This window comes from Argopecten irradians, chromosome 3, assembly GCF_041381155.1.
Source record: "Argopecten irradians isolate NY chromosome 3, Ai_NY, whole genome shotgun sequence".
NCBI classification, from domain to species: domain Eukaryota; kingdom Metazoa; phylum Mollusca; class Bivalvia; order Pectinida; family Pectinidae; genus Argopecten; species Argopecten irradians.
Genome location: NC_091136.1, coordinates 67,673,243 through 67,781,387, shown reverse-complemented (window position 1 = coordinate 67,781,387; position 108,145 = coordinate 67,673,243). Strand labels below are relative to the sequence as shown.

The 108,145-nt window shown below is 39.5% G+C and overlaps 7 protein-coding genes and 1 long non-coding RNA gene across 9 annotated transcripts in view; 4 read left to right on the top strand and 4 right to left on the bottom strand.

Moving 5' to 3' along the window:
- The first annotated feature begins 5,381 nt into the window (after positions 1–5,381).
- Positions 5,382–16,712, top strand: LOC138319409 (uncharacterized). 2 transcript variants are annotated; one of them, XR_011208010.1, is made up of 3 exons: positions 5,382–5,792; positions 5,928–6,508; positions 6,864–16,712. It is a non-coding gene; the product is annotated as an uncharacterized lncRNA (long non-coding RNA). The 2 variants fall into 2 exon arrangements; XR_011208011.1 differs by having other exon boundaries at positions 5,928–6,535.
- Positions 16,713–17,346: 634 nt separating this feature from the next.
- LOC138319825 (F-box only protein 28-like) lies at positions 17,347–33,686 on the bottom strand. Its single transcript, XM_069262955.1, has 5 exons — positions 33,510–33,686; positions 24,574–24,822; positions 24,250–24,475; positions 20,167–20,201; positions 17,347–19,544 (listed from the first exon to the last, which is right to left on the bottom strand). The coding sequence occupies exons 1-5, from the start codon at positions 33,663–33,665 to the stop codon at positions 19,308–19,310; spliced, it is 903 nt and encodes a 300-aa protein (XP_069119056.1). The 5' UTR covers positions 33,666–33,686; the 3' UTR covers positions 17,347–19,307.
- A 2,459-nt stretch (positions 33,687–36,145) lies between these two features.
- On the bottom strand, positions 36,146–36,748 carry LOC138319824 (uncharacterized). Its single transcript, XM_069262953.1, has one exon. The coding sequence runs from the start codon at positions 36,746–36,748 to the stop codon at positions 36,146–36,148; it is 603 nt and encodes a 200-aa protein (XP_069119054.1).
- A 1,049-nt stretch (positions 36,749–37,797) lies between these two features.
- LOC138319823 (uncharacterized) lies at positions 37,798–39,855 on the bottom strand. The gene is made up of 2 exons (XM_069262952.1): positions 39,303–39,855; positions 37,798–38,279 (listed from the first exon to the last, which is right to left on the bottom strand). Exons 1-2 carry the CDS (start codon positions 39,853–39,855, stop codon positions 37,798–37,800), a joined length of 1,035 nt encoding a protein of 344 aa, XP_069119053.1.
- Positions 39,856–40,799: 944 nt separating this feature from the next.
- Positions 40,800–44,921, bottom strand: LOC138319822 (uncharacterized). Its single transcript, XM_069262951.1, has 3 exons — positions 44,433–44,921; positions 41,927–42,865; positions 40,800–41,489 (listed from the first exon to the last, which is right to left on the bottom strand). Exons 1-3 carry the CDS (start codon positions 44,919–44,921, stop codon positions 40,800–40,802), a joined length of 2,118 nt encoding a protein of 705 aa, XP_069119052.1.
- Positions 44,922–64,404: 19,483 nt separating this feature from the next.
- On the top strand, positions 64,405–65,835 carry LOC138319820 (uncharacterized). Its single transcript, XM_069262950.1, has one exon. It carries the CDS (start codon positions 64,405–64,407, stop codon positions 65,833–65,835), a length of 1,431 nt encoding a protein of 476 aa, XP_069119051.1.
- A 120-nt stretch (positions 65,836–65,955) lies between these two features.
- Positions 65,956–68,142, top strand: LOC138319819 (uncharacterized). Its single transcript, XM_069262949.1, has one exon. The coding sequence runs from the start codon at positions 65,956–65,958 to the stop codon at positions 68,140–68,142; it is 2,187 nt and encodes a 728-aa protein (XP_069119050.1).
- Positions 68,143–105,697: 37,555 nt separating this feature from the next.
- The window catches only part of LOC138319408 (neuroglobin-like), a 12,028-nt gene continuing 9,580 nt past the window's right edge, over positions 105,698–108,145 (top strand). The window contains exon 1 of the mRNA XM_069262522.1: positions 105,698–105,884. Coding sequence (XP_069118623.1) covers positions 105,739–105,884 — 146 coding nt within the window. The 5' untranslated portion in view covers positions 105,698–105,738. The remainder of the gene's footprint in view (positions 105,885–108,145) is intronic.

Genomic DNA, 108,145 nt, shown 5'->3' with positions numbered 1-108,145 from the left:
CCAGTCAGACCACTATCCTGTATAGACAGATCAGTGGTGTACCAGTCAGACCACTATCCTGTATAGACAGATCAGTGTGTACCAGTCAGACCACTATCTGTATAGACGATCAGTGGTGTACCAGTCAGACCACTATCCTGTATAGACAGATCAGTGATCGTACCAGTCAGACCACTATCCTGTATAGACTGATCAGTGGTGTACCAGTCAGACCACTATCCTGTATAGACAGATCAGTGGTGTACCAGTCAGACCACTATCCTGTATAGACAGATCAGTGTGTACCAGTCAGACCACTATCCTGTATAGACAGATCAGTGATGTACCAGTCAGACCACTATCCTGTATAGACGATCAGTGTGTACCAGTCAGACCACTATCCTGTATAGACAGATCAGTGATGTACCAGTCAGACCACTATCCTGTATAGACAGATCAGTGTGTACCAGTCAGACCACTATTATAGACTGATCAGGTGAGTACAGAGACCACATATGTTAGACAGATCAGTGGTACCACGTTACCAGTCAGACCACTATCCTGTATAGACAGATCAGTGGTGTACCAGTCAGACCACTATCCTGTATAGACAGATCAGTGGTGTACCAGTCAGACCACTATCCTGTATAGACAGATCAGTGGTGTACCAGTCAGACCACTATCCTGTATAGACAGATCAGTGTTGTACCAGTCAGACCACTATCCTGTATAGACTGATCAGTGGTGTACCAGTCAGACCACTATCCTGTATAGACAGATCAGTGGTGTACCAGTCAGACCACTATCCTGTATAGACTGATCAGTGGTGTACCAGTCAGACCACTATCCTGTATAGACAGATCAGTGGTGTACCAGTCAGACCACTATCCTGTATAGACAGATCAGTGGTGTACCAGTCAGACCACTATCCTGTATAGACTGATCAGTGGTGTACCAGTCAGACCACTATCCTGTATAGACTGATCAGTGGTGTACCAGTCAGACCACTATCCTGTATAGACAGATCAGTGGTGTACCAGTCAGACCACTATCTGTATAGACAGATCAGTGGTGTACCAGTCAGACCACTATCCTGTATAGACAGATCAGTGGTGTACCAGTGTACCAGTCAGATCAGAACCAGTCAGACCACTATATAGACTGATCAGTGGTGTACCAGTCAGACCACTATCCTGTATAGACAGATCAGTGGTGTACCAGTCAGACCACTATCCTGTATAGACGATCAGTGTGTACCAGTCAGACACTTATAGACAGATCAGTGGTGTACCAGTCAGACCACTATCCTGTATAGACAGATCAGTGGTGTACCAGTCAGACCACTATCCTGTATAGACTGATCAGTGGTGTACCAGTCAGACCACTATCCTGTATAGACTGATCAGTGATGTACCAGTCAGACCACTATCCTGTATAGACAGATCAGTGGTGTACCAGTCAGACCACTATCCTGTATAGACAGATCAGTGATGTACCAGTCAGACCACTATCCTGTATAGACTGATCAGTGGTGTACCAGTCAGACCACTATCCTGTATAGACAGATCATTGGTGTACCAGTCAGACCACTATCCTGTATAGACAGATCAGTGATGTACCAGTCAGACCACTATCCTGTATAGACTGATCAGTGGTGTACCAGTCAGACCACTATCCTGTATAGACAGATCAGTGGTGTACCAGTCAGACCACTATCCTGTATAGACTGATCAGTGGTGTACCAGTCAGACCACTATCCTGTATAGACAGATCAGTGATGTACCAGTCAGACCACTATCCTGTATAGACAGATCAGTGATGTACCAGTCAGACCACTATCCTGTATAGACAGATCAGTGGTGTACCAGTCAGACCACTATATAGACAGATCAGTGATGTACCAGTCAGACCACTATCCTGTATAGACAGATCAGTGGTGTACCAGTCAGACCACTATCCTGTATAGACAGATCAGTGGTGTACCAGTCAGACCACTATCCTGTATAGACTGATCAGTGGTGTACCAGTCAGACCACTATCCTGTATAGACAGATCATTGGTGTACCAGTCAGACCACTATCCTGTATAGACTGATCAGTGGTGTACCAGTCAGACTACTATCCTGTATAGACAGATCATGGTGTGTCAGTAAGACCACTATCCTGTATAGACTGATCAGTGGTGTACCAGTAAGACCACTATCCTGTATAGACTGATCAGTGGTGTACCAGTCAGACCACTATCCTGTATAGACTGATCAGTGGTGTACCAGTCAGACCACTATCCTGTATAGACAGATCATTGGTGTACCAGTCAGACCACTATCCTGTATAGACAGATCAGTGGTGTACCAGTCAGACCACTATCCTGTATAGACTGATCAGTGGTGTACCAGTCAGACCACTATCCTGTATAGACAGATCAGTGATGTACCAGTCAGACCACTATCCTATATAGACTGATCAGTGGTGTACCAGTCAGACCACTATCCTGTATAGACTGATCAGTGTTGTACCAGTCAGACCACTATCCTGTATAGACAGATCAGTGATGTATCAGTAAGACCACTATCCTCTATAGACAGATCAGTGGTGTACCAGTCAGACCACTATCCTCTTTAGACAGATCAGTGGTGTACCAGTAAGACCACTATCCTGTATTGACTGATCAGTGGTGTACCAGTCAGACCACTATATAGACAGATCAGTGATGTACCAGTCAGACCACTATCCTGTATAGACTGATCAGTGGTGTACCAGTCAGACCACTATATAGACAGATCAGTGATGTACCAGTCAGACCACTATCCTGTATAGACTGATCAGTGGTGTACCAGTCAGACCACTATATAGACAGATCAGTGATGTACCAGTCAGACCACTATCCTGTATAGACTGATCAGTGATGTACCAGTCAGACCACTATATAGACTGATCAGTGGGTACCAGTCAGACCACTATATAGACAGATCAGTGGTGTACCAGTCAGACCACTATCCTGTATAGACAGATCAGTGGTACCAGTCAGACCACTATCCTGTATAGACAGATCAGTGTGTACCAGTCAGACCACTATCCTGTATAGACTGATCAGTGGTGTACCAGTCAGACCACTATCCTGTATAGACAGATCAGTGGGGTACCAGTCAGACCACTATCCTGTATAGACTGATCAGTGGTGTACCAGTCAGACCACTATATAGACAGATCAGTGATGTACCAGTCAGACCACTATCCTGTATAGACTGATCAGTGATGTACCAGTCAGACCACTATATAGACAGATCAGTGATGTACCAGTCAGACCACTATATAGACTGATCAGTGGTGTACCAGTCAGACCACTATCCTGTATAGACAGATCAGTGGTGTACCAGTCAGACCACTATCCTGTATAGACTGATCAGTGGTGTACCAGTCAGACCACTATCCTGTATAGACAGATCAGTGGTGTACCAGTCAGACCACTATCCTGTATAGACTGATCAGTGGTGTACCAGTCAGACCACTATCCTGTATAGACAGATCAGTGGTGTACCAGTCAGACCACTATCCTGTATAGACTGATCAGTGGTGTACCAGTCAGACCACTATCCTGTATAGACTGATCAGTGGTGTACCAGTCAGACCACTATATAGACAGATCAGTGGTGTACCAGTCAGACCACTATCCTGTATAGACAGATCAGTGGTGTACCAGTCAGACCACTATATAGACAGATCAGTGGTGTACCAGTCAGACCACTATCCTGTATAGACTGATCAGTGGTGTACCAGTCAGACCACTATCCTGTATAGACAGATCAGTGGTGTACCAGTCAGACCAATATATAGACTGATCAGTGGTGTACCAGTCAGACCACTATATAGACAGATCAGTGGTGTACCAGTCAGACCACTATCCTGTATAGACTGATCAGTGGTGTACCAGTCAGACCACTATCCTGTATAGACAGATCAGTGGTGTACCAGTCAGACCACTATCCTGTATAGACTGATCAGTGGGGTACCAGTCAGACCACTATCCTGTATAGACTGATCAGTGGTGTACCAGTCAGACCACTATATAGACAGATCAGTGGTGTACCAGTCAGACCACTATCCTGTATAGACAGATCAGTGGTGTACCAGTCAGACCACTATCCTGTATAGACAGATCAGTGGTGTACCAGTCAGACCACTATCCTGTATAGACTGATCAGTGGTGTACCAGTCAGACCACTATATAGACAGATCAGTGATGTACCAGTCAGACCACTATCCTGTATAGACAGATCAGTGATGTACCAGTCAGACCACTATCCTGTATAGACAGATCAGTGATGTACCAGTCAGACCACTATCCTGTATAGACTGATCAGTGGGTACCAGTCAGACCACTATCCTGTATAGACTGTTCAGTAGGTGTACCAGTCAGACCACTATATAGACAGATCAGTGATGTACCAGTCAGACCACTATCCTGTATAGACAGATCAGTGATGTACCAGTCAGACCACTATCCTGTATAGACAGATCAGTGGTGTACCAGTCAGACCACTATCCTGTATAGACAGATCAGTGATGTACCAGTCAGACCACTATCCTGTATAGACAGATCAGTGGTGTACCAGTCAGACCACTATCCTGTATAGACAGATCAGTGATGTACCAGTCAGACCACTATCCTGTATAGACAGATCAGTGGTGTACCAGTCAGACCACTATCCTGTATAGACAGATCAGTGATGTATCAGTCAGACCACTATCCTGTATAGACAGATCAGTGATGTACCAGTCAGACCACTATCCTGTATAGACAGATCAGTGATGTACCAGTCAGACCACTATCCTGTATAGACAGATCAGTGATGTACCAGTCAGACCACTATCCTGTATAGACAGATCAGTGATGATGTACCAGTCAGACCACTATCCTGTATAGACAGATCAGTGGTGTACCAGTCAGACCACTATCCTGTATAGACAGATCAGTGATGTACCAGTCAGACCACTATCCTGTATAGACAGATCAGTGGTGTACCAGTCAGACCACTATCCTGTATAGACAGATCAGTGATGTACCAGTCAGACCACTATCCTGTATAGACAGATCAGTGATGTACCAGTCAGACCACTATCCTGTATAGACAGATCAGTGATGTACCAGTCAGACCACTATCCTGTATAGACAGATCAGTGGTGTACCAGTCAGACCACTATCCTGTATAGACAGATCAGTGATGTACCAGTCAGACCACTATCCTGTATAGACAGATCAGTGATGTACCAGTCAGACCACTATCCTGTATAGACAGATCAGTGGTGTACCAGTCAGACCACTATCCTGTATAGACAGATCAGTGATGTACCAGTCAGACCACTATCCTGTATAGACAGATCAGTGATGTACCAGTCAGACCACTATCCTGTATAGACAGATCAGTGGTGTACCAGTCAGACCACTATCCTGTATAGACAGATCAGTGGTGTACCAGTCAGACCACTATATAGACAGATCAGTGATGTACCAGTCAGACCACTATATAGACAGATCAGTGATGTACCAGTCAGACCACTATCCTGTATTGACAGATCAGTGATGTACCAGTCAGACCACTATCCTGTATAGACTGATCAGTAGGGTACCAGTCAGAAATAAACAGGTTGATAAAGGGGATGTAGAAATAAACAGGTTGATAAGGGGATGTAGAAATAAACAGGTTGATAAAGGGGGTGTTGAAGTAAACCGGTGATAAAGGGGATGTAGAAATAAATAGGTTGATAAAGGTGATGTAGAAATAAACAGGTGATAAAGGGGACAGAAATAAACAGGTTGACAAAGGGGACAGAAATAAACAGGTTGATAAAGGGGACAGAAATAAACAGGTTGATAAAGGGGACAGAAATAAACAGGTTGATAAAGGGGACAGAAATAAACAGGTTGATAAAGGGGACAGAAATAAACAGGTTGATAAAGGGGACAGAAATAAACAGGTTGATAAAGGGGACAGAAATAAACAGGTTGATAAAGGGGATGTAGAAGTAAACAGGTTGATAAAGGGGATGTAGAAGTAAACAGGTTGATAAAGGTGATGTAGAAGTGAACAGGTGATAAAGGGGATGTAGAAGTGAACAGGTGATAAAGGGATGTAGAAGTAAACAGGTTGATAAAGGGGATGTAGAAGTGAACAGGTGATAAAGGGGATGTAGAAATAAACAGGTTGATAAAGGGGACAGAAATAAACAGGTTGATAAAGGGGACAGAAATAAACAGGTTGATAAAGGGGACAGAAATAAACAGGTTGATAAAGGGGATGTAGAAGTAAACAGGTTGATAAAGGGGACAGAAATAAACAGGTTGATAAAGGGGATGTAGAAGAAACAGGTTGATAAAGGTGATGTAGAAATAAACAGGTTGATAAAGGGACAGAAATAAACAGGTTGATAAAGGGGACAGAAATAAACAGGTTGATAAAGGGGACAGAAATAAACAGGTTGATAAAGGGGACAGAAATAAACAGGTTGATAAAGGGGACAGAAATAAACAGGTTGATAAAGGGGACAGAAATAAACAGGTTGATAAAGGGGATGTAGAAGAAACAGGTTGATAAAGGGGATGTAGAAGAAACAGGTTGATAAAGGGGGCAGAAATAAACAGGTTGATAATGGGACAGAAATAAACAGGTTGATAAAGGGGATGTAGAAGTGAACAGGTGATAAAGGGGACAGAAATAAACAGGATGATAATGGGACAGAAATAAACAGGTTGATAAAGGGGATGAAGAAGTAAACAGGTGATAAAGGGGACAGGAATAAACAGGTTGATAAAGGGGACAGAAATAAACAGGTTGATAAATTGGATGTAGAAGTAAACAGGTTGATAAAGGGGACAGAAATAAACAGGTTGATAAAGGGGATGTAGAAGTAAACAGGTTGATAAAGGGGATGTAGAAGTAAACAGGTTGATAAAGGTGATGTAGAAATAAACAGGTGATAAAGGGGACAGAAATAAACAGGCTGATAAAGGGGACAGAAATAAACAGGTTGATAAAGGGGATGTAGAAATAAACATGTTGATAAAGGTGATGTAGAAATAAACAGGTGATAAAGGGGACAGAAATAAACAGGTTGATAAAGGGGATGTAGAAGTAAACAGGTTGATAAAGAGGACAGAAATAAACAGGTTGGTAAAGGGGATGTAGAAGTAAACAGTTGATAAAGGGGACAGAAATAAACAGGTTGGTAAAGGGGATGTAGAAGTAAACAGTTGATAAATGGGACAGAAATAAACAGGTTGATAAAGGAGACTTAATAAAAGAGATTGATAAATTGTGTTAAGATTGTTAAGGGGGATTTAGACATAAAGAGGTTTAAAGTGATGAGAAGGATTTGATTCCTATAGGATGGGTGTGGTCTGATTGATATTTGGTTGTTAGGTCAAAATAGAAAGGAGATTGGTTACCATGATAAAGGAGGTTGGTCCTTAGTTACCATGGTAAAGGAGTTTGGTACTTAGTTACCATGGTAAAGGAGTTTGGTCCTTAGTTACCATGGTAAAGGGGTTTGTCTGGAAGCCCATGTAGGAATGAGTTTGGTCCTTAGTTACCATGGTAAAGGAGGTTTGTCTGGAAGCCCATGTAGGAATGAGTTTGGTCCTTAGTTACCATGGTAAAGGAGGTGGTCTGGAAGCCCATATGGGAATGAGTTTGGTCCTTAGTTACCATGGTAAAGGAGGTTTGTCTGGAAGCCCATGTAGGAATGAGTTTGGTCCTTAGTTACCATGGTAAAGGAGGTGGTCTGGAAGCCAATATGGGAATGAGTTTGGTCCTTAGTTACCATGGTAAAGGAGGTTGGTCTGGAAGCCCATATGGGAATGAGTTTGGTCCTTAGTTACCATGGTAAAGGAGGTTGGTCTGGAAGCCCATATGGGAATGAGTTTGGTCCTAAGTTACCATGGTAAAGGAGCTGGTCTGGAAGGCCATATGGGAATGAGTTTGGTCCTTAGTTACCATGGGAAAGGAGGTTGGTCTGGAAGCCCATATGGGAATGAGTTTGGTCCTTAGTTACCATGGTAAAGGAGGTTGGTCTGGAAGCCCATATGGGAATGAGTTTGGTCCTTAGTTACCATGGTAAAGGAGGTTGGTCTGGAAGCCCATATGGGAATGAGTTTGGTCCTTAGTTACCACGGTAAAGGAGGTTGGTCTGGAAGCCCATGTGTGAATGAGTTTGGTCCTAAGTTATCATGGTACAGGTGGTTGGTCTCGAAGCACATGTATGAATGAGTTTGGTCCATAGTTACCATGCTGAAGGAGGTTTGTTACAAGGAGGAGTTTGTTTTATCAATACAGGAAGCAAGATTTCTTACTGTTTACATATTAATTGTTATTTATCATATGAATCTCATACACAAATGCTGTGGTAAGCATTTTACTGAGTCTCCCAAACTGTTAGTGTTATGATGTTTAGGTTTAAATACCAGTGATTCACATTAACATTAAGGTTTTATACTGGCTAACTTTCTTGTCATTCAGATCTGACTATTAACTGGAAATAAACTATGTTTTTATCTCATTAGATTTGGGTTTTTAGGTCACCGGAGACGAAGTCTCAAATGACCTATTCTAATCTCCTTTTGTCCGTCGTCTGTAGTATGTCCGTAAACAATTTGCATTCTAGACTTCTTCTCCAAAACTGCTGAAGCAATTTCAATGAAATTTTGCACAAACCTTCTAAGGCATAAGGCCAATTAAAATTGTGAATGATATGGTCCCAACCCCCAAGAGGGCTGTGGAATTGGCCAATAGGGGTAAAATTGACTAAAATTTCAAAAATCTTCTTCTTAACTCACAGATGTGATAGAATTGAATACTCTTCATAGAAAGAAAGGTATTAAGGTCCTTAAAAATTTTTGAGAATTATATGACCCTGGGGTCTCTCATTTGCCCCTGGGGAGGGGGTTAAGTTTACTATAGTTTATATAGGGAAACACTTTTTTGAGCCTTATTTGGTCATTTGTAATAAGAAATAAGTCAAATGTTGTCAAAATTATCAGAATGAGATGGCCATTGAATCCTATTAACAAATTTTCAATGACTGACCCCCAGGGGCCTTAGGGGCGGGGTCAAAAGGGGTCAAATAGGCTAAAACTTCAAAAATTTTCTTCTGAAATTCTGGAAATGGTAGAATCATATACTCTTCATTGATAGAAAGGTGTTAAGGTCCGTTACAAAACTTATGAATTATATGACCCTGGGGTGTCATGTTTCCCCCTGGGTCGGGGGTCAAGTTTACTATAGTTTATGTAGGGAAAACACATATATAAAAATTATTTGCTCAATTTTCATAGGAAATGGGTCAAAATTGCTGAGAATTATAAGTCTGATCGAGATATCATTTTAACATCATGTCCATATTGGTCCCGGACGACTCCCTGGGGGCAGAGGGACAGGGCCAAAAGGGGTCAAAAAGTCTAAAACTTCAAAAATCTTCTTATAAAATTCTGGATATGGTAGAATCAAATACTCTTCATGGAGGTTTTTAAGGGGTTTTATAGATATTGTGAATTATATGACCATGGAGTCTCATGCTTTCCTCTGGGAAGGGCAAGTTTACTTTAGTTTATATAGAAAAAACACATTTATCAACCTTATTTGCTCAATTTTCTTAGCAAAAATTGAGTCCAACTTGATTGGAGTTATAAGTCTGAGTTATAGCATTTTACCATCCATATCGGTCCTCGCAGATCCCCTGGGGGACCAGACGGGCGGGGCCAAACAGGGTCAGAATGACTAAAATTTAAAAAAAAAATTTAAAGAATTATCGGAGTTCACAGGTTTGAGTGATGCAAATACTCTTAAGTCAAATTCATAAAATCATTTATCTACTTCAAGGGCCTATATACATATATGTCTTTGTTTCATTCTATATCCAAACTCAGGTGACTGTTAAGGCCCATGGGCCCTTGTTTTTTCTTTACATTTGATATTTCTTTTCTTAACTATTCTGGATAAAGTGAATGGCTGTCATCTTTGACTAACTTTTACTTCCTGGATCAGGCTGTTGGAGGATGTTTGTATTCTCATGATCTTGGTAAGACCGACACAGTGGTGTCATAGGATGATGTAACATCTTGATGTAAATACATGAGTGACCAATACAGGCCCACATAGCCTTTTTATCTTGGCTATAAGAAATTTGGTATTTTTTATGCACGCTTTGATCTGGTAATGTGTTTGCCCATTTCCAAATCTGATTGGTTATTGGGTAATTGTGTTTACAGAATCTGATTTCTTACCTAATTAATCAATTGATGTGATTGGTTATCTGAAAATTTGTGTTCCATTTATTACTGAATCTGATTGGTAATCTGATGTGTTCCCATTTATTACTGAATCTGATTGGTAATCTGATGTATTCCCATTTATTACTGAATCTGATTGGTAATCTGATGTGTTCCCATTTATTACTAAATCTGATTGGTAATCTGATGTGTTCCCATTTATTACTAAATCTGATTGGTAATCCGATGTGTTCCCATTTATTAGGGCCCCGCATCGAGATGCGGGTGCCCTATAGTAATCAGGTTGTCCGTCTGTCTGTCCGTCCGTCCGTCTGTCCGTTTTTTTTCTTTTGCACATTAATGATGGAAGGGAGTGGAGTATTTTCCCCATATTTGACATGATGATTCCCCATCCATCCTAGATCTGCTTGGTAATTTTTCAGGCTGAAATTAAATTAAAAAATCGGCCATTTTGGATTTTAACATTTAAAAAAATCACAATGTTGTTGCTCTTAACTGATAAACATTTTGTTACAACATTATGATGCAAAGTTGTTCAGAATTAAACAAGGAGTTGACTGTCCAAAGGTAAGGTCATGGGCCAAGGTTACTAAGTCAAAGGTCAAGGTCAAATTTATTTGAGTTAATTGTATGCTCTTAATGTAATGTTAGCTTGGAATCGGGATTCAAGTTAAATACTTGGAAGACTTTTTCCAAAGAATTATAATAATGTACCATCATCGGTTTCCCAATTAATGTTGACATTAATTATTTATTAGCAACATATAGCTAACACGGAAAAATTCGTTGTCAAAATACTACTTTTCCACTTAAGCACGTCAGACACATAGCGGGGCCCTTTCTGACGTGTCAGTGTTCTAGTTACTGAATCTGATTGGTAATCTGATGTGTTCCCATTTATTACTGAATCTGATTGGTAATCTGATGTGTTCCCATTTATTACTGAATCTGATTGGTAATCTGATGTGTTCCCATTTATTACTGAATCTGATTGGTAATCTGATGTGTTCCCATTTATTACTAAATCTGATTGGTAATCTGATGTGTTCCCATTTATTACTGAATCTGATTGGTAATCTGATGTGTTCCCATTTATTACTGAATCTGATTGGTAATCTGATGTGTTCCCATTTATTACTGAATCTGATTGGTAATCTGATGTGTTCCCATTTATTACTGAATCTGATTGGTAATCTGATGTGTTCCCATTTATTACTGAATCTGATTGGTAATCTGATGTGTTCCCATTTATTACTAAATCTGATTGGTAATCTGATGTGTTCCCATTTATTACTGAATCTGATTGGTAATCTGATGTGTTCCCATTTATTACTGAATCTGATATGTTATCTGATGTGTTCCCATTTATTACTGAATCTGATTGGTAATCTGATGTATTCCCATTTATTACTGAATCTGATTGGTAATCTGATGTGTTCCCATTTATTACTGAATCTGATTGGTAATCTGATGTGTTCCCATTAATTACTAAATCTGATTGGTAATCTGATGTGTTCCCATTTATTACTGAATCTGATTGGTAATCTGATGTGTTCCCATTTATTACTGAATCTGATTGGTAATCTGATGTGTTCCCATTTATTACTGAATCTGATTGGTAATCTGATGTGTTCCCATTTATTACTGAATCTGATTGGTAATCTGATGTGTTCCCATTTATTACTAAATCTGATTGGTAATCTGATGTGTTCCCATTTATTACTGAATCTGATTGGTAATCTGATGTGTTCCCATTTATTACTGAATCTGAAAGGTTATCTGATGTGTTCCCATTTATTACTGAATCTGATACGTTATCTGATGTGTTCCCATTACTTAGACATTCATTTGTTTATACATATTTCCGTTTTGTCATTTTGTTCAATCTGTCATACAACATCATATAATCTCTGACTCATCATGGATGTAGTCAATCTAGTTTTCATTTTGCAATTTTAAGATTATACAAATTTTACATGTGTGTGTATATATAGGTATTTTGTACATAGATAAGTAATATATGAAATTTTTTGGGGGGTAAAAATGTGTGAGAAAGTTTAGTGCTTTGTTTATAGTGATGTACGACAACTGGAAGGATAACTGTGTTACTAGGGGGAGTGAGGAGTGGTTACAGGAGATGACATGTGTATCTGTGTAATGAAGGTTTCATTTAGGAATTTATCAAGTGTACAAGTAATGTAAGGTCATGTTATAAATCCAAACTGTATTGAAGCAGGTTCATAAAGACATGGTGGTAGTTTGTACAAGTCAGTTAAAACTGACTGTAGTTTGTACAAGTCAGTTAAAACTGACTGTAGTTTGTACAAGTCACTTAAAACTGACTGTATTTTGTACAAGTCACTTAAAACTGACTGTATTTTGTACAAGTCACTTATAACTGACTGTACTTAGTACAGGTCACAAAAAACTGACTGTATTTTGTACAAGTCACTTAAAACTGACTGTAGTTTGTACAAGTCACTTATAACTGACTGTATTTTGTACAAGTCACTTATAACTGACTGTGTTTTGTACAAGTCACTTATAACTGACTGTATTTTGTACAAGTCACTTATAACTGACTGTATTTTGTTCAGTTGCTGTTGTATTTGAGTTACTAATGAAACAGGTGTTTTTTTGTACAAGTTTAGTACTAAAGGTACAAACTGTCTTGAAAGTTACTGGAGATACAGGCTGTATTGTGTACAAGTTATTAGAGGAGTGTACTGTTTTATGTACAAATTATTACAAGCCATATTGCATACAAGCGAAATCAATTCGAGGTTTGGCTTTCCTTTTTTCCTGCTTTTAACAATAATTGTAAATTTGCTAGGTGTTATTTACTATTTGCGAAAAGAGTGTATATGTTTATATATGAAGCCTCTTTGGCAGCAACGTGATATTATCTTTGTGTTGTAGGATGATCAGCATAGAAACGGTCTGCAGGTTAGAATACAAAATTATGTGTTTTCTCTCTCTAAGTTGTGCAATCTGTACCGGGTGTATAGCGGATATTCTGTTAACATCTAGTTGATAATCATCTTAAAATGCATATGTCAGCAAGATACATCAACTATAGGCTACAACAGATTTATCTGTTGTACAGTTTGTGGATATAGGTAATTAGATTGATGGCTAATCATTATATTTGGTTAAAGTATAACTATACATACTAACATATAACTATAAATACATCTCTGATCAAAGTGGAATGTAACAAACATAATTCACATGTGTGTCCACTACAGCTATGGATAGATGATATAAAATTTACCTGATTTAGTAGTTATCTCTCCATGCATGTAAGTATCAATTGTCACATCTATGGTAGTTTGTGAGTAAAACTGTTGTTGACTTTGTAGACTAGGACTTCCGTCTCTCAAACACATGATGTAACAATTAATACTTACCTAAAAATGGCTGATAACTCTGTTACACTAAAAATACACAATAGTTTTAATTAATCTAGAAATGTCTGTCAAAAATGTCTGGTCATGACAAATTGTAAAGAGAAATTGTTTTAGCCATTTGACTAAGGTTCCTTGGAGTAACTTGGCTGGATATACCTCTTTACTATGCCAGCCTTTTTACATGTAATGGAAAATTACCTGATATCTTAATCAGCGAAGCCTAACTGAAGTAAAGAACTTTATTACTTTTAGAGTTTCCATTTATTACAATTCTTTTGCTCAATAATATTTTCTAGCTTCCATATTTAAAGAGAAACTTTTAGATTATGTTCAAAATGATTCCACAAACTTCTATCCACCCTTTTTTCCTTAGTTGAGAGAAGTAGTTATATCTAGGGCATTAAAGGATGAAGCCTATTTGTGTGAAGTCCCTTAGCCCTTATATAATCAGTAGTAATACAAATCAATGATTTATTGTTTTGGTATTACCATGAAGCTTTCTTTAACCATATAATTTATGATTTGTTGATGTTTTTATCCTGGGATCTTTAAGTATATCATGGTGACTTTTCCCCAAGACGTTCAATGTTCAGACCCGGTATGCTAAAATAAGTATTATCGGGGCATCCACTGATTCTAGTCATGTGTGAACTGTTATGTTCGTTAATGTGCCCTCATTTATATATATCAGTTCACTGAAGATAAAATTGCAGCATTTCTCTTATCTACCATTATTTTAATAGGCAATCTTTTTGATAGAAAAATACATTTAGAACTAGAATATTGAAATAACTTTTGGAAGGCATTTTGTGCAATATTGACAGCATATATTTTTTGTGCCATATTGGGTTTGTTTAAACTAGCAATATGTACTTAAAAACAAACCGGCACACATACATTATCTCTCTTATACGGTCTCTGTTATCTCTTATACAAAACTTATTTTTGACACTTAATAAAAAGCTTTTTGATACCTGTGTTTCATGAATTCCATAGGAAAAAATACTAAGTACTGTATTTCAGTAATAACATATTAAAGTATTAAGATATGCAAATTGTACTTAATGTATACTGATATACTAGGTTCTGCTGACTACTCTAGGACCCTAGAGAATCCTCAACCTTAAATTACATCATAAAGAGTTGTCATGGTAACCATGACCTGATGGTTGATTTACTCTGTTACACAATGATCAGCCACAAATACAGCCTTTCACCAGCTAGGGGAGATAAGCCTTGTTTGTTTTTTAGTTGTTGGTACGTACTGTCAGACTTGTTAATTTGTTATCTAGTCATTTCTTCTGTTGTTTTCAAAGTGCTTCCTATTTATACCAGTAGTTCTCTCAGATTTGTTTCTCTTTCACACTTTAACAAAGTTACTATGTATTCTATAGTACTTTAGCAGTCAGTGCTAGTGTGAAACCTTCTTGGTGAATTTGAACAGTAGCATAATAAAGATGACAATCATGTCGGAGGAAACCAGAGACATCCAATTGTGCAATATCAAATGTCACGACGGCCCTCCCTGGTATACTATATTGAGAACAGAGACCAAAATATTGATACTAGTGACTGCCTTAATCCAAAAAGATTTCAGCTAGGGCTAGGTAATCCATGCATTTACAGCAAGGTTGACATAGATTTGTCACACAGGTGGTGTAGGTAGACCATCTCATCAGTACTATTTTTAGAAATCTGTTATAAAATTACTACAACTCTTTCTATGATACATTCAATGCTATGTTAGATTTTGATTTCTATTGTGTGTTAGGTTTATAACAATCTAGGAATAGTTTGGGGACTATGTGATTATGGTACCTGAAAAGCAGTTTTAACCTAAATGTCGTCATGGTTACTATGATCTCTTTCTCAGGTCCATAACATCACATATCTACCTCAACTTAAGTCCATAATTAAGATGTTTATTCAACTGAAAATAATTATGATTCATATTTGAATTTCTTTGAAAAGTTTTGCTGATGTATTTACCATTCTTTTAACAAGAGGATAATGAATCTGAGATTCTCATTTTTTCTCAATAGAAATGGAATTCAGAATTTTGATCCATTTCTGTTTGGCAGTTTTATGTATTGTGGATTTGCACATGTTCTATTGTTGTCTTGGATATTAATCCAGACATTCCTTGTTATTGAAGTTTTTGTTTGTATGATTTTTTATTTCCTATTTGTTATCCAGTAAATGAACGATGTATGTGTGAGTCATGATGAACCCTAAAAAGGTCCATTTGTTTACTATTATATAATAATTGAAGCTAGAATCTCCTCAATAATTACAGACAGAATGAGACAGAGCCCACCTAATAGTGTCACGGCACAGCTCCGTGTGTCTTCTGCCAGTTTCTAGATTAATTAGGTCAGTAGCCTCATATTCATCATTTTAAGAGTTTCTTGTTCATACCAGTCTTTCTGAAAGCTATTTGTACCAGGGAGATTTTTGGTCAAGCAATACAAGTTGGCAGTTTGCTGTAGAGGGCCTTGGAAAGTATGTATGGTACTTCTACAACATGCACTGTTCTACTACTACAACTTTTCTATTGGACACATTTTATGATCACAAGCTTCATGTATAAATGGTTTCCATAGCTATGTTTATATTAAATCCGTGGATTTCTTCAAGCTTCCACGGGACAGAACCAAATAAAGAGGTACAACTAGAGTAATACCACTTTAAAGAATCTCATTGAAGTCAATTCTTGTGGAATTGTTTTTATTTTCATCATCGATACTGTTGTTATTGGAATAAAATGTGGTTGAAAACTATATATTATATGTATAACTACTACAATGGATGACATGCTATTGAGAATCCAGTTGAGATGTATTTGTTGTTAATTGTTTTGCTCCCACCTCTCCCACAGATCACATGTGAGATGGTCCATTCATTGTTTGGGATCGGTTCAACATGGTTGTGAGAGTAGAGTGGGACCAATACATAAGGCATACTTGATTTGCAAAAGTGTACGCTTCTCCATGCCATCACTACTTACTGAATAATGTCTTAGAATAAAGAAATCCTACCAAACTCATCCTTGTTGTGTCTTGTTTACTGGCGGAATAGATCGAGGATAATTTGGATGTTGTTCAGCAATATTTGCCCTCAGACATCGAGATCTAAAGTTCTTTGTTGATAACCTCGAATTGCCTATAAATACAATCGCAATCTTCAAATTCATTATTGAGAGTTTGAGACAGTCCTATAGTTGTCTCAATTATTTGAGAACAAATCTCGGAGAGTTCACACAGATTTAATTTTCTCTGAGTACTCTTTTTGAAAGCCATTTTGAGAAATACTGATTATTTAATATTGAAGTTATCTAAAATCTCCAGTTTTGTGTAAGTAGGGTCTGGATCTTGAATGATCTTGTAATTACGAATGCTCTCCTAAGAAAAAAACCAAAATCATAGTTCTCCTAGACCTTACAGATGAAATATTAACCTTTGTGGTCAAAAACCAAGGCAATGTAATCAACACAAGTTCACAGAGAGTACCGCAGTATACATACATAACTGTATAATACAAAAATCAGACAAAATCCAATTTATATGCACAATATACTGTACACTTAACATGGTAAAAATAGGCATTTTCCTTATTGGTATCCCCCCCCCCCCCCCCCCATTGGGTATTTGACTACAAAACAAAAATGAGATGGACAATCTTTATATAATATTTTAATGATTATTTAGTCTAGTATTCAACAGTTTGTCACCAAACATTGTACCTAACAACAGACAGGCTGTATATATAAAATAATCATCAATAGCTGTTAAACACAGTATAGTCATTCAAATCTAGTTCTTCATGATCCAAGACTATTTAATTATCCAAAAAAAAAATCCTATCCTTAAAACATATTTCTTGTATATTCATTTACAACATCACAATATACTCAATTAACTAAAATAATCAATCAACTAAAACAAAACTTTGTAAAATGAATCATAATTACACATTCCTGAATGACGATACCAGCGTTCATGTGTACTTTACCAACATACAAAGGGCAATAACTCTCTTACATCATCAGTGTGATAGTCCTTATGACCACACATCAAAATAACAGCAAGTTCATATTATTTTGGGTAATTTTGTCAATGGGTAATGAAATTGTAAATATGTAACATAATAATATCACCAGACAGACACATGCTCATTTGGCTTGTTATCACCAGACAGACACATGCTCATTTGGCTTGTTATCACCAGACAGACACATGCTCATTTGGCTTGTTATCGCCAGACAGACACATGCTCATTTGACTTGTTATCACCAGACAGACACGTGCTCATTTGGCTTGTTATCACCAGACAGACACATGCTCATTTGGCTTGTTATCACCAGACAGACACGTGCTCATTTGGCTTGTTATCACCAGACAGACACGTGCTCATTTGGCTTGTTATCACCAGACAGACACTGCTCATTTGGCTTGTTATCACCAGACAGACACATGCTCATTTGGCTTGTTATCACCAGACAGACACATGCTCATTTGGCTTGTTATCACCAGACAGACACATGCTCATTTGGCTTGTTATCACCAGACAGACACGTGCTCATTTGGCTTGTTATCACCAGACAGACACGTGCTCATTTGGCTTGTTATCACCAGACAGACACGTGCTCATTTGGCTTGTTATCACCAGACAGACACATGCTCATTTGGCTTGTTATCACCAGACAGACACATGCTCATTTGGCTTGTTATCACCAGACAGACACATGCTCATTTGGCTTGTTATCACCAGACAGACACATGCTCATTTGGCTTGTTATCACCAGACAGACACATGCTCATTTGGCTTGTAACATTTATAATCCTACCCTAATCTTGTATAGCTATTGGTTAAACCACACGAAATGACAGCCATGGTATGTTTGGTAAGGGGATACTAGTAAGAATTTATAGGACCTACTTGTATTTATTTAAAAATAAGAAGATGGTTGTTAAGGAGGGTGTATGTTGATGACACTCAGCGAGATTTATCAGCGAGATTTATCAGCGAGATTTAGATGGAAATGAAATGTGTGAAGTCTGGGAACAATACCAATTAAGAACTCAAAGGATAATCTGACCCAAATGGTCGATATCAATGTATTCAAGTCCTTCGATGAGATAATGCTTTGAGAAGTTTTGGGCTATTTTTGGACTATGAAAAAACTTTCTATTTTTTGTTTAGTATATTCAAAGGAACCATGGATTCTTTAGGATATATTTCTTGTTTGTCAGCGACCTATTGAAATATTGCTTAATACCGTTTCATTTTGTCCCAATATTTTTCTGTTTTAAGTCACTAACAAATTACTGGGAGATAATAACTGGTCAGATATTAAGAATTTATGTTGGCCTTCCTATCTGTACGACCAACTACATGAAGATGATTAAGGTTAAGATAAATAAGATGGTCTGGTCAGGAGATACGTCTTTGTCTCCAGTTACACAAATTGTTCTGGTCTCTTATGTTTAAATGTTCTCATCAATTTGTAAAAAACATTTCCTATCTTTAGCAGGCAAATTAAGAAACTGTACAATTTTATATGTTTAATATCTCTAATAGTCAAGTAAAATTATGGTATTTTGTACGAACAAATCACCTTGAATGCTATCAGTGTAATTAAGTCTTTTGTTTTTTGAACGGGTACTCCTGCCGCAACGCTCGCCTCTTTAAACAAACTTTGTCTTTGTCCATTTCCTCCTTGCTGCCCTCGTCAGACCGTATGATAAAACTACTCCCAGGGAAATCTCTTGCAGCAGAGGAACTTTCTCCTTCTCCCTTCATTTTGGTCAACTCGGTGTAAACATCTGAAAATTTCTGATCATATTCTAAAATTTTCTTGCTTAAGTCACTAATCTTTCTTACAGTTTAATCTGTGCTATGGTAGGGACTAACTGGACAGTTTACCTGTAATGCTATGGTAGGGACTACCTGGGGACAGTTTACCTGTAATGCTATGGTAGGGACTACCAGGGACAGTTTACCTGTTGCTGGAATGCTATGGTATGGTAGGGACTACCAATGACAGTTTACCTGTAAAGCTATGGTAGGGACTACCTGGACAGTTTACCTGTAATGCTATGGTAGGGACTACCTGGACAGTTTACCTGTAATGCTATGGTAGGGACTACCTGGACAGTTTACCTGTAATGCTATGGTAGGGACTACCTGGGACAGTTTACCTGTAAAGCTATGGTAGGGACTACCTGGACAGTTTACCTGTAAAGCTATGGTAGGGACTACCTGGACAGTTTACCTGTAATGCTATGGTAGGGACTACCTGGACAGTTTACCTGTAATGCTATGGTAGGGACTACCAGGACAGTTTACCTGTAATGCTATGGTAGGGACTACCGGGACAGTTTACCTGTAATGCTATGGTAGGGACTATCTGGACAGTTTACCTGTAATGCTATGGTAGGGACTACCTGGACAGTTTACCTGTAATGCTATGGTAGGGACTACCTGGACAGTTTACCTGTAATGCTATGGTAGGGACTAGGGACAGTTTACCTGTTATGTATGTAGACTACTGGACAGTTTACCTGTAATGCTATGTAAGCTATGGTAGGGACTACCTGGACAGTTTACCTGTAATGCTATGGTAGGGACTACCTGGACAGTTTACCTGTAAAGCTATGGTAGGGACTAACTGGACAGTTTACCTGTAATGCTATGGTAGGGACTACCTGGACAGTTCACCTGTAAAGCTATGGTAGGGACTACCTGGACAGTTTACCTGTAAAGCTATGGTAGGGACTACCTGGACAGTTTACCTGTAAAGCTATGGTAGGGACTACCTGGACAGTTTACCTGTAATGCTATGGTAGGGACTACCTGGACAGTTTACCTGTAATGCTATGGTAGGGACTACCTGGACAGTTTACCTGTAATGCTATGGTAGGGACTACCGGACAGTTTACCTGTAATGCTATGGTAGGGACTACCTGGACAGTTTACCTGTAATGCTATGGTAGGGACTACCTGGACAGTTTACCTGTAAAGCTATGGTAGGGACTACCTGGACAGTTTACCTGTAAAGCTATGGTAGGGACTAACTGGACAGTTTACCTGTAATGCTATGGTAGGGACTACCTGGACAGTTTACCTGTAATGCTATGGTAGGGACTACCAGGACAGTTTACCTGTAATGCTATGGTAGGGACTATCTGGACAGTTTACCTGTAATGCTATGGTAGGGACTATCTGGACAGTTTACCTGTAAAGCTATGGTAGGGACTACCTGGAAGGTTTACCTGTAATGCTATGGTAGGGACTAACTGGACAGTTTACCTGTAATGCTATGGTAGGGACTACCGGGACAGTTTACCTGTAATGCTATGGTAGGGACTACCAGGACAGTTTACCTGTAAAGCTATGGTAGGGACTAACTGGACAGTTTACCTGTAATGCTATGGTAGGGACTACCTGGACAGTTTACCTGTAATGCTATGGTAGGGACTACCGGGACAGTTTACCTGTAATGCTATGGTAGGGACTACCAGGACAGTTTACCTGTAAAGCTATGGTAGGGACTAACTGGACAGTTTACCTGTAATGCTATGGTAGGGACTACCTGGGACAGTTTACCTGTAAAGCTATGGTAGGGACTACCAGGACAGTTTACCTGTAATGCTATGGTAGGGACTACCTGGACAGTTTACCTGTAAAGCTATGGTAGGGACTACCTGGACAGTTTACCTGTAAGCTATGGTAGGGTAACAGTTTACCTGTAAGCTATGGTAGGGACTACCTGGACAGTTTACCTGTAATGCTATGGTAGGGACTAACTGGACAGTTTACCTGTAATGCTATGGTAGGGACTATGGACAGTTACTTAAGTAGGACTCGGGACAGTTTACCTGTAATGCTATGGTAGGGACTACCAGGACAGTTTACCTGTAATGCTATGGTAGGGACTAACTGGACAGTTTACCTGTAATGCTATGGTAGGGACTACCAGGGCAGTTTACCTGTAATGCTATGGTAGGGACTACCTGGACAGTTTACCTGTAATGCTATGGTAGGGACTACCTGGACAGTTTACCTGTAATGCTATGGTAGGGACTACCTGGACAGTTTACCTGTAATGCTATGGTAGGGACTACCTGGACAGTTTACCTGTAATGCTATGGTAGGGACTACCTGGACAGTTTACCTGTAATGCTATGGTAGGGACTACCTGGACAGTTTACCTGTAATGCTATGGTAGGGACTACCTGGACAGTTTACCTGTAAAGCTATGGTAGGGACTAACTGGACAGTTTACCTGTAATGCTATGGTAGGGACTACCTGGACAGTTTACCTGTAATGCTATGGTAGGGACTACCAGGACAGTTTACCTGTAATGCTATGGTAGGGACTACCAGGACAGTTTACCTGTAAAATGCTATGGTAGGGACTACCTGGACAGTTTACCTGTAATGCTATGGTAGGGACTACCGGGACAGTTTACCTGTAATGCTATGGTAGGGACTACTGGACAGTTTACCTGTAATGCTATGGTAGGGACTACCTGGACAGTTTACCTGTAATGCTATGGTAGGGACTACCTGGACAGTTTACCTGTAATGCTATGGTAGGGACTACCTGGACAGTTTACCTGTAATGCTATGGTAGGGACTACCGGGACAGTTTACCTGTAATGCTATGGTAGGGACTACCAGGACAGTTTACCTGTAATGCTATGGTAGGGACTACCGGACAGTTTACCTGTAATGCTATGGTAGGGACTACCGGACAGTTTACCTGTAATGCTATGGTAGGGACTACCTGGACAGTTTACCTGTAATGCTATGGTAGGGACTAACTGGACAGTTTACCTGTAATGCTATGGTAGGGACTACTGGACAGTTTACCTGTAATGCTATGGTAGGGACTACCGGACAGTTTACCTGTAAGCTATGGTAGGGACTAACTGGACAGTTTACCTGTAATGCTATGGTAGGGACTACCGGGACAGTTTACCTGTAATGCTATGGTAGGGACTACCTGGACAGTTTACCTGTAATGCTATGGTAGGGACTACCGGGACAGTTTACCTGTAATGCTATGGTAGGGACTACCTGGACAGTTTACCTGTAATGCTATGGTAGGGACTACCGGGACAGTTCACCTGTAAAGCTATGGTAGGGACTACCAGGACAGTTTACCTGTAAAGCTATGGTAGGGACTAACTGGACAGTTTACCTGTAATGCTATGGTAGGGACTACCGGGACAGTTTACCTGTAATGCTATGGTAGGGACTACCAGGACAGTTTACCTGTAATGCTATGGTAGGGACTACCGGGACAGTTTACCTGTAATGCTATGGTAGGGACTACCAGGACAGTTTACCTGTAATGCTATGGTAGGGACTACCGGGACAGTTTACCTGTAATGCTATGGTAGGGACTAACTGGACAGTTTACCTGTAATGCTATGGTAGGGACTACCTGGACAGTTTACCTGTAATGCTATGGTAGGGACTAACTGGACAGTTTACCTGTAATGCTATGGTAGGGACTACCTGGACAGTTTACCTGTAATGCTATGGTAGGGACTACCTGGACAGTTTACCTGTAATGCTATGGTAGGGACTACACAGGGACAGTTTACCTGTAATGCTATGGTAGGGACTACCGGGACAGTTTACCTGTAATGCTATGGTAGGGACTACCAGGACAGTTTACCTGTAATGCTATGGTAGGGACTACCTGGACAGTTTACCTGTAATGCTATGGTAGGGACTAACTGGACAGTTTACCTGTAATGCTATGGTAGGGACTACCGGGACAGTTTACCTGTAATGCTATGGTAGGGACTACCTGGACAGTTTACCTGTAATGCTATGGTAGGGACTACCTGGACAGTTTACCTGTAATGCTATGGTAGGGACTACCGGGACAGTTTACCTGTATAATGCTATGGTAGGGACTACCGACAGTTTACCTGTAATGCTATGTAGGGGACTACTGGACAGTTTACCTGTAATGCTATGGTAGGGACTACCGGGACAGTTTACCTGTAATGCTATGGTAGGGACTACCGGGACAGTTTACCTGTAAAGCTATGGTAGGGACTAACTGGACAGTTTACCTGTAATGCTATGGTAGGGACTACCGGGACAGTTTACCTGTAGCTATGGTAGGGACTACGGGACAGTTTACCTGTAATGCTATGGTAGGGACTACCGGGACAGTTTACCTGTAATGCTATGGTAGGGACTACCTGGGACAGTTTACCTGTAATGCTATGGTAGGGACTACCGGGACAGTTTACCTGTAATGCTATGGTAGGGACTACCGGCAGTTTACCTGTAATGCTATGGTAGGGACTACCTGGACAGTTTACCTGTAAAGCTATGGTAGGGACTACCTGGACAGTTTACCTGTAATGCTATGGTAGGGACTACCTGGACAGTTTACCTGTAATGCTATGGTAGGGACTACCGGACAGTTTACCTGTAAAGCTATGGTATGGACTACCAGGACAGTTTACCTGTAACCTGTAATGCTATGGTGGGATTTACCTGGATAGTTTACCTGTAAGCTATAGTAGTGACTACCAGGACAGTTTACCTGTAATGCTATGTTGTGGCTCAGGACTAGCAGAGCAGTGATCACCGAAGGGGAAGGGAAGTGTTACAGCTGGTAGGCGTGCTTTGAGAGCCGGTGATATCTTCTCCTCAAAGTGTTCCATCGCCATGGAGGATATGTCTCGTAACTCTTGCAGAAATTCATGAGCACGTGGAGGTTGGTCTGTTCTCTGTAGTGTGGCAAGAATCCTCAGCAGTTCATCTAGTACCTATAGTAATAAAATATACATGTAGTGTGAACTTATTGTATTATTCGAAAAAAACTGAGCTGTATTACAAAATCAATTCAACTCTATCATTCACACACCTTTCCTGGGATAAAGCAGCATAGGCCCATGTCAATGTAGCGGGTATATGTCATCCCTAGTAGAGACAGGCGTGTTTCTATGGCTGACAGGATGTCAACATGCCGGGCAAGAGGATGGTTCCGTCTCTCGGATTCTCTGCGAGGGAGTTGGCTCTTCACCCGTTTCTGTATCTGAGTGTGCTGCTTATCAACCTTTGTGAAGCCGTGATTCAGCACCTGCTGGCAAAGCTTGTTGATAGGTTGACACACCTATAAGAAAGAGTTACTAATTATATAATGTCGTAGTTACATATTTACATTTTATTTGAAATTCTAATCCAACATTTCATTAATCATATGAGGCCCAAGGGCCTTAACAGTCATTAGACTACCTTGGCAACAGTTGTATAGGAAATTAATTAGATACAGTGTCATGGTGGCCATCTTTGATTTGGGATCAGCCCAATATGTAACAATTCTTTCAGGCAAGTTGAGGTAAAATGGATTTCAAATTGTGTTTTCAAGATTGCGACTGTGGTAGCCATCTTGGATTTTGGTACTGGTAGAACACATTTTGAACTTCTTCTCAAGTTCTACCACTGCTAATTAGCAGCAACTTGCTTGATCCTGACAAAGTGTTGTTATTTAAGGGTTAATCTGAAATCCACGATGAGCGTCACAGCCGCCATCTTAAAACACATTTTGAACTTTTTCTCAAGTTCTACAGGTACAATTTGGCTGAAACTTGCCTGAAATGATCCCGACATGGTCCCGACAAAGTGTTGTTATTTAAGGGTTGATGCAAAATCCAAGATGGCCGCCACAGCTGTCATCTTGATATTACATTTTGAACTTCTTCTCGAGATAAATACTGCTGCGATTTTGCTGATTCCAAATCGAAGATGGCCACCATGACACCATATTTAATTAATTTTCATACAACTGTTGCCAAGGTTGTCAGATAACAGTCCCTTGGGCCTCTCTTGGTTTTTTCCCTCCCAAAGACTCAACATACAACCCAGATTTGGATACCCCTTTTAGTTTTACCACTCCTACTACACTTGGTGGCGGACCTGGATTTGAACTCGGGACCCTCAATACACTAGCCAGAGAGCTCTACCAAATGATTTACCGTTATATATATAATTTACATGCTCAGCGGTGATTGACCGATCCAGAGCCGTTATACATATGTAAAAGGAGCGGGTTTGTACATAAAATTTCAAATACAGTCTCTGTCACACCGCTAACAGCTTATTTTGCTCCATCCGTAGAGCCATAGTTTTTCACACTAGAGCCTCCTAGGTTCCTGGTCAGGGACTTCAGCAATGTATAGTTTTCCTTTTTCTTCTACATTGGCACCCAACAACACACAAGTTCAATTCCTGGTCCGGGCACTCGACAGGCATATGTATTTCCCCTGTTTTTCTACATTACATACTTAGAAAACAAATATGGAAAACTGAAACAAATAATTGGTTAACTTTAAGTAAATTAACATAAAGTTCAATCTGTTTTTAGTACTTCTCATAGGTGTTCCAAAGGGAACATAATTTACAATATACATAATGAAAATTGTCTCTGTTCCAAACTTTCGGCTACGTAGCCTTCGTCTGGGAAATGAATCAGTAGACTGCGATTCATTTCCCAGACGAAGTCTACGTAGTCGAAAATTTGGAACAGAGACAGTTTAAATTATGTATTTTTTGGCTGAACTTTGGCTGAAATCTGCATCAAAGGAAGCCTGTATTGGCTTGTTAAGATGCCTCTTGATTGTCACGGCTCGTTGTAGATGCGGTTGTCCCTTAACGGATAACTTCTCTTATTAATACTTCTTCCGGTGTGACGTATATATATTGAAAATTCTTCTCTTTTTTTAAAAACAGGATAAAATATAGACACAATGCCTCACTTGTAGTTAAAATATATTGATACTTGGAGCACTTACTCGAACTAGTCCTTCCATAATATTTAAATAACTATTTACAGAATATAGACGAGGAGATATAGAACTGTGCATTGTCTCTTGGTCTATATTTAGCACATTACAGCTTGAACATATTAGAATGATGGTTTGAATTTATTAGGGTGGTCTTTCCAGTGATTGTTTAGGCGCTTTTGAAACTATTAGTCGTTGGCTGCGATACAACTGATTCTGGTAGTGAATTCCATTGCGAGATGACTCGGTTACTGAATACATTCTAACTCGTGTCAAGTCTAAATTGTCTCTTGTATACTTTTTAGAGTGTCCTCTGGTAGATCCATATCGTACGAAGGAAAAAAATTCTTTGATGGTCCACAATATCTATTTTGTTGATGATTTTGACCACCTCCACCATGTCTGATCTGGTCCTCCTGTACTCAAGAGTTGGTAGCCCGAGTCATTCACTGTATGGCAAGTCTTGCAAGGAGTTATCTCGTTTGGTAGCCCTTCTTTGGATGTCTTCTATGGTGACTTTGTCCTTGACGAACTTTGGTGACCAAACTGTAGAGGCATACTCAAGATGTGGCAGGATTAACGTTTTAAAGAGGGTTAAGAACATTAGCGCGTCCATAAATGTGAAAGTTCTAAAGATAATGCCAATTACTTTATTGTTTTTTGACACAACACTGCAGACATGGTGGCCAATTTGGCAAAGTTCAATTTTACATCAAAATTAACTCCTAAATCTTCATTTGTATGGTAGCCCTTCTTTGGACAATTTCTATGGCAACTTTGTCCTTGACGAACTGTGGTGACCACACTGCAGAGGCATACTCGAGATGTGGCAGGACTAACGTCGTGAAGAGGGTTTTGGAACATTTGCGTGTCCATAAATGTGAAATTTCTAAAGATAATGTCAATTACTTTGTTACTTTTTGACACAACACTGCAGACATGGTGACTTAAGTTCATTATCACATCAAAATTAACTCCTAAATCTTTTTTTGATTGACCTTTTTGGATTACTGATGTTGTTCCAGACTGTGTTAGACTGTAGGAAGAATGTCTCGTAGTACATCCTATCTCCATACGTTTACATTTTGTATTATTGAATATCATCAGCCACTGTTCTGTCCAGGCTGTAATTTTATTGATGCTGGTTGGTCCTCAGGACTTTATATGGAAGATTAAAGTTTTTTTATCATCGGCAATAAACAGTTCCAGCACACAATCTACAACTTCTGGCATGTCATTCACAAAAATAAGAAAGAGAACTGGACCCAGGACACTGCCCTGCGGGACTCCACTTGTTACGGGTATTAGGTTTGATTCGCTTCCGTTGATGACTGCACGTTGTGTCATGTTGATGAGGAAGTTTTTAATCCATTCCAGTACTAGTCCTCGAATAACATAACGGGGAAGTTTCCTGACTAGAAGAATTATGGCGATCCCGTACCCATTCAAACTCCACATTTGGCGAACTTGTACCCAAGCATGGCGAACCTGTACCCAAGTTTGGCAAACCCGTACCCATGGAATTTGGCAAACTCGTACTCATCATAAAATTTAAACTTCATGTATTTATTTGTGAATTATATAAAATTTAGTATATTGTGTTCGTCAGATGCTTTTAGTCTATGATCATAAAATGGTACGCAAGAGATTCCAGCCAAGATTTAATCATTTTTAATTAGTAATTTTACATTTTCCCCCTCTTGTGTATTTCCCCGTAGCTTATTATTATTCAAAATAATTATGAAGTAAAAACCAATTAATGTCAAATTTTGTTACAATGCATATAAAAAATAAATTAAATAAAAGAGAAATATTCACAAACATATTTGAAGATTATTTGGACCATTCTCTCAATAGATCTATATCAAAGATTTCCTTCCGGCATTTTGCCCCAGCCTTCTCTGCATCTGGTTTTTCTAAAATACTAGGAATTTTTTAGCTATCACAGTTCGTATATAGGCACGTTTAAAATAAATAAATGCAATATAGACATCCCCCCCCCAAAAAAAATAAAATATATATATATTTTTATAAAATATACACCAAATTCAATGCGTGAGGGTAAAGAATTCCATTGTAAATAACGTATGACGGTATAATGTCCCAGTAAGATGTGTTCTCAAATTATGTTAATACATTTTACTTAAAGTGAATAGTCGGGCAAAGAAAACCAGTCTAAATGCGTTCACTGGCCTTCCAAAAGTTCTCACATATTAATACGACGGCCAAGTTCTGCTCAGTTTCCCAGTTCTGACCATTAAAGTAAAGAAAAGTTGAAAGCATTGAAAGCGAGGCTGCGTGGAAATGTAACCACGGACATAGTGAGCCGGGAGGACGTTTTAGAATTTCCATACTTTAAATTAATTTCTTCGTACGCAGACAGATTTTGACGAGAGATTTTAAATTTTCCATTTCATATGAAATTATACTGGATACAATCACACCATTTTTACCGACTTTAGCCATCCTTGCCCGACTGTTCACTTTAAATGTTTAAGTTAAAAAAAATGACGTAGCTCTGAACGACGGACGGAAGATTTCTGACAGATGGTCGTCGTCCTGCCGGGAACAGAGTGGAGGCAGGGTATGATTATTCGTTCTACTGTACATAATCTACAAGTAAGTTACGTTAGAAAAAGTATGCTCATATTCCCATAAAATATATAAATATGTCGTTCTCATGGTTTGTTGTTCCATATCGAAAAAAAGTAAAAACAAGTGATTTCTAGAAAAATTTCCGGTTTAATACTGAAAAATACAGATTATTGAAATATTCTACACCCGCTCTTGGGATTTCGAGGACGCGTCTACAGTCAAACAAAAATAGACCATAATCGATTTCATATGAATGAGCACGAAAGAGGAACTGTGTTGGTACCAAACCTAAGAAAGGTGTGGTGGCATTTAAAATAGAAAATTTGTCAATGCATGAAAAACATATCGTAATATATAGCTCAGTATAGCCTAAATTATGTTTTTAACTATACATTCCGATGTTACCAAACTCTGCACAAGACGGTGAAGATGGTATAAAGTGTATTCTGCTACTGTACATCAATACAAAACCAAATAATGACACACAACATCGCAATAATTGGATGCAAATGGCATAAGGAATAAAATTGAAAATTATTTCAACTTCTAAGAACATATTTAATAAATTAACATTTATAACGATGTATAAACAGCGCTGTTAAACCAAGATTTATTCTATACATTAGTTATATTTGATTATAAATATGGTTTATTTGTGATATAACAAAACTTAACGTGTGTTTTCTTGACAAAAACCCACATTATTTATACGGCAGCAACAATTTGACGCAACAAGTTTTTTCTCAATTTTTATTGTTACTCTATTGAATTTCTGTTTTCGTTTATTCAAGGATTTATACGGCATTGGTTTTTATTTGACTTCCCCCTTTGATTAAAAACGACGATCTGTTTTGCTTCATTGGATTTTTTTACAAGACAGTCAAACAAAAAGAAAATCAGCTTTTAAAATGATTAAACATTTGCCGTGTGAAGTCACAACGGGCAAGGAATAAATATCAAATAAATATCAACGTTGACTCATTTATGCATTATTTAGGCCAGTGATATATTGAATCAGATACACAGAAGAAACTAGGATTAATACCTGTAATTAAATTTAAAAAACCAAGGAAACTTGATGGGTACGGGTTAGCCAATCATGGGTACGAGCTCGTCAAATATTTTGGGTACGACTTTGCCAATTTTGGGTACGGGTTGGTGGGTATGAGTTGGAATGGGTACGGGTTAACTATACCCCAGGGATGCGGCACTTTAAATTATGGCAGGCCTTGCAGAAGTCAAGATAAATAACATCGATGTTGTCTCCCTTGTCCATGGTCTCAGTCCTGTCTTCTACAGCCTCCAGAAGTTGGGTTGTACATGAGTGACAGAATCTGAAGCCGTGTTGATTTTTCGAGAACAGTTGTTTGCGATCCATGTGTTCAATGATACTGTTTCGAACAATACGTTGTAGGACTTTACAAGGGACTGATGTAAGGCTTATTGGCTTATAATTGCCTGGTGACTTTTTTTTATCCCTTTTTAAAAATCGGACACATGTTTGCTGTTTTCCACAAATCCGGTGATTTACTTTGTTAAATTAATTGACTTGTTGAACACTATTGTCAAGGGTTTTGTGTGTTTGTTGACAATATACAATGGTTTTGTGTGTTTGTTGACAATATACAATGGTTTTGTGTGTTTGTTGACAATATACAATGGTTTTGTGTGTTTGTTGACAATATACAATGGTTTTGTGTGTTTGTTGACAATATACAATGGTTTTGTGTGTTTGTTGACAATATACAATGGTTTTGTGTGTTTGTTGACAATATACAATGGTTTTGTGTGTTTGTTGACAATATACAATGGTTTTGAATGTTAACACTAAGTGGTCGCTTTTGTCTAGGCTTTGATTATAGGCCAAGTCTTCTATCATATTTTCTTCATTGGAGAACACTTAAATTAAGTTTTATTATCTTGAATCCCGTACTGCGAGCACACAAGATTTCGCTTGCGTATCGTAAGTTTTAATTTCGGGAAGCTTACAAATATTACGTTTATTTAACACTTTTTATTACTGAACTTACATATTTCATTTATTGAATGATTTTTACTGACACATACATACGTGTAATTCATTTGAAAAGTATTAGAAGGTAAACGAATTTTAACTGTTAAACATCTTGAATCCCGTCCTGCGGGCGCACAAGATTTCGGAAACATATCGTAAAATGTCCAACTGATTATTTCGCAAACGTATCGTCTAACTGTTAAGAGAAACACAATCCTAAATATCTTGAATCCCGTCCTGCGGGCTCACAAGATTTCGCTAAGACATTTTTTCTGTTTAGACGGACCGTGCGATTTTGTTCGATTTCCACGCACACGTTTTCGCGTACCCGGTTTTTTCGAGGTGACTGCAGTTTTTGGAATAGTTAGCATTCCATTAGTGGAAGATTTAAGTTCCTTTTACTGCTTCACAAGTTTCAAAAACTTGTGCACTTTCCGTTGTCTTTTCTACAACGGGCAGTTCTCTCCAAAATACTGAACTTATTTTTAAATGTTGCGCATGCGGAGTTATTTCGTACTCTCCTATTCCTTGAAGCGATCTGCGCACGTGGTTGTACTGCGTGTTTTGTATGACAATGTGCTCTAATCGTTTTATCAAATCTGGAACTTTCGAAATTTTCCTGTCACCAACAAGCTTTATGATGTGATTCATTGATTCGCAGTTGTTGTTTTTTCCAGCCTTTGGGTATATGGAGGCATCGTACTCGGGCCTCAACCACCCTGCGCCGGATATAGTTGGTAAAGTTTTTTTCAGACCAATATGTACCCATACGTTCACCATACATATCGTCGATTTTGCTTGATACTGAATCAAATTCTTTGATAGTATCCGAATTGATCAGTCCATCCTCGCCAAAGATAGACGACATTATCGGCGCTTTTTCTTTGTCGTTCATTCATGCTCTCGAAAATATACGCAAATATTTTATACAAAAATGTACAATAAAAAAAATAAACATATAATAGTGTATTTCTTAAGATAACATATGGGAAGTATATATAAACACCATATGTTTACATAACAATAAATACAATCGCGAACTGTAATCACACTGATAATATACACACGTGTGTGCTTCTTGTATACTGTATGCAAGCCGTCGGTCTACTGAGAATTTCAATGATCATTACTCATTCAAATCTTCATCAATAGTCATTACAATTGGCATGAATTACTTTCTTTAGATATAGGTTACATATATTATTATTTGCGGTAACATTACTGCGTAATTTCGTAAAATATTTTGTGTTGTCGGTCGGATCTAGATCTGTACATGTAAGCTTGGCTTACACACATGTATACACTCTGCGTCTCTTCATATTTGAAATCGTCATTACTCCGGTATTTTTACTCCAATCTTAATGAAATTTTGTACAGATATGCATTATGGTATGACAAACAACATATCTTATGTTGTCGTTAGGTTTTTATAATACTTTTAATGCTATGATGTGTTGTCGGTAATACTGAACATACACACTCACGATATAAACCTGACCAGTCGCCGATCTCGTAATATTAAAACAGGTATAAAGTCTTCATTTTTATTCCAATCTTAATGAAATTTTGTACATAGATGCATTATAGTATGACAAAAAACATATCTTCTGTTGTCGTTAGGTTTTCATAACATTTTCGATGTTACAATGTGTTGTCGGTATACCGTACGGCAAACCTCTTGTCACTCGATCTATCGTTGACCAGCGGCCGATTTCAAAATATTCAAATCGCTCTAATTCCTTCATTTTTGCTCCAATCTTCATAAAACTTGGTAGAAATATTCATTTTAATGTACTGAATAACATATCTTGTGTTGTCACTAACTTTTCCTTGTATTTAACGTGTTGTCGTTTGTTGTCGTTTCTTGTCGTTTGTTGTCGTTATTAAGTGTGACCCCTTGTATTTAACGTGTTGTCGTTTGTTGTCGTTTCTTGTCGTTTGTTGTCGTTTGTTGTCGTTATTAAGTGTGACCCCTTGATCTCGTAGGTTTGGAGTTTGACCCTCTCTGTACACCTGGTGGGTTCCGTAACATATTGGCAGAAAAAAACAATCTCTTATCGTTTCGAGAAATTTAGGTGATTGATGTTCCAAGCTTGCTGAGCACGACTAATCGATCCAGTCAATTTCTTTGTGATTAAAATCATCCACGATAACTTTGTGCTACGCTGGTGTTTTTGACATAACGTTCCAAAAAGTTAGTGTTTTGCTAGATGATGACGTTCTGGACGATGGACGGAAGTTGTTTAGAGTAACTTCTTGAAATCTTTAGATACTCAGAGTGAATATAAAAATAAACATGAGAGAATACATGATCAATAGATAGGCACTGCTTAATTAGGCCTATAACCCATCAGCCAATATTGACAAGGTGCCAGCTGATTGTAACAGACATCGTCGTTTAGTACTTACACATCGTAACTCGCTTATTTCGTTGTATGATAGATATGAAATGATGTTATAAAGAATTTCTTCTGGAAGTTCTAATAACGTGATCGGCTGATCTGTAAGAAGACGGTTACTTTCATCGTCTAAGCACTGGAACATTTGACGACTGTTGGAGGCCATTTTTGTTTGGGTTTCACATTACTAAGGGGAGCTCACTCTAAGTATTTTAGTGTTAGTGGATCAAGGTGCTTTCCAAGCTAAATATAAAGAAATCTTAGATTACCCAAGTTACGAGAAATCATGCAATAACTGACTTACTGCATGCTTCTAAACCTCGAACAAAAAGACAGGCTGATTGAAAAATACACACCTTTCCATCCCTATACCCGTGACACTCCCATTGTTTTCTGTTTGATGCTTGTGAGTACATGTACTTTTTTTGGAAGAAAAAGAAGTATTAAATGAAAAAAAAGAGAAATTGTCGGAAACGCTTAATGTAAGTAAATTGTATCTAAAATCAATTCTATCTGTATAATTGCAGATTGTCATTTGTTGTGAAAATGTTCCTAATCAGATAAAAATTTCCTTACAATACTTTGAAGTTGATATTCAGCGTATGATTATTATTAATAAATTAATTGAAACATTAGGCCTAATTATTTGAAGTTTTTTTTAATATTTATTCAAATAAATGTGATTTCCTGATTGCATTGTCTTTTTAAAATCTTGTTAAAAATCTTCTAAAGAAATTATGTACGTTTATTAGGATGATAAACAATATTATTTGTTCTCCTTAGCTCATGTTAGCATATATGTTTCTTCTGCTGTAAACCTTTATCGAATACTTATCATTGTATATAACATTGTAAATATGTTTTCTCTGTTATTATGAAAAAGAGAAAAATGAATTTGAATTTGAATTGATGTGATCGAGTAAGGATTATCTCCCTTCTTACATCATTTACTAACATGGTTAAACTAACAACTAACTTAACGCCATCCACTATCTTGCTACAAACAACAAAAAGGGCATCCAAACTGACCTCATTATTATGGATTTTGCAAAGGCGTTCGATAAAGTGCCACACCGTCGCCTCCTATACAAAACTGAATTTCTATGGCATCCAGTCCTCCACCTTAAACTGGGTCTCCGCATTCTTGAACAACCGCACTCAGTAGTGATCGATGGTGTCTCCTCCAGTAGCGTCCCACTGTCCTCGAACCTGTCTTTTTTCTAATCTACATAAACGGCCTGTCTGAATACCTAAAACACAGTACCCTTCGCCAGTTCGCTGATGATAGTATCATCTACAGAGATATACTCAACACAGACGACTGCATTAAACTTCAATTAGACATCGATGCTGCAGCAAGATGGAAAGCAGATTGGCTTATGGCTTTCCATCCAGAAAAATGTACACCTATGACAGTTACCCCCAAAAAAACTCCTATAAATTACAACTACATCCTTCATAGCCACATTTTAGAACATCCACTGCAATAATATAACATCTAATGGCAACAAATCTTTTGGTTTCCTCAGGAGAAATTCACAAATTTCAAACACCAACATTAAATCCAAGGCCTATTTAGCTCTAGTTAGACCCAAACTTGAGTACAGCAGTTATGTATGGGACCCCTACACACAACAACACATATCCAACATAGAAAAAGTTCAAAGACAAGCAGCATGGTATGTCATAAACAACTATAGAAAAACGGACATTGTAACAGACATGATTAATACTCTCAACTGGCCACTACTGTCACAAAGGCGTCTAAAATCTCGTCTAGTAGTTTTCTACAAAATCATCCACTGTCACTTAGCAGTTCCTACCACAAACACTCTCGTCCGTATCGTCAGCAACACAAGCAAAGTAAACAATCAACATTTCAGGCAAATATCTACTTCTACTGACACTCTCAAATGGTCCTTCTTTCCGCACACTATAATATATTATCGTCCAGACACTCTTGTTGAGGTAGCCACTACAGAGACAGTACTCGTCCGGACAGTTAGTCTATGTGAGCTAGCCACTACAGAGACAGAACTCGTCCGGACACTTTGTCTAAGTGAGCTAGCCACTACAGAGACAGTACTCGTCCGGACACTTTGTCTAAGTGAGATAGCCACTACAGAGACAGTACTTGTCCGTATAATTTGTCTAGGTGAGGTAGCCACTACAGAGACACTACTCGTACAGACACTTTGTCTCGGTGAGGTAGCCACTACAGAGACAGGACTCGTCCGGACACTTTGTCTATGTGAGGTAGTCACTACAGCGACACTACTCGTCCGGACACTTTGCTTATGTGAGGTAGTCACTACAGCGACACTACTCGTCCGGACACTTTGTTTATATGAGCTAGCCACTACAGCGACACAACTCGTCCAGACACTTTGTCTATGTGAGCTAGCCACTACAGCGACACTACTCGTCCAGACACTTTGTCTATGTGAGCTAGCCACTACAGCGACAATACTCGTCCAGACACTTTGTCTACGTGAACTAGCCACTACAGCGACACTACTCGTCCAGACACTTTGTCTATGTGGGCTAGCCACTACAGCGACACTACTCGTCCAGACACTTTGTCTATGTGAGCTAGCCACTACAGCGACACTACTCGTCCAGACATTTTGTCTAGTGAGGTAGCCACTACAGCGACACTACTCGTCCGACAATTTGTTTAGGTGAGCTAGCCACTACAGAGACAGTACTCGTCCGGACATTTTGTCTTGTTGAGGTAGTCACTACAGCGACACTACTCGTCCCGACAATTTGTTTATGTGAGCTAGCCACTACAGAGACAGTACTCGTCCGGACATTTTGTCTTGTTGAGGTAGTCACTACAGAGACACTACTCGTCCGGACACTTTGTCTAGGTGAGGTAGCCACTACAGAGACACTACTCGTCCGGACATTTTGTCTAGGTGAGGTAGTCACTACAGCGACACTACTCGTCCGGACATTTTGTCTAGGTGAGGTAGTCACTACAGAGACACTACTCGTCCGGACATTTTGTCTAGGTGAGGTAGTCACTACAGCGACACTACTCGTCCGGACATTTTGTCTAGGTGAGGTAGTCACTACAGCGACACTACTCGACCGGACATTTTGTCTAGGTGAGGTAGTCACTACAGCGACACTACTCGTCCGGACATTTTGTCTAGGTGAGGTAGTCACTACAGCGACACTACTCGACCGGACATTTTGTCTAGGTGAGGTAGTCACTACAGCGACAACTACTCGACCGGACATTTTGTCTAGGTGAGGTAGTCACTACAGCGACACTACTCGACCGGACATTTTGTCTAGGTGAGGTAGTCACTACAGCGACACTACTCGACCGGACATTTTGTCTAGGTGAGGTAGTCACTACAGCGACACTACTCGACCGGACATTTTGTCTAGGTGAGGTAGTCACTACAGCGACACTACTCGACCGGACATTTTGTCTAGGTGAGGTAGTCACTACAGCGACACTACTCGACCGGACATTTTGTCTAGGTGAGGTAGTCACTACAGCGACACTACTCGACCGGACATTTTGTCTAGGTGAGGTAGTCACTACAGCGACACTACTCGCGACATTTGTCTAGAGCACATCTCGTCCGGACACTTTGTCTAGGTGAGGTAGCCACTACAGCGACACTACTCGTACCGACACTTTTGTCTAGGTGAGGTAGCCACTACAGAGACACTACTCTCGTCCGGACACTTTGTCTATGTGAGGTAGCCACTACAGAGACAGTACTCGTCCGGACACTTTGTCTAGTGAGGTAGCAACTACAGGACACTACTCGTCCGGACACTTTGTCTATGTGAGGTAGCCACTACAGCGACACACTCGTCCGGACACTTTGTCTATGTGAGCTAGCCACTACAGCGACACACTCGTCCGACACTTTGTCTATGTGAGTAGCCACTACAGCGACACTACTCGTCCGACACTTTGTCTATGTGAGCTAGCCACTACAGCGACAGGACTCGTCCTGACACTTTGTCTATGTGAGCTAGCCACTACAGCGACACTACTCGTCCAGACACTTTGTCTATGTGAGCTAGCCACTACAGCGACAGTACTCGTCCGTACACTTTGTCTATGTGAGCTAGCCACTACAGAGACAGTACTCGTCCAGACACTTTGTCTATGTGAGGTAGCCACTACAGCGACACTACTCGTCCGGACACTTTGTCTATGTGAGCTAGCCACTACAGCGACACTACTCGTCCAGACACTTTGTCTATGTGAGGTAGCCACTACAGAGACACTACTCGTCCAACACTTTGTCTATGTGAGCTAGCCACTACAGAGACATATCTCTCGTCCAGACACTTTGTCTAGGTGAGGTAGCCACTACAGAGACACTACTCGTCCGGACACTTTGTCTAGGTGAGGTAGTCACTACAGCGACACTACTCGTCCGGACACTTTGTCTAGGTGAGGTAGTCACTACAGCGACACTACTCGTCCGGACACTTTGTCTAGGTGAGGTAGTCACTACAGCGACACTACTCGTCCGGACACTTTGTCTAGGTGAGGTAGTCACTACAGCGACACTACTCGTCCAGACACTTTGTCTAGGTGAGCTAGCCACTACAGAGACACTACTCGTCCAGACACTTTGTCTAGGTGAGCTAGCCACTACAGCGACACTACTCGTCCGGACACTTTGTCTAAGTGAGGTAGTCACTACAGCGACACTACTCGTCCAGACACTTTGTCTATGTGAGCTAGCCACTACAGAGACAGTACTCGTCCGGACACTTTGTCTATGTGAGGTAGCCACTACAGAGACAGTACTCGTCCAGACACTTTGTCTAGGTGAGCTAGCCACTACAGAGACACTACTCGTCCAGACACTTTGTCTAGGTGAGGTAGCCACTACAGCGACACTACTCGTCCAGACACTTTGTCTAGGTGAGGTAGCCACTACAGAGACACTACTCGTCCAGACACTTTGTCTAGGTGAGGTAGTCACTACAGAGACACTACTCGTCCAGACACTTTGTCTAGGTGAGGTAGCCACTACAGAGACAGTACTCGTCCAGACACTTTGTCTAGGTGAGCTAGCCACTACAGAGACACTACTCGTCCAGACACTTTGTCTAGGTGAGCTAGCCACTACAGAGACACTACTCGTCCCGACACTTTGTCTAGGTGAGCTAGCCACTACAGAGACAGTACTCGTCCAGACACTTTGTCTAGGTGAGGTAGCCACTACAGAGACACTACTCGTCCAGACACTTTGTCTAGGTGAGGTAGCCACTACAGAGACACTACTCGTCCAGACACTTTGTCTAGGTGAGGTAGTCACTACAGAGACACTACTCGTCCAGACACTTTGTCTAGGTGAGGTAGCCACTACAGAGACACTACTCGTCCAGACACTTTGTCTAGGTGAGGTAGTCACTACAGAGACACTACTCGTCCAGACACTTTGTCTAGGTGAGGTAGTCACTACAGAGACACTACTCGTCCAGACACTTTGTCTAGGTGAGGTAGCCACTACAGAGACACTACTCGTCCCGACACTTTGTCTAGGTGAGGTAGTCACTACAGCGACACTACTCGTCCAGACACTTTGTCTAGGTGAGGTAGCCACTACAGAGACAGTACTCGTATAGACACTTTGTCTAGGTGAGGTAGCCACTACAGAGACACTACTCGTCCGGACAAATTGTCTAGGTGAGGTAGTCACTACAGAGACACTACTCGTCCGTATACTTTGTCTAGGTGAGGTAGCCACTACAGAGACACTACTCGTCCAGACACTTTGTCTAGGTGAGGTAGCCACTACAGAGACACTACTCGTCCAGACACTTTGTCTAGGTGAGCTAGCCACTACAGAGACACTACTCGTCCAGACACTTTGTCTAGGTGTGAGGTAGTCACTACTCGTCCAGACACTTTGTCTAGGTGAGGTAGCCACTACAGAGACACTACTCGTACAGACACTTTGTCTATGTGAGCTAGCCATTACAGAGACAGTACTTGTCCGTATAATTTGTCTAGGTGAGGTAGCCACTACAGAGACACTACTCGTCCAGACATTTTGTCTAGGTGAGGTAGTCACTACAGAGACACTACTCGTCCAGACACTTTGTCTAGGTGAGGTAGCCACTACAGCGACACTACTCGACCGGACACTTTGTCTATGTGAGCTAGCCACTACAGCGACACTACTCGTCCAGACACTTTGTCTATGTGAGCTAGCCACTACAGAGACACTACTCGTCCAGACTCTTTGTCTATGTGGGCTAGCCACTACAGAGACAGTACTCGTCCCGACACTTTGTCTAGGTGAGCTAGCCACTACAGAGACAGTACTCGTACAGACACTTTGTCTATGTGAGCTAGCCATTACAGAGACAGTACTTGTCCGTATAATTTGTCTAGGTGAGGTAGCCACTACAGAGACACTACTCGTCCAGACATTTTGTCTAGGTGAGGTAGTCACTACAGAGACACTACTCGTCCAGACACTTTGTCTAGGTGAGGTAGCCACTACAGAGACACTACTCGTCCAGACACTTTGTCTAGGTGAGGTAGTCACTACAGACACACTACTCGTCCAGACACTTTGTCTAGGTGAGGTAGCCACTACAGAGACACTACTCGTCCAGACACTTTGTCTAGGTGAGCTAGCCACTACAGCGACACTACTCGTCCAGACACTTTGTCTAGGTGAGCTAGCCACTACAGCGACAGTACTCGTCCAGACACTTTGTCTATGTGAGCTAGCCACTACAGAGACACTACTCGTCCAGACACTTTGTCTATGTGAGCTAGCCACTACAGAGACAGTACTCGTCCGTACACTTTGTCTAGGTGAGGTAGCCACTACAGAGACACTACTCGTCCAGACATTTTGTCTAGGTGAGGTAGTCACTACAGAGACACTACTCGTCCAGACACTTTGTCTAGGTGAGGTAGCCACTACAGAGACACTACTCGTCCAGACACTTTGTCTAGGTGAGGTAGCCACTACAGAGACACTACTCGTCCAGACACTTTGTCTAGGTGAGGTAGCCACTACAGAGACACTACTCGTCCAGACACTTTGTCTAGGTGAGGTAGTCACTACAGAGACACTACTCGTCCAGACACTTTTGTCTAGGTGAGGTAGCCACTACAGAGACACTACTCGTCCAGACACTTTGTCTAGGTGAGGTAGTCACTACAGAGACACTACTCGTCCAGACATTTTGTCTTGTTGAGGTAGCCACTACATAGACACTACTCGTCCGGACATTTTGTCTAGGTGAGGTAGTAACTACAGCGACACTACTCGACCGGACATTTTGTCTAGGTGAGGTAGTCACTACAGCAGACACTACTCGTCCTCCGGACACTTTGTCTAGGTGAGGTAGTCACTACAGAGACACTACTCGACCGGACACTTTGTCTATGTGAGCTAGCCACTACAGAGACATTACTCGTCCGGATACTTTGTCTAGGTGAGGTACCCACTACAGAGATAATACTCGTACAGACACTTTGTCTATGCGAGCTAGCCACTACAGCGACAATACTCGTCCGGACAAATTGTCTGGGTGAGGTAGTCAATACAGAGACAGTACTCGTTCGGACACTTTGTCTGGGTGAGGTAGCCACTACAGAGACAGTACTTGTACAGACACTTTGTCTCTGTGAGCTAGCCATTACAGAGACAGTACTCGTCCGTATAATTTGTCTAGGTGAGGTAGCCACTACAGAGACACTAATCGTCCAGACACTTTGTCTAGGTGAGGTAGCCACTACAGAGACACTACTCGTCCAGACACTTTGTCTAGGTGAGGTAGCAACTACAGAGACAGTACTCGTATAGACACTTTGTCTAGGTGAGCTAGCCACTACAGAGACAGGACTCGTCCGGACACTTTGTCTAGGTGAGCTAGGCACTACAGCGACACTACTCGTCCCGACACTTTGTCTAAGTGAGCTAGCCACTACAGCGACACTACTCGTCCAGACACTTTGTCTATGTGAGCTAGCCTTACAGAGACAATACTCGTCCAGACACTTTGTCTATGTGAGCTAGCCACTACAGTGACACTACTCGTCCAGACACTTTGTCTATGTGAGCTAGCCACTACAGCGACACTGCTCTTCCAGACTCTTTGTCTATGTGGGCTAGCCACTACAGAGACAGTACTCGTCCCGACACTTTGTCTATGTGAGCTAGCCACTACAGAGACAGTACTCGTCCAGACACTTTGTCTATGTGAGCTAGCCATTACAGAGACAGTACTTGTCCGTATAATTTGTCTAGGTGAGGTAGCCACTACAGAGACACTACTCGTCCAGACACTTTGTCTAGGTGAGGTAGCCACTACAGAGACACTACTCGTCCAGACAATTTGTCTAGGTGAGGTAGCCACTACAGAGACACTACTCGTCCAGACATTTTGTCTAGGTGAGGTAGTCACTACAGAGACACTACTCGTCCAGACACTTTGTCTAGGTGAGGTAGCCACTACAGCGACACTACTCGACCGGACACTTTGTCTATGTGAGCTAGCCACTACAGCGACACTGCTCTTCCAGACTCTTTGTCTATGTGGGCTAGCCACTACAGAGACAGTACTCGTCCCGACACTTTGTATAGGTGAGCTAGCCACTACAGAGACAGTACTCGTACAGACACTTTGTCTATGTGAGCTAGCCATTACAGAGACAGTACTTGTCCGTATAATTTGTCTAGGTGAGGTAGCCACTACAGAGACACTACTCGTCCAGACATTTTGTCTAGGTGAGGTAGTCACTACAGAGACACTACTCGTCCAGACACTTTGTCTAGGTGAGGTAGTCACTACAGCGACACTACTCGTCCAGACACTTTGTCTAGGTGAGGTAGTCACTACAGAGACACTACTCGTCCAGACACTTTGTCTAGGTGAGGTAGCCACTACAGAGACACTACTCGTCCAGACACTTTGTCTATGTGAGCTAGCCACTACAGAGACACTACTCGTCCCGACACTTTGTCTAGGTGAGCTAGCCACTACAGAGACAGTACTCGTACAGACACTTTGTCTATGTGAGCTAGCCACTACAGCGACACTACTCGTCCAGACAAATTGTCTAGGTGAGGTAGTCACTACAGAGACACTACTCGTCCGGACACTTTGTCTAGGTGAGGTAGCCACTACAGAGACAGTACTCGTACAGACACTTTGTCTATTTGAGGTAGCCACTACAGAGACACTACTCGTCCAGACACTTTGTCTAGGTGAGGTAGCCACTACAGAGACACTACTCGTCCAGACACTTTGTCTAGGTGAGGTAGTCACTACAGAGACACTACTCGTCCAGACACTTTGTCTAGGTGAGGTAGCCACTACAGAGACAGTACTCGTCAGACACTTTGTCTAGGTGAGGTAGCCACTACAGAGACACTACTCGTCCAGACACTTTGTCTAGGTGAGGTAGTCACTACAGAGACACTACTCGTCCAGACACTTTGTCTAGGTGAGGTAGCCACTACAGAGACACTACTCGTCCAGACACTTTGTCTATGTGAGGTAGCCACTACAGAGACAGTACTCGTCCAGACACTTTGTCTAGGTGAGGTAGCCACTACAGAGACACTACTCGTCCAGACATTTTGTCTAGGTGAGGTAGTCACTACAGAGACAGTACTCGTCCAGACACTTTGTCTAGGTGAGGTAGCCACTACAGAGACACTACTCGTCCAGACACTTTGTCTAGGTGAGGTAGTCACTACAGAGACACTACTCGTCCAGACACTTTGTCTAGGTGAGCTAGTCACTACAGAGACACTACTCGTCCAGACACTTTGTCTAGGTGAGGTAGCCACTACAGAGACACTTACTCGTCCCAGACACTTTGTCTATGTGAGCTAGCCACTACAGAGGCAGTACTTGTCCGTACATTTGTCTAGGTGAGGTAGCCACTACAGAGACACTACTCGTCCAGACATTTTGTCTAGGTGAGGTAGTCACTACAGAGACACTACTCGTCCAGACACTTTGTCTAGGTGAGGTAGCCACTACAGAGACAGTACTCGTCCAGACACTTTGTCTAGGTGAGCTAGCCACTACAGCGACACGCTCGTCCAGACACTTTGTCTATGTGAGCTAGCCACTACAGAGACAGTACTCGTCCCGACACTTTGTCTAGGTGAGCTAGCCACTACAGAGACAGTACTCGTACAGACACTTTGTCTATGTGAGCTAGCCATTACAGAGACAGTACTTGTCCGTATAATTTGTCTAGGTGAGGTAGCCACTACAGAGACAGTACTCGTACAGACACTTTGTCTATGTGAGCTAGCCATTACAGAGACAGTACTCGTCCGTATAATTTGTCTAGGTGAGGTAGCCACTACAGAGACACTACTCGTCCAGACACTTTGTCTAGGTGAGGTAGCCACTACAGAGACACTACTCGTCCCGACACTTTGTCTAGGTGAGGTAGTCACTACAGCGACACTACTCGTCCAGACACTTTGTCTAGGTGAGGTACCCACTACAGAGATAATACTCGTACAGACACTTTGTCTATGTGAGCTAGCCACTACAGCGACAATACTCGTCCAGACAAATTGTCTGGGTGAGGTAGTCAATACAGAGACAGTACTCGTCCGGACACTTTGTCTGGGTGAGGTAGCCACTACAGAGACAGTACTCGTACAGACACTTTGTCTATGTGAGCTAGCCACTACAGAGACAGTACTCGTCCGTATACTTTGTCTAGGTGAGGTAGCCACTACAGAGACACTACTCGTCCAGACACTTTGTCTAGGTGAGGTAGTCACTACAGAGACACTACTCGTCCAGACACTTTGTCTAGGTGAGGTAGTCACTACAGAGACACTACTCGTCCAGACATTTTGTCTAGGTGAGGTAGTCACTACAGAGACACTACTCGTCCAGACACTTTGTCTAGGTGAGGTAGTCACTACAGAGACACTACTCGTCCAGACACTTTGTCTTGTTGAGGTAGCACATTTTGTCTTGTTGAGGTAGCCACTACATAGACACTACTCGTCCGGACATTTTGTCTAGGTGAGGTAGTAACTACAGCGACACTACTCGACCGGACATTTTGTCTAGGTGAGGTAGTCACTACAGCGACACTACACGTCCGGACATTTTGTCTAGGTGAGGTAGTCACTACAGCGACACTACTCGACCGGACACTTTGTCTATGTGAGCTAGCCACTACAGAGACATTACTCGTCCGGATACTTTGTCTAGGTGAGGTACCCACTACAGAGATAATACTCGTACAGACACTTTGTCTATGCGAGCTAGCCACTACAGCGACAATACTCGTCCGGACAAATTGTCTGGGTGAGGTAGTCAATACAGAGACAGTACTCGTTCGGACACTTTGTCTGGGTGAGGTAGCCACTACAGAGACAGTACTTGTACAGACACTTTGTCTCTGTGAGCTAGCCATTACAGAGACAGTACTCGTCCGTATAATTTGTCTAGGTGAGGTAGCCACTACAGAGACACTAATCGTCCAGACACTTTGTCTAGGTGAGGTAGCCACTACAGAGACACTACTCGTCCAGACACTTTGTCTGGGTGAGGTAGTCAATACAGAGACAGTACTCGTTTCGGACACTTTGTCTAGGTGAGGTAGCCACTACAGAGACAGTACTTGTACAGACACTTTGTCTAGTGAGCTAGCCATTACAGAGACAGTACTCGTCCGTATACTTTGTCTAGGTGAGGTAGCCACTACAGAGACACTACTCGTCCAGACACTTTGTCTAGGTGAGGTAGCCACTACAGAGACACTACTCGTCCAGACACTTTGTCTAGGTGAGGTAGCCACTACAGAGACAGTACTCGTCCAGACACTTTGTCTAGGTGAGCTAGCCACTACAGAGACAGTACTCGTCCGGACACTTTGTCTAGGTGAGGTAGTCACTACAGCGACACTACTCGTCCGGACACTTTGTCTAGGTGAGCTAGCCACTACAGAGACACTACTCGTCCAGACACTTTGTCTAGGTGAGGTAGTCACTACAGAGACACTACTCGTCCAGACACTTTGTCTAGGTGAGGTAGCCACTACAGAGACACTACTCGTCCAGACACTTTGTCTATGTGAGCTAGCCACTACAGAGACAGTACTCGTCCTCCAGACACTTTGTCTATGTGAGCTAGCCACTACAGGACACTACTCGTCCGACATGTCTAGGTGAGGTAGCCACTACAGAGACACTACTCGTCCAGACACTTTGTCTAGGTGAGCTAGCCACTACAGAGACAGTACTCGTACAGACACTTTGTCTATGTGAGCTAGCCATTACAGAGACAGTACTTGTCCGTATAATTTGTCTAGGTGAGGTAGCCACTACAGAGACACTACTCGTCCAGACATTTTGTCTAGGTGAGGTAGTCACTACAGAGACACTACTCGTCCAGACACTTTGTCTAGGTGAGGTAGTCACTACAGAGACACTACTCGTCCAGACACTTTGTCTAGGTGAGGTAGCCACTACAGAGACACTACTCGTCCAGACACTTTGTCTAGGTGAGCTAGCCACTACAGAGACACTACTCGTCCAGACACTTTGTCTAGTGAGGACCACTACAGAGACATACTCGCCGACTTGTCTAGGTGAGTACACTACAGCGACACTACTCGTCCAGACACTTTGTCTATGTGAGGTAGCACTACAGAGACACTACTCGTCCAGACACTTTGTCTAGGTGAGCTAGCCACTACAGAGACAGTACTCGTACAGACACTTTGTCTATGTGAGCTAGCCATTACAGAGACAGTACTTGTCCGTATAATTTGTCTAGGTGAGGTAGCCACTACAGAGACACTACTCGTCCAGACACTTTTGTCTAGGTGAGGTAGTAACTACAGAGACACTACTCGTCCAGACACTTTGTCTAGGTGAGGTAGTCACTACAGAGACACTACTCGTCCAGACACTTTGTCTAGGTGAGGTAGCCACTACGGAGACACTACTCGTCCAGACACTTTGTCTAGGTGAGGTAGTCACTACAGCGACACTACTCGTCCAGACACTTTGTCTAGGTGAGGTACCCACTACAGAGACAATACTCGTACAGACACTTTGTCTATGTGAGCTAGCCACTACAGCGACAATACTCGTCCAGACAATTTGTCTGGGTGAGGTAGTCACTACAGAGACACTACTCGTCCAGACATTTTGTCTAGGTGAGGTAGTCACTACAGAGACACTACTCGTCCAGACACTTTGTCTAGGTGAGCTAGTCACTACAGAGACACTACTCGTCCAGACACTTTGTCTTGTTGAGGTAGCCACTACATAGACACTACTCGTCCGGACATTTTGTCTAGGTGAGGTAGTCACTACAGAGACACTACTCGTCCAGACATTTTGTCTAGGTGAGGTAGTCACTACAGAGACAGTACTCGTCCAGACACTTTGTCTAGGTGAGGTAGCCACTACAGAGACACTACTCGTCCAGACACTTTGTCTAGGTGAGGTAGCCACTACAGAGACACTACTCGTCCCGACACTTTGTCTAGGTGAGGTAGCCACTACAGCGACACTACTCGTCCAGACACTTTGTCTAGGTGAGGTAGCACTACAGAGACACTACTCGTCACAGTCTAGTGAGGTAGTCACTACAGGACACTACTCGTCCAACACTTGTCTAGGTGAGGTAGTCACTACAGGACACTACTTCGACATTTGTCTAGGTGAGGTAGTCACTACAGCGACACTACTCGACCGGACACTTTTGTCTAGGTGAGGTAGTCACTACAGGACATTACTCGTCCGGATACTTTGTCTAGGTGAGGTACCCACTACAGAGACAATACTCGTACAGACACTTTGTCTATGTGAGCTAGCCACTACAGAGACATTACTCGTCCGGACAAATTGTCTAGTGAGGTATACGAGTACAAACAGAGAGTAGTACAGGACAGTATCGTCCGGACACTTTGTCTGGGTGAGGTAGCCACTACAGAGACAGTACTTGTACAGACACTTTGTCTATGTGAGCTAGCCATTACAGAGAAAGTACTCGACCGTATAATTGTCTAGGTGAGGTAGCCACTACAGAGACACTACTCGTCCAGACACTTTGTCTAGGTGAGGTAGCCACTACAGAGACACAACTCGTCCCGACACTTTATCTAGGTGAGGTAGTCACTACAGCGTCACTACTCGTCCAGACACTGTCTAGGTGAGGTACCCACTACAGAGATAATACTCGTACAGACACTTTGTCTATGTGAGCTAGCCACTACAGCGACAATACTCGTCCAGACAAATTGTCTGGGTGAGGTAGTCAATACAGAGACAGTACTCGTCCGGACACTTTGTCTGGGTGAGGTAGCCACTACAGAGACAGTACTCGTACAGACACTTTGTCTATGTGAGCTAGCCACTACAGAGACAGTACTTGTCCGTATAATTTGTCTAGGTGAGGTAGCCACTACAGAGACACTACTCGTCCAGACACTTTGTCTAGGTGAGGTAGTCACTACAGCGGGTACACACTACTCGTCCAGACACTTTGTTAAGGTGAGGTAGTCACTACAGCGACACTACTCTCGTCCAGACACTTTGTCTAGGTGAGGTACCCACTACAGAGATAATACTCGTACAGACACTTTGTCTATGTGAGCTAGCCACTACAGCGACAATACTCGTCCAGACAAATTGTCTGGGTGAGGTAGTCAATACAGAGACAGTACTCGTCCAGACACTTTGTCTAGGTGAGGTAGTCACTACAGAGACACTACTCGTCCAGACACTTTGTCTAGGTGAGGTAGCCACTACAGAGACACTACTCGTCCAGACACTTTGTCTAGGTGAGGTAGTCACTACAGAGACACTACTCGTCCAGACATTTTGTCTAGGTGAGGTAGTCACTACAGAGACACTACTCGTCCAGACACTTTGTCTAGGTGAGGTAGTCACTACAGAGACACTACTCGTCCAGACATCATGACTCACTACTCGTCCAGACACTTTGTCTGTTGAGGTAGCCACTACATAGACACTACTCGTCCGGACATTTTCTGTCTAGGTGAGGTAGCCACTACAGAGACACTACTCGTCCAGACATTTTGTCTAGGTGAGGTAGTCACTACAGAGACACTACTCGTCCGGACATTTTGTCTAGGTGAGGTAGTCACTACAGCGACACTACTCGACCGGACACTTTGTCTATGTGAGCTAGCCACTACAGAGACATTACTCGTCCGGATACTTTGTCTAGGTGAGGTACCCACTACAGAGATAATACTCGTACAGACACTTTGTCTATGTGAGCTAGCCACTACAGCGACATTACTCGTCCGGACAAATTGTCTGGGTGAGGTAGTCAATACAGAGACAGTAATCGTCCGGACACTTTGTCTGGGTGAGGTAGCCACTACAGAGACAGTACTTGTACAGACACTTTGTCTATGTGAGCTAGCCATTACAGAGACAGTACTCGTCCGTATAATTTGTCTAGGTGAGGTAGCCACTACAGAGACACTACTCGTCCAGACACTTTGTCTAGGTGAGGTAGCCACTACAGAGACACTACTCGTCCCGACACTTTGTCTAGGTGAGGTAGTCACTACAGAGACACTACTCGTCCAGACACCGACACTTTCCGTTGTCTAGGTGAGGTACCCACTACAGAGATAATACTCGTACAGACACTTTGTCTATGTGAGCTAGCCACTACAGCGACAATACTCGTCCAGACAAATTGTCTGGGTGAGGTAGTCAATACAGAGACAGTACTCGTCCGGACACTTTGTCTGGGTGAGGTAGCCACTACAGAGACAGTACTCGTACAGACACTTTGTCTATGTGAGCTAGCCACTACAGAGACAGTACTCGTCCGTATACTTTGTCTAGGTGAGGTAGCCACTACAGAGAAACTACTCGTCCAGACATTTTGTCTAGGTGAGGTAGTCACTACAGAGACACTACTCGTCCAGACACTTTGTCAAGGTGAGCTAGTCACTACAGAGACACTACTCGTTCAGACATTTTGTCTTGTTGAGGTAGCCACTACAGCGACACTACTTGTCCCGACGCTTTGTCTATGTGAGCTAGCAACTACAGCTACACTACTCGTCCAGACACTTTGTTTATGTGAGCTAGCCACTACAGCGACACTACTCGTCCAGACACTTTGTCTATGTGAGCTAGCCACTTCAGCGACACTACTCGTCCAGACTCTTTGTCTATGTGAGCTAGCCACTACAGCAATACTACTCGTCCAGACACTTTGTCTATGTGAGCTAGCCATTACAGAGAAAGTACTCGTCCGTATAATTTGTCTAGGTGAGGTAGTCACTACAGCGACAGTACTCGTCCGTATACTTTGTCTATGTGGGCTAGCCACTACAGAGACAGTACTCGTCCAGACACTTTGTCTATGTGAGGTAGCCACTACAGCGACACTACTCGTCCGGACACTATGTCTATGTGAGCTAGCCACTACAGCGACACTACTCGTCCGGACACTTTTGTCTTGTTGAGGTAACCACTACAGAGACACTACTCGTCCGGACATTTTGTCTAGGTGAGCTAGCCACTACAGCGACATTACTCGTCCGGACAATTTGTCTATGTGAGCCAGCCACTACAGAGACACTACTCGTCCGGACATTTTGTCTATGTGAGCTAGCCACTACAGCGACACTAATCGTCCGGACACTTTGTTTATGTGAGGTAGTCACTACAGCGACAGTACTCGTTCGGACACTTTGCAGTGGCATAGGAAGATGAAACGTAATGGGGGGCAAAGGTCCTCAATATTTTGTAAACACCTCCCCCCCCGCCACACCTACAGGAGGAGATTAATTCAACTCCAAACCATATATGCTTTATGTACATTTTGCATATATCATTAAATTTAATCCTTGTACACATCTATAATAACTATAGACAGTGGGTCGCTAAAAGGAAATTAACGAATACGCAAATTGGCCAAATAAGCGTGTGAGCGCCGAAGGCGCGAGATTTTGGTGTTTTAGGGGTCTGTGGGTGACCCCCGGGAAAAAATATTGTAATTTAGAATGGCTGATATGAGTTTTACAATGCATTTTGATGATTTTGCGAGCGCCCGAAAGCGCGAGATTTTGGTGTTTAGGGGGTCCAGGGCCTCCCCCGGGAAAAATATTACGATTTAGAATAGCTTAAATGAGTTTTGTTGAATTTGCAAGCGCCCGAAAGCGCGAGATTTTGGTGTTTGGTGAGTCCGGGGGGTCTCCCACGGAAAAAAATTACGATTTAGAATGGCTTAGATGAGTTTTACGATGCATTTTGATGAATTTGCGAGCGCCCATAGGCGCGGGAATTTGGTGTTAGGGGGTCCGGGGGTCTTCCGCGGGAAAAATTACGATTTAGAATGGCTTAGATGAGTTTTACGATGCATTTTGATGAATTTGCGAGCGCCCATAGGCGCGGGAATTTGGTGTTAGGGGGTCCGGGGGTCTTCCGCGGGAAAAAATACGATTTAGAATGGCTGATATGAGGTTTACGATGTATTTTAATGATTATAAAGCGTTCTTAACATGGTAATTTTTCGATTTAAAGCTACCTGCATTTTGAAATGATAATTGTGTCGGCATAACATTATGCAACCCTACTAAATGAATTAATAGTCTCGCTAAAGCCCGGTCCCACTGGCGTTTAGGAAGATTTGCGAATGTATTGCGCACAAAATTGGCTGATATTCGCTGAACATACGAAATATTCGTAAATCGTACTTGTATCTGTTGCCCAACATCCACACACGTCCGCAATTATCCGCAATGGCATGTTTTTCCGTTCCCATGATTTTTGAACTGCACAATATTTTGATTGCGGAAATCATTCGCATTAGATACGCTATTCGTACGCAATACATACTCAATACATGCTTACTATATGCGCTGTATATCCGCTCTTGTTCGTTGATATCCGCAACTGACTGGGTTTTGCGGCTTTATAGCGAACTGGGACAGTGTGTAAAACAAATGTATAGCGTAGCTATCACGTTGACATCACGAATTAAAATAATTTGTAGCGAATGCTTATTGAGTTCAGCGTTTGTATTGCGTCTGTTTTGCGTCTGTTTTGCATTCGATTTGAGAATAATTTGCGAATGTATAAAAAACGTGTTGCGTAAACCAAAATTATTGTATAAATATGGCAAAAATCGACATATTTGTCTATTATTTCCTGTCCGTCGAGAAGTACAGGTGTAATACTGGGTCATCGGCAAATTACCAATGCAGCGTAACAATGGTATCCAACAACATACTAATCTACGTGTTCAAGTCATGAAATTGTTTCAAAGACAGAAAAGAAAAGTTGTTTGCTTTGATTTGAATTTGAAACAGACTGGACCTTCTTTGTATCTGGAGGAGGTAGGATGAATGTTGCAGCTTGCTTATCTTTGTTGCAGTCGTGTTGTTGTGAAAAGCGATACCGAAAGGCCAGAGCGCGCTTCTTTTACCTCCGTAATTCAGATGCCCTACATGCGCAATACAACCGTTCTTTCCGCTACATCTGCGCAATGCATTATTAATAGATTCGTAATATTTCCGCAACAATCGCAATACTTCCGATCTGTTTCCTCAATATATGCGTTATATATTCGTAATTGTTTGTTACGTATCCGCATTGTTGGATAATCTTACAGATTGTACACCTCACGGGAGAGCGTCCGTTATCGTATTCGCATGTATTCGTGAAATATCCGCATTTGTTCGTAATAAATTCGCAGAATGTTATTAATATATCCGTAATTTATACTTGAAAATTTGTTATTTTTTGCCAATTTTGTTGCGGAAGACAACGAACGGCCAAAATTTATAAACTAAATACATCCGTTATTAATCCGTTTTTCAGTGGGACCGGGCCTTAAGACATAAACAAATTGATCTTTCAAGAGACATTTTTTTAAATAGTACATAGAATCCCTTGATGGACATTTTTTGTCTGATTCGTGTGTATCGAATTTTTACTATTTAAGGTTTGACATTATGTGCTCGAACGTTTTAAGAAATGCGCCGCGCAGCGGAAAATTTTCTAGAATGAAGTACGAAAAATGTGCAGGAGGACCCTTTTTTTTCTTTCAAATAAGCATTTATAGAAAATTTCAGTCGGCGAAAATGGGGGGGAGCAAAAAGACATGTTTGCCCCCCCCCCGTCTTGGGGAACGGGGGGGGGGGGGGGGGGGGGGGGGGGGGCGCTTTGTCTATGTGAGCTAGGCACTACAGCGACAGTACTCGTCCATACACTTTGTCTATGTGAGCTAGCCACTACGGTGGAAAAGGTAAGCCCCGACTACCCCGAACGAGAAGGACAATTTATCATAGCTTATTACACACAAGTACTTCACATCAACTTCATATTCATTGTACAAACACGAAATAGACATTTCATATCCTCTGGTTTATCAAGCAAACAGTCGTTGACAAAAAAATCCAAGTATTACCCTAACAAAGAAACAACAATATGTTGTCAGCGGTATTCCTTTATTGTAGTTATAAAATTGAAAGTAGGGCATGTGTTAATACTACTGTACGGTCGGGTGTGGGACGAACGTGACCAACATTGCCGATGTAATAAAGTTTATTGCGCCACCACAGCACTAAGGCAACGTTATTAGTTTGTGTCAACTTGATGTGGTATTTATATAAACCTTACAATGTTTATTCACCAACCTTTCAATAGTACCTCTACCTAAATCTCTAAATAATGTTACTCTTCATAAGTATATTTCTCCCTACATCTCTAAATAATGCTTTTCATAATAAATAATAACATGTCAATATGTTTGCCCAGTTATGGCAAATATAAAGTCACCATAACATGGTCTCACGCAAGCATATAAGTATCGTATAGTACTAATTGATATTAACCAATAATTAATTAATTTGAATTAAAACTTTTCCAAGAAATTTACTTTTGAAAAAGTATATTTTCTGTGGGCGGAATGAAGGAAGGTATTGCTAGGGTATAAAATTAGTTGCTAGAAGGTTGATATTGATAATTTTCTAAATAAATCGTCTGTAATGGGGCTATCATCCATATGTAATATATTTTTGTACATTTGGCACCTAATTTTTAATATTTTGGTACAATATATATGAAAAATCGCAAAAAAAAACCCATGCTAAAATCCTTTTTTTAAAAGTTCTGAAAAATAGCATATTTTGATTGATAATTTAAAAAGAATGGATGCCTGAATGCCGATTTTTATTTCATTAGGTTTTAGCACAGATATATGTTATAACACCGATATGATGTTCAATACCAAGTTTGGTTGCATATCCAAGAAATTTACTTTTGAAAAAAGTCTGTTTTCTGTGAACGGAATGAAGGTATGTATTCGGTTGCTATGGTATAAAATTAGTTGTTAGGGAAGTTTAATTTTGATATTTTTTTTGAATAATTCGCCTGTAATTGGGCGATCATCCATATGTAATATATTTTTGTACGTTTGGCACCTAAATTTTAATATTGAGGCGTAATATATGTAAGCATTGATTTTTTTATATAAAATCGAGGGGTGAAAGAAACTAGGTAGTATGGCCTTTGACCTTAACTCCATCTGACCTTTTTCAAATATTTCCCATTATGAACCAACGAAAAAGACTTTAGTGAATAAATAAAACATATGACATACAAATATGTATATTGAATAAGAAAAATCAAGTAAGGTACTCTGAAAATCAAAATATAATCTCACTCCAGCCAGCTTTTTGCCATTTTTCAGCTCATAAACCACTTGACCTTTGACTCTTGACATTGACCCCTCCACATGGTCAAAAATATTGACACCATCATTTTTACTTTACAGAGGGTGACCTACTGAACATTTTCATATATGGTGTCAACCTTCATCACGAAAAGCCCACGGAATTACAAAAGCCACCGGACTATTATTATCTTGATTTCCTCCAAAATGAAGAGTACATAATGATAATATATGAAAATACATATGGTAACAGTATGAAATGATATGTACAAAGTTAGAGAGAGAGAGAGAGAGAGAGAGAGAGAGAGAGAGAGTAGGGGGGTACACAAACTAAGGATTATAAATCAGAGAAAGAGAGAAGAGAGCACAATTCTCTCAGATATAAAAATATTTTCAATATATATATATTCATAAAGAAATACACGAGTAAGTTTTGCAGTGATTGTAAATCAGCTAACTATACAAATTGAACATTTTTTTAAAAGTATACACTGATATCAATCTGAATTGTTATACCCCTATGAAATAGTTCCTATATAAACTCTATTGCCAAAAATGCCGTCGAGCGGTCCAAAAAACTGTTAAAATCGACTGTTAAAAATGTGCTGTTGGACCGGAGTGACGTCAATGCATTGTTTTGAGTCAATGGGTATAACAAAACAGTTATCGACTGGGTTTTCGGGCAACAGATGATTTGTTGGACCCTCACACAAACTGTTGCCCTCGGCCTTCGGCCTCGGGCAACAGTTTGTCTTCGGGTTCAACAAATCATCAGTTGCCCTCAACCCCAGTCAACAACTGTATACTGTTCCATATAAAAGTATACACTGATATCAATCTGAACTGTTCCATATCATACCTTTCCAATGTATAGTCCAAGGGACCTCCTAATAATACATGTATTAGCTCAAAATCTGAAGGGAGTATAAATATGAATTAAAATCTATATTTGTGATTGATACAATTGAACATATGAAATCATTTCTTATTTGGTCAGTTAATGAACAGTTTAAAACAATATGACTAACAATATCAGTGTAAAAGTGCCCACAATAGTGACATAATATTACAGACATTTTCATAATATATCAAGTACATTTTCAAGGCAATTTGGATGATGTAGAGCTAGTTTCCAAAGGTGATGGGGTTTTAAACAATCGTGTAATGATAAGAATCGTTTGAATTCTGCGTCATCTGAAATTCTCAATTTCCAGGCGTTTGTTTCATACATATTTACAGATTTGTGGACTAATGCCTTTCAACAATATCTGGAAGGTAAAAATCCATCATCGACACATTTATATAAGTTTCTTAAAGTCTTTTGGTAATGTCTGGAATAAAACCTTTCTGAACATACGAAGTCATATTATTTAAAAAATATCTAACATTGAAAATTCTAAAATTCAAATTTATTCTTTTCATTCCACAAACTCTGCCTAGGAACAATAGTTTTTTAATATCTACATAAGCCTCAATAGAAGTCCAACCTATTAGTGAAGTACACATATCTGTTCTAGTTCTTCTGTCAAACCCTATAGACTTGTTGAGCTCTTTCTAGCATTAATAAATCAGGTTTTGATAACACCCAAAGCTCACACCCATATAGAGCAGAAGGATATTTTTTATTTTGATAGTTTTTGAAATAGTAAGGGGGTTCAGGGCACACTGGTGTGCACCAGAACGCAGTAATGCCATAGTACCACTTTTTAATTTGTTACATGCCTGTTTAATCATTTCAAAGCATTGATGTTTACTATTCATAATAAAACTAAGATGATTAGTTTCTAAAACAACAGGTAAAACATTATTATAAAGACTAAATGTACAGTTGATGTTTAAAGGTCTCTTATAAGGAAATACCATAATTTTACTTCTTGAGCTTGAATACAAAAATCTCCATTTTCCACTGTATTCTTCACATACTTAACAATTTTTGAAGGCTAATACTATTTGTACTAACAAGACATATATCGTCTGCCTGTGTAGGTATATTTGCAGGTATATCGATTATAGATGCACCTCTTCCACAGTTTATATATATATATGGTGTCAACCTTCATCACGAAAAGCCCACGGAATTACATAAGCCATGGACTATAATGTCCTCCTATTTCTCAGGCGGTTGGATCTCAGCCCGCTTTTCCCACGGGAAACTTTTCCATTGCTTACTCACACTGTATCATACGTTGTTGTGTCAGAATGCCGCATGCGAAAAATCTTAAATGAGTTCGGTGGCAATACCTTTGGTGGGGCATGTCGCGTCTGTAAAGAGACCAAATCTGTCTTAGACTCCGGCGAATAGCCACTCTTGGTCGGCATTCGCGTCCTAACAGGCCTTTTTAAACCATTCTGTCCACACTGCCTACTTGTACCGTTTTCCGAGCTCACATTAATTATATCTGTGTCATCATTATCACCGTCTTTTTCTTGGTTTTCTTCAACAAGATCATCTGCCTGGTCACCAAAAATACCATGACGGGATTTCCTCGACTTTATTCTGTCGGCGTGCACGATTTGTTTTCACCACCCCACCCCCACTCACGATTTGTTTTCACCACCCCACCCCCTCTCACGATTTGTTTTCACCACCCCATCCCCTCCTACAGTATGCTACTCAAATGTGACATCAGAGATCGTATACGGTCCACGCCAAAATGTGGTCAGCTTAGGGCTAGTACCAACTTTGACAGTCGGGAATTGAGACAACTCAGACAACAACATCTGGTTTTAGCTTTTGGACGTTCGAACCACATGTAACATGGCAGTTCTCATAAAAGTTGGCACATTTTAAAGCATGCTCTAGTATTAATTGTGTGCCGCCCAATCATTGGTTGTCGCTTTCCCTATCACTGCCAGGAGTCCTTCCCATCATAATGCCAAGAGGCATCCATACAATGTACTTCTCGACCAATCATACGAATTCTCCTGCGTTTCTTTCCGGTTCGTCCGGTCCACTAGTACGTGTAACGTAAGTTGTGAGAAAGTCTGCTGTGTCCAACGTCTCGCTTGGAAAAGGTACACCTGTCTCTACACAAGTCACCCGTATTCCGTCAAACATGGATAAAAATGTACATATTTAATACCAATATATTCTTAAATAAATTTTCGACATGGAAAACACAACTTCAAACACGAAATGATATATCAACATACCTTTATTTCACTATGAACGTGGAAAATGCAGTAATATACTATGCTTTGGATTTTTCATACCACAACAACCGTGTTTTTTTCGGTTTTATACGACCAAATAATTTTTTGGTTAAGAGGTTTTTAATCCTGCTGTTAATTTTCAATATATGTTGATTTGTTACAATGTCACTGGGAGATTTTGCTCTCGCTTATGTAAAGGAGAAACACCTCAAACTGTAGATTAGTCAAGATAATGGACAATGCGAGGCCCGATTCATTATCTTGACTAATCAACAGTTTGAGGTGTTTCTCGTACTTAAAACATGGCACTCTGATGTACTAATCTACAGCTACAGGTTAGGCCTTCAACCATCTTTGACACTGAACATGTCAGCACAGTAATTGTAATATAGGTCTACTCTGGTCGTACATGCATTGCATGAATTTTTCATGAAATTCCATACCAATGTTATTACCAGAGAATTTTTTGGGAGTTTGAGTTCTCTTCATTCTGAGTGGAGCAGTACAAGAGGCAACATGGCAGACATTACAGATCAGATCTTTACGAAGTCAAACTACCTAAAATGATTATCAAATTTCCAAAAACAGAGTTTATTTTGCTCTTTATATCAGAGGAAGACCATTCACTTGGATATTTATTACTTGTCGGAAATTCACAAGATATGGAGGATTACCATGGAAATGTATTAATTTTGAATATACCGCTCTACGTTTTAAAATGAAAAATATTATTGTCCTAAAACATAATATCAAGATTTAGTGGATTCTAAAGGAAACTACATTGAAATTCAGTAAAAACGGCAAAGTGATGAAAAGAAGCTTAAAATTTCAAATTTGGTCAGTAGGCTGTGTGTGATTCTTGGATAAGGAATTATACCGAAATTATTCAATTTGGGAAACGTAGATTTGTGTGTTACGTGTATGTTTATTCAAGAAATAAAGCAATTAACAGTGAAATTATTGGGAAATACACCGAAAGCATTCATTCAATTTTCAAAGAAAGAAAGTACACATATCTATCTAAAATTAAAACATTATTGTAGTAATGCCTGTGCTGTCGAAATACTGAAGAGTCTTGATTTTCAACACAAGGAGTAATTTTATGCGTTGTGGTTGATGTGATTGGATTTATGCCAATGTCCACGAATCAATATATAAAACAGAAAATATGTAATAATATTATTATTGAAGTTTTCTATTACATTTATGTTGAATTTGATTACATTTATTTGTTATTTATCCGTCCAATTTTACAATACTGCATGTAGTGTCACTCTCTTCCTTTCATTGCACATTAGTTTACCTGGAACTGTAGATTACTTGAAACTAATCTACAGCTACAGGTAAACTAATGTACAGTGAAAGGTGTACTAATCTACAGACAGAACAAGTACTTGAACAATAGTCCAAATAAAGTACTGAGGACAACAACAACAAAAGATGATATCATAGCCATGTTTTAAAATTGTCAAAACTCTTCAATTTAGGAAGCACCCTACTGGTATTTGTCTACCAAAACTTGATTCTCATCCCCTCTGTCGATGTCAGGCTATTCGAGGTGCCCTTGTGCCAGGACAAGACCCCCTCGGCCCCCTTTTTGTTTTATCTTCAGACTCTTGTCTTACCTACACTGTTTTTCTAAGAGCCTTGCATGTTGTATTTAGAGACATTGACCTTGACCCGTCCAATTTTGGAGGGCATTCTTTTCGCCTGGGAGCTGCTACTTGGGCTCATTCCGCTGGGTTTGGGAGTTCGCAAATCCAATTACTGGGTTATTGGGCTAGTGATTGTATTAAGCGTAATGTAACTAAATGATGACAAACGTGCTGCGCTTTCAGCTTTTTGTCAAACCTTTCATCTGGTCGATAAGAATATGTATATCAGACCAATTCAATTAACAATTACCTTTTTTCAACGGTACTTCAACCTTACCAGGTACACAACAGCTTAATTGGGTTTGGATCCACAGCATTACAACATTGTGTTACATTTCTCATTGTATTTTGTAAGTTACTTGGTTATACATGTATATGTGATTGTATTTCAAATTTGTCTGCTTGTGTGTAATAAAGATACTTGAATTTAATTAGAGACTAAGTAAAGTGGTATTTAGCTGTAAATTGAATTTTAGATAGTTTCGTATTTTAGTAAAAATGCTGGCTTTGCATCTACTTGTCACGCGGTCTCGTTGTGATTATATGTGTTTTCACCATGCTGAGCTGAAACGGTTACTGACCGCTGCTAGTTTAAATCGCTTCCCCCACCCTCCCAGTAAATCACTACGGTGCATGCAGGTCATTTTAACTGCTATTTTTTTTCTCTATATAAAATTGATTACATATTTGTTATGTCAGTATTCACTATGATTGTGAGATGAGGTATCTACAACATTACAACTTTGTATTACAGTTTCTTATTGTATTTTGTTAGTTTATTAGTTATACACGTATATTTACAGTTTGCACTGACATGGACTCAGTAACCACGCTTTCTAGTATTATCATTATCAGTGTATAATGATAGTGCAACACGTGTGACGATTCTATTGTTAAGGGAATAGTCGCTTGCGTACCAACGTGGGGTATGGATGACTCGATTCCAATCAGCTGGTCAATCGAATTCGTGGACGATGACGGGAGAGAACAAAATATGGATATTTTGATAGAAAATATGCAACTGTCGCTCGAATAAATAATATTCATTTACGTGAAAAACTGTAAATATAAGGAATAGATTTTTTATTTTGTTGAGGTTTCGAAGTTATAATGATAATGGAGCCCGTGTAAAGGTTACATAATTTACACGTGCTCCATTATCATTATAACCTCATAACTCAACAAAATAAAACTATATTCCTTAAATATGTGATTGTATTTTAAATTTGTCTGCTGTTTTGTAATAAAGTCACTTGAATTTAAATTCAATGCATCTGTGCTTATATTGATAAGAGACTAGGTAAAATGACTAGTGTTATGAAATACTCCGTCCGAGGTAAAATGACTAGTGTTAGGAACTACTCCGTCCGAGGTAAAATGACTAGTGTTAGGAACTACTCCGTCCGAGGTAAAATGACTAGTGTTATGAACTAGTCCGTCCGAGGTAAAATGACTAGTGTTATGAACTACTCCGTCCGAGGTAAAATGACTAGTGTTATGAACTAGTCCGTCCGAGGTAAAATGACTAGTGTTATGAACTAGTCCGTCCGAGGTAAAATGACTAGTGTTATGAACTACTCCGTCCGAGGTAAAATGACTAGTGTTATGAACTACTCCGTCCGAGGTAAAATGACTAGTGTTAGGAACTACTCCGTCCGAGGTAAAATGACTAGTGTTATGAACTACTCCGTCCGAGGAAAAATGACTAGTGTTATGAACTACTCCGTCCGAGGTAAAATGACTAGTGTTAGGAACTACTCCGTCCGAGGTAAAATGACTAGTGTTATGAACTACTCCGTCCGAGGTAAAATGACTAGTGTTATGAACTACTCCGTCCGAGGTAAAATGACTAGTGTTATGAACTAGTCCGTCCGAGGTAAAATGACTAGTGTTAGAACTATCCGTCCGAGGTAAAATGACTAGTGTTATGAACTACTCCGTCCGAGGTAAAATGACTAGTGTTATGAACTACTCCGTCCGAGGTAAAATGACTAGTGTTATGAACTACTCCGTCCGAGGTAAAATGACTAGTGTTATGAACTACTCCGTCCGAGGTAAAATGACTAGTGTTATGAACTAGTCCGTCCGAGGTAAAATGACTAGTGTTATGAACTACTCCGTCCGAGGTAAAATGACTAGTGTTATGAACTACTCCGTCCGAGGTAAAATGACTAGTGTTATGAACTACTCCGTCCGAGGTAAAATGACTAGTGTTATGAACTACTCCGTCCGAGGTAAAATGACTAGTGTTATGAACTACTCCGTCCGAGGTAAAATGACTAGTGTTATGAACTACTCCGTCCGAGGTAAAATGACTAGTGTTATGAACTAGTCCGTCCGAGGTAAAATGACTAGTGTTATGAACTACTCCGTCCGAGGTAAAATGACTAGTGTTATGAACTACTCCGTCCGAGGTAAAATGACTAGTGTTATGAACTACTCCGTCCGAGGTAAAATGACTAGTGTTATGAACTACTCCGTCCGAGGTAAAATGACTAGTGTTATGAACTACTCCGTCCGAGGTAAAATGACTAGTGTTATGAACTAGTCCGTCCGAGGTAAAATGACTAGTCTTATGAACTAGTCCGTCCGAGGTAAAATGACTAGTGTTATGAACTAGTCCGTCCGAGGTAAAATGACTAGTGTTATGAACTACTCCGTCCGATGTAAAATGACTAGTGTTAGGAACAACTCCGTCCGAGGTAAAATGACTAGTGTTATGAACTTCTCTGTCTGAGGTAATATGACGAGTATTACGGACTTCTCTATCTGAGGTAATATGACGAGTATTACGGACTTCTCTATCTGAGGTAATATGACGAGTATTACGGACTTCTCTATCTGAGGTAATATGACGAGTATTACGGACTTTTCTATCGGAGGTAATATGACGAGTATTACGGACTTCTCCGTCTGAGGTCATATGACGAGTATTACGGACTTCTCCGTCCGAGGTCATATGACGAGTATTACGGACTTCTCCGTCCGAGGTAATATGACGAGTATTACGGACTTCTCCGTCCGAGGTCATATGACGAGTATTACGGACTTCTCCGTCCGAGGTCATATGACGAGTATTACGGACTTCTCCGTCCGAGGTCATATGACGAGTATTACGGACTTCTCCGTCCGAGGTCATATGACGAGTATTACGGACTTCTCCGTCCGAGGTCATATGACGAGTATTACGGACTTCTCTGTCTGAGGTAATATGACGAGTATTACGGACTTCTCTATCTGAGGTAATATGACGAGTATTACGGACTTCTCTATCTGAGGTAATTTGACGAGTATTACGGACTTCTCTATCTGAGGTAATATGACGAGTATTACGGACTTCTCTATCTGAGTTCATATGACGAGTATTACGGACTTCTCTATCTGAGGTAATATGACGAGTATTACGGACTTCTCTATCTGAGGTAATATGACGAGTATTATGGACTTCTCCGTCCGAGGTCATATGACGAGTATTACGGACTTCTCTATCTGAGGTAATATGACGAGTATTACGGACTTTTCTATCTGAGGTAATATGACGAGTATTACGGACTTCTCTATCTGAGGTAATATGACGAGTATTACGGACTTCTCTATCTGAGGTCATATGACGAGTATTACGGACTTCTCCGTCCGAGGTAATATGACGAGTATTACGGACTTCTCCGTCCGAGGTCATATGACGAGTATTACGGACTTCTCTATCTGAGGTCATATGACGAGTATTACGGACTTCTCTATCTGAGGTCATATGACGAGTATTACGGACTTCTCTATCTGAGGTCATATGACGAGTATAACGGATTTCTCTATCTGAGGTAATATGACGAGTATTACGGACTTCTCTGTCTGAGGTAATATGACGAGTATTACGGACTTCTCTGTCTGAGGTAATATGACGAGTATTACGGACTTCTCTGTCCGAGGTCATATGACGAGTATTACGGACTTCTCCGTCCGAGGTCATATGACGAGTATTACGGACTTCTCTATCTGAGGTCATATGACGAGTATTACGGACTTCTCTACCTGAGGTCATATGACGAGTACTACGGACTACTCCGTCCGAGGTCATATGACGAGTATTACGGACTTCTCCGTCCGAGGTCATATGACGAGTATTACGGACTTCTCTATCTGAGGTCATATGACGAGTATTACGGACTTTTCTATCGGATGTAATATGACGAGTATTACGGACTTTTCTATCTGAGGTAATATGACGAGTATTACGGACTTTTCTATCGGAGGTAATATGACGAGTATTACGGACTTTTCTATCTGAGGTAATATGACGAGTATTACGGACTTTTCTATCGGAGGTAATATGACGAGTATTACGGACTTTTCTATCTGAGGTAATATGACGAGTATTACGGACTTCTCTGTCTATGTAATATGACGAGTATTACGGACTTCTCCGTCCGAGGTCATATGACGAGTATTACGGACTTCTCCGTCCGAGGTAATATGACGAGTATTACGGACTTCCCTATCTGAGGTCATATGACGAGTATTACGGACTTTTCTATCGGAGGTAATATGACGGACTTCTCCGTTTGAGCCGACAAACTGTCTGGTGTCTGTCATTTTAGTCCCTGGTACGTATACAACATTCCAGTAGAGTTGTCCTACTACATTAATAAACATATGCAATATCTGATTCAAAATGTTTCAAGTCAATTAAGCCACTGCCTAATTTTAGTCCAAATAAGATTTATTTTTAAATGCTTTACCGAGTCGCGACGACCTAATTACACTAAATTGGTTTAATGGGCATATCTAGAACAATTTTTTTTTCTATTTAATTGAATGAAATGCCATGGTACAACATTAAAAAATACAGATCAAAATAAAGATGGAAATCATTTAATGGTATTAGCATATTCAGAAAGGAAATTATATGTTTTTAATTTTTTTTATTCAAAGTATATTACACTATATACAAAAACAACACAAATTAGAAAAAAAAGGACAATTACAAAAAACGTCTTTTGTCAGACTTTCTCTAAGGTATCAATGATAAGAGCCAGACTTATATGTAAGTACACTATACAAACCTGAAATGGATATAAGGATTCTAACAGAATGAGGAAGAAATAAGAAAAGAATTTATCAAAAAAGTTGCATGTATGACTTGGGGCAGTGATACATTAGCCTACTTTCTCTCAATATATTGATATCTAAGAGGAGATGAGAAGAGATGAAACAAAACTTTGATTTCCATCTGTCTTTGTTTCCAGAATTTTGACTAAGATGACCGCTGTCACTGTCCATATAAACCACACCCAAACCAACAGTAATTCATGGCTATACTGACCCCAGATTATGGTCTTGTTGGCAGTTTCCAGCTAAATATGACGATCACCAGATTGTATGGTTAATGTTGGTAACATACCAGGGACAATGCTGTCTAATGTTGGTAACATACCAGGGACTATGCTGTCTAATGTTGGTAACATACCAGGGACAATGCTGTCTAATGTTGGTAACATACCAGGGACTATGCTGTCTAATGTTGGTAACATACCAGGGACTATGCTGTCTAATGTTGGTAACATACCAGGGACTATGCTGTCTAATGTTGGTAACATACCAGGGACTATGCTGTCTAATGTTGGTAACATACCAGGGACTATGCTGTCTAATGTTGGTAACATACCAGGGACTATGATGTCTAATGTTGGTAACATACCAGGGACTATGCTGTCTAATGTTGGAAATATACCAGGGACTATGCTGTCTAATGTTGGTAACATACCAGAGACTATGCTGTCTAATGTCGGTAACATACCAGGGAATATGCTGTCTAATGTCGGTAACATACCAGGGACTATGGTGTGTAATGTTGGTAACATACCAGAGACTATGCTGTCTAATGTCGGTAACATACCAGGGACTATGCTGTCTAATGTTGGAAATATACCAGGGACTATGCTGACTAATGTTGGTAACATACCAGGGACTATGCTGTCTTATGTTGGTAAAATACCAGGGACTATGCTGTCTAATGTCGGTAACATACCAGGGACTATGCTGTCTAATGTCGGTAACATACCAGCGACTATGCTGACTAATGTTGGTAACATACCAGGGACTATGCTGTCTTTTGTTTGTAACATACCAGGGACTATGCTGTCTTATGTTTGTAACATACCAGGGACTATGCTGTCTAATGTTTGTAACATACCAGGGACTATGCTGTCTTATGTTTGTAACATACCAGGGACTATGCTGTCTAATGTTGGAAATATACCAGGGACTATGCTGACTAATGTTGGTAACATACCAGGGACTATGCTGACTAATGTTGGTAACATACCAGGGACTATGCTTTCTGATGTTTGTAACATACCAGGGACTATGCTGTCTAATGTCGGTAACATACCAGGGACTATGCTATCTAATGTTTGTAACATACCAGGGACTATGCTGACTAATGTTGGTAACATACCAGGGACTATGCTGTCTTATGTTTGTAACATACCAGGGACTATGCTGTCTAATGTTGGAAATATACCAGGGACTATGCTGTCTAATGTTTGTAACATACCTGGGACTATGCTGTCTGATGTTTGTAACATACCAGGGACTATGCTGTCTAATGTTGGTAACATACCAGGGACTATGCTATCTAATGTTTGTAACATACCACGGACTATGCTGTCTAATGTTTTTAACATACCAGGGACTATGCTGTCTAATGTTTGTAACATACCAGGGACTATGCTGACTAATGTTGGTAACATACCAGGGACTATGCTGTCTTATGTTGGTAACATACCAGGGACTATGCTGTCTAATGTTGGAAATATACCAGGGACTATGCTGTATTAGGTTGGTAACATATCAGGGACTATGCTGTCTAATGTTTGTAACATACCAGGGACTATGCTGACTAATGTTTGTAACATACCAGGGACTATGCTATTTTTTGTCGGTAACATACCAGGGACTATGCTGTATTATGTTGGTAACATACCAGGGACTATGCTGTCTTATGTTGGTAACATACCAGAGACTAAGCTGTCTAATGTTGGTAACATACCAGGGACTATGCTATTTTTTGTCGGTAACATACCAGGGACTATGCTGTATTATGTTGGTAACATACCAGGGACTATGCTGTCTAATGTTGGTAACATACCAGGGACTATGCTGTCTAATGTCGGTAACATACCAGGGACTATGCTGACTAATGTTTGTAACATACCAGAGACTATGCTGTCTAATGTTTGTAACATACCAGAGACTATGCTGTCTAATGTTGGTAACATACCAGGGACTATGCTGTCTAATGTTTGTAACATACCAGGGACTATGCTGTCTAATGTTTGTAACATACCAGGGACTATGCTGTCTAATGTTTGTAACATACCAGGGACTATGCTGTCTAATGTTTGTAACATACCAGGGACTATGCTGTCTAATGTTGGTAACATACCAGGGACTATGCTGTCTAATGTTGGTAACATACCAGGGACTAACATACCAGGGACTATGCTGTCTAATGTCGGTAACATACCAGGGACTATGCTGTCTAATGTTGGTAACATACCAGGGACTATGCTGTCTAATGTTGGTAACATACCAGGGACTATGCTGTCTAATGTTAGTAACATACCAGGGACTATGCTGTCTTATGTTAGTAACATACCAGAGACTATGCTGTCTAATGTCGGTAACATACCAGGGACTATGCTGTCTTATGTTAGTAACATACCAGGGACTATGCTGTCTTATGTTAGAAACATACCAGGGACTATGCTGTCTAATGTTTGTAACATACCAGGGACTATGCTGTCTTATGTTTGTAACATACCAGGGACTATGCTGTCTAATGTTGGAAATATACCAGGGACTATGCTGTCTTATGTTAGTAACATACCAGGGACTATGCTGTCTAATGTTGGTAACATACCAGGGACTATGCTGTCTTATGTTGGTAACATACCAGGGACTATGCTGTCTAATGTTAGTAACATACCAGGGACTATGCTGTCTTATGTTATTAACATACCAGGGACTATGCTGTCTAATGTTGGAAACATACCAGGGACTATGCTGTCTTATGTTAGTAACATACCAGGGACTATGCTGTCTTATGTTTGTAACATACCAGGGACTATGCTGTCTAATGTTGGAAATATACCAGGGACTATGCTGTCTTATGTTAGTAACATACCAGGGACTATGCTGTCTAATGTTGGTAACATACCAGGGACTATGCTGTCTAATGTTGGAAATATACCAGGGACTATGCTGTCTAATGTCGGTAACATACCAGGGACTATGCTGTCTAATGTTGGAAATATACCAGGGACTATGCTGTCTTATGTTAGTAACATACCAGGGACTATGCTGTCTAATGTCGGTAACATACCAGGGACTATGCTGTCTAATGTTGGTAACATACCAGGTACTATGCTGTCTTATGTTAGTAACATACCAGGGACTATGCTGTCTAATGTTGGTAACATACCAGGGACTATGCTATCTAATGTCGGTAACATACCAGGGACTATGCTGTCTAATGTCGGTAACATACCAGGGACTATGCTGTCTTATGTTAGTAACATACCAGGGACTATGCTGTCTAATGTTAGTAACATACCAGGGACTATGCTGTCTAATGTTTGTAACATACCAGGGACTATGCTGTCTTATGTTAGTAACATACCAGGGACTATGCTGTCTAATGTTTGTAACATACCAGGGACTATGCTGTCTAATGTTGGTAACATACCAGGGACTATGCTGTCTAATGTTGGTAACATACCAGGGACTATGCTGTCTAATGTTGGTAACATACCAGGGACTATGCTGTCTAATGTCGGTAACATACCAGAGACTATGCTGTCTAATGTTGGTAACATACCAGGTACTATGCTATCTAATGTTAGTAACATACCAGGGACTATGCTGTCTAATGTTAGTAACATACCAGGGACTATGCTGTCTAATGTTAGTAACATACCAGGGACTATGCTGTCTAAAGTTTGTAACATACCAGGGACTATGCTGTCTAATGTTTGTAACATACCAGGGACTATGCTGTCTAATGTTAGTAACATACCAGGGACTATGCTGTCTAATGTCGGTAATATACCAGGGACTATGCTGTCTAACAACATGCCGATTTAATCGTTATATTTAAGGGATATTTATCTATTTATTTTCTTTTTTAACACGTTTTTCTTTCAATTTTGGTTAATTTGCCACTTCCCTTTTTCCTCTTGTATTACATTTTCATGGCAAATATACTGTTCCATGGTCGGTTAATTGTGAGTGAAAATATCAAAATAAAATTAGGCAATAGTAACTCCAGCATCATTTTGTATTTAGCTGCGTTCAGTCCAATAACACTTTTGAAAAAAAAGTCATATATAGAAACGTCATATATGAAACACTGACTCCAAAACATGTCCTAGGAAATCAGCAAAAGGAATGTCAAATTAACAATATCGTGCTGAACTTTATTTGATGAGAAACCATCCTGACTTTGCGCATTTTTTGTCGTTGTTTGTCGACGTTTTTCCAACGTTCAAATGGATGACGCCATTTCACTTCTAAGACACTTACTTTTAAATTTAGATAGAACTTTTACAATTTTATGTGTTCTGGCCTGTAGGGTGTACCGGGCGACACCTATCCTGACGACTATAAACACTCTCTCTATCGGCCATACCATGTAAGTGTAGCTCCTTGTCAAACCTTACCCGAGTGAACGGTGTGTAAGGTCCAACTCAGTTACCGATCCCGGCGGGATACTCGGGAGGTGACCCCAGGTAGATAGTACGTGTCATATTGGATCAACCTAATATTGGCTGGCTGGTAATCAGAGATTTACATTGATGGACTGGACCCTCTGTGGACAGGCACTTTACTGATAGGAGATTTCACACGTAAGTTTTCTTATTAATTTATATCTAGTATGATTATCAGAACAACATCGGCTTCACACTTTTCTCATGTAAATTTTCTCATGAGAAATCAATAACATTTCATTTAGAATACGTCTTACAGGGAACAGGTGAGATTTTATTAATAATTGACATCACAGCTAACAGGTGAGTTTTCTTTTTAATTAACATTGCAGGCAACAGGTGGGTTTTCTTAAACATTACAATTATAAGAACCCGTGGTTCATTCCTGTCTAGCCAACCTTTTAAGTGAACATCATTCCAGTCTGGCCAACTTTCCTGTTTTCACACCTTGGTCAGACTTGGTCATACCTGAGTGACCATCAGTTAATTAATTATGTTCAAGTTAAAAGTAGTCTCTTACCTATATTTATTGTAAGATTTGATTCTACTGTTCACAGTACTGTATTTACATAATGTACTTTTTTTACAACTTATTTGAAAGAGGAAACATAATACATGTATATACATATACAGCAATGATGACGCGTCGCAAGATACTGGTGATAATAATATTATAATACCTTTCAGCGTAGCTAAAATTCACGGTTCTTCATCTTAATTGATACAAGATGGAACACTTTTCCTCTTTTTCTATTCGACTCTTTTACGAGTGAAAAAAACCCACTAAAACTTCTGGTATTCTGAGATTGAAATTGTTTTGATTAGATTTGAAAATATACTTAATATGAAATTGTTTCATATCAAATGAAACGTTACCTATACTTTGTAAATTCAATTAAACTTTGGGTATACCATATGATATGTATTGTGTGCATTATTGAGAAAACAATGCACAACTTTCAAATGTTGAAATCGTAAATAATAATGTATCAAAAAAGGGTATGTATATCAATTACATGTATAATGGACCTTTAATTGAACAGTGATATTCTGATGGAAATTTTCGATGTTCATGGGAAATATGTTGGCGAGTGTTGCTTTGGTAGATTTCATGGGGTGCTGACTGAATTGAGTTCATCTTCAAACAAATTAAACGAAATGAGCAGTTCATATTCAATTTGTTTCAAGAGGAACTCAATTCATCACCCCATGAAATCGACCAAAGCAAGATTCAATCCTTATGTTTCAATTCAATCGTAGTTAATTGACAGATTGGAATATTTCTGTATAATGATAAATGTTTCGATCTAAATCTCACTCAGACACACTAAAGGTGTGACAAGAGGTACAATGTATAGTACTGTTGTTAACGGTTTTTGTTAAACTTCGTTCTTTAATTAAATAGTTAATACAGTGTGTCTGATATAAAAATATTTTTGATCAAAATGATCCATTTGAATAGCATTTGTTCTGTTTCTTGAAGTTAATACATCAGTTTATACAAACATGTACGGCTTGATAATTTATTTTATTAGAAACCAACATAAACCAAAATTTTATCATTCTTAATCAAATATCGACATCTAATGAATATCTACTAGGATATGGTTTTCCCTGAGGTTTACCTGTGCTGTCAGTGTTGTGACAGCAGAACTTGTGTTGTTTTAGTAAAACACACCTATTCCACCCTGGCCAACCTTTTACCCTACCTGTTTCTCACCTAAAATCCCCAAAGTTGGCTAGACCGGAAGATTAACAACGATAATTGTATATTTTAAAATACACTTTACCTTATACAGTGTATTTACATTTAGAACAACTCCGATAACATAGAAGTTCATCACTACCACTAAATAACAGGTTTGTTTTCTTGGTGATGTAAACCGATTTCTAATCATACCACAGTGGTTCTTCTAAAACAACTGCAATCAAAATACATTATAACACATCTATAATACAACTACAATCAAAACATTATAACACATCTATAATTCACACAAAACAGATCGCATAACATAGATCGCAGTGTGTTTTCCGGACAGCTTATTCTTTTTTTTAATTATGGAGCTTAGGTTTGGGGGTTTCATAAGGCTCCTGACATTGAAAAAATTCATTTAGGGTTTTGTAAACGATTATTGGGCGTTAAAAAATCTACAGCAAATTTTATGGTATATCAAGAATTAGGGAGAATGCCTTTAGAAATAGGGAGAAAATTAAAAATTTTCAAATATTTGATAAAATTAAAACAGACTGACAATTGTGTTTTGAATGCCTGCTATCAGGAAATGTTAGAAAATGGGAGTGAATGGTTGGATGGAGTGAGAAATGAATTATTTAGGATAGGGGTGGGGTATATGTGGCAGTTTGGGGATCTATATATAACTGACTATATAATAAATGTTATAAAATGTAAATTATGTGATATTTTTAAGCAGGAATGTAAAGAAAAAATTGATTCATCTTCAAAGTGTTCATTGTACAAATTTATTGTTCAAAATTTCTGCAATTGGTGTCATGTATTTAAAAGAAATAACAAAAATACGATTGTCATCTCACAAATTAAATATTGAAACGGGAAGGTATAACAATTTAGAAAGAAATGAAAGAACATGCAGATATTGTAATAGTGAGGACATTGAAGATGAATTTCATTTTATTTTAAAATGTGAATGCTATTTAACTTTAAGACAGCGTTTTATTAAGAAATATTATTTCATTAGACCGAGTATGTATAAATTTATTCAACTTTTAGAAACAGAGAACAAAAAAAGAGTTATCAAATTTAGCAAAATACATTAAATTATGTAACAAAAAAAGAAATAACATGTTATAAGCTAAAATTAGCATAATCCCTCTACACTAGTCTTATGTATACTTAAGAGGGTTGTTGTGTGTCATTGTACATGTATGTATGGTGAGAGTGGGTGTGCTTTGCATGGATGTAGGTGTGTATTCTGTGTATTGTGTTTGTATGTTTTGTTTCACACCGATGCGCCGAAAAGCTCAAGGTAATAAAAGAATTGAATTGGAAACTTATAGCTAATAATTGAGAACTTTGAACATGCACTTGCCTATAGAAACTGGAAGATGGACTGGGACCCCTGAAGTAAATAGAACTTGTAATCTATGTTTTACAGATATTGGAAACGAATATCATTATTTGTTTCAAAGCAGTAATGAAATGGTAAAACGTTTACGAGAAATGTATAAGCCAAGTTACTATTATAGAAACCATACTGTGTTATCAAAATGAAAGGCCTGTTTACTATATGTAACATAACTGTTCTGACAAATATATGTAACATAACTGTTCTGACAAATATATGTAACATAACTGTTCTGACAAATATATGTAACACAACTGTTCTGACAAATATATGTATTTTTTTGAAAAAAAAGAAGAAAAACTATTGATTGAGAATCATCCTATAACAGCTAAAAGTAACTTAAAAGTGTTGTTTAAGGAAAACTTTTAAGGAACCTTTACATCAACATATGATATTTTGAAATTAATATATGCATTCTATCAATTGAGAGGGGAAAAAAACCCAGATAAAATTTAATCTAAAAACAACTTACTTATGTATTTACACAATTAAAGTTTCCTACAATTTCTTGTTTCATTTACTACTTAGTTTTCTTCCAATCGTTGAGCACAATTTGATAATAACCCAATTGTTTCATACTGTAGATATCCCATACATTTTGGGGCAGTATTTCCTTGAGTCAAAGTTTGTATCTCTATACACGACAAAATTCCTTGTGCTTCTTTTGATGGACGATGACAAACTGATTAATTAATATTTAGGCAAGTAAAGGTTATAGCCGAGCAAAGCGAGTCCCGATCGCGAGTGACGAGAAATCTAGCATAGCAATAGCTGACTTACTGCATGTTTCTTAATCTCGAACAAAAAGACAAGTTGATTAAAACCCCAATCTCCCATTGTTCTCTGTTTGATTTACCTGTACCTATTATGCTTGTGAGTACTTTTCAGTACTAGGGGTTCTTTGCTAAATGTCAATACATCTGTTTTTCATTGGTCATCGTAAGGACCACAAGGATTTTTGCCATGTGCACAGATAAAAACTTTGACTGCGAAATGCTACATCAACATATTTTTAGGGGATATGTACAGTATGAAACGATTCGGTTATTATCAAGCTCTCTTCAACGACTGGAAGAAAATTAAGTAAATATATTTACTTAAGTAAGTATATATAATAAGTATATTTAAGATCAATTTTCAATTGATAGAATGGATATATTAATTCCGAAGTGTCATTTGTTGTTGTTCCTGAAGAGGTAAAAGTTTTCCTTACAATAATTTAAAGTTGCTTTTCAGCTTTCAGATCATAATTAATTGATTTGTTAATGAAGCTTTTTGATGTTAAAACAAGCAAGTGTGATTTCCTTTTTGTATTGTCTTTTCAAAAATTCTGTCAGCATTGGTTAGTTGGTATTTAGGTTGACCTTATCATTAGAACAGGACGAGTAATGATTATCTCCCCTTTCTTAAAGCTTTGATTACCATGGTCGACTGCACACAAACTCGGGTACTCTGAACATCTATTTGTAGTAATGGCTAACCGTGGTGTGAGGGTGAGAGGAAACTCGGGCACTCTGAACATCTATTTGTAGTTATGACTTACCATGGTGTGAGGATGAGAGGAAACTCGGGCACTCTAAACATCTATTATAGTATTGACTAACCGTGGTATGAGGGTGAGAGGAAACTCGGGCACTCTGAACATCTATTATAGTAATGACTAACCGTGGCTTCAGGGTGAGAGGAAACTCGGGCACTCTGAACATCTATTATAGTAATGACTAACCGTGGCTTCAGGGTGAGAGGAAACTCGGGCACTCTGAACATCTATTATAGTAATGACTAACCGTGGCTTCAGGGTGAGAGAAGAGAAAACTCGGGCACTCTGAACATCTATTATAGTATTGACTAACCGTGGTATGAGGGTGAGAGGAAACTCGGGCACTCTGAACATCTATTATAGTAATGACTAACCGTGGCTTCAGGGTGAGAGGAAACTCGGGCACTCTGAACATCTATTATAGTATTGACTAACCGTGGCTTCAGGGTGAGAGGAAACTCGGGCACTCTGAACATCTATTATAGTAATTACTAACCGTGGCTTCAGGGTGAGAGGAAACTCGGGCACTCTGAACATCTATTATAGTAATGACTAACCGTGGTGTGAGGTGAGAGGAAACTCGGGCACTCTGAACATCTATTATAGTAATGACTAACCGTGGTTGAGGGTGAGGGTGAGAGGAAACTCGGGCACTCTGAACATCTATTATAGTAATGACTAACCGTGGCTTCAGGGTGAGAGGAAACTCGGGCACTCTGAACATCTATTATAGTAATGACTAACCGTGGCTTCAGGGTGAGAGGAAACTCGGGCACTCTGAACATCTATTATAGTAATGACTAACCGTGGTGTGAGGGTGAGAGGAAACTCGGGCACTCTGAACATCTATTATAGTAATGACTAACCGTGGTGTGAGGGTGAGAGGAAACTCGGGCACTCTGAACATCTATTTGTAGTAATGACTAACCGTGGTGTGAGGGTGAGAGGAAACTCGGGCACTCTGAACATCTATTATAGTAATGACTAACCGTGGTGTGAGGGTGAGAGGAAACTCGGGCACTCTGAACATCTATTATAGTAATGACTAACCGTGGCTTCAGGGTGAGAGAAAACTCGGGCACTCTGAACATCTATTATAGTAATGACTAACCGTGGCTTCAGGGTGAGAGGAAACTCGGGCACTCTGAACATCTATTATAGTAATGACTAACCGTGGCTTCAGGGTGAGAGGAAACTCGGGCACTCTGAACATCTATTATAGTAATGACTAACCGTGGCTTCAGGGTGAGAGGAAACTCGGGCACTCTGAACATCTATTATAGTAATGACTAACCGTGGTGTGAGGGTGAGAGGAAACTCGGGCACTCTGAACATCTATTATAGTAATGACTAACCGTGGCTTCAGGGTGAGAGGAAACTCGGGCACTCTGAACATCTATTATAGTAATGACTAACCGTGGTTGAGGGTGAGAGGAAACTCGGGCACTCTGAACATCTATTATAGTAATGACTAACCGTGGTTCAGGGTGAGAGGAAACTCGGGCACTCTGAACATCTATTATAGTAATGACTAACCGTGGCTGAGGGTGAGAGGAAACTCGGGCACTCTAACATCTGAACACTATTAGTATAGTAATGACTAACCGTGGTTGAGGGTGAGAGGAAACTCGGGCACTCTGAACATCTATTATAGTAATGACTAACCGTGGCTTCAGGGTGAGAGGAAACTCGGGCACTCTGAACATCTATTATAGTAATGACTAACCGTGGCTTCAGGGTGAGAGGAAACTCGGGCACTCTGAACATCTATTATAGTAATGACTAACCGTGGTTCAGGGTGAGAGGAAACTCGGGCACTCTGAACATCTATTATAGTAATGACTAACCGTGGTTGAGGGTGAGAGGAAAACTCGGGCACTCTGAACATCTATTATAGTAATGACTAACCGTGGTGTGAGGGTGAGAGGAAACTCGGGCACTCTGAACATCTATTATAGTAATGACTAACCGTGGTATGAGGGTGAGAGGAAACTCGGGCACTCTGAACATCTATTATAGTAATGACTAACCGTGGCTTCAGGGTGAGAGGAAACTCGGGCACTCTGAACATCTATTATAGTAATGACTAACCGTGGCTTCAGGGTGAGAGGAAACTCGGGCACTCTGAACATCTATTATAGTAATGACTAACCGTGGTTGAGGGTGAGAGGAAACTCGGGCACTCTGAACATCTATTATAGTAGTAATGACTAACCGTGGTATCAGGGTGAGAGGAAACTCGGGCACTCTGAACATCTATTTGTAGTAATGACTAACCGTGGCTTCAGGGTGAGAGGAAACTCGGGCACTCTGAACATCTATTATAGTAATGACTAACCGTGGCTTCAGGGTGAGAGAAAACTCGGGCACTCTGAACATCTATTTGTAGTAATGACTAACCATGGTGTGAGGGTGAGAGGAAACTCGGGCACTCTGAACATCTATTATAGTAATGACTAACCGTGGCTTCAGGGTGAAAGGAAACTCGGGCACTCTGAACATCTATTATAGTAATGACTAACCGTGGCTTGAGGGTGAGAGGAAACTCGGGCACTCTGAACATCTATTATAGTAATGACTAACCGTGGTGTCAGGGTGAGAGGAAACTCGGGCACTCTGAACATCTATTATAGTAATGACTAACCGTGGCTTCAGGGTGAGAGGAAACTCGGGCACTCTGAACATCTATTTGTAGTAATGACTAACCGTGGTGTGAGGGTGAGAGGAAACTCGGGCACTCTGAACATCTATTATAGTAATGACTAACCGTGGCTTCAGGGTGAGAGGAAACTCGGGCACTCTGAACATCTATTATAGTAATGACTAACCGTGGCTTCAGGGTGAGAGGAAACTCGGGCACTCTGAACATCTATTATAGTAATGACTAACCGTGGCTTCAGGGTGAGAGAAAACTCGGGCACTCTGAACATCTATTATAGTAATGACTAACCGTGGTGTGAGGGTGAGAGGAAACTCGGGCACTCTGAACATCTATTATAGTAATGACTAACCGTGGCTTCAGGGTGAGAGAAAACTCGGGCACTCTGAACATCTATTATAGTAATGACTAACCGTGGCTTCAGGGTGAGAGGAAACTCGGGCACTCTGAACATCTATTATAGTAATGACTAACCGTGGCTTCAGGGTGAGAGGAAACTCGGGCACTCTGAACATCTATTATAGTAATGACTAACCGTGGTATGAGGGTGAGAGGAAACTCGGGCACTCTGAACATCTATTTGTAGTAATGACTAACCGTGGCTTCAGGGTGAGAGGAAACTCGGGCACTCTGAACATCTATTATAGTAATGACTAACCGTGGCTTCAGGGTGAGAGAAAACTCGGGCACTCTGAACATCTATTATAGTAATGACTAACCGTGGCTTCAGGGTGAGAGGAAACTCGGGCACTCTGAACATCTATTATAGTAATGACTAACCGTGGCTTCAGGGTGAGAGGAAACTCGGGCACTCTGAACATCTATTATAGTAATGACTAACCGTGGCTTCAGGGTGAGAGGAAACTCGGGCACTCTGAACATCTATTATAGTAATGACTAACCGTGGCTTCAGGGTGAGAGGAAAACTCGGGCACTCTGAACATCTATTATAGTAATGACTAACCGTGGCTTCAGGGTGAGAGAAAACTCGGGCACTCTGAACATCTATTTGTAGTAATGACTAATCAAGGTGTGTTGATGAGAGGAAACTCAGGCACTCTGAACATCTATTATAGTAATGACTAACCGTGGCTTCAGGGTGAAAGGAAACTCGGGCACTCTGAACATCTATTATAGTAATGACTAAACCGTGGCTTCAGGGTGAGAGGAAACTCGGGCACTCTGAACATCTATTATAGTAATGACTAACCGTGGCTTCAGGGTGAGAGGAAACTCGGGCACTCTGAACATCTATTATAGTAATGACTAACCGTGGCTTCAGGGTGGGAGAGAGAAACTCGGGCACTCTGAACATCTATTATAGTAATGACTAACCGTGGCTTCAGGGTGAGAGGAAACTCGGGCACTCTGAACATCTATTATAGTAATGACTAACCGTGGCTTCAGGGTGAGAGGAAACTCGGGCACTCTGAACATCTATTATAGTAATGACTAACCGTGGCTTCAGGGTGAGAGGAAACTCGGGCACTCTGAACATCTATTATAGTAATGACTAACCGTGGCTTCAGGGTGAGAGAAAACTCGGGCACTCTGAACATCTATTATAGTAATGACTAACCGTGGCTTCAGGGTGAGAGAAAACTCGGGCACTCTGAACATCTATTATAGTAATGACTAACCGTGGCTTCAGGGTGAGAGGAAACTCGGGCACTCTGAACATCTATTATAGTAATGACTAACCGTGGCTTCAGGGTGAGAGGAAACTCGGGCACTCTGAACATCTATTATAGTAATGACTAACCGTGGCTTCAGGGTGAGAGGAAACTCGGGCACTCTGAACATCTATTATAGTAATGACTAACCGTGGCTTCAGGGTGAGAGGAAACTCGGGCACTCTGAACATCTATTATAGTAATGACTAACCGTGGTGTCAGGGTGAGAGGAAACTCGGGCACTCTGAACATCTATTATAGTAATGACTAACCGTGGTTGAGGGTGAGAGGAAACTCGGGCACTCTGAACATCTATTATAGTAATGACTAACCGTGGCTTCAGGGTGAGAGGAAACTCGGGCACTCTGAACATCTATTATAGTAATGACTAACCGTGGCTTCAGGGTGAGAGGAAACTCGGGCACTCTGAACATCTATTATAGTAATGACTAACCGTGGCTTCAGGGTGAGAGGAAACTCGGGCACTCTGAACATCTATTATAGTAATGACTAACCGTGGCTTCAGGGTGAGAGGAAAACTCGGGCACTCTGAACATCTATTATAGTAATGACTAACCGTGGCTTCAGGGTGAGAGGAAACTCGGGCACTCTGAACATCTATTATAGTAATGACTAACCGTGGCTCAGGGTGAGAGGAAACTCGGGCACTCTGAACATCTATTATAGTAATGACTAACCGTGGCTTCAGGGTGAGAGGAAACTCGGCACTTGAACATCGGGCACTCTGAACATCTATCTATTATAGTAATGACTAACCGTGGCTTCAGGGTGAGAGGAAACTCGGGCACTCTGAACATCTATTATAGTAATGACTAACCGTGGCTTCAGGGTGAGAGGAAACTCGGGCACTCTGAACATCTATTATAGTAATGACTAACCGTGGCTTCAGGGTGAGAGGAAACTCGGGCACTCTGAACATCTATTATAGTAATGACTAACCGTGGCTTCAGGGTGAGAGGAAACTCGGGCACTCTGAACATCTATTATAGTAATGACTAACCGTGGCTTCAGGGTGAGAGAAGAGAAAACTCGGGCACTCTGAATATCTATTATAGTATTGACTAACCGTGGCTTCAGGGTGAGAGAAAACTCGGACACTATGAACATCTATTATAGTAATGACTAACCGTGGCTTCAGGGTGAGAGGAAACTCGGGCACTCTGAACATCTATTATAGTAATGACTAACCGTGGGGTGAGGGTGAGAGGAAACTCGGGCACTCTGAACATCTATTATAGTAATGACTAACCGTGGCTTCAGGGTGAGAGGAAACTCGGGCACTCTGAACATCTATTATAGTAATGACTAACCGTGGCTTCAGGGTGAGAGAAGAGGAAACTCGGGCACTCTGAACATCTATTATAGTAATGACTAACCGTGGCTTCAGGGTGAGAGGAAACTCGGGCACTCTGAACATCTATTATAGTAATGACTAACCGTGGCTTCAGGGTGAGAGGAAACTCGGGCACTCTGAACATCTATTATAGTAATGACTAACCGTGGCTTCAGGGTGAGAGGAAACTCGGGCACTCTGAACATCTATTATAGTAATGACTAACCGTGGCTTCAGGGTGAGAGGAAACTCGGGCACTCTGAACATCTATTATAGTAATGACTAACCGTGGCTTCAGGGTGAGAGGAAACTCGGGCACTCTGAACATCTATTTGTAGTAATGACTAACCGTGGCTTCAGGGTGAGAGGAAACTCGGGCACTCTGAACATCTATTATAGTAATGACTAACCGTGGCTTCAGGGTGAGAGGAAACTCGGGCACTCTGAACATCTATTATAGTAATGACTAACCGTGGCTTCAGGGTGAGAGGAAACTCGGGCACTCTGAACATCTATTATAGTAATGACTAACCGTGGCTTGAGGGTGAGAGGAAAACTCGGGCACTCTGAACATCTATTATAGTAATGACTAACCGTGGCTTCAGGGTGAGAGGAAACTCGGGCACTCTGAACATCTATTATAGTAATGACTAACCGTGGCTTCAGGGTGAGAGGAAACTCGGGCACTCTGAACATCTATTATAGTAATGACTAACCGTGGCTTCAGGGTGAGAGGAAACTCGGGCACTCTGAACATCTATTTGTAGTAATGACTAACCGTGGTGTGAGGGTGAGAGGAAACTCGGGCACTCTGAACATCTATTATAGTAATGACTAACCGTGGCTTCAGGGTGAGAGGAAACTCGGGCACTCTGAACATCTATTATAGTAATGACTAACCGTGGTGTGAGGGTGAGAGGAAACTCGGGCACTCTGAACATCTATTATAGTAATGACTAACCGTGGCTTCAGGGTGAGAGGAAACTCGGGCACTCTGAACATCTATTATAGTAATGACTAACCGTGGCTTCAGGGTGAGAGAAAAAAACTCGGGCACTCTGAACATCTATTATAGTAATGACTAACCGTGGTATGAGGGTGAGAGGAAACTCGGGCACTCTGAACATCTATTATAGTAATGACTAACCGTGGCTTCAGGGTGAGAGGAAACTCGGGCACTCTGAACATCTATTTGTAGTAATGACTAACCGTGGCTTCAGGGTGAGAGAAAACTCGGGCACTCTGAACATCTATTATAGTAATGACTAACCGTGGCTTCAGGGTGAGAGGAAACTCGGGCACTCTGAACATCTATTATAGTAATGACTAACCGTGGCTTCAGGGTGAGAGGAAACTCGGGCACTCTGAACATCTATTATAGTAATGACTAACCGTGGCTTCAGGGTGAGAGGAAACTCGGGCACTCTGAACATCTATTATAGTAATGACTAACCGTGGCTTCAGGGTGAGAGGAAACTCGGGCACTCTGAACATCTATTATAGTAATGACTAACCGTGGTGTGAGGGTGAGAGGAAACTCGGGCACTCTGAACATCTATTATAGTAATGACTAACCGTGGCACAGGGTGAGAGGAAACTCGGGCACTCTGAACATCTATTATAGTAATGACTAACCGTGGCTTCAGGGTGAGAGGAAACTCGGGCACTCTGAACATCTATCTATTATAGTAATGACTAACCGTGGCTTGAGGGTGAGAGGAAACTCGGGCACTCTGAACATCTATTATAGTAATGACTAACCGTGGTGTGAGGGTGAGAGGAAACTCGGGCACTCTGAACATCTATTATAGTAATGACTAACCGTGGCTTCAGGGTGAGAGGAAACTCGGGCACTCTGAACATCTATTATAGTAATGACTAACCGTGGTGTGAGGGTGAGAGAAACTCGGGCACTCTGAACATCTATTATAGTAATGACTAACCGTGGCTTCAGGGTGAGAGGAAACTCGGGCACTCTGAACATCTATTATAGTAATGACTAACCGTGGCTTCAGGGTGAGAGGAAACTCGGGCACTCTGAACATCTATTATAGTAATGACTAACCGTGGCTTCAGGGTGAGAGAGAAAACTCGGGCACTCTGAACATCTATTATAGTAATGACTAACCGTGGCTTCAGGGTGAGAGGAAACTTCGGGCACTCTGAACATCTATTATAGTAATGACTAACCGTGGTATGAGGTGAGAGGAAACTCGGGCACTCTGAACATCTATTATAGTAATGACTAACCGTGGCTTCAGGGTGAGAGGAAACTCGGGCACTCTGAACATCTATTATAGTAATGACTAACCGTGGCTTGAGGTGAGAGGAAACTCGGGCACTCTGAACATCTATTATAGTAATGACTAACCGTGGCTTCAGGGTGAGAGGAAACTCGGGCACTCTGAACATCTATTATAGTAATGACTAACCGTGGCTTCAGGGTGAGAGGAAACTCGGGCACTCTGAACATCTATTATAGTAATGACTAACCGTGGCTTCAGGGTGAGAGGAAACTCGGGCACTCTGAACATCTATTATAGTAATGACTAACCGTGGTATGAGGGTGAGAGGAAACTCGGGCACTCTGAACATCTATTATAGTAATGACTAACCGTGGCTTCAGGGTGAGAGGAAACTCGGGCACTCTGAACATCTATTATAGTAATGACTAACCGTGGCTTCAGGGTGAGAGGAAACTCGGGCACTCTGAACATCTATTATAGTAATGACTAACCGTGGTGTGAGGGTGAGAGGAAACTCGGGCACTCTGAACATCTATTATAGTAATGACTAACCGTGGTGTGAGGGTGAGAGGAAACTCGGGCACTCTGAACATCTATTATAGTAATGACTAACCGTGGTGTGAGGGTGAGAGGAAACTCGGGCACTCTGAACATCTATTATAGTAATGACTAACCGTGGCTTCAGGGTGAGAGGAAACTCGGGCACTCTGAACATCTATTATAGTAATGACTAACCGTGGCTTCAGGGTGAGAGGAAACTCGGGCACTCTGAACATCTATTATAGTAATGACTAACCGTGGCTTCAGGGTGAGAGGAAACTCGGGCACTCTGAACATCTATTTGTAGTAATGACTAACCGTGGCTTCAGGGTGAGAGGAAACTCGGGCACTCTGAACATCTATTTGTAGTAATGACTAACCGTGGTGTGAGGGTGAGAGGAAACTCGGGCACTCTGAACATCTATTATAGTAATGACTAACCGTGGCTTCAGGGTGAGAGAAAACTCGGGCACTCTGAACATCTATTATAGTAATGACTAACCGTGGCTTCAGGGTGAGAGGAAACTCGGGCACTCTGAACATCTATTATAGTAATGACTAACCGTGGCTTCAGGGTGAGAGGAAACTCGGGCACTCTGAACATCTATTATAGTAATGACTAACCGTGGCTTCAGGGTGAGAGGAAACTCGGGCACTCTGAACATCTATTATAGTAATGACTAACCGTGGCTTCAGGGTGAGAGGAAACTCGGGCACTCTGAACATCTATTTGTAGTAATGACTAACCGTGGCTTCAGGGTGAGAGAAAACTCGGGCACTCTGAACATCTATTATAGTAATGACTAACCGTGGCTTCAGGGTGAGAGAAAACTCGGGCACTCTGAACATCTATTATAGTAATGACTAACCGTGGCTTCAGGGTGAGAGAAAACTCGGGCACTCTGAACATCTATTATAGTAATGACTAACCGTGGTGTGAGGGTGAGAGGAAACTCGGGCACTCTGAACATCTATTATAGTAATGACTAACCGTGGCTTCAGGGTGAGAGGAAACTCGGGCACTTGAAATCTGAACATCTATTATAGTAATGACTAACTGTGGCTTCAGGGTGAGAGGAAACTCGGGCACTCTGAACATCTATTATAGTAATGACTAACCGTGGCTTCAGGGTGAGAGAAAACTCGGGCACTCTGAACATCTATTATAGTAATGACTAACCGTGGCTTCAGGGTGAGAGAAAACTCGGGCACTCTGAACATCTATTATAGTAATGACTAACCGTGGCTTCAGGGTGAGAGGAAAACTCGGGCACTCTGAACATCTATTTGTAGTAATGACTAACCGTGGCTTCAGGGTGAGAGAAAACTCGGGCACTCTGAACATCTATTATAGTAATGACTAACCGTGGCTTCAGGGTGAGAGGAAACTCGGGCACTCTGAACATCTATTTGTAGTAATGACTAACCGTGGCTTCAGGGTGAGAGAAAACTCGGGCACTCTGAACATCTATTATAGTAATGACTAACCGTGGCTTCAGGGTGAGAGAAAACTCGGGCACTCTGAACATCTATTATAGTAATGACTAACCGTGGCTTCAGGGTGAGAGAAGAGAAAACTCGGGCACTCTGAACATCTATTATAGTAATGACTAACCGTGGCTTCAGGGTGAGAGAAAACTCGGGCACTCTGAACATCTATTATAGTAATGACTAACCGTGGTGTGAGGGTGAGAGGAAACTCGGGCACTCTGAACATCTATTATAGTAATGACTAACCGTGGTGTGAGGGTGAGAGGAAACTCGGGCACTCTGAACATCTATTATAGTAATGACTAACCGTGGCTTCAGGGTGAGAGGAAACTCGGGCACTCTGAACATCTATTATAGTAATGACTAACCGTGGCTTCAGGGTGAGAGGAAACTCGGGCACTCTGAACATCTATTTGTAGTAATGACTAACCGTGGCTTCAGGGTGAGAGAAAAACTCGGGCACTCTGAACATCTATTTAGTAATATAACCGTAGGGTAAGAAATCGGCACTAACATCTATTTGTAATGACTACGTGTGAGAGGTGAGAGAAACTCGGGCACTCTGAACATCTATTATAGTAATGACTAACCGTGGCTTCAGGGTGAGAGGAAACTCGGGCACTCTGAACATCTATTATAGTAATGACTAACCGTGGTGTGAGGGTGAGAGAAAACTCGGGCACTCTGAACATCTATTATAGTAATGACTAACCGTGGCTTCAGGGTGAGAGGAAACTCGGGCACTCTGAACATCTATTATAGTAATGACTAACCGTGGCTTCAGGGTGAGAGGAAACTCGGGCACTCTGAACATCTATTATAGTAATGACTAACCGTGGCTTCAGGGTGAGAGGAAACTCGGGCACTCTGAACATCTATTTGTAGTAATGACTAACCGTGGTGTGAGGGTGAGAGGAAACTCGGGCACTCTGAACATCTATTATAGTAATGACTAACCGTGGTGTGAGGGTGAGAGGAAACTCGGGCACTCTGAACATCTATTATAGTAATGACTAACCGTGGTGTTCAGGGTGAGAGGAAACTCGGGCACTCTGAACATCTATTATAGTAATGACTAACCGTGGCTTCAGGGTGAGAGGAAAACTCGGGCACTCTGAACATCTATTATAGTAATGACTAACCGGCTTCAGGGTGAGAGGAAACTCGGGCACTCTGAACATCTATTATAGTAATGACTAACCGTGGCTTCAGGGTGAGAGGGAAACTCGGGCACTCTGAACATCTATTATAGTAATGACTAACCGTGGTGTGAGGGTGAGAGGAAACTCGGGCACTCTGAACATCTATTATAGTAATGACTAACCGTGGTGTTCTGAGAGGAAACTCGGGCACTCTGAACATCTATTATAGTAATGACTAACCGTGGCTTCAGGGTGAGAGGAAACTCGGGCACTCTGAACATCTATTATAGTAATGACTAACCGTGGCTTCAGGGTGAGAGGAAACTCGGGCACTCTGAACATCTATTATAGTAATGACTAACCGTGGCTTCAGGGTGAGAGGAAAACTCGGGCACATCTGAACATCTATTATAGTAATGACTAACCGTGGCTTCAGGGGGTGAGAGGAAACTCGGGCACTCTGAACATCTATTATAGTAATGACTAACCGTGGCTTCAGGGTGAGAGGAAACTCGGGCACTCTGAACATCTATTATAGTAATGACTAACCGTGGTTGAGGGTGAGAGGAAACTCGGGCACTCTGAACATCTATTATAGCTCTCTGAAATGGCTAATAATGACTAACCGTGGTGTGAGGGTGAGAGGAAACTCGGGCACTCTGAACATCTATTATAGTAATGACTAACCGTGGCTTGAGGGTGAGAGGAAACTCGGGCACTCTGAACATCTATTATAGTAATGACTAACCGTGGCTTCAGGGTGAGAGAAACTCGGGATCATATGATGGAAGGTTTCACGGGAGAATGGGTGGGGATCATATGATGGAAGGTTTCACGGGAGAATGGGTGGGGATCATATGATGGAAGGTTTCACGGGAAAATGGGTGGGGATCATATGTGGGGATCATATGATGGAAGGTTTCACGGGAGAATGGGTGGGGATCATATGATGGAAGGTTTCACGGGAGAATGGGTGGGGATCATATGATGGAAGGTTTCACGGGAGAATGGGTGGGGATCATATGATGGAAGGTTTCACGGGAGAATGGGTGGGGATCATATGATGGAAGGTTTCACGGGAAATGGGTGGGGGATCATATGATGGATGATACACAGTACATTGTATGATGATACACAGTACATTGTATGATGATACACAGTACATTGTATGATGATACACAGTACATTGTATGATGATACACAGTACATTGTATGATGATACACAGTACATTGTATGATGATACACAGTACATCATATGATGATACACAGTACATTGTATGATGATACACAGTACATCTTATGATGATACACAGTACATCGTATGTATGTATATCATACAATGTATGATGATACACAGTACATTGTATGATGATACACAGTACAATGTATGATGATACACAGTACATTGTATGATGATACACAGTACATTGTATGATGATACACAGTACATTGTATGATGATACACAGTACATTGTATGATGATACACAGTACATTGTATGATGATACACAGTACATTGTATGATGATTATGATGATACACAGTACATTGTATGATGATACACAGTACATTGTATGATGATACACAGTACATTGTATGATGATACACAGTACATTGTATGATGATACACAGTACATTGTATGATGATACACAGTACATTGTATGATGATACACAGTACAATGTATGATGATACACAGTACATTGTATGATGATACACAGTACATTGTATGATGATACACAGTACATTGTATGATGATACACAGTACATTGTATGATGATACACAGTACATCGTATGATGAGTATGATGATACATAGTACATTGTATGATGATACACAGTACATTGTATGATGATACACAGTACATTGTATGATGATACACAGTACATTGTATGATGATACACAGTACATTGTATGATGATACACAGTACATTGTATGATGATACACAGTACATTGTATGATGATACACAGTACATTGTATGATGATACACAGTACATTGTATGATGATACACAGTACATTGTATGATGATACACAGTACATTGTATGATGATACACAGTACATTGTATGATGATACACAGTACATTGTATGATGATACACAGTACATTGTATGATGATACACAGTACATTGTATGATGATACACAGTACATTGTATGATGATACACAGTACATTGTATGATGATACACAGTACATTGTATGATGATACACAGTACATTGTATGATGATACACAGTACATTGTATGATGATACACAGTACATTGTATGATGATACACAGTACATTGTATGATGATACACAGTACAATGTATGATGATACACAGTACATTGTATGATGATACACAGTACATTGTATGATGATACACAGTACATTGTATGATGATACACAGTACATTGTATGATGATACACAGTACATTGTATGATGATACACAGTACATTGTATGATGATACACAGTACATTGTATGATGATACACAGTACATTGTATGATGATACACAGTACATTGTATGATGATACACAGTACATTGTATGATGATACACAGTACAATGTATGATGATACACAGTACATTGTATGATGATACACAGTACATTGTATGATGATACACAGTACATTGTATGATGATACACAGTACATTGTATGATGATACACAGTACAATTGTATGATGATACACAGTACATTGTATGATGATACACAGTACATTGTATGATGATACACAGTACATTGTATGATGATACACAGTACAATGTATGATGATACACAGTACATTGTATGATGATACACAGTACATTGTATGATGATACACAGTACATTGTATGATGATACACAGTACATTGTATGATGATACACAGTACATTGTATGATGATACACAGTACATTGTATGATGATACACAGTACATTGTATGATGATACACAGTACATTGTATGATGATACACAGTACATTGTATGATGATACACAGTACATTGTATGATGATACACAGTACATTGTATGATGATACACAGTACATTGTATGATGATACACAGTACATTGTATGATGATACACAGTACATTGTATGATGATACACAGTACATTGTATGATGATACACAGTACATGTATGATGATACACAGTACATTGTATGATGATACACAGTACATTGTATGATGATACACAGTACATCGTATGATGATACACAGTACAATGTATGATGATACACAGTACATTGTATGATGATACACAGTACATTGTATGATGATACACAGTACATTGTATGATGATACACAGTACATTGTATGATGATACACAGTACATTGTATGATGATACACAGTACATTGTATGATGATACACAGTACATTGTATGATGATACACAGTACATTGTATGATGATACACAGTACATTGTATGATGATACACAGTACATGTATGATGATACACAGTACATTGTATGATGATACACAGTACATTGTATGATGATACACAGTACATTGTATGATGATACACAGTACATTGTATGATGATACACAGTACATTGTATGATGATACACAGTACATTGTATGATGATACACAGTACATTGTATGATGATACACAGTACATTGTATGATGATACACAGTACATTGTATGATGATACACAGTACATTGTATGATGATACACAGTACATTGTATGATGATACACAGTACATTGTATGATGATACACAGTACATTGTATGATGATACACAGTACATTGTATGATGATACACAGTACATTGTATGATGATACACAGTACATGTATGATGATACACAGTACATTGTATGATGATACACAGTACATTGTATGATGATACACAGTACATTGTATGATGATACACAGTACATTGTATGATGATACACAGTACATTGTATGATGATACACAGTACATTGTATGATGATACACAGTACATTGTATGATGATACACAGTACATTGTATGATGATACACAGTACATGTTATATCAATACATGTATGATGATACACAGTACATTGTATGATGATACACAGTACATTGTATGATGATACACAGTACATTGTATGATGATACACAGTACATTGTATGATGATACACAGTACATTGTATGATGATACACAGTACATTGTATGATGATACACAGTACATTGTATGATGATACACAGTACATTGTATGATGATACACAGTACATTGTATGATGATACACAGTACATTGTAGATGTATGATGATACACAGTACAATGTATGATGATACACAGTACAATGTATGATGATACACAGTACATTGTATGATGATACACAGTACATTGTATGATGATACACAGTACAATGTATGATGATACACAGTACAATGTATGATGATACACAGTACATTGTATGATGATACACAGTACATTGTATGATGATACACAGTACATTGTATGATGATACACAGTACATTGTATGATGATACACAGTACATTGTATGATGATACACAGTACAATGTATGATGATACACAGTACATTGTATGATGATACACAGTACATTGTATGATGATACACAGTACATTGTATGATGATACACAGTACATTGTATGATGATACACAGTACATTGTATGATGATACACAGTACATTGTATGATGATACACAGTACATTGTATGATGATACACAGTACATTGTATGATGATACACAGTACATTGTATGATGATACACAGTACATTGTATGATGATACACAGTACATTGTATGATGATACACAGTACATTGTATGATGATACACAGTACATTGTATGATGATACACAGTACATTGTATGATGATACACAGTACATCGTATGATGAGTATGATGATACACAGTACATTGTATGATGATACACAGTACATTGTATGATGATACACAGTACATTGTATGATGATACACAGTACAATGTATGATGATACACAGTACATTGTATGTGATGATACACAGTACATTGTATGATGATACACAGTACATTGTATGATGATACACAGTACATTGTATGATGATACACAGTACATTGTATGATGATACACAGTACATTGTATGATGATACACAGTACATTGTATGATGATACACAGTACATTGTATGATGATACACAGTACATTGTATGATGATACACAGTACATTGTATGATGATACACAGTACATTGTATGATGATACACAGTACATTGTATGATGATACACAGTACATGTATGATGATACACAGTACATTGTATGATGATACACAGTACATGTATGATGATACACAGTACATGTATGATGATACACAGTACATTGTATGATGATACACAGTACATTGTATGATGATACACAGTACATTGTATGATGTGATACACAGTACATTGTATGATGATACACAGTACATTGTATGATGATACACAGTACATTGTATGATGATACACAGTACATTGTATGATGATACACAGTACATTGTATGATGATACACAGTACATTGTATGATGATACACAGTACATTGTATGATGATACACAGTACATTGTATGATGATACACAGTACATTGTATGATGATGATACACAGTACATTGTATGATGATACACAGTACATTGTATGATGATACACAGTACATTGTATGATGATACACAGTACATTGTATGATGATACACAGTACATTGTATGATGATACACAGTACATTGTATGATGATACACAGTACATTGTATGATGATACACAGTACAATGTATGATGATACACAGTACATTGTATGATGATACACAGTACATTGTATGATGATACACAGTACATTGTATGATGATACACAGTACATTGTATGATGATACACAGTACATTGTATGATGATACACAGTACATTGTATGATGATACACAGTACATTGTATGATGATACACAGTACATTGTATGATGATACACAGTACATTGTATGATGATACACAGTACATTGTATGATGATACACAGTACATTGTATGATGATACACAGTACATTGTATGATGATACACAGTACATGTATGATGATACACAGTACATGTATGATGATACACAGTACATTGTATGATGATACACAGTACATTGTATGATGATACACAGTACATTGTATGATGATACACAGTACATTGTATGATGATACACAGTACATTGTATGATGATACACAGTACATTGTATGATGATACACAGTACATTGTATGATGATACACAGTACATTGTATGATGATACACAGTACATTGTATGATGATACACAGTACATTGTATGATGATACACAGTACATTGTATGATGATACACAGTACATTGTATGATGATACACAGTACATTGTATGATGATACACAGTACAATGTATGATGATACACAGTACATTGTATGATGATACACAGTACATTGTATGATGATACACAGTACAATGTATGATGATACACAGTACATTGTATGATGATACACAGTACAATGTATGATGATACACAGTACAATGTATGATGATACACAGTACATTGTATGATGATACACAGTACATTGTATGATGATACACAGTACAATGTATGATGATACACAGTACATTGTATGATGATACACAGTACATTGTATGATGATACACAGTACATTGTATGATGATACACAGTACATTGTATGATGATACACAGTACATTGTATGATGATACACAGTACATTGTATGATGATACACAGTACATTGTATGATGATACACAGTACATTGTATGATGATACACAGTACATTGTATGATGATACACAGTACATTGTATGATGATACACAGTACATTGTATGATGATACACAGTACATTGTATGATGATACACAGTACATTGTATGATGATACACAGTACATTGTATGATGATACACAGTACATTGTATGATGATACACAGTACATTGTATGATGATACACAGTACATGTATGATGATACACAGTACATTGTATGATGATACACAGTACAATTGTATGATGATACACAGTACATTGTATGATGATACACAGTACATTGTATGATGATACACAGTACATTGTATGATGATACACAGTACATTGTTATGATACACAGTACATTGTATGATGATACACAGTACATTGTATGATGATACACAGTACATTGTATGATGATACACAGTACATTGTATGATGATACACAGTACATTGTATGATGATACACAGTACATTGTATGATGATACACAGTACATTGTATGATGATACACAGTACATTGTATGATGATACACAGTACATTGTATGATGATACACAGTACATTGTATGATGATACACAGTACAATGTATGATGATACACAGTACATTGTATGATGATACACAGTACATTGTATGATGATACACAGTACATTGTATGATGATACACAGTACATTGTATGATGATACACAGTACATTGTATGATGATACACAGTACATTGTATGATGATACACAGTACATTGTATGATGATACACAGTACATCGTATGATGAGTATGATGATACATAGTACATTGTATGATGATACACAGTACATTGTATGATGATACACAGTACATTGTATGATGATACACAGTACATTGTATGATGATACACAGTACATTGTATGATGATACACAGTACATTGTATGATGATACACAGTACATTGTATGATGATACACAGTACATTGTATGATGATACACAGTACATTGTATGATGATACACAGTACATTGTATGATGATACACAGTACATTGTATGATGATACACAGTACATTGTATGATGATACACAGTACATTGTATGATGATACACAGTACATTGTATGATGATACACAGTACATTGTATGATGATACACAGTACATTGTATGATGATACACAGTACATTGTATGATGATACACAGTACATTGTATGATGATACACAGTACATTGTATGATGATACACAGTACATTGTATGATGATACACAGTACATTGTATGATGATACACAGTACATTGTATGATGATACACAGTACATTGTATGATGATACACAGTACATTGTATGATGATACACAGTACATTGTATGATGATACACAGTACATTGTATGATGATACACAGTACATTGTATGATGATACACAGTACATTGTATGATGATACACAGTACATTGTATGATGATACACAGTACATTGTATGATGATACACAGTACATTGTATGATGATACACAGTACATTGTATGATGATACACAGTACATTGTATGATGATACACAGTACATTGTATGATGATACACAGTACATTGTATGATGATACACAGTACATTGTATGATGATACACAGTACATTGTATGATGATACACAGTACATTGTATGATGATACACAGTACATTGTATGATGATACACAGTACATTGTATGATGATACACAGTACATTGTATGATGATACACAGTACATTGTATGAATATACACAGTACAATGTATGATGATACACAGTACATTGTATGATGATACACAGTACATTGTATGATGATACACAGTACATTGTATGATGATACACAGTACATTGTATGATGATACACAGTACAATGTATGATGATACACAGTACATTGTATGATGATACACAGTACATTGTATGATGATACACAGTACATTGTATGATGATACACAGTACATTGTATGATGATACACAGTACATTGTATGATGATACACAGTACATTGTATGATGATACACAGTACAATGTATGATGATACACAGTACATTGTATGATGATACACAGTACATTGTATGATGATACACAGTACAATGTATGATGATACACAGTACATTGTATGATGATACACAGTACATTGTATGATGATACACAGTACATTGTATGATGATACACAGTACATTGTATGATGATACACAGTACATTGTATGATGATACACAGTACATTGTATGATGATACACAGTACATTGTATGATGATACACAGTACATTGTATGATGATACACAGTACATTGTATGATGATACACAGTACATTGTATGATGATACACAGTACATTGTATGATGATACACAGTACATTGTATGATGATACACAGTACATTGTATGATGATACACAGTACATTGTATGATGATACACAGTACATTGTATGATGATACACAGTACATTGTATGATGATACACAGTACATTGTATGATGATACACAGTACATTGTATGATGATACACAGTACATTGTATGATGATACACAGTACATTGTATGATGATACACAGTACATTGTATGATGATACACAGTACATTGTATGATGATACACAGTACATTGTATGATGATACACAGTACATTGTATGATGATACACAGTACATTGTATGATGATACACAGTACATTGTATGATGATACACAGTACATTGTATGATGATACACAGTACATTGTATGATGATACACAGTACATTGTATGATGATACACAGTACATGTATGATGATACACAGTACATTGTATGATGATACACAGTACATTGTATGATGATACACAGTACATTGTATGATGATACACAGTACATTGTATGATGATACACAGTACATTGTATGATGATACACAGTACATTGTATGATGATACACAGTACATTGTATGATGATACACAGTACATTGTATGATGATACACAGTACATTGTATGATGATACACAGTACATTGTATGATGATACACAGTACATTGTATGATGATACACAGTACATTGTATGATGATACACAGTACATTGTATGATGATACACAGTACATTGTATGATGATACACAGTACATTGTATGATGATACACAGTACATTGTATGATGATACACAGTACATTGTATGATGATACACAGTACATTGTATGATGATACACAGTACATTGTATGATGATACACAGTACATTGTATGATGATACACAGTACATTGTATGATGATACACAGTACAATGTATGATGATACACAGTACATTGTATGATGATACACAGTACAATGTATGATGATACACAGTACATTGTATGATGATACACAGTACATTGTATGATGATACACAGTACATTGTATGATGATACACAGTACATTGTATGATGATACACAGTACATTGTATGATGATACACAGTACATTGTATGATGATACACAGTACATTGTATGATGATACACAGTACAATGTATGATGATACACAGTACATTGTATGATGATACACAGTACATTGTATGATGATACACAGTACATTGTATGATGATACACAGTACATTGTATGATGATACACAGTACATTGTATGATGATACACAGTACATTGTATGATGATACACAGTACATTGTATGATGATACACAGTACATCGTATGATGATACACAGTACATTGTATGATGATACACAGTACATTGTATGATGATACACAGTACATTGTATGATGATACACAGTACATTGTATGATGATACACAGTACATTGTATGATGATACACAGTACATTGTATGATGATACACAGTACATTGTATGATGATACACAGTACATTGTATGATGATACACAGTACATTGTATGATGATACACAGTACATTGTATGATGATACACAGTACATTGTATGATGATACACAGTACATTGTATGATGATACACAGTACATTGTATGATGATACACAGTACATTGTATGATGATACACAGTACATTGTATGATGATACACAGTACATTGTATGATGATACACAGTACATTGTATGATGATACACAGTACATTGTATGATGATACACAGTACATTGTATGATGATACACAGTACATTGTATGATGATACACAGTACATTGTATGATGATACACAGTACATTGTATGATGATACACAGTACAATGTATGATGATACACAGTACATTGTATGATGATACACAGTACATTGTATGATGATACACAGTACATTGTATGATGATACACAGTACATTGTATGATGATACACAGTACAATATATGATGATACACAGTACATTGTATGATGATACACAGTACATTGTATGATGATACACAGTACATTGTATGATGATACACAGTACAATGTATGATGATACACAGTACATTGTATGATGATACACAGTACATTGTATGATGATACACAGTACATTGTATGATGATACACAGTACATTGTATGATGATACACACAGTACATTGTATGATGATACACAGTACAATGTATGATGATACACAGTACATTGTATGATGATACACAGTACATTGTATGATGATACACAGTACATTGTATGATGATACACAGTACATTGTATGATGATACACAGTACATTGTATGATGATACACAGTACATTGTATGATGATACACAGTACATTGTATGATGATACACAGTACATTGTATGATGATACACAGTACATTGTATGATGATGCACAGTACATTGTATGATGATACACAGTACATTGTATGATGATACACAGTACATTGTATGATGATACACAGTACATCGTATGATGATACACAGTACATTGTATGATGATACACAGTACATTGTATGATGATACACAGTACATTGTATGATGATACACAGTACATTGTATGATGATACACAGTACATTGTATGATGATACACAGTACATTGTATGATGATACACAGTACATTGTATGATGATACACAGTACATTGTATGATGATACACAGTACATTGTATGATGATACACAGTACATTGTATGATGATACACAGTACATTGTATGATGATACACAGTACATTGTATGATGATACACAGTACATTGTATGATGATACACAGTACATTGTATGATGATACACAGTACATTGTATGATGATACACAGTACATTGTATGATGATACACAGTACATTGTATGATGATACACAGTACATTGTATGATGATACACAGTACATTGTATGATGATACACAGTACATTGTATGATGATACACAGTACATTGTATGATGATACACAGTACATTGTATGATGATACACAGTACATTGTATGATGATACACAGTACATTGTATGATGATACACAGTACATTGTATGATGATACACAGTACATTGTATGATGATACACAGTACATTGTATGATGATACACAGTACATTGTATGATGATACACAGTACATTGTATGATGATACACAGTACATTGTATGATGATACACAGTACATTGTATGATGATACACAGTACATTTTGATGATACACAGTACATGTATGATGATACACAGTACATTGTATGATGATACACAGTACATTGTATGATGATACACAGTACATTGTATGATGATACACAGTACATTGTATGATGATACACAGTACATTGTATGATGATACACAGTACATTGTATGATGATACACAGTACATTGTATGATGATACACAGTACATTGTATGATGATACACAGTACATTGTATGATGATACACAGTACATTGTATGATGATACACACAGTACATTGTATGATGATACACAGTACAATGTATGATGATACACAGTACATTGTATGATGATACACAGTACAATGTATGATGATACACAGTACAATGTATGATGATACACAGTACATTGTATGATGATACACAGTACATTGTATGATGATACACAGTACATTGTATGATGATACACAGTACAATGTATGATGATACACAGTACATTGTATGATGATACACAGTACATTGTATGATGATACACAGTACATTGTATGATGATACACAGTACAATGTATGATGATACACAGTACATTGTATGATGATACACAGTACAATGTATGATGATACACAGTACAATGTATGATGATACACAGTACATTGTATGATGATACACAGTACATTGTATGATGATACACAGTACATTGTATGATGATACACAGTACATTGTATGATGATACACAGTACAATGTATGATGATACACAGTACATTGTATGATGATACACAGTACATTGTATGATGATACACAGTACATTGTATGATGATACACAGTACATTGTATGATGATACACAGTACATTGTATGATGATACACAGTACATTGTATGATGATACACAGTACATTGTATGATGATACACAGTACATTGTATGATGATACACAGTACATTGTATGATGATACACAGTACTGTGATAACAGTACATGTATGATGATACACAGTACATTGTATGATGATACACAGTACATTGTATGATGATACACAGTACAATGTATGATGATACACAGTACATTGTATGATGATACACAGTACATTGTATGATGATACACAGTACATTGTATGATGATACACAGTACATTGTATGATGATACACAGTACATTGTATGATGATACACAGTACATTGTATGATGATACACAGTACATCGTATGATGATACACAGTACATTGTATGATGATACACAGTACATTGTATGATGATACACAGTACATCGTATGATGATACACAGTACATCGTATGATGATACACAGTACATCGTATGATGATACACAGTACATTGTATGATGATACACAGTACATTGTATGATGATACACAGTACATCGTATGATGATACACAGTACATTGTATGATGATACACAGTACATTGTATGATGATACACAGTACATCGTATGATGATACACAGTACATCGTATGATGATACACAGTACATTGTATGATGATACACAGTACATTGTATGATGATGATACACAGTACATTGTATGATGATACACAGTACATTGTATGATGATACACAGTACATTGTATGATGATACACAGTACAATGTATGATGATACACAGTACAATGTATGATGATACACAGTACATTGTATGATGATACACAGTACAATTTATGATGATACACAGTACATTGTATGATGATACACAGTACATTGTATGATGATACGGAGATTTCAAGCTAAACTAATCTAGATCTAAGTATTTAACGGTTATTGCGATCAATGTTCCGATACAAAGTAAGATCGATCCGTTGTCCTCACTGGAGCGGTGTTATCAATTGAGAATACTTTGTTTTCCATTTGGCAGGCGTATTCAAATTGTGAAATCTAATCCATCATGTTTGACCAAAGAACAAACAAACAAGATGGATTATATTTCATAATTTGAATACCACTGTCAATAGACTTGATATTGATATTGATATACTTTTTAAACAAAGCTATTTTGGAAGTTTGGTTTGATTTCGAGGTCGGTGTATGCTATAAACAGAACAGGGGTTACTAAAATCATGTCCATGCATCTTATCAGTTTAATAAACAAATTCGCACAAATTATTAATTTAATGACAACATATTGCTGCTACTCGACCACATATAACCATGTGTCATTTGGGTAAAGAAATATCTAAATAGATTCTTTTTTGGAGCCTTGAAGCATGTTTCGGAGTGTACATGATATGACACTATTGTCGCCATGCTGTTTGTGTACTGTACGGACCCATGGTATGAAAAGTAATATCAAATTGCGCACATGTACATGCATAAAGCTTCTTAATCTGGACCATATACAAAATGTGGCCCACATGGTTTTGTATCATCACATCTTCACACTCGCGGAAAACGTGTTTATATTTAGTCCTACCCCCATCTCGTGATTTTGTTAGAATGAAGAGTGAATTCAGATATGGATGTATTGGTCATGTGTCCAAATTTACACATATCATCACCATAGCTACATGTGTTGTTACCTGATAATATGAACCTTGTTGACAGTTGCTTCCTCTTCATTCCACTGTCGATATTTTTATAAGAACATGTTTCTTATGAGTTTTTAAGTAATAGTGTAACTTCAATCTGTACTTTCAGGTTTTATTAAAAGGTATCCAGTAATTTCACAGATTTCATATACAATGGGTAAATAATGAAGTGGTTCCGTTTCACTACATTACATTAAAACCCATTCATAGTTAGTCGTGTTCACAACGCAGACGACAGTCTAGAAGTAATTACGTACAAATAATTAGCATTTTAATTAAGATGTCGGCTGAAATATGTCTGATGATTGCATACCATACTAATACATCATCGGACGTTACAACATACAAAGCGTAAAACTAAACATAGGCGCCTGTATACAGATAGAGAAATGCACATTTTACTAGATGACAGACGATTTGTTAACAGCTAACTGCCATTTAATGCATACCGCCAAAGTATGATACCCGGAGAAAAAAACTTTGTCCTCTGATCATTTCCAATGGGTCCCGATTCAGCGTCAAAAGACGGACGGTGGTAGTAGAATCACTAGCCAATCAAAAATATAAAGTACATACATTGAATAAACTATATGTTTTACCATAGGGCTACAATTAAGAAACTGCCATTATTAGAGGCAATGAATTCTAATACGATACACAAAACACTGACCCCCAACTACCAATGATATCGAACGTCATTGACGCCCATTATAGCACACATCACATGTCATCACCATTGGTAAGATTGGCGTCATTTTGTGATGGTTACAATCGGTGCGAAACATGCTGACATTATTCTTGATATGACATAGTGACGGCATTCTCCACACGACATAGTGACGTCATTCTCCACTCGACAGTGACACCATTCTTGACACGACATAGTGACATCATTCTCCACACAGACATTAAGCATGTGACTCATTCTCCGCACGACATGTCATCATTCTCCACACGACATAGTGACATCATTCTTGACACGACATAATGACATTCTTGACACGACATAGTGAATTATTCTTGACACGACATAGTGACACCATTCTTCACACGACATAGTGACATCATTCTTGACACGACATAGCGACATCATTCTTGACACGACATAGAGACATCATTCTTGACACGACATAGTGACATCATTCTTGACACGACATAGTGACATCATTCTTGACACGACATAGCGACATCATTCTTGACACGACATAGTGAATTATTCTTGACACGACATAGTGTCATCATTCTCCACACGACATAGTGACATCATTCTTGACACGACATAATGACATTCTTGACACGACATAGTGAATTATTCTTGACACGACATAGTGACACCATTCTTCACACGACATAGTGACATCATTCTTGACACACATAGTGACATCATTCTTGACACGACATAGAGACATCATTCTTGACACGACATAGTGACATCATTCTTGACACGACATAGTGACATCATTCTTGACACGACATAGCGACATCATTCTTGACACGACATAGGAATATTCTTGACACGACATAGTGCATCATTCTTGACACGACATAGTGACATCATTCTTGACACGACATAGTGACACCATATATTCTTGACACGACATAGTGACATCATTCTTGACACGACATAGTGACATCATTCTTGACACGAATCATAGAATGACATCATTCTTGACACGACATAGTGACATCATTCTTGACACGACATAGTGACATCATTCTTGACACGACATAGCGACATCATTCTTGACACGACATAGTGACATCATTCTTGACACGACATAGTGACATCATTCTTGACACGACATAGTGACATCATTCTTGACACGACATAGAGACATCATTCTTGACACGACATAGTGACATCATTCTTGACACGACATAGCGACATCATTCTTGACACGACATAGTGACATCATTCTTGACACGACATAGCGACATCATTCTTGACACGACATAGTGACATCATTCTTGACACGACATAGAGACATCATTCTTGACACGACATAGTGACATCATTCTTGACACGACATAGCGACATCATTCTTGACACGACATAGCGACATCATTCTTGACACGACACATAGGACATCATTCTTGACACGACATAGAGACATCATTCTTGACACGACATAGCGACATCATTCTTGACACGACATAGGACATCATTCTTGACACGACATAGCGACATCATTCTTGACACGACATAGCGACATCATTCTTGACACGACATAGCGACATCATTCTTGACACGACATAGAGACATCATTCTTGACACGACATAGTGACATCATTCTTGACACGACATAGCGACATCATTCTTGACACGACATAGTGACATCATTCTTGACACGACATAGAGACATCATTCTTGACACGACATAGTGACATCATTCTTGACACGACATAGTGACATCATTCTTGACACGACATAGTGACATCATTCTTGACACGACATAGCGACATCATTCTTGACACGACATAGTGACATCATTCTTGACACGACATAGTGACATTATTCTTGACACGACATAGTGACATCATTCTTGACACGACATAGTGACATCATTCTTGACACGACATAGTGACATCATTCTTGACACGACATAGAGACATCATTCTTGACACGACATAGAGACATCATTCTTGACACGACATAGAGACATCATTCTTGACACGACATAGAGACATCATTCTTGACACGACATAGTGACATCATTCTTGACACGACATAGTGACATCATTCTTGACACGACATAGTGACATCATTCTTGACACGACATAGTGACATCATTCTTGACACGACATAATGACATTCTTGACACGACATAGTGACATCATTCTTGACACGACATAGAGACATCATTCTTGACACGACATAGAGACATCATTCTTGACACGACATAGAGACATCATTCTTGACACGACATAGAGACATCATTCTTGACACGACATAGAGACATCATTCTTGACACGACATAGCGACATCATTCTTGACACGACATAGAGACATCATTCTTGACACGACGACATAGAGACATCATTCTTGACACGACATAGATCAGAGACATCATTCTTGACACGACATAGAGACATCATTCTTGACAGACATAGAGACATCATTCTTGACACGACATAGAGCGACATCATTCTTGACACGACATAGAGACATCATTCTTGACACGACATAGAGACATCATTCTTGACACAATAGAGACATCATTCTTGACACGAATAGCGACATCATTCTTGACACGACAATAGACATAGCGACATCATTCTTGACACGACATAGAGACATCATTCTTGACACGACATAGAGACATCATTCTTGACACGATATAGAGACATCATTCTTGACAAGACATAGCGACATCATTCTTGACACGACATAGAGACATCATTCTTGACACGACATAGCGACATCATTCTTGACACGACATAGAGACATCATTCTTGACACGACATAGAGACATCATTCTTGACACGACATAGCGACATCATTCTTGACACGACATAGAGACATCATTCTTGACACGACATAGCGACATCATTCTTGACACGACATAGCGACATCATTCTTGACACGACATAGCGACATCATTCTTGACACGACATAGAGACATCATTCTTGACACGACATAGCGACATCATTCTTGACACGACATAGACATCATTCTTGACACGACATAGAGACATCATTCTTGACACGACATAGAGACATCATTCTTGACACGACATGGACATCATCTTGACACGACATAGAGACATCATTCTTGACACGACATAGCGACATCATTCTTGACACGACATAGAGACATCATTCTTGACACGACATAGAGACATCATTCTTGACACGACATAGAGACATCATTCTTGACACGATCATCATTCTTGACACGACATAGAGACATCATTCTTGACACGACATAGAGACATCATTCTTGACAAGACAGAGCGACATCATTCTTGACACGACATAGAGACATCATTCTTGACACGACATAGAGACATCATTCTTGACACGACATAGAGACATCATTCTTGACACGACATAGAGACATCATTCTTGACACGACATAGGACATCATTCTTGACACGACATAGAGACATCATTCTTGACACGACATAGACATCATTCTTGACAAGACAGAGCGACATCATTCTTGACACGACATAGCGACATCATTCTTGACACGACATAGAGACATCATTCTTGACACGACATAGAGACATCATTCTTGACACGACATAGAGACATCATTCTTGACACGACATAGACATCATTCTTGACACGACATAGAGACATCATTCTTGACACGACATAGCGACATCATTCTTGACACGACATAGAGACATCATTCTTGACACGACATAGAGACATCATTCTTGACACGACATAGAGACATCATTCTTGACACGACATAGCGACATCATTCTTGACACGACATAGAGACATCATTCTTGACACGACATAGAGACATCATTCTTGACACGACATAGAGACATCATTCTTGACACGACATAGGACATCATTCTTGACACGACATAGGACATCATTCTTGACACGACATAGAGACATCATTCTTGACACGAGGACATCATTCTTGACACGACATGACAATAGAGACATCATTCTTGACACGACATAGAGACATCATTCTGACACGACATAGAGACATCATTCTTGACACGACATAGACATCATTCTTGACAGACAGGACACATAGGACATCATTCTTGACACGACATAGGACATCATTCTTGACACGACATAGAGGACATCATTCTTGACACGACATAGAGACATCATTCTTGACACGACATAGAGACATCATTCTTGACACGACATAGAGACATCATTCTTGACACGACATAGAGACATCATTCTTGACACGAATCACGACATAGAGACATCATTCTTGACACGACATAGAGACATCATTCTTGACACGACATAGCGACATCATTCTTGACACGACATAGCGACATCATTCTTGACACGACATAGAGACATCATTCTTGACACGACATAGCGACATCATTCTTGACACGACATAGCGACATCATTCTTGACACGACATAGCGACATCATTCTTGACACGACATAGAGACATCATTCTTGACACGACATAGAGACATCATTCTTGACACGACATAGAGACATCATTCTTGACACACAAGACATCATTCTGACACGACATAGAGACATCATTCTTGACACGACATAGAGACATCATTCTTGACACATAGACATAGAGACATCATTCTTGACACGACATAGCGACATCATTCTTGACACGACATAGCGACATCATTCTTGACACGACATAGAGACATCATTCTTGACACGACATAGAGACATCATTCTTGACACGACATAGAGACATCATTCTTGACACGACATAGAGACATCATTCTTGACACGACATAGAGACATCATTCTTGACAAGACAGAGCGACATCATTCTTGACACGACATAGCGACATCATTCTTGACACGACATAGAGACATCATTCTTGACACGATATAGCGACATCATTCTTGACACGACATAGAGACATCATTCTTGACACATCTTGACAGACATAGCGACATCATTCTTGACACGACATAGCGACATCATTCTTGACACGACATAGAGACATCATTCTTGACACGACATAGAGACATCATTCTTGACACGACATAGCGACATCATTCTTGACACGACATAGCGACATCATTCTTGACACAACACGACATCATTCTTGACACGACATAGAGACATCATTCTTGACACGACATAGAGACATCATTCTTGACACGACATAGCGACATCATTCTTGACACGACATAGAGACATCATTCTGGACACGACATAGTGACATCATTCTTGACACGACATAGAGACATCATTCTGGACACACCGACAACATTTCAGCATTGGTGTTTTTTCAATTTTACCTGGTATAAATAACATCAATCCTGATATAAAAACCGTTTTGATATCAACTTTAATATAAAACTTCTGTGACATCAAACCTTAAAAACAAGACAATGGCGTTAATATTCACACACGTTTTTGAGCTGTGATATCAGCCTTTACAACAACATAGTCGCATCTGCAAAAATAGAAACAGCAACATACGTTTAACTTTAACCGTAGTATTGGACTTGTCTCCTACAACACTGTTCACTAGTTTCCTACAATTAATTTGGCTTTTGCATCTCATCGTTTATTGATTGCAGTCATTATAGATTCACCTCCGAATGATTGCAATATAACCTGAATAGAGCGTTGTAACTTTAGTGTCCATCATCCATCTAAAAGCAGGAAGGGACACCGGATATACATTAATATCAGTCGGACGTTACGACAGACAACATAATTGTATTGTATTGAATCCGCCCGAGGTGTTTAATGACTGGCAGTTTGACCTGACTTACACATCGGATGCCCTAATTAATATCGATTAACAATAGCCTCCTCCTCCCTAATTGGAAACAATCGTTGATCAATGTGTAAGGCCTGCTTGGTTACCCTGTAGTGTGCTCGCCCCCTCCCTGCTACAGCTGACCAGTCGATACTGTTACACATAGCACCACCGGTCTAATTGAAACTTTTAATGGCATCCTTCACAGGTAAGACGAATCAAATTGGGGTCAAAGTTTACCGAGAAAGGCATTATGGGATGTAGCACTAGCAGTGCAACAAACATGGAAGGGACCAAGTCTCCTCTGGTAGCTGTTGACAAGGCTCTCATCCAGAAATCCTGGGCACAATTCACTAGCTCTGGCAGTCTGGCCGACATTGGCACACCGATGTTTGTTAAGTAAGTATTATAAAACATTGTGTAGAACATGTAGATCCAGTAATGGCGCCTCTTGTCATTGTTTATCTAAAATGTCCCTTTCTTTACTGAGGATACTCAACATTTGATAAGACGGAAGTACTAGGTCAAGCAATCGTATACGATTTGGCTTTTGTTTTATATGAGCGCGTGATTTAAACGCACTTCGTAGTCTTTAACGATAAGGTAAGCATAAAAATGTGTAAATAGTAGTGGGGATAATTTTGTACATTCGTAGTGATGATTCACTTTTATAGACGTAGTGATACACTTGTACAATATCAGTACACTTGTACAATCGTAGTGACACACTTGTACAATCGTAGTGACACACTTGTACAATCGTGGTGATACACTTGTACAATCGTGGTGATACACTTGTACAATCGTAGTGATACACTTGTACAATCGTGGTGATATACTTGTACAATCGTGGTGATACACTTGTACAATTGTCGTGATACACTTGTACAATCGTGGTGATATACTTGTACAATTGTCGTGATACAATTTTACAAAATTGGTGATATACTTGTAAAATATTAGTGATACACTTGTACAATATTGTGTTACACTTGTACAATCGTGGTGATATACTTGTACAATCGTGGTGATACACTTGTACAATTGCCGTGATACAATTTTACAACATTGGTGATATGCTTGTAAAATATTAGTGATACACTTGTATAATCGTGGTGATAGACTTGTACTATCGTGGTGATACAATTTTACAATATTGGTGATACACTTGTACAGTCGTGTTGATATACTTGTACAATATTGGTGATACACTTGTACAATCGAGGTGATACACTTGTACAATCGTGATGATAGACTTGTACTATCGTGGTGATACAATTTTACAATATTGGTGATACACTTGTACAGTCGTGTTGATATACTTGTACAATATTGGTGATACACTTGTACAATCGTGGTGATGCACTTGTACAATTGTGGTGATGCACTTTTACAATATTGGTGATATACTTGTACAGTCGTGTTGATATACTTGTACAATATTGGTGATACACTTGTACAATCGTGGTGATACACTTTTACAATCGTTGTGATACACTTGTACAATCGTGGTGATACACTTGTACAATCGTGGTGATACACTTGTACAATCGTGGTGATACACTTGTACAATCGTGGTGATGCACTTTTACAATATTGGTGATACACTTGTACAATCGTGGTGATACACTTGTACAATCGTGGTGATACACTTGTACAATCGTGGTGATGCACTTTTACAATATTGGTGATACACTTGTACAATCGTGGTGATGCACTTTTACAATATTGTTGATACACTTGTACAGTCGTGTTGATATACTAGTACAATCGTGGTGATACACTTGTACAATCGTGGTGATACACTTGTACAATCGTGGTGATACACTTGTACAATCGTGGTGATACACTTGTACAATCGTGGTGATACACTTGTACAATCGTGGTGATACACTTGTACAATCGTGGTGATGCACTTTTACAATATTGGTGATACACTTGTACAGTCGTGTTGATACACTTGTACAATCGTAGTGATGCACTTTTACAATATTGGTGATACACTTGTACAATTGTGGTGATACACTTGTACAATTGTGGTGATACACTTGTACAATGGTGGTGATATACTTGTACAATTATGGTGATACACTTTTACAGTCGTATTGATACACGTGTACAATATTGGTGATACACTTGTACAGTAGTATTGATACACTTGTTAAATCTTGTTGATACACTTGTACAGTCGTAGTGATAAACTTGTACAATTATGGTGATACACTTTTACAATGTTGTTGATACACTTGTACAATCGTGGTGATATACTTGTACAATCATGGTGATACATTGTACAATATTGAAGATAGACTTTTTTGAGATAGACTTTTACAATCATGGTGATAATTTCCAGTCATTCTCATTGACGTGAACAATTGTGGGAACAAACTTGTACACTGTACTTTACCGAGGAGAACTATATTGATAAGCGACTAGATACAATAAACGTGTTCATGTATGATGCTAACTTGTACAGGCATTGTGTTGATCAAAATGTCAGGTTTTTTCGAATATTATTTTGTTTCCAAATTTAATCGTTCAGTCTCATTTCCCTTTAATAAGTTTCCAGAAAATGTTGCTAAATCAAACTAGATAAGCATGGGAAGAAACAGGAACTTGTTTATAGATATAAAAGGTAGATAAGCATGGGAAGAAACAGG

What these genes read in the sequence shown, in the direction of transcription:
- LOC138319822 (XM_069262951.1), bottom strand. Translation starts at nt 44,921, where the DNA reads ATGGCTAGCTCACAGAGACAAAGTGTCTGTACAAGTACTGTCTCTGTA. An exon ending in AAGACAAAGTGTCTGGACGA is followed by an intron (nt 42,866 to 44,432) that starts GTAGTGTCTCTG and finishes TACCTCACCTAG; the next exon opens with ACAAAGTGTCTGACGAGTAC. An exon ending in TCTGGACGAGTAGTGTCTCT is followed by an intron (nt 41,490 to 41,926) that starts GTAGTGACTACC and finishes TGTCTCTGTAAG; the next exon opens with GCTAGCTCACATAGACAAAG.
- LOC138319820 (XM_069262950.1), top strand. Translation starts at nt 64,405, where the DNA reads ATGCTGTCTAATGTTGGTAACATACCAGGGACTATGCTGTCTAATGTT.
- LOC138319819 (XM_069262949.1), top strand. Translation starts at nt 65,956, where the DNA reads ATGCTGTATTATGTTGGTAACATACCAGGGACTATGCTGTCTTATGTT.
- LOC138319823 (XM_069262952.1), bottom strand. Translation starts at nt 39,855, where the DNA reads ATGGCTAGCTCACATAGACAAAGTGTCTGTACGAGTACTGTCTCTGTA. An exon ending in TAGACAAAGTGTCTGGACGA is followed by an intron (nt 38,280 to 39,302) that starts GTAGTGTCTCTG and finishes CTGTCTCTGTAG; the next exon opens with TGGCTACCTCACATAGACAA.
- LOC138319825 (XM_069262955.1), bottom strand. Translation starts at nt 33,665, where the DNA reads ATGGCCTCCAACAGTCGTCAAATGTTCCAGTGCTTAGACGATGAAAGT. An exon ending in GCTGCTTTATCCCAGGAAAG is followed by an intron (nt 24,476 to 24,573) that starts GTGTGTGAATGA and finishes TTATTACTATAG; the next exon opens with GTACTAGATGAACTGCTGAG. An exon ending in TCCCTACCATAGCATTACAG is followed by an intron (nt 19,545 to 20,166) that starts GTAAACTGTCCA and finishes ACTGTAAGAAAG; the next exon opens with ATTAGTGACTTAAGCAAGAA.
- LOC138319824 (XM_069262953.1), bottom strand. Translation starts at nt 36,748, where the DNA reads ATGTCCGGTCGAGTAGTTGTCGCTGTAGTGACTACCTCACCTAGACAA.